The following is a 144,179-nucleotide window of genomic DNA, read 5'->3' on the forward strand; positions in this document are numbered from 1 at the left end:
CTGTCATCTACAAACACAGCCTTTATACTGGGAAATGCCAGGCATCTTTGCAGTTGCTAGTGCCACCACCTCTGCGTTTAATTTAAGCAGAAGGAACCCACGTCAATGAAATGAGCTTTACCACACATCTGCATGAAACACCTTAGTTTATCACAGGCAAAGACAACTTCACGGCTGGCTTTACAGACAGTGACCCTGGAGAGAAACCAGCACGGTCAGTAAGCAAGCCCCTCTTTAAGTTTACTTACTACACAAAAGTAGTAAATTATTTGCTTTTGAGAAATACAGTAAGAAAAAAAAAATCTCTTCGTTCGTTCTTTAATTGCCGGCTTTCCCGTTTCCTCACCTGGGACAGTAGCACTGTCCCGCCCCACCCCAGCCGGCACTGTCCCCTACGTGTGGGTGCAGCCGCCGTGCCCGGGCTGACCGGGGCGGAGGGGCCCGGCGCTGACAGACCGTGATCCCCCCGAGCAAGTGTGCAGCGCTGGCTCGCCCGCTCCCCGCTGCCTCCAGTTACATCTCTGGCAGGAGCCCGCGGCTCTCGGCTTCGCTTTCCAGGGTTATTTTTGGCCGGGACCGCCTCATGCTGATGGCAGCGAGCTGGCGAGCCGCGGGCGCCTCGCCGGGCCGTGAGGCGCCGGCGGGGCCCCCGCCGGGTCGGGCGGGGAAGGGGCGGTGCGCACCCCGTGCCCGCCCCGGCTCCCCTGCGAACGCCGGCCGGGGGCCGCCGGGGGCCGAGCCAGCGCGGCCCCGCCCGGGGAACGCCTCTGGGCTCCCCACCGCCGGCTCGGCTGCCTGCGCCGGGGCCGCCGCTGCCCAGCGGAGCCACAGGCGGGCGGCAGCCGCCATGGAGCGGACCCCCATCCCCGTGCTCACCGTGCAGACCGCGCCCTACGAGGACCAGCGCCCGACGGGCGGAGGGGGCCTGCGGCGGCCCACGGCGCTCTTCGAGAGCCAGCGCAACTACCTGCCCAACTTCGTGCAGAGCCTCCTCTCCTCCGTCGACCTCCGCGACCGTCAGGGCTGCACCATGGTGGTGGGCAGCGACGGCAGGTACTTCAGCAGGACGGCCATCGAGATCGTGGTTCAGATGGCCGCGGCCAACGGGGTAAGCTGTGCCCTCAGCCCTCCCGCCGCCCCTCGGCGGCTCCTGCTCCCCGTCCTTGGCGGCGGCCCCCGCGCTCTGCCCTCGCCGGCGCTCCCCGCCCCGGGGAGCACGGGGCACGCCGACCCTTCAGTGCCATCACCCGGCAGCGCTCCAGACACAGCTGAAGCGCGCCCGGAGGAACCCGTGTGCCGCTGTATTTCAGAGCTGTGCCCGTTCGTGCGTGCCCCGGGCTGTGCCGCTGCGCCTTGGCGAGATGGTGGCGGGGATGGTGGCAGCCCTCCGGGTGTGACCGCGGGGATGGGGGCAACCTCTGGAGACTGCCGGCCGTGCCGTGCTGTGACACATGTTGTTTTAGAAGGAGGAAGGCGTGGGAGCTGAAACACAGGGGCTCGCTCTGCAGGACAAAATGTAGCAGAATTAAAACTAAGTACGTGGGAAGCAAAGGTATCAGAAAAGCGTTTGCTGCTCAGGGTATTTTAAAAATAAAGGAAAACGGTACTGTTGAAGGAAGAGGAATTCAGCATTTTACCCACACTTTAGGAAAATAATAGTTCTTTTCTCTTGGTCACTTGCTAACAAGTTATAAAGTGCAGTGGTGGCAGAAACCTCTAGTCAGATGGGGTACAAATTTTTCTTGTGCAGTTTTGAAAGTAGGAAAGAACTGAGGAAGAAAACTTACATCTTCTGCTAGATACATGTGCATCCATGTGTGAATGTGTATGTACAGAAATCTGGAAACACCAGACTGTGCAGCCTTGAAGTTCCTACTTCAGAGCAGAGCTGAAACTGTTATCTCTTGTTATGATGCCAAGACTGAATCTCTGGATTTGGCAAAAAGGAGTGGTATAATTTTATAGGTATTTTTTAGTTTGTTTTTTTTTTTTTTTGACAGAGGATTTTTTTTTCAAAAACTCCATACTTTAAAGGCAGTCCTTTCAAAAGATCTTTCAATTTTGAAATGAATCTCCATATGTGTTTGAATTTTCCATGCTGATTTGTTGTCACATACAAGACCAACCAGTCTTGTTTGAATGATGAGTATTTTAAATTTACTTATGAAGCATGTTCTCAACATGCTGATAATATCAAGCAGATGCTGTGTGTTGCCTAGGATTTCAGAGGCTGCGTTACATACTGTCAGCGTAGTGCAAAATCACTTTTTATGTAGGGACTTGGTAGACGCCAGGGTTTATGTGGCCCAGGGTGTGGGAGGGCTCTGTGGGGGACACTGGTGAAAGTGGGGACAGTGGGCGAGATTAGCACAGTGGTTCCATTTGCAGTGTCAGGAAAGGGAGTGAGTGTAGGTCAGAGGAAGTGGCCTGGTGCATGGAGAATTGCAAGGAAGGTGGGACAGGACAAGGTGGACTGCTGCTCCCTGGCCCCATTGCCATTGTAGCTCCGTGGAGATAGGCTTACTGATGGAATTGTGCCTGTTGACTCCGTGGGATAAAGTGCAGCAGCCACTAAAGCAGGAGCCCACCAACAAGAACCGCCCTCCAGAGGCTGGGGTCCTTGCATGCTGGTAGGAGCTACAAGAATGGCTTACAGTGCAGGGTGACCACAAGAACTGAGGTGCTGAAGAAATTTAGGGTTTAGAGGAGCATGTGCTTCTCAGCCAAGTTATGCTGACTGATTTTTCCTGTCAGCCTGCCTCCTTCCTACTGCTTCTGTCACATTCTTTCTGGAATATCTTTCTGACCTCAGGAAATTTCCAGTTTGAGTTGATTCTGATACGTTGCTGTAATAATGCTTTCCCCTTTCTGAAGTTACTGCAAGCTTCTTAGAAACAGTTTCTCCCTAGTGCTTTCTGAAGCCAAATCCAAAACTTTTCTTTTTGCAGTTCTCACAAATACCTGAATTCACATATGATTTTCTTGCTAATGACGCAGTCCTCAGAGATTCAGCAGCCCAGCTGGTAGGGAGCTATTGAAAGGGCTTCCCGTTTCCATGTTCTAATACTGTGTTCCCTCTCTAACACTCTTGCCCTGCTCATCCTTGCCTCTCAAGCACAACATAAATGCATTAGTTTCACATTTACTTAGTTAGTACTATTTGTATGTTTTATTTTTTGGTTGTTAAAATACACCTGCTGGGAAAATATCTAAATCTCCTTGGTAGCATTGCTCAGTGCTGTGCTATATAAATAGGGGAAGAAGAAGAGAAAACTCATGAGAGCAAAGATGTGTCCCTTTGGATGAGGTTAATATCATGAGAAGGCATGTTGCTGGTATCACAGGGAAAAGAGTGAATTGATTTAGGCTGGATCAGATAAAACGTGGGGAAGGCTTGAAAGGTGCATTGAAAATTTTCAGCTGAGTACTGGCAGTGCTGATGAAATGAACTTTAATATCCTTCCTGGAAGACACATACCAAGTCATGGCTAGTTGTGCAGGGTGAGTATAAAAATAAAAGTGATTTTCTATTATCATCTGTAAATGGATTGCCCTTTAGAGTTGTTAGGTTCCTCTTGTTCTAAATTGGTGACTCATCCCACATTCTCGCTGTGCTAACAGCCTAGCACGGTTGGCATAGGCTCCAGTACAAGGAATGAGATGAAGTCCCTTGCTCAGTCAGCTGCCAGAGCTTGGCCTGCCTTCTTCTCATCCTCAGTGCTGCTGGCTCATGCTCTCCAGCTCAGGGCTGCAGGTACATGTGCCACAGCCACAGCCTTCTCAGCCTTCCCGTCGTGGCAGCAGCTATGGCTGGCCCAAGCTCTGCCAGCTGCAAGCACCACATGCTCCACCAGCTCCTTCTGTTCAGAGCTGAGGGCGGCTAACCAGGGCTGCCCTTCAGTGGGACACACAGCTGGGATGGTAGCAAACACATTTGGGTAAAAGACTGCATGTCATGGGAAGGTGGGGGAGCATGAGGAAGGACAGACAGAGGTCCTGTACCATTCTGGGTTGCAACAAACAACAAAATGGAGTCGTAGGAGAATGTTTGAGTGTCTATTTCCGTTTTCACCTGTGTCGTGCCAGTAGTAATGTCTGTCAGCCTTAATGTCTGGAAGAACTGAGGTAGAAGGCTCCAGCAGCTGCAACACAGTTCCTCTATGAATTAGATGCAAATATTTCATTAGACCCACCAACTGTGTGGTGTGTCTCATTTTTGATGGGAAGTTTAGGATACTTTTAAATGAGAAGCTGTTACTTGTGAGTCTCAGTGGCAGATCAGAAGGCAGTGATCTTACACTGAATATGGAAAGTCATGACAACATGCTAGAGAGACTGTGGAATGTTGCTAGTAATGCTGTGAAAGTTTGAGATGGCAGAGTTGAGTTTTCTGGTTGTCTTCTGTGTAATACCATATTTGTTTTATTTTCCATGGCCCTAAATGCAAATCTTGCCCTCCCTCCCTAGGTATGTGTGATATTTATTTGCTTCTACACTGACAGTAATTTTCAGTCATCTTTAGGATACTGTAGTAAAATACAGGAAGGCACAGCCCCAGGTTGTTCGGGATATAATCTGCTTGCTTCATATTCTTTCACGTATAATTGAATGAGGCATGCGAGAGATTACTGAGAAAAATAATTTTAAAAAGTATTAAGTGACTCCATGGCAATCAGCTGAATTGTCTGAAAGGGTACAGCTGTGAGCGGTGATATTGCATAAAAGTGTTCTTGTGAAGTACTTATTAGGGTACACTATTCTTTCAGCTGTAACTGCTGAGGATCTTTGTTTCTGCTGTTGTTACTAAAAGTATAGTGGCAAAATAGAATGTGGTGCAGGGACAGAGTATTAGAAGAGATGTTGCATGCCTGTGATCTTGTAGCCATGTAAGTTTTTGAATTCCAGAGATAATATGTCTGTGCTATGAAATTGGCCCAAGATTTTCAGAAGGGTATTACTGGAACTTTAATTGTGAGTCAGTATGTGGGTACAGTTTGGTTGCTGTTTTAAATCAGATTGTGAGAAGTCTGTAAAAACAGATATTAGTTAAATTAATTAAAGAAATAATTAAATGCTAGTTTAGCATTTGATTCTAAATTGAGAGATTCTGAACCAAGAGAGGATGACCTTGTGCATTCCTTCCACCAGAGAGAAAAAAGCCAAGGAAGGTGGATGCACATTTACACCTCTAAGGTCTGCACTGTCCTCAGGGAGTTTTGTAGCAGTACAGATGACCTTAATATAAGGTGAAGGTTTACACTAGTCTCTGCAAATAAAATACCGATGTATCATTTATGTAATTTGAGCTGTAGGATCCTTAATTTAGAATACTAAATATTGCAATATTTCTATAGTACAGAAATTAGCATTATAATATTTCAAAGTAGTATAGAAATAGTAGCCTCATGATAAGTGCTTAAGGCAAATCAAACTACTCATTTATATTAATATTTGGCATCCAGAAAAATGGGAAAACTGGTTTGTGCATCATCTGCTGAATGGGAAGAAATGAAATATGGTGAAGAGATAGTCCTAGGTAATTTGTACATTCTGAATAATTCTAGTACTGTACTAACTTTTAAAAATACACTCTTGTGCTTGAAGACAAAAACTTAAAACCCACTATTTTAGATTTAGAAATATGAAAACATGCTTGTGATAAGCCTGCACGCAAGTGTAAATACATTTATACTTGAATACCTCTAGAGTATTCAGAGTGGTTATTTTCAAGTGTTTTGTAAAATGTTATTGCTGTTATATTCATTTTGTTTACCCATACACAATGCTCATTTAGGAGCTGGCACCCATTACTGACAGCTGTATTTGGAAGATTGAGTCATTGCTCTAGCTTTCTCCATGCTTCGTGGTTTAAAAAAAAGGAGGGACAATATTCAAAACAAACAATTTCAAGGTTTTTAAATCATATTTTTCTTTTCATGATAATTCTTTGTTTCTTAACTTACTAACTCTCCTGTTTTCTAGCAACATTCTGTAGGCTTCAGTATTATCTGCAAAAATTCTAAAGAGAAAAGGAGGTAGAAAAACAATAATTCTTTCATCAGAGCTTGAAGTAGAAATCTCAGATAGAAAAACACATTTTCTGCACATATTTTAAAATTCAAAAGTGATTCTTAGTGAAAGAGAAATGGCTAGACATAGTTTGTGGTTGGTGAAAATTATCAAAAAAGTAACTTATTGTAGAAGTTGATAATTTATTTGTGATCTTAATTTTTAAAAGTCAGTTAGTTCACAAAACCAGTTTAAATAAATAATCTTCTAATTCTTTGCTCTTCTGAATTTATTTGGACCCACACTTCTAAGTTTAAGGTCCTCTTGTGAGTGTCCAGAAGAAGGTCATCTGTATATGAAGGAGCAGCTCTTTATGGGCAGGAGGCAGGTAGTGACACCTCCTGTGCTGTTGCTTTGCCACACAGACTGTGGAGCTATCAAATCTCCTTCAAACAAGAGAATGAAATCTAAAGTTCAATTTTCAGTCTGTGTTCTGATGGGAAGTGGGAGGGATTCAATGTTCTACCTTTCCCTCTGCCTCCCCTAACTACCCTGCCCCTTCCCTAACTGCTGCTCAGTAGTGGTGGTGGTGGTGATGGGCGTTTATTTGATTTTTTTTTTTTAATATTGAAGAACATTCCGGACTTTGACAATAACCTTTTAAGCTCCATATGTAACTGCCTCAGTTCTCATCTCTAACACTTAACCTCCCTTTTGGGCTCCCTAGAAATTGGAACTCTCTTATATTTCTTTGTAAATATATTTCTAGTTGGCTCCTAGATTATTTATGTTGAGCTGAAACTGTAGTATCTGTGTAGGGGATGAAGGCATGGTTTTGAAATTGGAACCTTGCAGTGGGAACTGCACATAATACCAAGCACATTGAGTCAGTGTTTAATAGCACCGCCTGAAAGGTTTTTTTTTTTTTTAATTTATTTTAAGAATGGTGGGAACTTCCCTTGCTCAGCTGTGCCCTGGGAAACACACCCTGGTCATTTGGAATAGCCAAGGAGTCACTGATAGCTGCAGGAGCAGTGCTTTCTATGGGTCAGGACATCCAAACCTGTCTTGCCAACAGAATTGCAACTACAAGAGACTGCAGGTCCTAATGTGGAGTGATACTTGTGATTAAACTGAAAGGCTGCTCTGTGCAAGGCAATTGTCTTTCTGTTCTCTTTCCATTAAAGCCCCAGCCCTGCAAATACATCCATGGAATCAGCCCTAAACTGTACTAGTATCTGAGAGTATTTGCTGATTTGTGGGGTTGTCTGTCAGGTTTTAGTAGTAGGACAATAGCCTAGTGTTGTGCTTGGGAGCTTTACAAATCTCTGTAATTGTTGTGCTTTTGCTTTACCGTCATTTGCAGGCCACTGAGGTTAAATGTGCCAGGCTACAGTATTTTTTGTCAGTGCTCCAGGTTAGCATGCAACCAGCTCATGGATATTTCTCTGCAAAAGAGTGTATTCTGTACCAAGACTTTACCATTTCTATCCTCTACATATATGCCTATTGGGTGTGTGTTTATATACAAATTTTCTAAAATTTAGTGCTGTTCAGCGTACTTTGGCTTGTTTTTTCCATGTAGATTGGCAGATTGGTTGTTGGACAGAATGGGATCTTATCCACACCTGCTGTCTCGTGTATCATCCGAAAGATCAAAGCTGCTGGTGGAATTATTCTAACAGCTAGCCACAGTCCTGGGGGACCTGGAGGAGAATTTGGAGTCAAGTTTGAAGTTGCCAATGGAGGTATGTTTTTTTTTTTTTTCTTTTAAAGACACTAAAATATTGCATCTTGGTATGCTGAAAATGCCCCGTGAGGATAACTAGCTGTCTGTAGCTACGTGTTTTTAATTTGCTCTATTAAAATGGTGAAGAACATAGGCAGATCTTTTTTCTTTAAATAATGTAAGTGTATTTGTGTAAATGAGTCTGAAGAATAAGCATTAAATGTTCACTGAAGCACTTGGGGTAGCTGTAAGATTTCTGTAAACAACAGACTTGCCATGCAGTTTTTGCAGTCATTTATGTAGCTATCCAGATCACTGTAACAGTTCTGATCCTTTTATAAAGGTACCTATGAGGGAGCTCTGTTTTCCTCATATTTTTGTATTGATTGTCTTGGCATTTACTTTAAAGCATATAATTTCAGATGTGCTGTAAGCAGTGCAACTCACTGTCTTGTGTGGGAGAAAGCACTTCTTATGTTTAGTGACTGGTAATTGGTCTTATTCAGGTAGAGTTGTACCATTTTACCACTACAATTCCACCATTGAATAAGGGAATTTTTTGTATATAGTTGAAGTCTTGTTTTCCAAAATTGACACCTAACACATGTAGGTATGTTATAGGTTCTGTATATTTTACTTTATAGATCTATGTACACTCATATAACATTATGTTGCTGACACCTTGTATACCTCACACATGTAGAGGGCTTTCCAGCTGAAAAAGATGAACTGGAAGTGCTTATAAAATGTTTCCTTCCCCATTTTGAAGGTGGGAGGTGCTCTCTCCCTTAGATGGGGGTGCTTTCTCCCTTCTCATGTAATTGAAAAATGAGCATGGTTAAATGAGTGTGATTTTATAAACAGAATAGACTTGAATCCCAGAGGGATTAAAGGGACTGTGTCAGGTCAAGCAGTAAGAAAGCCAGGGTCACAGCACACATATACCAGAGCCAAATCATTAGATGCATTAGCTCTCAATGAACTTTAAAACACCATATGCATCTAAAATCTGCTTGATAAATGGGTAACAGTTGGTGGTGCAGTCCTTCTAGTGTGCTTTGCCTTTCCAAAGAGAATTCAGAAAGGCTATTAAGCTTTATGTATGAAACACTTTTCAAACACAGGTCACAAGGTTTAATTATCTATGTTAATCAGCAGGGCCTTAATAAAAATAGTTGGTTTAAGGTCCAGCTGAGAAAATGTGGGTTAAGTATTAGGCAAGGTGTTTCAGCTAAGACAGTCTTTCGGCACAGCAGCAAGCTCCAAGGGAAGGTTATTGTTGCTCTATATTGTTGCCCAGTCTGTTTTGCAGCTCCAGGTCAAGCAGAAGTGTTTTGTCTCGGTAGCTGTATTAGAGAATGTAGAGTGACTCTGTGGGACCTCCTTAGCTGGAAATATCAGTAGATAATACATCCATCTATCAAGGAAGATCTATAGCTGATGGCATCCTCACCCATTGGATGGGTTTGGATTAAATGAGTAAGAAGTCATTTTGTAAGCTAAATGAAGAACTAAGTGGCTGGTTTTTATTTTATTGGTTTGGACCAGCCTGGTACACTGCATCTGAGATGGAAGACACTAATTTACATGGCAATGCACTGCATATAGCAGCATTGCTAGACAGATGGCAAGTTTGCACTGAAAAAGCCTTCAAGGACATTCTGGATGAGGACAGAGTGCACAACAAAGGGAATAAATGAAATCATTTTTAGAGTAGAAGTGTAGCTTTAATATAAGCTGTGCAGAGTCAGATAACCCATAAAGGGCTTGCTGCAATTCACACTCAGTTGCAACTTGGACTCACCTTTGTACTGCATATGGCATAGTTCATCTAGTAATTTTTGCATCAAGCCTGCAGCTTTAATTTAGTTGACAGTAAATCTTTGAAAATAAAGCCATTTTTCAGGCTTTAGCAATGAAAGTAACTCACAAGTAAGATGTGTTTTCTGTTTCTGAATGATGCAACCAGTCCAGGTCATAATTGCTGATTGTTGAGCAATTAAGGTATTTTGAATTACAACAATGATAAATTTCATTCAGGGTAGTGGAGGGACACTGCAATACAGCACCACTGTCAAACTGATAAGATTTCTTCAAATAGTATTTTTTCCTAATTAAATAATGTGAAACACCAAGCTGTCTGATCTTCACAGGTCTGCATTTGCACAAAGTCATATGAAACAGCAGAACCTGCTGCTGAAGAGCAGGCATTCCTTTAATAGCTATGTTGAGATTCCATGCAGAGTGAAAAAAGGCAGTCTTTGACTAATAAGCCTAAACAAATATGAGTGTGGTTACCTCATCTTTTCTGCCTCTGGATAATAATTGATTTAAATACTCCGTGTAAATCAGAATGTTGTGAGTAATGCAGTCTATTTCCATGTTTTATCTTTTTTGAAAAATGTTTTAATCCTCTGTTGTAGTGAAAGAACAGACCTTGTTTGCCACAGTATTTTGTTTTTATATGTTCCATAGTAACTCAAATACATTCAGAAAAATGTTTACTCAAGGAAATCTTATTTGCAAAGAAATGACCCACCATATTATTTTCTGTTATAGGACCTGCTCCAGACATGGTTTCAGAAAAAATCTATCAAATCAGCAAAACCTTGGAGGAATATGCAATTTGTCCTGATCTCAGAGTTGATTTATCACGCCTAGGAAGACAAGAATTTGATCTGGAGAACAAATTCAAACCTTTCCGAGGTATCAATGTGTGCTTTTACTCATGGTAAATCCATTGAATCTAAATATAAGTATTGCAGCAGAATTATGACGGGTAATTATATAAGCAGAACTTCAGTTCTTCAAGATGCCTTACTAAAAGTCACCAAAATACAAGGCAGTATAGAATCATAGAATGGTTTGTGGTGGAAAGTACCTTCAGGATCATCTTGTTCTAACCCTGCTCCTGCTGAAAGGAGACCTTTCATTAGACCAGGTTCCTCAGATTTGCATCCAGCCTGGCCTTGAACACTTCCAGGAATGGGGAATCCACAGCTTCTCTGGGCAACTTGCTCAAGTACCTCACCACCTCACTGTAAATATTTTTTTCCTAAAATCTAATCTAAATCTCTTCTCCTTCAGTTTAAAGCTCTTTCCCCCTTGTCATTACACTATTTGCCTGTTTTGAAATTCTTTGTATAAGCTCCCTTTTAGGTATTGGAAGGCTCTCTTCTGAGCCTTCTCTATGCTGAATAGTCCCAGATCTCTCAGCCTGTACTCATCAGAGAGGTCCTCCATCCCTCTGATGAACTTTGTGTCATTACCTTGGGCCTGCTTCAACAGGTCCATGTCTTTCTGGTCCTGAGAGCCCCAGAGCTAGATGCAGCACTGCAGGTGGAGTCACCAGAGCAGAGGGGCAGAATCCCCACCCTGACACTGCTGCCCATACTGCTCTGGATGCAGGCCAGGACACAACTGGTTTCTGGTCTGTGGGTCGTGTCCACCTTTTCATTCCCAAGATCCCCCAAAGTCCTTCTCTGCAGGGCTGCTCTCAATGAGTTCTTCTCCCAGTTTGTACCTGTGTCTGGAACTGACCCAGGTGCAGCACTTTGTGCTTGAACTTGTTGAACTTCCTGAGATTCTCACAGATCCACTTCTCAAGCTTATCCAGGTCCCTCTGGATGACATCCCTTTCTTCTGTTGTGTTAGCTGCACTGCTCAGCTGCACTGCTCAGCTTTGTGTTGTCTGCAAACCCGCTGAGGGAGCACTCAATGTCACTGTTGATGTCATTGGTGATGATACTGAAGAGCACTGGCTGGTCTCAAGACAGACCCCTGAGGGAAGCCACTCCTTATTGGCCTCCAGCTGGACAGAGAGCCATTGACCACAACACTCTGTGTCTGTCCAGCAAACTCCTATTCCATTGAATAGTCCATCTATCAGATCCATGTCTCCCCAATTTGGAGATAAGATGCCATGCGGTACAGTGTCGAAAGACCTTTAAGAAGGCTAGGGAGATGACATTGGTGTGTCGTCTATCACCTGAAAGATCAAAGTAGCTGCTGGAATTGTTCGAAAAGCTAGCCACAGTCCCAGGAAACCTGGAGGAGAGATTGCAGTGAGGTTTGAGGTTGCCAGTGAAGGTAGAGTTTGGATTTTTTTTTTTTAAATAAAGCAAAAGGTCTCATCAAGAATCTCCCCATGTCATGAGGCCTGTAGTAGACCCCCAGCCACAAAGAGTCCTATGTTGATCTGCTTCTTGATTTTCACCCACAGGGTCTCAATCTGTTTATGGCTGTTTATCAGAGGCAGCTCTTCACAATATGACCCTTCTTTAACATTGAGCACAACACCCCCATCCTTCCTGTCTGTCTGAAAAGACCAGCCTGTCTCTTCTGAAATGCTTGTAGCCCTCAACTGCAGTGCTCCAGGCATACTCATTCCACCATGTTTCTAGGATAGCAGTTAGGTCATAGTTTTCTATTCTATTTCTATACCATGGTTTCCAACTCCTTTTGTTTGTGTCCAATGCTGGGTGCATTTATAGGTAAGTGTTATGTTTGTTTTGCATTTTTGGAATCTGGGTTACAGACTTTTAAGTGTATCAGGCCTCATCTTTCAGCCAAGTATCTTTGCCGCATTTATGCTTGCTAGTAGTTAAACACCAAAAACAAACGTTTTTGGTCTAGGAATGGTGTGCTTATTGAAGTATAATTGACAAAAGAGTGAGACTCCCAGTTTATTCAATCTTGCTAACACTTTCTGGAAAGTTGTGGTATTTGTACAACCAGTAACTCCAAATGTAAAGGGATTGCTTAAGCACATGTTTAATTTTGGGCATGGTGAATACTTCTATGCTTACAGTTGATTTTAAATTATCTAACACAGCTGTTCTGTTGAAGGAGTCAAAAGCAAGTTAAGGGGTCCTGACATGTATTTCAAATTTAGTGTATATTTAATACATTTCAAATACTGCAAAAAACTCTATGTGGCCTCAAGAACTTTTCTGCAATCCTGGTGCACTGGAATTAAAGCCATTTTGTTTTCTACCCTAGCTTCACATTTTAAGACAACTTATATTTTGAGAAATGAACTTTTTTCATTTAAAAAAATACTTAAATTTTGATTTCACTGGGGTATTTTATTTTATTGCAAAGAACATGTTTGGCTTTTTTAGGCAAACAAAAAGCAAAGAGAATTCAACTCCAGCACCACTCTGGAATCATAGAATTGCTATAGTATTAAATTTTGTTTTTTAAACTGTTTAATCTCTCAAAATAGTATTTTTTAAATGAAAACGAGACACTTCTCCCCCCAAATATGTAAAAAAGTGCATTGTAGGCAGTGTTTCTGTATGTTTTTCTAAGAAAAAAAGTCATTACCCAATCACTTCTTCCAAGAATACATCAACCAGAGACAGTAGAGCTATCAGGGAACCCTACAGAAGCAATGCAACTGGCTTGTAAGTACATGGATAAATATATTTTAGACAGATGTAAATGCAGATTGAAGGTGCTGAATGAATGAAAAAAATCTAAAAAGTAATTTAAGATACTATCTGATGTATTTGAAACTTCTGCTTTTTCTTCAGTTGTGTGAACTAACTCCTGTGAATCAAGGCTACAAAGGTGTTGGAACAACTGAGGTTGGATTTGATAGCAGTTAAATAATTTTTAGGCTTTAATCCTTCATGTGCTTTATCTTCACATGTATGAGCAGCTCCACCAGAGTAGCCACATTTGTTTATGTGTGTAAAGCTTAGGGCCTAGTAAAATGCTGTTAGGAGCAGGGCATAGAAGATATAAAATAATATAATCTTAGTGACTGTTTTTCAGTATATACCATAGAATTGACTCTTTTTCAAGTAGGTTTTACAGATCATTTTTCAGTCCTGAGAACCTTTTTTGTTTCTTCAAGCATATTGTCACAATCTATTCTAAATGTTTTTCTCAGGCTCAAAAAATGTCTGTGTCATTTTCATGTTACTCTAAAGAAGAGTATTAGTGTGAGGTCAGTGTTTCTGAGCAAAATTGGATGAGATTCTAAGTATTGGTTTAACTTATAAATAAGATATTTCAAGATCCTAATTTAACCAGATGAAAAGACATTTGTATAACATACGCTTTTTAATTTAACCAAGAAAAGTAATTCATTCCAAGGTGACTGAGAAGCATGGCTTTTGACAGTTGTTTGGTTGCTGCTTTCATTATGATACTTATTTTCATTAATTCATTTCTGTTTAATGTTTTACATCCAGAAGAACTAGAAAAAATTCAATGTCTGCTTTTTTGAATTTAAATTTCAAGTTATCAGGACCTTAGTAAAAAAACAGGTGTATCTGTACCTTACTTTCCTAAATCAATGAGATCTGCAGTGCAGAAGTATAGTTTGCTGTCCATCTATAATAAAGTGAACACAGATATTCCTGGTGCCAGAATTTAGAAGAATAGGTTGTATGTCTCTTTTGAAGGAATAATGCAGATAGGTACTGCTGTCAGATAAAGAATATACTCTCTGGTGTCAACTTGTCATGAACATCTTTTTCCTCTGAGAATAAACCTATTTTGCTTGCAAAGTTTTTCAGTGGTTTAGTGTACAATCTCTCGAGAGTTTGCTTCGATGTAACATATACTCATGAATGTCTTCAATGAAATAGAAGCTGCCAACTTACATTATCTCTTCAGTCTTCTAGCAGGCAAAACTGTTGATCTTTGCAAGGGTTAAAGCCTGACAGTAGCCACACTGAAGGCAGCAAGAACCTTAGACTTTTCCTTTGTGGACTTCAAAGCAAAGCTGTGTCATACAGGGGTTGTGTACTCTGACTAGTTCACTTGGGTGGAAGAGAGCTGGAAGAAATAACTTCACTTGGGTGAATGATAATAACTTGTTTTTTTGGTGTGATTTTTCTAGTGGAAATTGTGGATTCTGTGGAAATCTACCTCAATCTCCTTCGAAGCATTTTTGACTTCAATGCCATCAGAAACTTGCTGACTGGGCCCAATCAGATTAAAATAAGGATTGATGCCATGAATGGAGGTATGAACTTAAGTGATGTTGGAACAGAATTGTAGGTACACTGAAATAGCTTCCCAAAAAAGTTGTACACTGCAATGGTTTCCCAATAACAATACAGCATATAAATGTCAGACTTTTATGTAATAGAAGTTAAGGGTAATAAGAAAGGATTTGAACTTCATAATACCAACAAAGGCAATCTTTGCAACGGGTTAGATTTCTTATTAGGCAATGAGGTTTATCTTACTCGATTAATAAGTAAAGACATATGTGTTCAATAACAGTTTTCTTTCTGCATTTGGAAGCAAGCAGGATGAGGTAATCCTGCCATGACAGGGTGATGAAGTGTATTGCAGTGTCCAGTCACCAAGGAGGTTACAAGGCAGTCTCTATTAGAGGAAATTATAAATGGTATAAAACTAGTTAAGTCTGAATAAATAAATTTAAGACTTAGCTGAGACCTATGTCTCACTAATGTTAAAAGTGAACAAACTTCAGAGTCCCTTGGACAAGTTGAAAGTGTCGCAGTAGGCACCAAGGGGATCGATGGTGTGCTGATATTAAAAAAATATAAGCTGTGTTACTTGGGAAAACACGGACCAGGATAAGATCTATTTTAGGCTACGTTATGAATATATAAATAGGGATTTCTGCAGATAATGAGCTGAAGGGTAGGAGTGTAAGTAAGACTGTTCACAATTATCTTATGGAAAATAGATTACATCCAGCAAACCAGGTTTCATTCTTTAATGGGATTACAAAACAGACCCATAAAAGGAGCTAGATAGACTTAGGAAACTTTTATAAAGCATTTTATCTAGTACTGCATGATAGTCACTGTTTGAAATACCATAGTGAGTTCCCAGTCAGTGTGAACACACAGTTCACTGTGGCCAAGGATTATAGTCTGCATCCAAACAGTGTGAGCACCCAGTTTTGCCAGGCTATGTCAAAAGGGCAGATGGTGTCATTGTGCAGTGCAGAGGGAGCAGTGAGGAATGCACTGCCTCTTGTTATGTACCATACTGGAGAGAATGTTACTAAAATACCTAGGGGCTGTCATGTTCATGTCTGTTACTGACTGTTAAGAATTTTTACATGTTGTCAAAAGATGCAAAAGTCTGTCTTAGGGTTAGAAAAACTGATGCATCACGAACATTTTGAAGTATTTAGTTTGTTTACTTTATTTCCAAGGTGAGAGAGAATTGGCTTTATGACCTTGCATTTTGGTGGAGAGATGGGTATCTACAATTTAAAGTTAATGTAGATTAAGTGTATACAAGTGGAATATATTTTTATGCCTGTACACACTGGCAGTTTAACATTGGCAGAAAAAAAGAGTAATTTGACAGGAGTCCACTTTAGATAAGATCCTGAATCATGGTGTATTTTAGGGAATTAACATCTACATTTTCATGGAAAGAAGTTTCTCTCACACAGTTTTACCTCAGGTCTCAGCTGCTCCAATTAGCAAGATTTGGGAATAAGGTAGGAGAAAGAGACAGCAGTTACTCATGCATTTTTTACCTATTTACATTTTTTATTTACATTTTACATTTTTTACCTGTTCACACCTGCATCAGGGATGCACAGTACTCGGGTAGCGACTGTTTAATCACCAAAAGACATGAAATGTATGGTATATAACAGCACGGGGTTTTAGTTGGTCATATCTTTAACAAAATAAAGAACTATTTTGGAGTTAGCTTTGAGAAAATTTTAATTTATTCTCTGCATAGTAACAACTTAAATGTAGTAAAACGCTTTAGTGGACAAATCTATGGCAATTTTCACATGAGTTGGAATCTTAAGGTAGGTGTATATCCCATATATATTCACCCATTGTTACTTTCCTTGCTATTATGTGTTATTTAGACACATAGATTTGTTTTATTTTTGTTCTAGTGAGAAAAGCTCCTTGACGTGTATGATAATTTCTTCACTTAATGATGGGTAAAAAAAAACCCCTCTGTGTCTTCCACCATTGTGATTTTCATGTTGAATTGATTACTTTTGTACTGATTAATTATTTACTTTGAGGACAATCACATAGTCCTCTGTGATATAATAGTTTGGGGGTTGTTGCAAGGACAGATGTATAGAATTGCTGAAAGTATGTTTTGTATGCAGTGTCCACAGTGCTGTGAAAAATCTGAATGTCAAGCATATGCTTTTGTGATTGCATGGCAGATTTCTGTTTTTACAGTTATGGGACCCTATGTGAGAAGAATCTTGTGTGATGAATTGGGAGCTCCTGCAAATTCTGCCATCAACTGTATTCCTCTGGAGGATTTTGGTGGACAGCCTCCTGATCCAAATTTAACATATGCAACGGCCTTGCTGGAGGCTATGAAAGGTGGGGAGTATGGATTTGGAGCTGCTTTTGATGCTGATGGGGTAAGTATTTAGATCAGTCTTGAGGTTCCGCCGTAGTTGTTGTTTTGTCCAGGGTCAGATATGGGATGTGTAAGTATAATTTGTCTGCTTTTCAGTAACCCAGTGAAGCTGAAAGTGGTATTACTTTCAGATACAGATGGTAACATTTGCAGCCCATAAATCAGACACATATGTTGTCATCTTTCTCTGCTGGTGACGGCAAATCAAGCTGAATTTGAAGGCAGGATGAGAGTTATTTAAATATCAGGCTGTTTTTGTCTTGTGCTGGTGTAGCACTTTTTTCCCTGTATGGATGATACAGACTTTTCACAGTCTGTGAAAACAGCGCTAGGTCCTTTTTGATTAGCATCACAAATTAAGGGCTTTTTAGCTAAATAAACCACTGAATCATAATCTCTGTTTATTTTAATTTTTTAATGTTATTTTATCATCTTAATAAAAAGTAATGTATTACAAAATAACTTTCTGCCCTGACAAGGTGGGATACAGATTAAAAGGCTCTGAAGAGCAAAAGCAGTTTTCTGTTCTCAGTAAACACAAAACACTCTCCTACTCCCATAATAGTGTGTGTCATTGGCAAAATGATTCTCCTACACAAGCATTCTCTTGGCAGAAACAGGGCTACTGAAGTGACATGTAGGAGGCAGAAGCTAGAAAATGATCTGGAGCTTCGATTTGCAAGGCAGGAGGGAGTGATGTTGTGATAGTGATATTATAAACCTGCCAGGATGATGCCAGTAAAATTTTCTGCCTGAAGAGGGATGTGAGTAACCCAAAATCTGTCCTTCTCTCTACGTCCAGTGGATCTAGGAAAAGAAATTAAGTGTCCTCAATACATGGAATTTAGCATGCTATTTTAAATTTATTTTCTTTTCTAGGACCGCTACATGATCCTTGGCCAAAATGGTTTCTTTGTTAATGCATCAGATTCATTGGCTATAATTGCTGCCAATCTGTCTTGCATTCCCTACTTTTGTCAGATGGGTGTCCGAGGATTTGGCAGAAGCATGCCTACCAGCACAGCTCTGGACAAGTAAGATGAAATATTTATTTGTATTATCTTGGTCATTACATAAGTTATCTCTACTTTTTATTATATAGCAATTCTGCAATTGTGAAGCCTTTTGGTAAGAGCTTCTAATTTTCCCAATCTTCATGTGTTTTATTTTTAAACTGCTTTTGACAAGATTTTGGTTTTACTTGCACTAATTTTTCCCATCTTTACTTGCATTCAAAGAGTTTAATTCGGTCTGGAGAAGAAGTAAATTAGTAAACTTCAGGCATAGATATTTCACTGTATTTTTCCAAAATCTTTTTTTTTAATATATGTAAATAATGGTTTGCATCCTAATCTGGCAGCCCTTTTTATGAAAGTCATGGAAGCGTAAAAAAGGTAAAGTAATAATTCAATACTAAACAAATATTAAAAAAAAACCAAGACACTTCTCAAACTGATGAAATATGAGCATCTTGTGTTAGCAGCTGAATTTTGAACAAGTTTCATTTAGGGTGAAATTTTTGTAAATATCAAGACAAGATGATTGCATATTTTTACATTAATATATTCTGTTTGGAAAAACATTGGCTAAATCAATTGTGTCTCAGTGTTCGTCTGGCTCCGTAGCTTTACTACGATAAGAGTGGTCTGCTGCTCCCCTTAAATGTGCCTAATCAGGAAACAGTAATTTTAAAGTGAAATGTAGGTTGTGTGGAAAGGCTGATTGCTGTATCTACAGTTTGCCTATTCAGGAAGTTCTGAAATGTTACTAAATTCAGGGCTTGCAGCTCCCTCTAATGATTTACAGGGTCTTTGCGAAGATATTTCTTACTTGTGGGTAGATAGTATAGTTTAAGGAAATACTGTTAGGTCAGTATTTGATGTGTTTTGTTTATTCTGTTCAGCAGTCCAAAAATCTCATTATCATTATATTGAAATATGATGTAAAATAAATAGAGTTAATTTTATATATAAACACCATATCTGCATTTCCGTATGAACTGAAGAAACAGTGACATTTAAATGTTTGTCTGTCTTCTTTTCGTAAAGTTTGATAAGTATGTCAGAAAGCATGAACTCAAGTCCCCTTCAATAACACTGTGTGACTGTTTGAATTATATTCTTTGTGATGTTTACTTGACCTTCTGGCACAAAGATCGTCTCATGGTGGTTACTGCCTTATTTAGTTTTGTGGAGCTAAGCTTGATTATTAAATAAAACTGAGCAACTGATAATGATGGAAGTATTTTCCCTTCAATTCTTACAAATATTTATCATTATGAAGTTTTCAGTCTGTATCCTGGACACTTGATTTATTTTTTTTTTTTTTTTGTTTTGTTGTTCTCCTTATTTTCTTGGAAGACTTACAAGTTACATGTTGTCATGTAGTTCAGTGTAGATCATGCAGTTTTCACATAGATCATGTGGTTCCAAACCCCCTGCCATGGGCAGGGATACCTTCCAGTAGCTGTGTAACTCAGATAGTGTGACTGGAGCACTTTGGGTTGTAAGGACTGAGGCAAAACTGCCACTGAGTTCCTCAGCCTTCTTCATGTCCTCAGTAACCAGATCTCCTGTTTATTTCTGGAGGGAGTCCACATTTTTCCTAGTCTTCCTATCTTATCCCACTTATCACCAGGGTACCTATAGAAACTATTTTTGTTGCTTTTGACATCCCTGGCCAGATTTAATTATTTGAGGGCTATATCTTTCTTAGCATTATCCCCAGCTACTTGGACAATTCATCTGCATTCCTCACAGGCTACCTGTCCCTGCTTCTACCCTCTTAAGGCCTTCTTCTTGTGTTTAAGTTTGTTCAGGAACAAGTTGTTCATTCACACAGGTTTCTTGGTGGTTTTGTATTACTTCCTCTCTGTCGGAATGCATCTCTGTCAAGCTTGTAGGAGGCGATCTTTGAATATTACCCAAATTTATTTGTCCCTTCTTTCCTCCTGGACTTTGTCCCATAGCACTCTATGGAGCAGATCCTTGAAGAGACCAGAGCCTGTTCTCCCAAAGTCCAGGGTGGTGATCATGCTGTGTGCTCTCCTCACAGCCTTGAGGATCTTGTGTTCCACCATTTCATGGTCACTGCACTTCACATTCCACACCAGCCCCTCATTGTGAGATCAAAGTTCAGCTTAGGATGTCTTCTTGTTAGCTCCTCTGTCGCTTGGAGGAAATAAAATTATCATCCATGCACTCCAGGAACTTCCTGGGTTGTAAGTGGCCTGCTGTGTTGTCCTTTCAACATATACCAGGATGATTGAAAGCCCCCATGAACACCAAGGCTTGTGAATGTGAGGCTGCTCCTGTCTGTTTGTAGAGGGCTTTTTCCATCTGGTCTTCCTGGTCAGGTGACCTGTGGCTGACCTCACTGTAATGTCTCCTGTCACAGCTCTCCCTTTAATCCTGACTCATAAGCTTTCCATAGCTCCTTACCTGTCCCTGGGTGGGTGTGTGGGGGCTGACTGCATGGATTAGAACACTAATCCAAGAAAGAAGTATGAAGTATCATAAACACCTTCCTTGGAGGTTCACTGAGCTTTGGCCTGCTTCTGAACCTTGGTATTAAGAGTGGCTCTCCTGTGGGGGAGCTGGATTAATTCCTGTCCACTTCACTACTGTCTTCTGAGGTCACTGAGGTCTTTCCTGAAGTCTATGCTGGATAGTGAATGAAAACCACCTCTTTTTATGGTGTGTCCATATTGTGTGGCCACAGTTTAGCCTGCATAATTGAACTGGAGCTTTCCTTTAACTCTGTTAAAGAAAAATAAAAATGTACAATAACTTAAAGATTTAGAAAATCTGTTCCTTTTTCACTTGTGTGCATGATGTGTTGCTTAAGACTTTTTCAAAGAGCATTATTAAACTTAAAAAGAGGGAAGCAACAATCCAAATGACTCTAAATGTTGCTTAGAAATATGGCATTAGCAAATGGAGCAGTGAATTACAAGAGAATTCACTCAAAATATTTTACCAGTGTTGCATGTGTTTGCTTGAAGTGACTGCTGGAATATACTAGTATGTACTGTAGGGAGAGGATAACACTTGACAGGAAACATCTGCTTTAATATGCTCCAACATCAACAGGATTGTGGCAGTACGTCTCCAGACTTCAATTCTTTGGCAGTGTGTACCCTTAGGCTGGTGTTCTTTTTGTTTTGGGGAATGTGAACCTGTGTTCTCTGTTCAGAAAACTATTCTTGTTTCATATCCTTTTATTCTGATTTATCTGATGCCTGCATAACAGGGAAGGAAATGAAATACAGAGATGTTAGCTAACAGCATACAAAATGAGAATCACAAGGGTGAATAAAAACTGTTTCTGTAGGAAGCATGAAGTTGAGTGTGTGTATAAAATAGAAGTCAAGATGGTACTGGAGAAAAGGGTTTCTGAGAGAATACTATTGTGACTAGCATCATCTGACAGGTTGTTTCTACAGCAAGGTTCTTTCAACAGTGTGTAGCTGCTTTCATTACATTTAGCCTGGGCAAAGCTGAGCACCTTACTGTGCTGTACCCTGCCACTTTACATCTGGGAGCCTATCTCCTAGTGCAGTTTTGACACATCAGTGTTCTATCTGCTAATTGGTCATCTAGGGACAACTTTTAAGGGGGGCTACAGTGACAACGAGTGTTCTGGTTTGTTTAAAGAAATGTTATGTTGTCGTGAAGGGCAGGGATGCTGTGAGCTCTGACCAATCTGCCTTGGGTACAGGAAGGAGGCTGTTCCTGGCAGCAAGAAACAGTGTGGTTTAGAGTGTGGTCCATTTTGTCTGAAGCACACCAAGAAGCTTTGCTTATGTCATAGAAATATTTAGGTTGAAAAACAGCAATAAGATCATGAAGTCCAACACTCCCTTCCTTCCTTACCCTTCCTCTTTCTCTTGCACATTTGATTTCTTCTCTTTTGCTAAGCACTTCCTTTTATTTATATCTATTTTTGTTCTCTTTTTTATCCTCCACATTCCCATGTTCTTTCCTTGTTCCTCTTATCCCCCTTCCTTCCTATTCAGTCATGACCTTACTCTTTTTATCTTTCTTGAGCAGGATAATTTGGTCTCACTCCCTCTTATCTGAAATAGGCTCACTGTGAATTTTTAAGACACCTCTGTCAAACTGAGTCCATGTCACATACAAGCAGTTTTTGAATTAGAGCAGAAGAACAGTTTGTGTTCTGGAATGCTGTGGAAGGACAACTGCATAAAACCTTGAATGTAATTTATGGTTATTATTTATAATGAATGTAATTTAACATGTTTGAAACATAACATAAAGTTGGGGAGCACTGCGATGGGAAAGGTGTTTAGGATTTTTAACTTCCAAAGTAACATTGCAATATTAAAAGTGTCCATATCAATACTCTGTATACTTGTATATATAGTAAAAAAATGTTTTTTTTTCTGTATCAGCTTTCAAATATGTTCTACAGCTAATGTTTTATTTACACAGATATGACATGTTTGAGAAGACTTGTGAAGGAAAAAACAACTATCATTACAAGGCACTAATGTTCTTTCTTTTGCTGTGCCTCTTAGTTTTATTTTTGCAATGTGCTTGTAAGTCTAGCTGCTGTCCTTTCTCCTCTGAATTTTTTTTAAGCAGTGGAGGTGATTTATCATTGCAAACATATTCAGAGATATCCCTAGGGAGTTGTCTTCATCTTTGTTTACTTTGATGCTGGATTTGTTATGCTTTACTAGAGAGTGGCATATTTGACTGTTGCAAACCCACAGTATGCTTGACTATGCAGCCTGCTCTGGTGAAAACATGCTAAAGTCATATCAAGCTACATTTTAAATGTATATGGGGTAAATGTTTATTCTCAACACTTTATAGTAGACAACAGCATTTGTATACTCAAACACTTTTTCAGTGAAAGGTAAGAATGAGCATACATCAATCTATTGCATACTGTTGACATGTACAGGAGAGAATTATTCTTGTGTTCTTCAGTGGCTGCTCATGAAGAAAAGGACAGAAAACATGCTGGTGTCCTGTCCTGTGAAATATCAGTAGAATATTGATATTTCAGTCATATCTGAGTATCTGTGTTATCCTTTATGGATTAATAGCAACAGAGGCTAAGCAATCCCATGGCTTGCCTTCTTGGCACACAACTTAGCCTTAGGGTCTGAGAGGGAGTCCCTGGCCAGTTCTGGGCCTGAAGGCAGCTGTTCCCTGTTGAGAATGGCAGGTTGCAGTGCAGCCTTACACAACATGCAGCTTTTATACAGAGGTAGCTGGATTCTGGCCTGTGCATGGAGTGGGCAGCTATAGCTGCTCAGCTTAACATGAGCAAGTTCATTGGTTGTGCAATGTGAAGCTTGCAGGACTGAGTACATAAAGGTATATTGAAGGCTTTCTTCATGTATGAAGAGAAGATGAGTTGAAAACTATGCAGTGTTCTGTCTCCAGCTTAATCTTTGGCTGAGAATGAGGTCAGTTTGTCAACCAGAGTTAGAGAGATAAACATTTGGTGCTTGATGAGAAATAAATATGTTTTATAGCCTTAACTGACTCCTGTTTAGAAGTACATATATTTGTAGTTCTCATGAACAAACATACTTTTGCCTAGGCTTAATGTACTGTATCTGAAAAACTGCCTGAGAAGAAGAAACATTTTGCAAAATGCCTGGAGCAGGCCTTGCAGTGTGGAATAGTTTGATGGTGGGTAACAGAAAATCACAGATTTCTTAGTGTATGTCTTCTATCTCAAAAAGTATGCAGCTGGAAATAAACAGCAAGAATTCCTACAAATCTCCTGGTAAAAAGTCCAAAAGTGTTTTAATTAAAACAATCTGAGGAATTTATCATGAAGTCATTTACAGAAGACTTGGTGACCATTTAAAGGTTAAAGTCCCCTTTTCTTTCAAGGTCTTATGCAGTCTTACTATGTGCTTAGAAAGGATCCCTGGTATATCTGTTCAGCATGTCTGAGCATGTTTTGCCCTGGCTGGAAAGCTTAGCTGGTATCAACCCAAGAACAACCTCTTCCATCAAAGGATTTTTTTGTCAATGGGTGACCTTCATAGAGAATGCTTTCTGCTGATTTAAAAGAAAACTTTTCTGGCACAGAATTTCAAAACTGTGTGTTTAAAATTCTACTTCTAGGATGTATTAAAGTATAATCTTCTTAGGTTGTTCAGAAATTAAGAGGACAGTAAATTGTTCTTCACATTCTGTTCTTTTCGAAGAAGGTCACTGTAAGACTGGCAGAGGCAGGGTACTTAAAATTATTTGAAGAAGTTTGAGTCCTGTTAGACTAAATCATACTTTAAGTAATAATCACTTGAATTGTTATATTAATTTTGAAGGAGAAGAAAGATTATCTCATTGTTTCCTTTTCTGGGGAAAAGAAAGAGGCCTAAAATCTTTCCGACCTCAATGATTCTTTGATTCTGTAGTAACAGTAACCTATGGCATATTATACTTTAGTCTTCTTTCTGTATTTTTTCTATGAAACACTATCATATACTTGTAAACCTGCTTTCTTCCTTTCCCTTCCCAGACAAGTCCTACAAACAAAAAGAGCACTTATTGATTTTCAGTCTCTGAAATCTACAGAACAGTTTGCAATTGAGAGAAAGGAAAACTACTGTAAGCCAGCCAGTCTAAATCTAAATAGCATCATTAGGGAGCTACTTTAATAAATCATGTCTAATCAACATTATTGCTTGGCTGATAAAATGGTGGAATCTGTTGATAGGGTTAACATAGTAGATGTCATCTACTGCCATTTTAGCAAGGCTTTTGAAACTGTCCCACGTTACTCTTGTGTTCAACTCAGGACTTTATGGTTTGAATGGGTGGAGAGCTAGGTAAGTAAAAGTTTAGTTTGATGTCAGACTCACAGGCAATTGGTTAATGAACTGGTAAAAAATGGGGTACTGCAGGGGTCTGTTCTGTGACCTGTCCTGTTTAACATCAGTGGTCTGAAGGGGGAGATGAAAGACACTCAAACCCAGTTTGTAGATGATACCAAACTGTGTGTGTGGTACCTGTTGATGTCCTGGAGAGCAGAGCCAGCAGCCATACAATCACCAAGGTTGGAAGAGATCTACAAGATTGTAGTTCAGTCCAGCTGCTTGCCTGGCACTGCCACTGTCACCCCTAAACCACTAAATCCATCATCAGATCCAGACACCTCTTGAACATATCCAGAGATAGTGACTCCACCACCTCCATGGGCAACCTATTTCAGTGCCTCACCACTATAACAGTGAAAATTTTTATTCTAGTATTTAATCTGAATATCCTGTATCTTAAGGCCATTACATTTGTCATCTCACTGTAGGCACAGTAGAAGAGACCAACTCCCGCCAAGTAACAATCTCCTTGAAAAGAAATTGTAGAGAGTGATTAGGTCTCCCCTGTGCCTCATCTTCTATAGACTAAACAAACCCAGATCCCCCAGACATTCCTTCTATGACATGTTTACTAGTTCCTTTATGAGTCTTGTTGCCCTTCTCCAGACATGTTCCAGAACTTCAAAGTCCTTTTTGAAGTGAGTGGCCCAAAAATTGATATAACACTCAAGGTGCAGCCACACCAGTGGAATACAGGAAGATGATCTCTGCTGTGGTCCTCCTGGCCACACTGTACTTGATACAGCCAGGGGAGCCTGGACAACTGGCTGGAATGGATGGCAAAGACCTAATGAAATTCAGCAACAACAAACCCTGAATCCTGCCCTCAGAAAGGCAGAGCCCAACAGTGATATAGACTGCAGCAGAGGAACTGAGGAGCAGCTCTGTGGAGACAGGCCAGCATCCTGGGGTCGGTTGTCTGAGAAGTTATGTGCTCTGCAGAAGAGGCCAGTGACACCCTGGGCTGTGTGAATGAGAATGTGTTGCAGAGAGTGGGGGAAGTGATTATTCTCTGCTTATCATGGGTGAAACCATTCCCAGATAATTGGGTTTGGGGTTCCTACTATAGGAAAAACATCAGTAGAGTGGAGTGAGTTCAGCATAGAATCACCACCATAGATAGGGGCTGGAGCCCAGGTCCTAAGAGGAGAGGCTAGGAAACTGGGTTTGTTCAGTCCGGAGAAAGATGCCTTCTCTGGTGGGACCTAACAACAGCTGCCCATACTTATGGGAAGAAGCTGGAGCCAGGCACTTCCCAGCTGTGCATGGTAGAAGGACAAGAGGCAAAGAAATTTTAAAGAAGCAAGTTGTGTCCAGGATGTTGGACTAGACACCTTCAATGGTCACTTCCAATCTAAGTTATAGTACTGTGTCCTTATGAAGAGAACTTTGCTGGAAAGCCCTTACACCACCAAGACTGTTGAGCCTGCCTGTACCTTTGTGCTCTTGTAGTTACTATGTAGCAGCAAGGCGTTTTATAGAAAAAAATGTGTGTTGCCTTATTTTTTTTTTTATTTTCTTCAAAACCAAGGAATTGCTCATCTGGAGAATCTGCATTGTTTCTATCCTGATCATTTTCTGAGCTATCCTGCTGACTCTGCATGAGAGGATGGAAGTAGTATTACAGTAGTCAGGAGGTAAAGAAGCAGCTAGGGAGGCAGTCAGTAATTTCTAATATGTACCTAAAGCCATTCTTTCTCTATTATTCTGATAATTCAGAGTACTGTTAACCTAGTTTGAATTGCAGTCAATAAAAAGTTTTGGAACACATGTAGTAGATACATTCACATCTGGTTTGCATCTTTGTCAGTGAACATAGGCACAGTGAACCAGCTGACCTCACTGAAGTAAGACAGGAAAGGCTAATGAATATGAGATGTGTACTCCTGAGTTAATGGCAGTATCTTCCCTGTGCTTGATTCACAGGATTATTACATTTCCTGAAAGAGACCATGGATCATGCTAGTCTTTAGTTATGACCGTATTGAGGTTCAGCTCACAAGTATCTGCAGAAGAACATAAGGAGAATATGTCTTTATTGCACCTTATATCATACCATTTTTCTTATCTGGTATAATAAAATTATATTGATAATTTCTGTAGAATTTGAAAACTTACAAAGCATTTTCTCCTTGCCTTCATAGGCCTCTGTATTGCTGAAAAACCCATGGGTTCTGTGTGCAGCAGTGACTGTGCAGGACTTGAGACTAGAACAGAAAAAGTCCCTGTTATAGGGGTGGGGAGGTGAGAAGTCTTAAACTACTGTTTTTTCCTTGTTCATGCTTTGGAAATTTTTTGTTTTTCTGTCGTTTGCATTAATTACAGACCCAGCAGATACTTCATTGTTGCACTAAACACGAAGTTTTTCCTTAATGAGACAAGGTCCACCACTAAAATTAATTTCTGTCATTTTATGCTTGGGTGTGTCTTATATTCTTAAGTAAATTTCATTTTCCAGGAACCAGCTTGCTTTAATCAGCATTTTGGTTTGTTTCTGTTATTTCTATGCATTAGGAAGATTGGTCTCCTGCCTTATTTAGGAAACCATCAATAAGTCAGGCTGTTAACACAGCATACTACAGTATAGCAATGGCTGCTGTTTTTCTGTATGTGTATTTGAAAAACCCTGCCTTTGCTTGCAGAGCTTAGCTTGTCACAGGCCATGCTGTTGGGAATGTGGCAGAGACAGGCTGTCTAATACTGTGTCACTTGTAATAAAAGAAGTGGACAGTGTCTTTTCTAGAACCAACTTCCTGCTGCTGAGCCATGGCAGAATTTGGAGGCTAAAATGAACTTGGAATTTTTTAAGGAATTGCATTTGTTGTGTAAAAGTTAACAGAATGCAAGAAGTCACCATATCTGATCATTGTGCCTTCTCTTCGTCCTACTGATGAGTTAACTTACTCATAGGCACATGATTGCTGAAATAATAATGAAAAGTGGTTCTTGTATCTCTGCCAGGAAGGGCATGAATAACCCTAGGAATTACTGCAACACATCTGGAGAGCATGGTTGCCTGTTTTCCAGCTGGTTGGACTTTTCTTCATTACTACTGTGAATTCTGCAATCAAACTTCATTCTCTGTGGATATGCAGTACATATGTGTGCAATTTGTCACTGGAAGAGGCTTTTCAGGGAAGTGGTTGAGGCACAAAGTCTGTCAGAGTTCAAAGAGCATCTGCACAGTGATCTCAGTCATATGGTTAATAGTTAGGTCATCGTGCGAGGAGCAGGGAGTTGGACTTGGTGATCCTTATGGGTCCTTTCCAAGTTGAGATATTTTACGATTCTAATTTAATCTTACAAGGACTCTGAATACTATGACAGCTGGTCTTACTATGGGAAAGGCAAAATTCTGTTGGGGTATGTTGCTGCCAAAGCACATCTCTCTCTCTCTCTCTCTCTCTATTATTACACTCACAGAAATGTGTGTTTGCGAGTTGTCTGTAGCAAAGCAGCTTTTGTCTCTTGCTTTAGCCTTACTTCTAGCCTAGCCATAGCTGAATACTGTATATGTCAACAGCTGTTTCTAATCGTTCTCTTCGAGCTTGTGTGAAAAGCACAATGAGGTTTTCATAAGGCATGGAGTCACAGGCACGCTGTCCTAAAGACTATACTTCCTTTGGGAGTTGACTCTTGAAACATTTGCAAAGGAGGGTGCAAAGTTATGCATTTTGGACATGAAACTCAAACTGATGACTGAAGCAACATGATACAGCATTTGGTGTGGAACATCATGATGAGTACACCTGTTAACATCCCACACACTGAGGAAAATAGCCCCCTAATAAAAAAGAGTTACACAGACTGCATCTTGTGCAAGGCTTTCCAGTGCATTTGTAACCAAGAGAAACATTTGGAAACAACATTAGTTGCTGCAATACATTTTGTTGGAAGCTATCAGACTTACAAGTTTGGGTTTGTGGAAATGTACATTTCAAAGGCAATTACGGCGTTTTCACAAACTTGTATATTATACATGGAGGGATGTGTTTCTTACATTAAAGAGAAGATATGTTGCCCATATATGTTGTTTGTGACTATAATGCATAAGCAGTTTTTTATCCTAACTGCTTTGACTGGGAATCCAGTGAGAATTTTGGTGTTTTCATCAGTTTTATCAGTTATATAATTCATTTGAGTTTATGAGAAGAAATATGGGCTTTGCTGTTGATGAAAATTATTGTGGTTTTGCTGTTCAAGTAGCATTTATTACCACTAAAGCAAATCATGAAGTTGCCAGAATATTACAGAGTGAGCTAAAATTTCCTTAAAAGATTGCTCTTTTTTATTTATTTTGTTTGGTACTATGGGTTTGAGGTGTGGTATGTGCAGATTGTTTGACTGGCTTGCACAGTCTTTCTGTGATTCCAGAGAGGAATAATATAGATAGAGCAGATGTTTCTGTACACTTACTGCTGAGTTGTATTAGGAAATTAGCTTAGTCATATTGTAGCTCTATCTGTAAATTGTAGAATTAAATTCTTTAGAATATGCTCCTGACTGGCTGATCACTTATTGCTGGCATAGTCTTGCTTTATCTCTGCAATCATCCAGTGTCATATTTTTCTCAGTTTCTTTCCTCCTAAGTGCAGATTGATTTCTTAGAGAAAATGGAACATGATGGGACCATAAGGATAACTCATTTGTGGGCCGGTCAGCATTGGTTGTCAGCCCTTGGGCAGTGGTCCACACCAGCTCTGAGGCCAGAATCAAGAGCTAATTCTACACCCTTCCTAGTTAACAGAACATTGAGTAGATTGTTCTTCAGAAACACAAGAAATTGTTGTCTAAAATCAAATTAATGTGTAGATATAGATAGATATAGTCGTAGTATAGATTTCTAGGAGTACTTTCTCTTGTTCAAATGAGTCCACTACCTATCAGGTACAACTAAAGCTCTATCTGCTTCTTTTTTTTCAAATCTCTGCACAAATAGGGTTTTTCTCCTCCGTCATTTAGAAATGCTTAAGATGATTGGTTTATTTTTGCTTTTGCTGATTAGAGGATTTTGCTGACATTGTTACCAGTCTGTGAGCTGTATGCTCCTTGTCCAGTTTCAATATGACTTAGCTTCTTTGCAGAAATTGTCTTTGTGGTGGGTATCACTCAGCCAGCATAATTAAAGAGCTAATTAAGGTTCTTGCAACTCACTGAAATGATGCATTAATAGATTATCCTGCTGAGTTTACTATAATGATACTGTTCTGCAACTTGAACTAACCCATCAGACCCTTCCATTTCTCTCCTTACAGCCTCCATGAAAAGTGGGATGTATCAAGGCCCACTTGTCATATTTTTCAGAGAACTTTGTTTTTTTTTTATCAGAACAGTCAATTCTTTGTTTCACTGGGAAGAGTTGTGGAAAGCCTGGCATTAACTTTTCTGGAAATTCTTCAAATGAATCATTCAGAACATTACATTTTATTACTAATGAATGAATGAGAGTCTTGGCAATGCTTTAATATGTCTTAAGAGTATTACAATACCTGAGGCAAAATGAGCAAGGAATCTACTGTGTTTCTCCTGTGCCTGTTGCTCATGCCCCAGAGCTGTATTACATATTTACTTAATTACTCATCTTTAAATCTTCTATACATTACCCCCTGGCTTGGGAGAGTGCTGAAAGATCACCTCAAGTTAGTGGAATCTATGTGGGCAGAGTCTCATTGAAGGAAATTATTTTCTTAATATTCAGTACCTGTTTATTCTGGAAGGTTTTCTTCCCTCGTGTGGATCTAACAAATTTGCCTTCCTCCTGTAAGCTTTGAAGTCCATGTCAGCTACAGTTAACTTAGTAGTGATGACTGATACTTTGTCAAGCTAATTGGTTTGATGGAGTTTAGGTGCAATGTTAGAGTTTTTCCTACAGAAAATAGAATTTTCCTGTTGGTACTTGCTTCTGTTTAAAGACAAAGGGGGAATCTGCAGGGGCTATGCAATTTGTAGTCCAGGCACAGGTAAACCTCCCAGCTAGGTGTACTTGTACTACAGAATAATTTGGCTTTCTTATACAGTGTGCTGACACAATCCTGTTTTTCTGTATAGATTAAAAATGATCATGATAAATCAGAACCAAGAGGATGAACACATCCGTTTTGTACTTTGAAATTGCTTCTTCTCTCCTTTTTAAATAATAACCTTCCAACTTATTTTTATTTGCACATACCTATTCATCTTGGCATAATTTTTTTTCTCTCTTCAAAAGGGGTCTGTAAGGTACTGAATTTGTGAGCAGATTTCTTGGAAACAGGTCTTACTGTTCACATAACTAATCTTGCTTTATAATGGGTGTTTAATACTCAGTAAAGCAAAATAGTTGACATTTTCATCTTGGTACCAGTTCAGCAAATAATTAGGCACATTTAATTTTTGGGCTCATGAGAACCCCTAGAGATCTGAAGGGAAATAAGAAAGCCTTTTGTAAAAGTTTATTAAAAATAAATGGAAGGAGGATATTAAGAAAAAGGAAGATCTGCATGAAAGTACTGGTTTTTCTGTTACTTGTATTTTTTTTTATTTTCATCCATTTTATTTTGTACTCATTTCTTTCTGGCACTGAACCCTTGTATAAAACACTTGTTGTCCTGTAAATGAGAAATTGAAGCTGTGCTGTGGCTGAGTCAGCATCCCCCAGCACAAACCTCCTAGGTTGCATTTCTTTATAAATCTCAGTGTGGGTGGCATGCTGAAGCTGGGCCAGAAGGATGTAAGACATAGAAGGGGAAGAGTGCTGAAGAACACAACTCAGAAGATGGGGTTGCATGTTCACAGACAGTACTGTAGTGTGAAATCGTGTAAAGCTTGTGAACATTCTGAACACTACTGCAGTTAAGGACGATACAGATTCAGCAAAGCCTGAATTACACCTCCTTCACACACTGGGGTGTTTTTTGTGGAACCCTGGATAAGCCTGTCTACATGGTATCTCTTCAGGGCAGTGCAGAGATAATCTGTGGAGTCCCACTGCCTGTGTGTTTGTGCCAGCAAAGCACCAAACCTGGCCTGTGAAGGAGACCAGCCAGAAGGGGCACAGTGCCACACCGATGTACCCAGACTGCTTCCTGCTTAACAGATAGCTCCTTCACCCTGGCCTTACAGGTACCCACACCATGCTCCCTTGCTCAGTGGAGCTTTTCTTTTTCACCTTCAGAGGAGCCTAAAGGAGGTGAGTATCCAGCAGAACTTAAATCACTAGTCCTCCCACAAAAATTTCGGCTATGAACTTTGAAGGCCTGCCCCTGAGAAATGCTGCATGCTTTTTTTCTAGTCTCCTTTCTTGCTTATTCTCATCTTGTCATGTCTGTGTTTTCCTGCACACACAGCAGAAAAGAACACTATTATAAATACCATACTTAAAATAAACTCTTGCTCTTAGCTAACTCAGTCCAGATACAGGCATTCAGGTTGATAGTCTGGGTTGGTTCTAAACACAGTGGATTCATTCTGAATTTTATCATTCAGTGGAAGAGAAGGAGAGGTAATTGTTGGTGGTGTGATAAGTTCAAAAGAATAAACTTATTAATAGTTTAGAAAAAGATTTTTACAATCAACTTACTCCTAGTAAAAAGCAACTAAAGTAATTTCTAGCAGTTAAAAGTGAATTCATTTAAGATCTGATTTCATTGTTTGTAGTGAGAACACAAATACTTCATCTAAAATTAAGGGTTTTACATTATGATTAAATTAACTTTTCTTTAAGAAAAAGGCAGGAATATTGGGTTTTTGCTTGACCTAACAATGTACATACAGATGAGCAAGACTAGTAACTCTAGTCATGGAAACACCACCTGAGACAGTATTTATTCAATTAAATTTTATTATTATTGTACCAAAGGCTATTATCTAGGAGTTGCATCCATTTCTGATTCCTTTTGGAACATCTGCTCCATGCTAAAATCTGTGCTGTTTTTTTTTTTTTAACTGATGGAAGAGCTTTAGGTTGTGATGTTTTTTATTTTCTGGAGACTGCAAGGAATTGTATGTTTTGTAGTCTGATCTAACTGTGCTTTCATGCTGATAGCAGTATCCACACCATAATAGTCTGACTGAGCAGAAGCAGATGCCACAGACTTACTGGCCAGTTTCATATCTGAAGTAAGGGGCTTGTCATTAAATCCATGGTGGGATTTTTTAAAGGCTGAATTTCCTCAAAAGGAGGGATAGTTTTAAATTTCTATGTGTACAGACTTCAATTAAATGGAATTAAACATTTAACTCTTCACAGAATTGTTTTATCCTGTGGAATCTTACTGCTAGGACTCTATTATCGTTTGATTTACAAGCCAAAGTTGTACTTAAGGCCTTCAGACCTAGGCCTGTGTATGAGGACTCCACCAGCGTAACTTCCTAAAAGTGATTAACTTTCCAGAAAGTAGATTCTTTAATGGCCCGTAGTGCTCCCAAATTTGCGATGGTAACAATCTCACTATAACATGTAGGTAACTTGCAGGCACTTGATGGTTTTAACAGTGGCAGTAATTTCATATCTTGATCACTACAACAGTAACCTATTTGCACCACCTGCAAGTGTGGGGTGATAAACCCCAGCTTTGCATGCCATCTGCTTCATGCATTTTTTAAAGGTGCATTTACCATCCCCATTCACCAATGAGTTCTGCATCAGGAGCGGTTCACTCCATCACAGATTAGTGAGGCTAGGCTAGAGTACAGAATCCATAAAAAGTGTCCTTGGATCTCCTGCCTGTAGTGGACAGGATTATCACATTAGTTTTGAAGGCAAAGGCAGACTCAGGCAAGGAGCTGTGCTGGCTATTTTTACTTTGACCACTTAACTCCCTGAGAAATAAGGAAGAGGCAGTGTCTTTCTTCAGTCCTTTCTCAGAGATTTGAAGTAGAGCTGTGCTGTAGCTGTTGACCTGCTTACAAATGCATTTCAGTTCTGCAGTGCTCCCCTGGCTCTGTATCTGACTATGCTGTTAGGCTCATGAGTTTACGGTTTTTTTTTTACCCTCTGGGATAGAATTGGAAAGTTACCGGTGGTAATTGGGACACTAATTAGTTTTCTATTATTTTGTAAAGCGTCTCAAGTACTTTTGAGAGTGCTGCTTTTTTGTATGTTACACAAGGTGCTTGTAACATTTGACTGAGGTGCTGCAGAGCCTGTGTAGGAAAACTTAATGGTGTGAAATATGGGAGCTGTGTGCTCACACCATGATGTACAGGTGGCAACAAGGAATATGATGGACTCTGTGGCCTCACTCTGGGTATTGGGAGCCTGAGTTCCATGATGACTGCTTTAATCATGCTTGTGATGGTGCAAATCTGCTCTTAAGGAAAACAGATGAAGTCAAATGAACTTCAAGGGGCCAAAGGGAGATAGTAAGTTTTAAATTTGTTTGGTTTAGAGGTTTAAAGCCAAGTGTCTAACTTTCCACACAGTATTCTTTTGGTATGGTGGTGATTGTGATGAACATGAGTTCCATGTAGCTCAGTTTCTTGTATGTATCTGTGGTATTACAAAATATGAGTCCTGTAGATGGTATTCATGGATTTATTAGCTAAGCTGAGCAAAGGAGAAGCATTACTGGATCTGGACTAGTGCAGATGAGCTCATTAGAGAAGTCAAGATCAGAGACTGACTGGAATATGGTGACCATGCCAGGGTTGAGTTTGTGATCCCAAGGAACATGGGCTGGAAAGGAACATAGTCTGGATGCTGAATTTTAGAAAAGCAAACTTCCAGTTGTTTAAAGAATTAGTGAATGTGATCCCCTGGGAAACTGTCCTTAAGGACTGAAGAGCAGACCATTGCTGCAAGTCTTTAAGATCACTTTTCTTTGAGCACAAGGGCTTTCCATCCCAGTGTTTAGAAAATCAATGAGAGCAGGACAGAAACTGACATGGACAAGCAAGGATCTGCTTCTCAAACTGAATAATGAGAAGGAAATGCATAGACAATGAAAGCAAGACAGGTGACCTGGGAAGAGTACAGAGATACAGGTTGGATATGTGAGGATGAGTCAGGAAAGCTAAGGCACAGATGGAATGGGACTTGGCAAGGGATGTGAAGAATAATAAGAAAGGATTCTGTAAGTACATAGCTCAGAAAAAAAAGACCAGAAAATAAAGGCCATGGTAAACGAGAAGGAAGAATGGTGAAAACAGAAATGGAAAAGTCTGAGGTACTCAGAGTTCTTCACCTCCATCTTCACTGGCAGTCAGGCTTTCTACATCTCTCAAGTCCCTGAACCTGCAGATGGGGCCTGGAGGAGTAAAGTTCCTATCATTGGCAGTGAAGAGCAGGTATGAAACCACTTGATGAAGCTAAATAGGCACAAGTCTATAAGGCCTGATGAGATGCACTCCAAGGCCCTGAGAGAATTGGATGATTTTCTTGCCAAGCCATTTTCCATCATATTTGAAAAGTTGGCGGTGGTCAAGCAAAGTCCCTGGAGACTAGAAAAAAGGGAAACATCACTCCTATTTTTAAAAAGGGGAGTAAGGAACACTGGGAACTACAGACTGGTGGCCCTCTTCTCTGTGCTGGGGAGGATTGTGGGGCAGATCCTCATGGAAGCAGTGTTAAGGCACATGCAAAATGAGGTGATTCAAGGCAGCCAGCATGGCTTTACTAAGGACAAATTGTGCCTGACCAACCTGGTGGTCCTGTATGATGGAGTGTCTTCAATGGCTGACTAGGGAAGACTGACAGATTAATATACATAGGTTTGTGTTATGCCTCTGACATGGCCCCACATGGCATCATAAAGAGGAGTGGCCAGCAGGGTCGGGGGCAGTCTGCTATTGTGAGATCTCACCTGCAGTGCTACATCCAATTCTGGGGTCCTCAGCATGAGAAAGGTGTGGACCTGTTGCAGCAGGTTCAAAAGAGGACTGTGAAGATAATCAGAAGTCTGAAGCAGCTTTCCTGTGAGGACAGGCTGAGAGACCTGTGGTTGTTCGACCTGGAGAAGAGAAGGTTCTGGGGGGACCTCGGGGGAGCTTTTCTGTCCCTAAAGAGGGCTTATGAAAAGATGGAGAACAGCTTTCCACATGCACACATAGTGGTAGGACAAGGGGGACTGTTTTCCAACTATAATATGAGAGATTTAGTTTAGATATTAGGAATCATTCTTCACTGTGAGGGTAGTGAGGCACTGGAACAAGTTGCATGGAGAAGTTGTGGACATCCCAGCCCTGGGAGTGTCCAAGGCTGGGTTGGATGAGGCTATAAGCCATGTGGGGGGCATCTTTACCCATGGCATCTAGTTCCATTCTTACCATGCAACTAGATCATCTTCATAGGTCACTTGCAATCCAACTCATCCTGTGATTCTGTATCTCTGTGATTCTATGAGTTTGCCTTTCTGATAGGGCAGTTTTTAGTTTTTGCTGTTGAGAAATTTCAAAAACAAAGAAAGCCTAATGTGAGACTGAGAGGCAGGAGAAAATATTGGAACAGCTTATTGGCGTAAGTTATGTTACATGAATGCCAGGAGGCTCTGTTGATAGAAAATTAATTCACATAGTCCTGATCTGAATTTATTGATGATTTCTGCAATTATTAGCAATCCATTACTCAGGGCTATTGTCAGCCAAAAAAAAAAAAAATCTGCCTGAAGTTGCCAGTTTTCAAGACAGAAACTATCCCTGAGCACCAGAGCTTCATTCAGCATGCCTTTTTTCCACCTGTGTAAGTACTTTAATTAAAACATTGCAGGGGTTGGGAGGAAGGAAAACAAAAAAAAAATTCCTAACGTTTTTAGATGCTTCATAGTTAAAGTGTCTCCAGATGCTTTTTCTTTATTGATTTCTTTTACTGTGATTGTTCTCTGTGAGGTGCAGCATACTAGAAAGCAAAAAGTAAGGGAACTTGTCTACTACCTGTTTTTTTCTCTGCCTTAGGGTCCTGACAGCCTCTCTGCCAGATGTGACAGCTTACATCTTATCTTAGTGATGTGTCCTGGTTATCTGTGTTGTGTGCAAGGACTTAGCATTCCACTGCTTTTTGGTTAATAAATTAAAGACTGGGAAGGAGTAACACTGTAATACTTGACCGTATAAGGGAGGTGACTGTTTTAGTTCTGCTCCTTGCATAATACGCAGTTGAAGCCTTTTAAGGGAAGGTGGTGCAGACAGAGTGAAAACATCCAGAAGCAGAACATCTATTTCATGTTATAGTTGGTGCCAGTGTTCCTGCTGTCATTGCTACTACTGTGAATTTCTCACAGTCTATTGCATTTGCATAGATAAAAAGTGAAGATGGGACTAAAAAAAATTACAACCATTTGGTTCATGATTCTTGCATCTTAAGAAATAAGAATTAAGAGAGAACTGCCAAAGGTGACATTAATTAGACTTCAGAAGCTGAAAAATGAAGTAGCAAAGAGCTCTCCAACATTGGGAAGAAGGGACCAAAGAGAGAACAAGTGGAAATACCATGCAGTGAAAATGGGATAGGGACTCAGTGACTAATCAGGCAATGAATATGGTGTCAAGAAAGTTAAAAAATAGTTAGGTGTTTTTTTCAGAAGACATTTGAAAGTTGAAGAGAGTGCTCCAAAAAAAAGGATGAAACCATTAAATTTTGGGTCTGGTTGCAAGTACACTTAAGGCAAAATCTGTAGTATATGGTTAGAAAACAGCCAACACAGTATCTTTAAAAAAGGGATAGTAAAATTGATGAAGGCAAACATAAATCACTTGTATTGAGCACAGAATTGTCCAGAGTGTAAGAAAAAACATCCAAACAACTCAGGCAGTAAAATATTAAATACAAAGATTTGTAGGCTAAGGTTAGACTGTGAGAAGACTTATTTTCAGCTAGAGAAGTTATCTTGATAAATCAGATGCAGGTCCCTCATTGAGATATTTTTAATTCTTTGCATGAAGCAAAACTACAGAAGTGTAAAGAAAAACAGTGTCTCTTAGTTTCAGTCAAATAATAGTCTTGTCTTTGAAATAAAATATTTTTCAGACCTAAAACCAAACAAGGCTTTTATCAGCTAGAGATTAGATAACACAGACTACTTCAGTGGCTAAGTAGAGATTTAGAAGACCTAGTGAGAAACCTTTTCCTTCTCTAGCCGTAGTAACTCTGGAAGAAACCATTACAGAGGTTTATTCTCTCTTGGAGTGCTGCTACAACACACTGTCTTTCAGTGGCCCTTGTCTGTCCCACAAATTCTTTCAATTCCTGATTGTTAGTGCCTGTCAGTGCTTACCCTTCTGCAGAGTAAGACTTGTTCTCTGAATTACAGCACCTTTTCTACCTCAATGCTGGCACCATAGAGAGGAGCGGGATTGAAAATAAGTGTATTCATGGGGCACCAGTCAGTGTTTTGAAGCCTGTACACCCAGGGGCCTATAAGCATCTTTCACATGTCAGCTGATACCTGCAGGTGGTGGATGATGAGAGACAAGGACATGCTATAGCTGCTTCTCTGGTGTTTCTTTCATTTATACCTATTTCTTCCTCCAAGTTCAGACTCCAGAATGAAAGTGATGCTGTCATTTACCCTAGACAGCATTTCACCTGCAATACAAAACTCTAGTCAGTCTTTGCAAGTTCATGAGGCCTCTCACAGAAAGCCCTTCCCCCAATGTTGTGACCTTTATCTTTGTGGTGAAAAGGTATCACAATTTTGGCAGGGTGATTGGCTGTTCTATTATTGGAAGTTATAAGAGTTTCACTGGCACAAGAAAGTCAGCTTGCTGCAGGCTGTTGTATTTGAATGATTTATATTCATCAGGATGTTTTTGTGACATTGTAGAAATTAGGTTGGAGAAAACTTCCCTCTGACTCTTGTTAACATAAGTCAGGGTATTTCTGCTGGTGTCAGACGTGTTTTGCCAGTGCAAAACCATCGTGTCTGGAGATACCATCAAGGATCACTTTGTTTTATTAGCCTATCCATGAAAAATACTCTGTTGTTTCTACTGAAATCTGAAAGAAAGATATCACAATGAACACATTTTTTTTAAAAGGGAAAGGTATCTTTTTACACAGTTCAGCAGGCTAATATTTTTAGAATTCCAAGGAAAATTATCTGGGCTATCAAGAGTCCTATACCCTCTTGTTTTCAGGTTAGGCAATGTGTAGATGGCTGTGAAGTAGAAGGAAGAAGACCTTCAGATACTCAGATGTGAAGCTGTACAGTAAGTAGTCCAGTTGCCTGGTAAAGTTTTCCACATTAGTCTGTTAGGTCTTTCAGGAGTAATATTAGAACTAGCTGTTATATTTTTTTTTTCTGTCAGGAAATTTTTAAAAATTCTAATCTTTATTGGAAGACTATAATTATGTTCACTATTATTTTTCTTATGAGATGGCAAGCTTTTTTTTTTTCCCATTCTGTTTTCTAGAGATGAAATAACTCAAACTGCTTTTCAGGGTTTAATTGTATACATTCTCCTAATTTTTGAATCAAAAGTGGGCAGTCAGTATAGGTAGTACAGGTCTAGCTCTTCAAAATAAATATGACAGCAAAACTGTGAAACAGTAGGAGAGTAAATGTAATCATGGAACTGTACAATAATTTATATTCCTATTTTCATTCATTTTGTTATCTCCACATTTAAAAGCATCTGCTCCTGCTTTTTTTTTAATTCATAAAGTATGGGTTTAAACAGCATGTGTAATTGCAGAAAGTACAGTCCAGTCTTCTTTGATTTAGCTTCTCCTTCTTAATTAGTATTTCAGCATCCTGGCAACATAAATGCCAGTTCTGATGTAGGCAGACTAACTAAGGTTATTCTAAGGTTATAACTAAGGTTCCAAATGTAAATACTGTTTCCTAGTCTAGCAAGGGGTAATTACTGCTAGACACAGACGGAAGAAACTTTACTGTATAATCTCCTTGATGTAGTGAGTGCTTACACTAAAAGAAGACAAGCAAGAGTACTGTTTGAAGTCAGTCCCATTAAATGTCCGGGACAACAAGAACCAGAATGTCCATGGTTTGTTGTCTTCTTTCAACATAGTTCATACTCATGGGACATACAAACACAGCTATATCAACTGTGTGGTTAGATATAAATAGAATGCCTTTACTTCAGATAGACTAGGGAAATGAACCTATTTACAGGGCATCTTTTTCCCAATTTTTATTTTCAGTTGCTCTGGAAGCATGTTCTGTCCATTAAGTCAGGCCTTTAAACAGCCAATACCTACAGCATGAAAGCTCAGAGCCTGAGGTACTGCCCTTACAGGTGCAGTGCTGCATCAGTATCTTGTTGATGATGCATTATACATATCTAAGGATATATAAAATTTACTGTGTTATCTGAGACCTCTGTAAGATATAAAACACTTGCAGTACCACTTCCAAGACTCATTTCTTGAGAGGAGTAGTATCCTCTCTCATCAAGAGATCTCATACAAACAAAACTCTCTATATTTACTTGACTTTACATTTCTAACTCCCCAAATTTGGGGATTCTAGTACATAGAAAGAAGAAACTTAAAGAGCGAACATACATAGTCGTGTTTGAACTGTGGTGTGAAGTTACATTTCTAAAAACATTGTAAAATGTAATTAATGGACATATGACTTTCTACAGATAAAAATCCTTACTGTGACTCATCAGCAGTTCCTGCAGAGTTGCAGGTTCCTGAAACTCTTATCCTTAGCACTTATTTGCCTAGCGTCTATCAAGCCTGTCAGGAAGCCATATGGTCCATTAAATGGTGCTGGAAGTGTTCAGTTCAGCAATACACAGAAACTAATTTCTGAATTTTGGTCCACAGGGATTCTTCTGGTCTCAACTGCAACTTGTTTAAAAAGAAATCTGGCTTCTTGCTGTAGCAGTGATTGAAAGCTCTGATTTAGGTATTTTGTCTATAAAAAAACAGACTGGTAAATATAAAGTGGAGAAAAAAAACGTTTTGGTAAAATGAAGATTATATATTTTTTTTTACTTTTTCTCTGAAGTAATGACTGAAGTAATACCCAGTTGTATTTTTAATTTAGGAAGTTGTAGATGTAGGAGCATTAAAAATCCCTCCCCTTTCCCACATCTAATCTGTTTTCCCTGGCTTTGAAGATCTGGTAATTTCACCATCACGTATTAGTTTCCTTCCTCTGGGGGTGTTTTCCTGTATTTTGTGTGATTATGTGTTTGATCTAATACGGTGTATTATTTCTCAGAGTCTGCACCTTGGAGAATTTTTGCAACTTCCCATGAGAAACCCCTCTCATGTTTTTTGGGGTGATTTTTCACCATGAATGTTTATAGGCTGCGTAAAGGCACATTCTGCATTTATTGAGACTTCCTGTGATGACTCTTTATTTCAAAAAATGTCAGTAAAAATGGCATATGCTTAATTTTCAGTGTACTTCTTACTCTGTTGAAGTATTAAGAGCTAGAAACAACAACAATAAAAGAAGTTGCATGGAACAACCTGTCATATTTCTGCTATAAACTATGCATACTGTAAACTGTGTACAAAGAGAGCTCACATGCCAGCAGAAACAGCATTTGTACTTTCATTGCTAGCCTAGTGCATAGAATTCTTCAAAAACAGCTACAGCCTCTGGAAGCTTTTAGTACTGGTCAGGGTAAGTTCCTCCTAGGCTATTTGTTCCCCACCTAGAGGAATATGGTAGAGTAAATGGGAAATAATTTTCTTCTACAAAAACTGTACCACGATATGGGAACATTTCTGCAAGCAAACATATTCCAGCTGTGTTGTTAGGCTACCTTAAGAGAATTGGTCTTGCTCTTCCAGCATGTTAGGTATTGCCTTCTTGTTTATTGTTTTCTCTTTTTTTTGGAAGTACAGTCCTGTTTTCAGCTTGAAGTTATTGTCACACAGAGAATAAATTCCTTTATGTTCCTGATATTTTGAACAGCCAGACAGAAACCTGTTCAGCTGTGCCCTGTGAAACCTCCTTTATGGAGGGTTAGTAATATATGTAGTGCTGTATAAAAACAAGGAGGCACGTACCTACCCCTACCTCTAAACTAGAGGTATGAAATCCAAGTTTAGGATTAAAAATCTTGATAATACCCTTTCCTTCATGTACATTTTGGGCTCTTTCCAAATAAATATCAGCAATTTTTACTCTATCTCATTTAAAAATCACTCAGATATAATATTTAAGTAAAAAAATGAACACCTAGGCTGAATAGGAGAGAACTTAGAGAATGGATATTCTTACATAAAAGAAAGATTGATTTGGAGACTACATTACAGTGCAGGCTAACAGTGTAAAAATTTCGGAGAGAATACTTAAGGGCTGACCTGTTGTGCCACCACTAAGGGTGGTGAATGGAACTAAGTCCAGTTGGTGGCTGGTCACTAGTAGTGTTCCCCAGAGGACTCAGTACTGGTGCTGGTCCTGTTTAACACCTTTATCAGTCATTTGAATGAGGAAATGGAATTCAGCTCAGTAAGTTCACACATAACGCCATCAGGCAGAAGTGTTGATGTGCTGGAGGGCAGGAAGGCTCTGCAGAGGGATCTGGACAGGCTGGATCATGGCCCAGGGCCAGTGGTGTGAGGTTCAACAAGCCCCAGTGCTGGGTCCTGCCCTTGGCTCACAACAGCCCCAGGCAGTACCACAGGGTGGGACAGAGTGGCTGCAAAGCTGCCCACAGGAAAAGGACCTGGGGGTGCTGGGGACAGCAGCTGAACATGAGCCAGCAGTGCCCAGGTGGCCAAGAAGGACAATGGCATCCTGGGCTGTTCCAGCAATAGTGTGGGCAGCAGGACCAGGGCAGGGATTGTCCTCCTGTACCTGGGGAATGCTGGAGCATGTCCAGGAAAGGGCAGTGATGCTGGGGAAGGGTTTGGAGCACAAGTCCTTGTGAGGAGCAGCTGAGGGAGCTGGGGGTGTTTAGCCTGGAGAAGAGGAGGGTTGGGGAGGGAGCCCTATTGCTTCTTACAGCTGCCTGAAAGGAGGCTGTAACTGGGGCAGGGTCAATCTCTTCTGCCATGTATCAAGTGAAAGGACAAGAGGAAGTGGCCTTAAGTGCAAGGGGAGGTTCAGATTCAATATTAGAAAGATTTTTTCACTGAAAGCGTGCCTAGACGTTGGAATAAATTGCTCATGGAGATGGTGGATTAACTCAAAGTATTCAAGATGTGTCTGGATGTGGTACTTGGGGTGATTATGGTGGTGCTAGGTTGACATTTGGACTAGATGATCATGAAGGTCTCTTACAACCTTGAGGATGCTGTGATTCTGTCATTTAGAGATATTTATGTACCAGGTTTTGAAAAGGTCAGTACCGGCATATTTTGACAGTTTATCCCATCTATTTTATGCACTTAATTTAAGACAGAGAGATATGCTATCAGAAAACAGGTGTTTTGTTGATCAGAAGGGTGACTGCTTTCACCTTGATGCTTTTAGACAGATTGTGTTGTGTTGAATCAACCTTTGATCTGCTTTGCTTTGACTTGACTGGTGCTAAAATTAAGTAAATTCTCTTGCTTCAAGAAATGTTGCTAGATATTGTAGTTGAAGCAATCATAAGGTCCTTGGTAGTTGGTTAGATTGCTTCACTGTATCTTAGTTCTTACTTTCCGTATTATAAGTTAGTTCTGAAAATCCTGGGCACACAATGAAAATCAGCAAATAAAATTAGAAAGAAGATTGGTAATACCCATTCTATGTAAATCCCATCTTGGGATTTAGAGTTCTCTAGAGTTGTTGGGGGGTTTTCTTTCTTTCTTGTTTTTTAGTCCAAGAAAGGATTTTTTTTCATTATAGTTTAAAACAGAAATATTTACCAGTTAGCAAGCTGGGGGAAAGAATGCACATCCAACTTAAAAGGTGGTTAATTTTGGTTCTTGAAAACACTGGCCCATCACCCAGATAGCGAGAGGGTTTCTTGTATTACGTAATAGGGGACAGGGAAAATAATTTTAATTCAGGTTGAGACTGGGAAAAGCTTTTAAAGAACATACTGCTTTTAATGGAAGCATTCCTGTGTTTTCTTGTCTTTGAACACATTGCAAGAAGTATCTTTCAAGCATTTTGATATTTGGCTACCTGTATTTTGTAAAGGAGCTTCCATTAAAATATTAGTCTTACAAAACTGTCCATCTTCAGATAGCTGTTTCTTGGGCAGTAAGAAGAGAAAGATACTGGTAAAGTCCATTGAACTGAAGTCCTGTATTTTCTAAAATAATACACTTAATGTATAAACATACTTGGGTTCTGATGGAAGTTATGTGCTGAGACAAGGATCAGTTTTGAATGGTAGTGTTGATCTGTTCTTGGTTTTGTTTTTTTTTTTTTTCTTTTCCTTCTAGCCCAACTGTCAGGATATGTATTGAGACCTAGAATATTCCTCAACTGACCTCAGATAATATGTTAAAAAAAATCACTGTCTTAATCATGTGATGTTTTATTGTATGTTTTCCAGAGTGGCAAAAGTAATGAAGGTTCCTGTGTATGAAACACCAGCAGGATGGAGGTATTTTTCCAATCTCATGGACTCTGGACGTTGTTCCCTTTGTGGTGAGGAGAGTTTTGGCACTGGTAAGTTATACATAATCAAAAATTACCACAGCATTTTAATTTTTTCTTGGATGCCTCAAGTCAAACACAAAAGAATCAGCAGGTTAGGTCTGTCTTGTGCTGAAACAGAGAACTCTCTGTTGTTCACATCTTGAGGTTCATCTTGTAAGTGTGACGTCCAGCACCTTGAGGCATGAAAAATATAGAAAATGGATATTCAGCAGTGGCAAGAATTCTTACTACCCTCCAGACAGCTTTTGGAGGTGCCTGGCACTCTCTTCTGACTTGAACCTAATGCAAAAAAAGCCTCACTGGTTCCACTGCAAGTCTTTTCATAGACTGCAACAGCATTTGGAGGGATTTTCCCTATATGGAAGCAGCATGTTTTTTCCTAATGTGATTAGGTGTACAGAGTATGAGGACTGGTATACCTGATGGTACATCCAAACAAAACTGTTGCAGGCTCTCCTTTTTGGAACATCACAACTGGTCAAGTGTCAGATAAAATCATCATTAGAAGAAATTCAGTTATATGTCAGTATTTGTGCTTTCCTTAGGTGTTACTCCCTTATCAGTCCCAAGAACTAATCAAGCAACAGAATGAGGAATGAATGACAAATTTGAGCCATCAGAAATATAGTATTGACAGTAAACAGTAGGGCCAATAATTGAACTGTGTAGTCTGTAAATCTACACAAATGTGGTTTTAGTTTATGAGAATAATAGAATAAATTTTGGATTGTTTCTTTTTTTCTTTCCTGGATTCTGGCACAGAAATTTTTCCTTTTTGTTTATTAGTAGGGCTATATTACAAGTATTTTTGAAAAAAACACAGACCAGAATAATTTAATAATTCGCCTGGCTAATAGTTTATTCTGTATTTTGATGTGAGTTTTATGGAGTTAACTGTTTCTAATGTGTAATACCTTGGCTGCAGCTCTTTGTAGAAAATTACTTAGCATGTAGTGAAACTTGATGAAAAATTTCATTTTGCTTTAATTGACTTATGTCAAGTATTAGGTCTGTTGGTTGGGGTCAATTAGAGAGCAGAATGCTGCTTTTTTGAAAATCATGGTACCTTTAAGCAGCCATAGACATGGAACTTCATGTATTATCTTCTTGTTTGCTGTATGGATCTGAATGGACTGTGATTCAAGAATCAAATATATGTTGTATTTCTTTGGGACTTATTTATAAAAAGAGAGTTAATTTAAATTTATAATGAATGTTAATTTCTTTTTGTTGTCAATGAAAACCAATGTCCCATGATTAGCAAACTGTATGCCTTCACTATGTGCTCTGAGTGGCACAGGTTTGTATTACCTTGGCTATATCTTTTGAATAGAAACTTCCTCTACAGCATGTTCTATGAGGTCATTGAGAGATGTAATTTGGGGAGAGAAGGGCAGGAAGATGTTGTACCTTTCAGAATGTACTGCTATTGTTGTAGTGTGTTGTTGAACTGCATCTCCATTAACCCATGAGAGATGTGAACTGGGGAGTTTTCAGCTGTCACTGCTTTTTAATACTTTTTCACTGGGCCAATTCTGTACCTCTTCCCTCTAAATACTGAAGTTGCTCTTGCTCATGCAAAACCAGATACTTATATGAAATTTGGGTGTGTCTAAGGACATCAGTATGACCTCAGCAGCACACAAATTATTTGAAAAAAACCTCCTGGCTTCATCATCATGCTGAAGAAAGTTAAGTGTGGATTTTAACTGGAAAGAACTTGTAAGAGTTTCGATGGTGAGTTCCCATATGTTGAAGTATATCTAGATACCTTAGCCCACAGAATACAGCACCTCCTGCTGCATGCAGGCTTATATGTAGAGGTATATAAAACAAACAGGAGTGACCTCTCTGTGCCGTATGCCATGACAAGCCACTGCCACAGATCTGTCTTTGCCTGGGGAGTTATCCTAGACCATCTTCATCTGATAGTGTTGAGTAGGAATCTTTCGGATGCTTTCTGTCTGAGGGAGAAGAGAGGAATCATTGGTTGTGCTTAGTAGAAGCCATGTCCTCTTTGAGGAAACTTGCAATTTAAATTTTATGGTGCAGTTATTAAAAAAATCAAACATCAGATTTCCCTTTCACATTGCAAAAGCATGTTCAGGTCTTGCTAAAAAGGCTGTCCCAAGTACTGTTGGACTTCAGCCCTGGAGATTAATCATATAGAAATGAAAATAAAGTGTTTTGATCTACTGTAACAATGAGGACATTGTGATCTCTGTAGGTCTGATTTTATTATCCTGAGTATCTGATTGTGGTTGAATTTGGAAGAGAAACACTCATGGAGGTCAAGGAAGTGCCTCTAGGATTTGACTGTTGTAGATAGGCAAAAAAATTGCCCTGACTTCCCTATTCATTTGCCATTGACTTTTTCTTTGCTTGTATCTTTCTGTGAGGCATTAAAACAATTGCCTTCTGTACTGTAGCCTGTCTTCCAAATTTGTCGGACCTAACCTCAGATTAGTCTCTACATTCCTTACCACTCTGTGCTTCTTATATTAACCTGGTTCTTATATGCTATTATCGATTCTTCAGATTCCTGATAAATCCTGACTCTTTTAAATAAGTGCTTGAACAACATATTGCTGGCCAGCATGGAGTGCTGGTCTACAGCAAATTCTTGCCATCCTGGTATGTTCTGATCAGATTAAATTTGTTGTACCTGCAGCACTTCAGTGCAGAAAGCCTCTTGACCTCCAGTTTTATCCAATTCCATCTAAAGGCAAATCTGGATGCTCAAGACTCAATCCCATGGGCATCCAGAGCACAGGGTTTGAATTCCTCAGTCCATGTGTAGTTGCTGTGTAAAAAAAGTATGTGACAGAAGGATTTCCTAAAGATGTTGTGGAGTCTCCCTCACTGGAGATATTCAATAACCATCTGGATGTAAAACTGTGCTATGTGCTCTGGCATAAGCCTTCTTGAGCAGAGAGATTGATCCACATGCCCTGTTGTGGTCCCTTCCAACCCAACCCAACCCATTCTGGGATCCTGTGATACTTTTGGGGCAAATTATGTAATGACTGTGATGTCTGAAGTTTGTTTTTCTCGCTGCCTCAGTTTCCTTATCATCTTTCAGTTCAATGCAGATGTCTGAAAAGTGTCCTCATATGCCAGAAGGTTTATTTGTAAAACATGTTCTGGTTTAAGATAAGCAGTACTTTAGCAATGAGAGCTGGTTTTAGCAAATATTTACCTTATTGCGAATCTTTCAGATATGTCCTTAGCTGTGTGACCCTCACATATTTCTGCCAGTATTGGGCATTTGAATAAATTTTACAGCTTTTGCACAATCATATCTATTTAGGGAACTGAAATTTGGCATTTCTTTAGCTTTCAGCATCGAATATTTATATAAGTGTATGATATAGTGATTAGGGTGGGAAATTCACTGCTCTGTGTAAGAGAAAGGAGTTCTAAAAATCCACCTACTGTCATCAAACTGCATTGGAAATCAATTGCTTATGTACCCAGGTAATCAAGACCAGTTGAAATTTCCAACTAATACAGAGCCCTGGTTTTATAACATAAGGGACTTTGGTCTGGCAAGTAAATAAAAGCAAATTTTCTGCTATAAAAGGAGAAAAGATGTTGGAAACATCCCGTACAGCTGTATTTCCCAAACATGTTTTCTGGCAGCTGATCTTGGAGCTAAACCAACTCTTTAAAAACTTCTTCCATTTTTGTAGTAGTGTGGGGAGCTTGTCAGATGAGGTTAGTATCTTTCTGGTTCTATGACTAATGCCCAGCACACAGTTCAAAGGAGGGCCTCAGCAGCAGCAATTAGTTTCTAAATTTCATCAGCAAGCTATTAATCAGGAGTAGGAGAACTGTGGGGCTGATTTATCTCTCTGCAGTTTAAGCTACTTCACTTTGCTACAACTTTCTTAGATTTGTTTGCTTCATCTCCAAATTCCCAGGTTCTATTAACATCAAACCCCTTCTCCTGAAAGTTTATATGGAAGAAGAACTAGTGGAGAATATAAAAATGTGCTGTTGCTGATATGAATGAAAGCCACAAAGGAGTTACCTGGTGATAAAAATAAAATCTAAACTAACCTTACTAACTTTTGAAAAAATCGTCAGATCAGAATGCCCCATAATCTCCATTTGCCTAAAATATTGCTAAGTTTCAGACGCTGGTCTGACTCAAGTAAGACTCAAATATGTGCAAGCAAAATGATTTGTTGTGAGTTTGTGAACTCCTGTAATTTTCTTGTTTTAAAATCACATTTACAGAATACAATATGATAGACTGGGATTTCTAAATTAGGGAAAAGCAATTCTCTCTTATTCATGCATATGATGCATAATGCTTGCTTTCCCTATCAGAATTGGATAGTTGAGATACAGACTAAGTTAGACAGCTTTCAGATAATAGAAAAATCATAAGATGAACATATTTGCATGATTTTGCTTTGTTTCTCAAGCTACTGCCTTTGAAGATTTTTCTTCAGTTTAAGACTCTCTATGCTGAGTACTTCTCTATGAATGGGAACATGCCCTGAGAGTTTTGCCAAGGCTGTATGCTCTGTGTCTGGAAATAGTAATTTACTGTAGTAAAAAGTAACTTTTCCTACTGTTATATGGAGACACAAGGAATTAACTTAAAAATAAGTTGTTGAAACCCTCACAGTTATTGTAATTTCCCCTACCAAAGGTGAATTAAATATAAAGGGTCAATCAGAAAAAATATTTGTAGACTCCTCTGTTCTATTGTTTCATCCTGCTTCAGCTCATTGAACTGAATCAGGAATTCATTAATTCTGGAATGTTTCAGTTGAAAGTAGCACTGAGAATCATCCTGAGGTTACTCAGAACCCCACACAAGCTGGAGGAGGTGTTAGTATTGCAACTTCAGGAGTACAGAGCTGCAAGGCACCTTTTCCTTCTTCCCTTTGTACAGGACAGGTCTGCCTCTGCAAATTATTTGGATCTATGGAGCAAAGAATGGTGTTAGCTGAACTGAAGCAGCAGAGTAAACTCGCTCCCTAGAGTTTCTACAATGTGAGCTAGGCAGTAGGACTAAGACAAAACAAACAAAGATACCTACAGATGACTTTTGGTAGGTGAAAATCAGAGTAACAAAATTGCATTAGTAGATTTTATTTCCTGAAAGAAGGAAGGGCAGTAAATACAACAACATATGTGTAAACAGTAACCATGCTGATGGATGTTCTCAGTTTCACTTCCATTAAGACTAATAAATTGAAACACTTTCTGGGCACACAGGATTATTGTCCTTGTGGTTGTATCAGGCTAGTATTTTTAATTGGCAATTTTTGATTCTGAAACAGTTGAGTTGCTTCTAGATATCCAGTCTATGTCTCTGGATCACATTCTTCCATTTCTTTCTTTTTCCTGAGAAGCAATGATTTATGTCCTCTGAGGGACATGCAAGGACAGGGAACATGCCAAATCTGCTAAATCTATATGAAGAATAATATATTCGGCCCTCTTCATATAGATTTATGCACTTAAGCCTTACCAGAACAAAGTTCAAAATGCAGCAAAGAGCTCTTCAGAAATGCTTCTGTCCATGTTCAACTAGAACATTTTGGTTCAGTGAAATGTGCTTAAGGTGTTTGCTAAATCAGAATGCATATCTTTAATGTTCAGCTTAGCCTCTTGCTCCATTGTCATGATATAGATGGTTTTGCTGAATGACTGCAGTGCTCTTCACTGTATGATTTGCTGGCCTGCAGGAGAATAAGTGGTCATTCATATTGGAGCAAATTGCTGAGGGGTTAAGCTTACCTGCATGTCTCCATTTCTTGCTGGTGTCTGTTGAGACACTTAAGCCATTTTGGTGGCTGGTGATAATCAGCAACAGAGATGACATTTTAGGCAGAACAGAATTTTTTCTGTGCTAAGGATGAGCGGCTGAAAGGAGAGGCATGCAGAGGCATGCGGGTTAAGAAGGAAAGGAACAGCCGTGGTTGGGGTGAGCCTGCGGTTACCAGGGCCCTGCCTGGCCCACTGGGGCTCCCCCACTGTGCGCAGGAGCAGCACCAGGGCTGTCAGCCCCAGCAGTGCTGCAGCAGGGCCAATGTCCAGCTCCCCACAGGCCTGCCGTGCCTGCCCATGCTCCCACGTCCTGGCCTGGCATTGCCCTATCCCCATTCCCAGGAAGTGCCTGATGCCCGCAGCTGGGATTGTCCCTCTGTGGGGGTGGTGGGACAGGACAGACCCTGGCTGCTCGTGACCTGCTGCTCCCAGTCCCCTGAGGTGATCCTGAGCATCCCTAGCCCCTGTGGTGATGACTTTCCCTGCTGCTACCGGAACAGTATATGCTTCAGGGGGAAGTGAATGTTCTAGTCTACGTTTCTCTTTTGGTGGCAGGGACAGAAGCCTGCACCATTATCTGGGAACAGACTCTTGGCTTTGGTGACAATGACTGTGACTCTGCTGTCTGCTTTCCCTACAAGTCCTGTCCATAGGACATATTGCTGGTGTTCCCGTAGAAGATATCCTTAAGCTGATCTAGCATATTACTGCAATGAGGGAGTAGAAAAGGTGAGAGATTTAAGGTTCCTTTAAGGACAAAACGCCCAAACAACGCTGTGATTCTATGCCTGAGTGTCTTTTGTAGAGGGGCATTTATTTTCCTTTCTTATCTGAAGCTATTTGCAAAGCTTTGGGAGTTCATAAATAACCCTGCCCTTTTTCTTCTGGCTGGTTGGCACTCCAGTACTTTCGCAGTACTGAAGCAGGGAAAAGTCAGCTGTGGCTCCTCGTGCAGGAGTTCCTCAAGCACCAGCCCTAAACTCTGGCTGTTGTAATAGGACACTGCTTTTTGTTGCAGAGACCTCACAGATTACAGATCCAGGCAGATAGTGAGTAGCAAAAAGAGATATTCTTACTATCATGACAGCTACTTTGCAAATGTGAAGGCATGTTGCTGTCTAAGCTCTTAAGTCTATCTACAGTGTTCTTGTTTTCTGTAATATATAACACATAGATATAAACATAATCTTCATGCAAATCTTTATTCTCACCTACAAGTGTTGAGTAATCATTCCTATACAACTTAAATATTGTGCTGAATAGTAATTGCATTCATTTAACCTTGTGGTAGTTAACTTAATGTTAAGATTAATGTTAGATAAAGAGTGTTGAGCTTACATGTAACACAAGAAGGATAAGTAGCAGGTAGACCTGTGGCAATGGGGCTCTTAGAAAATCCATATAAGCAGAGACTGTTACCTCTGACTGTTGTGCCCTCCCAAGAAGAGGGACTGCAAGTTCAAGGTAACAGCAGTGATTGACCCTAGGAATCATAGTGTCTCTCTGAACGTCTTGTTATTTTCCTTTTACGCCTTTAGTATATTGATAGTTTTTCACAGGATTAACAGCTTCAGTGCATCAGTTTATATTATGGGAGCTGTCCTCTGCCAGTAGCAAAACACAGCTGTTCTGAGAGATGACTGACTGTGTGGACCTTGCAGACTGTTATGTAAAGCCCAGCCATACAAAGCAGTCTTGCTGCAACAGGATTTTTGTATTCGAGGAAGAAGAATATTTCAGAAAATGGGTTTTCAGCCTGAGAGTTTTTAGATTTCTCTGTGATGGATTTTGTTAAGTATCTTCTAAAGACAGATAATTCAGTTGGTTGCCTGCATAATCTGTAGGTATTTCATGGAGTAAACAAAACTTCTGAATTACTGTGCTTGCTTTGTACTCATGGTTTCAATAATGTGTGACTAGACAGGAAACCATAAGGCTGCAGCCAAAAATCTTTAACCAAGTTTAGTATTATTATGCTAGACCAATGGCTACGTTTGATATCTCTTCAAGTTTCTTGAGAGTCTTTTAACCTTTATAATTGCCATCAGTATCTACTGAGTGTCAGGGGTCTTGGATCTTACTTAGATCTGAGTCTACATGTTAAATCATGTGGGGTATTCCAAAACTGTTCCTAGTCTTCATTGTTGGAACAATTTCTCTCTTCATAAATACAAACCTATGAAGGGATCTAGACTGGAGCATCCAAACATCTTAACCACTGAGAGGTATGAAGAAATATTAAAAAGGGAACAGTCCTACTCTTTGGTTTGCTTGGTTTGCTTTTTCCCTCCAGAAACATCTTTTCAAGCTCTTTGTTGCTGTCTTGACTGGAGGTCATGAACATTTTGGAACACATATGGAATGGGGAAGTTCTTTCTCTGCAGCTTGACGTCTGCAGATGGACATCTGCAGAGATAAGGAGATGCTGTTGAACTTGACTCTGATAAAGGAGAACATTCTGGCTCATGGCTGGGATTTGCATATCTAGCCCCGTTCTGGGGAACAGCAGCAACGGTGTGAAAACACTGTTTATCAGTGAGCAGGAATAATGACTACAAATGTTTTCATGCTTCTACTGTTTCTATTCGAGTACTTGTACATATTTTTATTTAACTTCGCAAGTATGGACTTTGTCATGCATAAATAGATCACATTTTAAGCATTAGTTCTCGTTTTCTGTCTGGAGCATGTCAGAGGTGCTGAGGGTAGAACTATTGATTACTGTTATATGGCATACACAGTTAAATGAGACATTTGCTCAGCCTCCTTACCTGGTTTTCTGATTTGCAGTGATACCAAATAATGTGCTTAATATCTGTCTCTTTAGGGTCTGACCACCTCAGAGAGAAAGATGGACTGTGGGCTGTGCTAGTTTGGCTTTCAATCCTTGCCGCTCGAAAGCAGAGTGTGGAGGAGATTGTCAGGGATCACTGGGCAAAATTTGGCCGGCACTACTACTGCAGGTGAGAAAAATGAGGAAAAGGCACTTATGTAGCTGGTAGGAGAATTCTGCTAAAATCATTGCTTGTTTAGATGTTCTTAGGTGCACTTAAGTGTGTGTTCACTGTGACTAGTGAATGAAAATCTGCCACAGATTATCACTGTTTTGTAGACAGGTTTTTCCAGAGGATTAAGTGTCAGAAAAGGGAGCTAGCTACATGTGTATGTCGCTACTGGCATATGAGTAACTGAATTTTTAAATACTGAATGACAGAAAGATTTCAGTTATTTACTTGTGGAATATGTAGGTACAGCTTGTTACATGATGTTGAGAAAGAAACATAATCCCAGCAACATTTGCTCCTGCATTTTTTTCTCTAAGTGCCAACATGTGACAGTTTTAGTGAGAACTGAAACCTATGCCTACTTCCAATTCAGGATAACTCCTCCAAAGATACAAACATTTACTTATTTTTATTAAGGTCTCAATATGGTGAGTTCTAGCTGTCATTTTCATCTTTGCTTCTGTCTCTCTCTCTTAATCCAGACTTTATTCAGAGGAGTTTGCAATTTGTAAGTGCTTTTGAACACAGCTATTCCTCAAAACTTGTAGCAAAGTTTTCTCTATTTCACTTGTTTGTTGAGCACTGCACTGATTGTGTCATTAAGTTTTGAAAGCCAGCTGTGTATTGGTGGTATTTTCTAGGCTACTTTAGAAATTGCATTTTCTAGATGCTTTCTGTTGATTGAGAGTCAGGTGGCCAGTGTAGAACTGTGGTTGCACACATGTAATGTTTAGATGGCACTGGACTTGCACATATGTGCTGGTTTCATTTGCAGTCAGTACTTGAGTGGTACACTCCTGATTTTTGAAGTAAGCAGTGAATTGCTTAATTGTGAGTTTATAGAGTCTCTGAAAGCAGAACTGTCTTCTCAGCACTGGAGACTTACTTTCTGGTTCTACATTTTTTTTTTTTTCTTATATATATGCAAGATTTGATTACGAAGCACTGGAACCCAGGACAGCATATTTCATTATGAGAGACCTGGAAGCTTTGATCACTGACAAATCATTCAGCCATCAGCAGTTTGCTGTGGGTAACAATATCTACAGTGTGGAAAGAACAGACAGCTTTGAGTACATAGATCCTGTGGATGGCACTGTGACCAAAAGACAGGTATGGCTGTAGTGAGGGATTAGCAGAGTTTTACAGCTGTCATATTGTCTCCAACAGTGTTGTTTCTAAAGTTCAGCTGGCAGGACTTTCCATTTATTTATGGGATGGTGTTTCCTTTACTGTGGTAGATACTGCATTTCCTACTTAAGATTAGCTCAGTCTGGATAAAATAATCCACCTTGGGTTTATCTTGTGCTAGCTGTACATAACTGGAGACAATAGTGTCACAGTGATTATAGGAGGGAGCTAAGTCCCTGTTGAGAGCAATGCATGTGCATGTATAGGGAGGGTTCCTTTTCCAGAACAGTGGAAGATATCATATGGAAAGAAGATCTTTCCTTTTTCTGTTTTCTGTCTGAAATCTCCACTAGCTACACATCACAAAAAAATATTAAAAAAAATTAAATTTTCTTATTTGTTCTTGGTGACCCACAGGATTTACATAACTGAGATGCAATATCTATTGTAGCCAGTAGCACAAAGAAGACTTTAGAAGGCTACTATGCAGGCATATTTGACTTCCCTAGCCCAAATTACCAGTTCCTTCTGGACTTTGTCTATACTGAGATTCCTTAGTTATCAAGAACTGCAGTTCAAACTGAGCCTTCAGTGTTTGGAAATTCATGATGTACTCAAAAGTAACCATGTACTTTTACCAGGAATAAATTAATATTCAAGTATCTTGAATATGACTATTAAAATTTGTTCTGATTTTATGCTGTTTATATTTTTATGGTCCTGGTTTCTCTGGTTTTTAAATTATTTGACCTAAACAGACATTAGGAAATTCTATTACAAGCAATTAAAACTATTGTCATGCCTTTCTGCTCAGAGTCTTCATAGTTTCCATTCATCATTGCATCCAGAAAATATAAGCAGCCTATCTGCTACTGAGCTACTTTCTTTTTGCATGTTACTACTGAAACAAGACATAAGGATGTTGTCATTTCCAAGTCTAGTGGAAAATTACAGGCATGGCTGACTCTTGACCTTTGTAATTTTAAGAAGCAGCTTGTGAATTTTCATTGTGCTTTTCTTTCCCTTAATTTTTTCGTTCAAAGTGCTTACTCTATATGGTAGTATAATTGCTAATCATATCACCATGTAACACAAAGAGAGAAACATGACTTGGCTTCTTTTCAGATGGACTCTGAAAGGGAGCCTCTAAAACCAGAAAGAGTGTGTTTCAAAGGGAGAAGGTCCTACTTAATCAGAGTATAGTTCAACCAGTTTGTCCTTTGACAAGGACACATTCCTAGCTTCATATTTCTAGCTTCTGCAGCCTCAGTGTGATTCTCCAAGCAGACTAAATTGGGGAGGATATTGATCTGTGCAAATGAAACAACAGTTCACTGCTGCCATTTTCCTTGGGTAGCTTGCTCATCATCTAAATGCAGTATGTCTTTTGGATTATCATAGGCTTTGTGCAGATTTTTCAGGTAAGTATTCAGAAGCATGTTCCAAATTTTGTTCCCCAGAGCGTAGGGAATAGAGATTTATATTCAGTGTGACTGCAATGTCTCATGAATGAGAAGCTGGCTACATGGTAATTATTCAGTGTTGATAAACAACATATTCAGGAAACAAACACAGCAATGAGAAAATAGGCAGCGAACAATACACACAGACTGTTGCTTCTAATTAATTCTATTTCTTGAAATCCATGAATGTTGTTTATCACACTGCAGTAATAAGACAAAATTAAATTAAACATTCTGTTGTTCTTGAAGACTGTTCTAATTTTTAAAGCTGTACTGTGTTTTTGCAGACATCAGCATATAACAGTGCTGGTTCTGGGGGTCCAGCAATCCAGGAAAGGGACCAGTGTCATTTTTGTGTAAAATTTGAATAAAGATGAGAGGTACAAGTTGGCCATTATACTAAGAGACAAAAGGCTCTAGGGAGACCTTATTGTGGCCTTTCAGTACTTCAAGTGAGCTTGTAAGAAAGATGAGGACAATTCTTTTAGCGGAGCCTGTTGCAGTAGTACAAGTGGTAATGGTTTTAAACTAAAAGAGTAAATTTAGACTAGATATAAGGAATACTTTCTTTTACAGTGGGGGTGGTGAGACACTGGAACAGGTTGTCCAGAGAGATGGTGAATGCCCCATCCTTGGAATCATTCAAGGTCAAGTTGGATGGGGCTCTGAGCAATCAGATCTGATTGAAGATGCCCCTGCCCACTGCTGTCAACATGATGACCTGATGACATCAGGACTGGATGACCTTTAGAAGTCCTTTCCAACCCAACCCATTCCATTATTCTGTGATTATCAAACAATGCTTTATATGGTGCTAAATGTGCTTTGGCAAATGCCTGAGGAAACAAAAGTTTTACTTAGGTTTTACTTATGCTTTACAATATTGACACACTGCATTTCCAACATCAAGCTACTGATAAAACTGGAAAAATAAAATCAATTTATTTTAATTCTTTTCTCTCATGTTTTAATGGTTTACTGCCCTTTAAACAGAAGTAGTGAGGATCTCAGTTTGTGCATTAGACCTTTGGCAGCAGAAGGACAAAACAGAAAAAAAGCTCAGTGGCTTATCAGAGGTTGCACTTAGTCTAAGGGTACCATTTACATGAAAGGAACTAGGATGTGTATTAGTGCATAGATGGTAGAATATTGCAATATTACAACTATTTATCTGTTCAGTTTAATCCTCTGGCCTTAATGGCCTTTGTGTACAGAAACCGTGGATCCAAGATTATAGTCTGTGGTCATGTGAAAAAACATGTTCATATATGCAATACAAAAGGGGTGAGGAGAAAAGAAAAAAAATATGTGAAGAAGGCAGCAAAGATCAGATTTTTAGTTAATTAATGAATTAATCAATCGTCTTTATTATACACACAGTTAATATGCATTAATTAATGTTTAAATTAATTGAAATTAATTAATACCTTAAGTTTTCCAAATTGTATTACAGACTTATTGAAATTCTTGCAGTCATATATTGATGCTATTTGAGGTGTAAAAACTGGCCCTGGTTTTGTATTAACTACTGACAACTGTTTTTTGATCCAGGGATTCTGTAGCTGTTTCTTAGGCCGCTTACCTTTAGTGATTTTGTAGCTATTTCTCAGGTCATTGATTTTGTGCTCTTCCATGCAGAATAGGAGCAAATCAAGTAAAATATATAAAAGCATTAGTAACAGAGGATTTGTTAAGGCGAGTGGGAGAGAATGGACAGTATAATTTTCAGTCTTCAGAGGGGAAAAAAGAGTAATGAGTGAGTTATCCAAAGTTGTGGGGAAAGGAGAATGGCATCCAAATGACTCTTCCTTTCACTTTTGTTTTGGAGCAGTGAATGGTGATTTGTAAACATACTGCCAACTTACATATATGCTGTTCCTTCTCCTTTCCTAGGGGTTGCGGATTATTTTTTCAGATGCTTCCAGACTCATCTTCAGAATGAGTGCTTCTAGTCATGTGAGAGCTACTCTGCGGATCTATGCAGAGAGTTATGAAAAGGATCCTAGCCAACACAATAAGGAACCACAGGTAATGCAGTAGCATTGTAGTCAGTAAGTGAAGCACTTCCTTGGTAATAGCAGTGGATACAGGTTTTCATCTTTGATCAGAAGCAACACTGAATGCTTTGACCTCATGTACTGTCTTTGTAGGTGATTTCCTTAGTGTTGTAAATGCACACCTATTGAGGAAGGACCTGCAGTTTTAATATATGTTGGTGTAATATCTGACACACAACAGGAATGTTAAGGGCTGAGATGTCTCATGTTAAATGTTGGGCAGTGACTTCAAGTCTATTATGAAAATTCATTCTAGTTTGAATTTTTTCAGAATTTTTTTAGAGTTGTGATTTGATTATGGAACAATATTTTAAAAATAAGATAACAATTTTTAAAGCAGATTATCTTAGACCAACTTAGTTAAGGCATCCCAAGGATTCCTAACAATCAGAGTACAGTTAGGAAATACAGATACCAGAGTCTAAACAATATAAGGATTCCTTGAAAGGGAAAGACATGCAGCTGTCTAAAAATTATATCATATCATAACCAGACTTTTTCCTAAGAAGAGTGAAGGTTGAGAGCAAGTTGCTGGATTGTCCAACAGATGCCTTATACAATTAATAAAATAAATCACACTTCACGTTCTCAGGTTCTTCTCAGTAAATGTTCTTTAAGTTGTGATATACAAGAGAGGAATAAGGAGATTTTATAGAGAAGAAGTCAAGCATTTGGCTTGTAGTAAATTAAAACCCTGTAGTTTTAAGTTCATGTAGTTCTGTGCTCATGATTGGAATGCAAATGCAAATCTACCAAAACCTATATGCTGTCAAATTAATTTGAACCCTAGGTAAGTGTTTGATGATTCACTAGATTCTGACTGTAAACTTAGTGAGTTTCTTTTTATGCTATTAAACAGTCATGTATCAGTCATGAAAAGTGTCTCAGTTGTCATGGAAATGTTGCAGATCCCATGCCTGCAGATATGATCTATTAAATTTATTTGCTTTTTTTTTTAAAGTAACAGTTTGCATCCTCAGTAACTTCTTGGATAGAATATTTAAAATGCTAAAGCTCCAACAGAGTAAAGGACCATATTTGAACAATTTTAATGATTTTCTGTGTATCTAGCAGGATCATTAAATATATTTTGATTGGGAGGGAGCACTGTTACAACCCTATTTGCACCTGCTGGTATACTTGGTTTATATGGTGAAGTTTTGGTATCTGGGGTGGCTTCTGTGAGAAGTTGCTAGAAGCTGTTAAAAAAAGACAGTTCCAGCTGGCTCCTAGATGGACCCACCACAGGCCAAAGCAATACCCGTCCGTGATAACATCCATAAGCAGGGTAATAAACCCACTGTGCAACAGCATCTGGGAAGGAAAAAAGGGGGTATTTGTGAGAAACAACTCTGCAGGCACCATGGGCAGTGCAGAATGGAGGGGGAGTGATAGGGTGGCCTGGTGGTCACCTGACAACCAACCAAGTTGAAGCACCACAGTTACATCAAATTTTGTTACAGCACAAATTGTTTATCAGTTGTGATTGCAATAACCATTAAATACAGTTCTTCTTGCTATGCCTGTACAGATGAAGGCACAGATGAAAATAATTCACGGTATGAGACAGACTATGAGTTGATTTTAGAGGTTTGAAGTGGACTTACAGTAACCTTGTGATATGTAACCAAAAAATGTCATCTGAACGTGTTTATTGTCTGACCCAGCAAAAAAATACTAGAAAAAAAAATACTAGAAAATAATGGAGGTTATACTGGCAGCATTATCTGGATAAACTTTTGGCTCATTGCAAATAAGCATGAGCATTTTAAAGTGGAATTGTTACTGCATTAACAGGTTTTATTTTCTGTAAGAAAAGTAATACTCTGGCAGAATTTAGTCTTGTGTGCCTCCTGAGGTAACCTATAGTGAATACTCAGTATTTTACATTCATTCTTCTAAATGAGAATGGAAAACAGCAAATGTTCTCAGTGAATTTTCTACTTGTGAAGAGACTAGATTGAGGGAGCAGTGGTTGTCCTCAGAAAATGAGGAATCTGCTGCCCTACTGTTACATTTCTTCTTTGTTCTGCTTGAAGAACATATTGAGAGTTGTGGATAAAGTCTCACCAGCAATACAGACCTTGTCCAGGGAGCAGCAGGAATGGGTGTGCTGCACAATGCAGTAGGAACCAGGCATCCACACCAGCTGCACCACAGGCAGTGCCCCCCTTGTCCAGGGGACAGTCCTACAGCAGGAAAGTGAGGAGGAAAGAGCAGCTCTCTGGTAGCAAGCTCCCTCAACAAGTGATAGATCAGATTCAGGTTCATCTGGGGCACCAGGAGATGGTACCAGAGACAAAGCAACATCTGGACCTACTCAGGAGACGGAGTCAAAGTCAAAACTGGAGACAAGATATAGCGTATATCCAAGCAGTCTTTCAGGGAAAGAAGCTGCCTATCGTATGGGCACCCAGGCAGCAGAGCCAGAGGTAAGGCTGGAGACAAGCTCTCCTACAGCTTAGCTCAGGCAGGGACCAGCACCCCTGGGACAGGCTGTAATGGGCCTTGGGCAGAGTGCAAGAGAAGGTCCTGACCAGGGGAAGGTCCTGACCAGGGGAAGGTCCTGACCAGGCTTATGACTGCCCTTGAGGATTTCAGAGTTTGGTCTTCTATTCAGCACACCAAAAAGGACTGTTACTACCAAGGACAGAAAAAAGGATGGAAGGGATTTTTTCTGTGCTGGTAACAGAGCCTGACAGATCACAGCACTTTTGGCAATTTAATCAGGATATTCACTGCCGAATCCCAGGGGTAGAAGCGTCATTGCCTTAAAATTTGCTACAGGGACTTTCCTGCATTTATACAGCGCAGATAGGCATTTTAATATCCAGAATGTCTCAGGAAATACATGGTACGGTAGACACCCTCCTCATCTCTTGCCATGTGCACAAATTCTGGGATAAGTAGCAGTTTCATGTCAATGCAATAAATTAATTTGTTTTCTCAATGCAGAGTATTGCACAGTTCCCATTACATCTCTTTCCTTGCCCTGGCTGCATGCTTTGCCAGCAACATGAGTGCATTAGAAACAAGGTCATAGATTGTATCCAACAGGCAGATGGCGGACTTCAAGACAATGTAAATTTTAGGAGATGGTCATGTACAAAAATAACTAAACATTTCCCAGGAGAACACTTGATAGTCTACAGTGAACTATGTAAAAGAGAGTGAATAAAAAACTCATATTTTAGGAAACAGCATTTCTAGGAAGGGCTGCTGTAGTTTTCCTCTGTTGTCTATTTGCTGTCAGTAATAGGAACACAGCATATACATAAGTTCTCAGTTAAGGGGAAAACACTGACATAAAGGAGTATGTTACGTATATACCTTATGGTATTCAAGAAAATTGTTACATTTTGAATGATAAATGAATATTTTTCTGTAATTGATCTTTGTAATTGAGGAGATGACTATATGTGGTTTTTGTATTATTACGCTTTTTCTGAAACAGCTGATCAGGAAAAGCTCCGTTTCATACCTTTTATATCATAAACCAAGACAAGAGTATTTGATGGTTGGGTGTTTAAGTAAATACTCATTTGGTTCTGTTTACTGCCCTACCTCTTTCCATCATCTTGTTTTAGATAATGCACTGCTCCATGTTTTTGCCTGGTGACAATTCCAGTCAAAATCTGAACTGAAAGGCAAAAGTACCTTGATATATATTTTGCTTTTTGCCACAAATGATAAATGCCTTTGTCTTGACAGACAACTCAGTCATGTTGGAAGTGCCACTTTGTGGAATCATTATGGTAATTAGCTTGACTTTGCCTTATACCAGCATCCTTTTTCCACCCCCTTTTCCTTACATACAAAATCTTCCACAACTAATTATCCAACTTTACAATAGTGTTCAAGTTCTTTTAGTTTGCTTCTGTAGTCTTTGACAATGTAACTTCTGATCTGCAAATCTTTCACAGATAAGCAAACACCTGAACTGCATTTTCCAATGTGCATGTTGAGATGTGCGTATTATTCTGGAACACTTATTATGGCACTTTTTGAGTTGAAGTGGACCTTCTTGACCTTTTATTCCGATTCATATGTAGGCCAGTATGTGTTGTAAACCATAGGTGCTAATGAATATAAGAGTCACCCAAACCATATTTTAGTACCATCTTTTATACAATTCACTGATAATACTTTCAAACTGGAATAAAGCATAGACACCTTCCTGATTACAACAAAAGAGTTCAGGGGAAAGTGGTAAAATATGCCAATAATTAGATGTTTGAGGTCATGGCTAAATGTGAATAGACATGACTTCTGGCTGTTGAATGACCATTTAAAGCAATTTGTAGACATGGACACCTGGGAGATAAGGGGTTGCTATTTTTTTCCATTCAGTTCTTCTTGTAAACCAATATCAACAGTGAAAATCAGGAGCAGTAAAGAAAAATTACCATCATACTCTCTCCAAAGTATATCAGAAACAACTCGGTGTTTTCAATTCAAACAAATCCAATTCAATTCAATGTGTTATTCATTTGAATGTTGTGTAACTTAGAGTAGTGATGCAGTCTAGATCTAAAACAGTATGGAAAAAAATGCCCAACACTTTTCTAAAACTGAAATGTTCTGCTCTAGAATTAAAGACCACTCCTTTGATGTGACTTGTCACAGGTGATGCCCCTCATCACTGGGCTTTCCTGAGAACAGTGCTTTCCAGATAGCTTTTACATGGAAGGTTTATATTTAAAAATTATTTCTCTAAGTATTCAAATAGGCACCCAGCTAGCATGTCAGAAAGCTCAGTTTGTTATAACAAACAATAGGTTTCTCTCTGAAGTCTTATATGCATTGGACCTTTATGCATTGGCATGCATCTTTTTCTAAGTGAACAGAGTTATGAGTTTTCCTAAATTTAATTCAGTTGTAAAAAGTAGAGATATATTCAGTGGGCATGAAGTACTAAATAAGATTTTGTTGACCTTTAGTCTCATTTATAACCTTACTTTATAAGGTCACCTCAATATTTAGTATTTGTACATCCCCACACGTCTTGTCCTTTGTTTAGCCACATGGATGTATTATTGAACTTGGATAAGATTCAAACAGGAAATTTCATATACAAAGAAAAAGAGGAATTATCTACTGTGGTTGTACTTGTAAATCCAGTGTGTTCTTCAGCATGTTATGCTGCTGTTTCAGGATAAGTGTTCTGGAAAGAGTGTCAGTAGTTAATAGTCCCCATTATTCTGATAGTGACTTAATTTGCTCTGTTTACAGTACATTATAATTTACTATGTGAATTCTGTCAGCAATAAATAGCTGTTGTCATAGAGTCACAGAATTACAGAATGGTTTGAGTTGAAAGGGATCTTAAAGATCATCTAGTTCCAATGCCTCCCCCCCCCGCCACGAGCAGGGACATCTCTCACTAAACCAGATTGCTCAGAGCTCCATCCATACCTAACTTTGAAGATGGAGAATGAGACATCTACAGCTTCACAGGACAACTTGTTCCAGTGCCTCACCAGCCTCACAGTAAAGAATTTCTTCCTAGTATCTAATCTAAACTACTCTCTTTCAGTTTGAATCCATTCCCACTTGCCCTGTCACTGCATAACACTGTAAAAAGTTCCTCTTTTTCTTATAGGCTCCCTTTAGGTGCTGGAAGGATGCAGTTAGGTTGCTCCCAGGCTTCTGTTTGACAGGCTGAAAAATACAGTTCTATCAGCCTTTCCTCACAGGGCAGGTATTCCATCCCTTTGCTCATCTTGGTGTCCCTCCTCTGGACTCCCTCCAGCAGGTCCGTGTCCTTTCTGTGCTGGGACCCCAGAGCTGGATGCAGCACTGCAGGTGGGGTCTCAGCAGAGCAGAGCAGAGGGGCAGAATCCCCTCCCTGCCCTGCTGCCCGCTCTGCTCTGGATGCAGCCCAGGAGACACATTTGGCTTTCTGGGTCATGTCCAGCCTCTCACCCACCAGCATCCCCAAATCCTCAGCAGGGCTGCTCTGATCTGTTCACCTCTGGGCTCACCCCAGCCTGGGCTGATACCTGGAGCTTGAACTTGGTCTTATAAATTCCATGAGATTCCCATGGACCCACTACTCAAGCTTGTCCAGGTCTCTCTGGGTGGCATCCCATCCTTCAGGTGTGTCAAGTGCAGCACTCAGGTTGGTGTCATCTGCAAATCTGCGAAGGGTGCACTTTATCCCTTTGTCCACGTCATTAATGAAGATATTTAATAACACTGGTCCCATTATGGACTCCCAAGGGACAACACTTGTCACTAAAGCCCATTGGGACTCCGAGCCATTGACCACTACCCTCTGGATGCAACTGTCAGACCAGTTTCTCATCCACTGAACAGTCCACTCATTGAATCCATGTCTCTCCAATCTAGAGAGAAGGATATTGTGGGGGACTGTGCCAAAGGCTTTACAGATAAATGACATCTGTAACCCTTCCCTTGTCCACTAATGCCACTACCCCATCACAGAAAGTCATTGGGTTGAACAGGCTGGACCTGCCCTTGGTGCAGTTGTGTTGGCTGTCTTGAATCACCTCCCTGTCATACACATGCACAGCTCTAGGGCCATCTGTTCCATGATCTTCCCAGGCAGAGGTGAGGCTGACAGGTCAGTTTTTCTCAGTATTCCTCCTTTCTAACATTCTTAAAGGTGAGTACAATGTTTTTCCCTTTCTCCAGTTCCCTTGGTATTTGCCCTGACTGCCATGACATTTCAAATATCATGAATGGCTGTGTAACTACATCAACCAATTCCCTCACTTGTGTGCTGTCTGTATTGGGTATTCTTCAACTGGCATCACAGTGAATCACAAATGCTGCAATTACTTCTGCTGAAGACTAGTAAACAATGTGCTAGTTAGCTGCAGAATCATAAGATTAGCAGCAGCCAACCAAAGATTTTGGGGGAGGAGTGCTTTTTTGTATTTTTATTGGAAAGGGCAAATCAATTACAAAGGAAAAAAATTTAAAAAAGGTTAAAAGTATGTCTTAATCATCAAACACTGAATTTCTGAAATGAGTTTTGAACATTGAGCAGCAGAGGGAAAAAACCCCTGATTTTCAGGTGGATCTTGTTTGGTATATGAAAAAAATTTGTTAAATGAGATTGTATATATGAGTGATTATAAAAGATGATTGTTTATGTTGTTAGATGGTCCAAGAGCAGGGAACTGAAATCAATACATGAGAAGTCCTGGGTTCTATATCACTTAATTGTGTCAAAATAAAAGGAATCTATATGGTTCTGTCAAGACATAAAACACAAGCACAAATGCAGTTTGTTAGACAATTATTGTCGCTTTGTTTACTTTGAGGCATTAGGGTTTTTAGCATGGCTCTAGTTAGCTGTCAGAACATACAGTATGGTCCATAAAAATCATGTAAAATTGTTCTAGTGTCTTCTGGCTAGAATTAATTTTCTTTTTAGTAGGTGGTAGAGTGCTGTTTTGGATTTGTTTTGAGAATAATGTTGGCGACACACTAGTGTTGTAGTTGTTGCTAAGTAGAAGTTAACCCATGTCAAGGACTTTTCAGTCTCTAATGCTCTCTCAGTGAGGAGGTCCACAAGAATCTGGGAGGGACCATAGCTGTGACAGGTGACCTGAGCTGGCCAAACGGATTTTCCATAGCACAGAACATCATATTCAGTGTATTAACTGAGGGGGAGTTAGCTGTGAGATGGCTGAGATGTGAGAACCGGAGATGGCTGCTCAGGTCAAGCTGGTCATCAGTCAGTGAGTGGTGGGCTGCTGTATTATGCATCACTTGTGGGAGTTTGGTTGGATTTTATTCATCACTCTTTTTCCTTTTATTATTCATTTTGTTCCTGTATCATAGTTTTTTTCAGCTGTTAAACTGTGCTTATCTCATCCCATGGGTTTTACATTTTTCCAATTCCCTTCCAGTCTGCCAGGGGCAGGGGAGCGAGTGAACAGCTTCAGAATTGCTGGCTGGAGTTGAACCATAATAAAAGTTTTACCTTTACTATTAAAATTAATAAGATTTTCTTAGAGGACGCATTGAATGTGGAGACTTATATCTGTTTGAACACACTCTTAGAAAATATAGTATGTTTGTGCTATTCAGGTAATTTAGCTTCAGATTCTTCTTAAAGTCACACTGTAGAGTGAAGGAATTTTAAATCAACTCTGACTGCAAAGGAAATAAATCATGGGATGCTAATTATAAAATATTCCATGAATCAAGGAAATTTGTTAATCAAACCTGATCTTCCTTCAAAGATCTTTGGATATACTAGAAAAGAACTAATCTTTTGAAAACATAGATGACTTCATGCTCCACTTGGTTTCCATTTTCCTTCTGTTTATTTCACCCCTCATGCCTGCCCTCTATTGCCAGAGGCAGAACAGCTGTCTTCTTGACATTATTGTAATTTTGTTTGAATTAACAGCAGACCAAGCACAAGAACAGAGAGCTCAATTTCGTTTTTTTCCTGTGGAAGGTGTTCTTCTTCTCAGCTGAATCAACTGAACATTACCAGTGCTGTGGATATTACAGAGTCAGTTCAGTTTGTTTCACAATGAACCACATCACTTAGATATTTTAGGAGTGGTGGCTGTAGCATAAACCTTTCCAAAGACTTTTGGGTTTTTTGGAAAGGAAGGCCAAAGCAGGCATGCTGTGCTGAGTGGTGTGTTGAGCCCTTATGGCAGAAGCTCTGCAGGATGTACAGGCACGTGCTGAGCTTGTAGTATGCAAGCAGGTACATTTCAGCCCTTCCTAACTTGTTGATAAACCAGATGCATAATGGGACAAATCTTATCTGAGACCTTCATTAGAAGAGACGAAATTGTGTGGAATTTTCTTACAAGATCACAGAGAGGAAAAATTGCTAATTAACCAAGAAGGAATGATATGTGTCTGACAGCTCTGGTACAGATTATTCCCAAGCAAAAGGCTTTTAGTCTGTATTTGCCTGATGTTAGATATCTGCTTGCTTGATTTATTTTCTTGTAATCATTCCTCCCAGTAATTTTTTTAGAGATACAACTTCTGTCTGTGTTTACTAAAGTAAGATTCTGATTAAGTCAGTTCTGTTCATTTTCAATTCTTAAATTCCATGTAAGTGGTAACATGCCATAGGTCCTGAACAGTTGCCAAGAGATAAATGGACTATTTAACATACAGGGTAGTTTCAATTGTCACTTGGAGTTGAAATGTCAGTAGTAAAGTTCTGCAATTTCTCAAGTAGGCAGAATGAAGAATGCTTTTAAAAAGGATCTGGTTGAGATATGGAAGTCTTTCTAGAGGAATATTAGTGGCAAATGGTTGTTGGCTGAGATTTATCTCTTGGAACTGAAATGTAAACTATTCATGGCAGAGGTAAAGGAATTTTTAAAAGGCATATGTAGTCCTAGTTATTCTGTCCTTTTCTTGCCATTCCAAATAGGATGCACTTTTGCCTTTTTACGTACTTTGGGTGAAGAAGGTGTTAAAATTCAACTGAAGTGTGTAAGGACAGAATAAAAAAAGGACTTTCTCTGTTGAGGAGCACGATTGCAACAAGCAGAATATTTGGTAGTAATTGAAATAATTTGGCAAGCCAACTTCTTTTTGTAAATGGATGTCACATAAACTCATTTGATTCCAGGTTTTGTTCCAGCATTGTGTCAAGTGTTGCTTGTGGATTTTTTTTAAATTCAGAGTGCATTTGTTGCCTAAAGAAGCAGGATTCAGTAAAGCGAGTTGGGAAAGTTTCTTTTTATTTTTTCTTGTACTTTTTAGATTAAATAAGGAAGTGGTTTCTTAGTGGAGTGCTGGAAAACTTCAAGTGCTTTAGTCTCATCCAGACCTTATAAATTGGCACATTTTAATATTTACTTTTGCAGCATTTGCTCACAGATGTGAATTTGTTCTCTACATATTAATCTTCTCTAAGTGTGTTTGACTTTAATAGATTTGTGTTCTGCTTCAGTGATTATTCAGTAGATAGGTATCTACAAATATGGAGCTTTTTTAACAATAACATGTCAGATTGCTCACACTTGTGCATAACTGAGCTTAATCATAAACTCACTTGACACCAGTGGCATTCCTTGTGTTATTCCATGACTCTGCTTGCACAGTTAGTCGCTTCACTCTTTTGATTTAACTGACTAAATAAATAAATAAATAAAAATTGCATAAATAAATTGCAGAAATAAACCAAACACCTCATCCGGTCAGAAACTGTTACGTGGCTGAAACAGATTAAAAAGTATTGATATATGGGTTTATAAAAAGATGTCTGTAAATTTCAGCTCCCAGAATTACCGTTCTGTTTCATGTGATTCTCAAACCTAAGGTATGTGAAGCTGGAATTAGTTTATTTGAAAGGGGAAGATGTGGGAAATCTCTAGGGGTCAAATAGTTAGTTTGGTCACCAAATATATGAGTCTCTGAAAAGTCTCTGAAAAGAAAGTTTTCACACAAACTCAGTTCTGCAGTTTTGTCTTCGTGAATCGTTTAACTAAATGTACATGTGGTACTATCATAGTTGCCATCTGTGCTCACCCATCCAGGCCTATAAATGGCTGTTTATTACAGTCTGTAGCCTGAAACTTGAAAGTTCATGCCATTCTGTTGGAATTTATTTTATTAATACAGATGCATGTGGTATAAGTTAAAACACACTTCTGTGAATTCTGTTAAGGTAATTAGTTGTTACAGTACCTTCTAAGACTGAGCTACACATATTAAGTGTATTTAGGAAGAAGTATCATCTATGTGGCTTCCCCTCATCAGAAAAGAAACAAGTCTACCTCTGTTTTTTCTGGGTTGTTTTGTACTGCAGATTTCAAAGAGCTCCACATTTCCTGTTACACAGAGATGTGATCAGTACAGTGTATATTTATTAGTTTCTCTTTTCTGCATAGCTTGGGTATACTCAATGTAACACTTTGCAAAACATATGCTAAGTGTAATAATTCACTGTGTCAAGTACAACAGTAATAGACACCATAGCTGTGTCAGTTTTTGATATTTTGCTATTATTTTTGTATAATTGTACAGTTAAAAGAAGGATTTATAAATGTAAGATGTTTTTTGATATTTCTGCTTTATGTAATTCAATGTATTTCTTCATCTTTAGGCTGTGCTGAGTCCACTTATAGCAATTGCACTGAAAATATCTCAGATTCATGAGAGGACAGGACGAAAGGGACCCACTGTCATCACTTGAAGCCACGGAAGATTGTTAAACCAGGGCCAAAAGAAGAGCAGCAAGGAGAAGACAGAACGCTGTTAAAACTTGTTAGCCATTTGTGCCTTGTATGATTTTAAAAATTAGATGGGAAGACAAATTCAGTGTAACATTAAGCATAATCATTTGCGTTGTTCTCCAAATGCAATAGTGTATTGACTTGTTTTACCTGCAGTATCACAATTTCTGATAACAGTATAACCAAAGAAAGAAGCCTTAACATTCAAATGTTGTCAGTAATGTAGCCAAAAATGACAATTGCTTGGTTTTGAATGCTATGATAAAAGTTGGAGAAATTTCAGTTAGGGGGAGAGAGGGAGGAGTTGCAAAGCAAAGACATGCTGGGTGAGTATTGTTCAGGATTCTTGTCACCTTCTGGTAGGTTTGGTGGGTTTCCGAAGAGGTGTATAGAGCATGTCTGAGTCACAGGGCTGTGTGCTAAGCTCTGCGTGGGGTGTGTTTCCTCCCCTGGCTCCATGCCTCCTCTCAGGCTTCTCTTGTTGCTCACAGATGCACGCTGAAAGCAGTGCTGTATACACACTTATATTTGCTCCCAAAGGTGGGGTTATTCCACGCTTTTTTACCCCTGCTTTTAAAATGTATCAATGTGACTTGTGCCTTTAGATTTTCCTTATTTTTGGACTCTCTGGTTGTTTTCCTCCAAAAGGAGACCTTTGTGCTATTGAGCTGATTTTGTCCTTCCAGCAATATGTCGGGTATGGAACTGACTGTCTTCCACAATATTCCTCATGTCAGGAGATGATACTGGTGCTTACTGTATTTGAAAGATCATCTCTGCAAGTTCAGTAATTCTCTAAGAAAGAGTTACAGAAGTTGTTTTAAGTGTTCGGAATACTCATGCTCCACTTACCATGAAGTAAATGAATGAGAAGGAATGAAAAAAAACTCTAATCTATTGAATAGAAATATGAGTCTGATTCACCCTCTGGACACAGTTTCTATTAGAGTATTGGTAACAGTGGATCATTCAGTAAAAATCTGGGGAGTGCAAGAGACATTCCTGGCATAGATCTGAGAAGGCTGTTGGGGATATGGACATCAGCATTTTTCTGCTTGTGAAATGATTACAGCAGTTCTAGCTACAATACTGTGTGCTGAAAAAGAGCACAAACACTTTATGCATGTGATTTGCTTGAAAGCTTTGCTTCCTTGGAAACGGTGAGGTCACTTGTATCGTTTGTCAAGGTGGCTTTGTGCAGCTTGCCTCTTTGCAGTGTATTTTCATTCATTGTGATTGTCAAATTTTAGTACAATTTATATAATATTGCAGCAAAGGAAATAGTTTAAATTTCTTTCAACACTTCTATCAAAAAATGGCTATGGCACTTAGTATACAATAAAGAGTAATGCTGTATATTTGTCTTAATACATAATTGTGGACAAGACACCCTGCACTTTGAAGCATCCTAATAAAATTGCCTTTATTACAATTACATTATTACTTAATTGACTCTAAACAAATAAGGTATGAATGTTCTCACTTAGTATCCTAACTTAACATTAAGTATTCCCATATACCAAAAGAGATTTTAAGACTTTAGTTCTTTTTATAAAGATTTTTCTTATGACCATGACATTCTCACACAGTTTGGACATCTACTTTATAATGTAAGAGCACTCATCTTCACAGAAGCCTTTTTTATCTAATATTTTGTATCTATTAGGGATTAAACTTCTCTAGGTGCAGGATAATAGTCTCCTAACTAGTAGACCACCCGTGGTCAAGCACAGACACATTCTGATTATGACAGTTCAAATTACTGGGTTGCATGAAAGAACATTCTGAAAGTAAGTCCATTAAAATTTCTGAAACTCTTGCATATTCTGTAATAATGAAATTATTTTTGGTTGCATAGAGAACTCACTGTTTATACTATGGAGTATTCAATTTGTCAAGCTTTTCTGGAATGGAGAGAATGCAGTTTGAAAAGTAAGATGTACTGAAGCCAGGTGTCTTTCAGGATTCAGTGGAAAGACTCAAGAACAGATGAAGACTGTGAAGAAACACACTTGTGCTTTTATCAGAAAGTTGTCACTAGAGCTGCAGTAGATGGCAGTCTGCTTTCATGAAGGCAGTTATCATAGACCAAGGGCATATTTAAAATCTCTGCATTGACTTTGTCCTGGGCTGGAGAAGCATTAGTTGTGCCTGTGTACTTAAATGGAGAAAAGGGCTGTTTGTGTGTGGTTTTTAATAGTTGTCAAACAGCAGACTTGCAGAAGTAGCCTAACCTCAAATCCACTCACCATCCCTTTTTTTTGTGGTGATGGGTGTTGCTGATAAAATATAACTGATATATCACCAGTCAATTGCTTTTCTCTGCAAGAAGATTTATAATAAAACTTTGTAAAGCTCAAGTACAGCTCTTTATGTCTGATGTGTGTGGAGAGGACTGTAGCCACAGTCTCATGGAGTGTGCTGCATTTCCTGAGGTCTTTTGATTATTAATGTGAGAGATGAATGCGTGGAAAAAAGCAAGCTATATGAACTTACAAAAAGATGCAAAGCTCCTAAAACCAGACCAAACATTTAGCAGAGGAAAAACTATTATTAATACTGTTCATCTTATCACAGTGTCTAGGCACTGTGACAAAGGCCCACACCCTTTTGTGCTATTGTTTAATTAGCAGCTTCTTCAGCTCTGGAAGTTGCAAGATTCCTGTATTATTCAGCTGTGATTGCACTAATGTTTACTTGGATAATTCTGTTTCCTAAACCCTCATATTTTTTTCTATGTTCAGAGACAGTTTGGAAGGCAATATACTACTCACCTGAAGCACAGGACCACAGAATCCTCGAGGTTGGAAGAGGCCATCTAGTTAATCAGGTTTAAAATCACCTAGTCTATGTCCCAGCTCAATAGCAGAGTCAGGTAGAGAAGGCTGCCCAGGACCATGTGTAGTTTGTTTTGATTATCTTCAAGAGCTGAGATGCCAGAACTTCTGTGGGCAAACTGTACAAGTAATTGAGTGCTCCCATAGTGAAAAAAACGACAACAACAACAACAAAACACCAAAAACCCAACAGCAAAACCTTCTGGAGTGTTCAGATTATTTAATGTGATTCAGTTTGTGCTGATTGCCTCTTGCCCTGTCACTGAGAAAAGCCTAGGTCCATACACTTACTTTCTTCCCACCAAGTATTTCTAGAAATCAGTAAGATCCTTCAAGAGCCTTCCCTTCTCCAGACTAAACACTCCCAATTCTCAGTGTCTCATCATATGACAAATTTTCCAGTCCTTTTTTCACTGTGGCCCTTTGCTGGAGGTACTCTGGAATGTCTTTGTCTGTTTTGTGCTTGGGAAGCTCAGATCTGGACCCAGCACTCCAGATGTATCTTAATTCTACCAGTGCTGAGCAGAGGGAAAGGATCACCTTCCTCCAGCTGCAGCTGCTGTTTTTCCTGATGCAACTCAGGATGTCAGTTGTCTTTGCTGCACAGGTGAGTTGCTGGTGAGTTGATAACTTTTTGTTATATCCTTCCTAAACTTCCTTTGTTATATCCTAGGATATTTTGTTAATATCCTTCTCTGTGTAGCTGTTTTCCAGGCCACTGGCCCCAGCATGTATTGGTGTCTGGGTTGTTGATCCACAAGGGCAGGACTTCCAATATTGTAGAATGTCATCAAGCACAATTTACCTTTCATAAAACCTTCCTGGTCCTAATCACCTTCTTGTCCTTGCCTTTGGCAAGGGTTGCCAGGATTGGCTACTCCATCACCTCCCCTGGAATCAAAATGAGGCTGACCAGTTTATAACTCCCCAGATCCTCCCTCTCTGAAGGACAGGAGTGATACTTGCTCTTATCTCAGGGATCACCCACAACCTTTCAAAGGCAATAGAGGATAGCTTGCAATAGCATGACTCATCTTTTTCAGCTCTGTGCATTCCATCCTAATTTATTTCATGAGTATGTGTTTTCTCAGGTACTCCCTGACCTTTTCTTGCTCCATCCAAAGTAAGTCTTCCTCGCTCCGTATTTTTCCTCTAGTCTCAAAGGGCTATGATTCCTGGAGGCTGCTTTTACCAGTAAGGATGGAGGCAAAGAAGGCATTGAGCACCTCACCCTTTTCTATGGCCTCTTTCAACTCATGTAGCTGTAGAAACTTTCCCATTAGCCTTCACATTTCTCATCTGTCCTACTTTCAGCAAGTACAGAGTTATTTTTGTGTTTGCTGGGATGGGGGTATGCAAAGGGCAAGGAGGCTGGAGCCCTATGGATGTGTACAGGTGATTTATTATATATCAGTCATGTCATCGCTGTAGGGCGTGGCTTTGGGTAGAAGAAAAGGCAGAGTGGAAGGACAGCCATTCTGTTCCCTCTTTACCTGTGGAAGCAAAGTGCTGAACAGAGTGCTGTGGTCTGGGTGGAGCAGACTGGCTTGGGGGGTTTGTCCATCATTGTTATCCATTGTCTCAAACACAGGACAAAAACCTCCACATTGGCTGTGTAGTGTCCACCTTTTTTTCCTTTGTCTCTGGAAAAGCTGCATGTCACTGGCTGTGGTAACAACGGGATGGTTGGACTTCCAAAAGCATTTTTGGCACATAATCACCCTCTTTTGTACATTGTTATTATTAGTATTGTTGCTGGTACTGTTTGTTTTCCTTATCGACTAGTTCTCTGGTAAATTTTTGCCTCAACCCATAATCTCTGCATTTTTGCCCGTTTCTCACTGGAGGGGGTGGGGGGAAAGGGAGAGGATGTTTGGAGCTTAATTTCCAGCTGGTCTTAAACCACAACATCACCTCATTCAGCTCCAGGTGAGCTTTGGCTTTCCTCATTTCATCCCTGCATGATTGTACAGTGTTCTGCATTCCTCCTAATTCAGCTGTCCCCACTTCCAATTATCATACATTTCCTGTTTATAACTGAGTTTAGTCAGGAGCTCTCTGGCCATCCATGGAGGCCTTTTGCTGTTTGAACTCTGCATATCAGGTTGAATGATTCCTGAGCCTAAAGGAGGTGATCTTTGAAAATTAAACAGCTGTCTTTGGCTCATCTTTCCTCCAGGGCCAGAACCCATGTGACTCTTTCAAGCAACTCTAAAGATGTTAGCCTGCTCTGCAAACTTGACTTCCACTCTTTGCTTTTCTCCCTCCTCTCAGATTTCTGAATTTGCTGTCTCAGGTTCCCTGCAACAAAAACCTTCACATGCCCATGGATTTCTTCATTGTTGTGAGTGCCAACATTGGCTTCTCAGTCACTAGTATCGGGGAGTTGTTTGTCAGTGCACTGAATCTGCTCTGTTCTGAAGCTTTAGTTGGACTGGTTCATATCCTTCAGCCCAAAGAAAATCACTTTTAATGTAAAATTTCCAGCTGCTACTCTTGGCAAAAATAAATTAATGCTATTAGGTATGATCAAAAGCAAAGTGTTTAAAACCTTTCACTGCCTTAATATTGTTGACATTTTAAAGCTCATTACCCCATGCCATATTGCATTAAGTTCATAATCAATTAGTTCTTTAATTGAAAAGAGAAACTTAAAGCCAGATTGTATCAAAATATTAGGCATAAACCCCAATGTTCTCCCAATCTCAATAACATTTTTGTATCAAATACTTTATTGCATACTGCAGGTTGAAGATGCATTTATCTTCAGTTTCATGTGTCTTGATCCATTATGACCTCACAACATTTGCAAAGGGCTGCTGCTAAAAAGGGGTGCTGCAGGACTTTTGTGGAATTGGGAGAAAGGAAGAACTTCCTGTTTGTTCATAAATATATGTGGAAATGTTCTGAATGCATTTCCTATAGCAAACTACTCCAACAGCAAACTTCAGTGGTACTCCTGCAGTACTCTTAGAACTGTTGACCCAGCCATTTCCCACTGTTTTTGTTTTGCTTTAATATCACCTAGTGGAAAAGTTAGATTTCCACAGGAAAAAGAAATTAAGTTAAACATGCACAGGACAAGCATTTTCCTGTGGGATAGCTCCTGGTTAATCTATCTTGTCTGCTGTGATTGATGCCTGCACTAATACTTGCACAGTACCAGCTGCCTTCAGAATCAGGGACTCTGGAGCAAAGAAGCATGAGATTTTGGGGGATGGATATGGTAATGCTAGGAGGTAAGGCCACAGTGAGGTTACTTAAGCAGATCCTCTCTTCAGCTGCTTTGAAAACAATGTGTTGTGTTCCTCTCATTTTTACTGTTCTCTGTGCTGTGCTGCTTCTCAGTCACTTTGAAACATATTTGTATCTTCTGTCTCTTTCAGGGTCTCTTTTTTCTCCCTCTGGGTACTTTACCACATTTCTCATCCTCAATTTGTCTTCAAAGGATTTTTCTTCCTCTGTAGTTTGTCCAACCCATTTTATTCTTCTTTCCTTTCTACTTACAGCAACTGAGGAACTGTATGTTCTTCCCATAAAGGATGAAATTCTTTGAAACACAAAACTGGTGCTACTTTAGTTCCCTGGCCTTAGCCATGGCTACCACCATGGCTAGTATATACAGCCCTAATGCTAAACTTGTAGTCTTACAGTACATGAACATCTGGAAAGTGTGATAGATTTTCTGTCTCGCTGGTCTGTAGCAAAACCAGGAAGAGGTTGCCCAGAAAGGTGATACATACTCCATTCCTGGAAAAATTCAGGGTCAGGTTGGACAGTATTCTGATCAACATAATCTAATTGAAGATGTACCTGCTCATTGCAGGGGCTTGGACTAAATGGTCTTGTCCAATCCAAACTTTCCAACACAAAAAGAAAAATTATTTTTTTGGTTTTTTTTTAAAGTAGTGCTACTGTTAGGGATCACTGACACAAGTCTTCTTCCAGTTTTCCCTGCTTCACAGATGCAGGATTTTACTGGCTGCATGTCTCTCATGTTGTGACAGGCGTTGCTCTTCCTGAGGTCCTCTGGAAGTCTGTATCCTGTTGGCGACTGATTTCTTGAATGAATATATGAGAATTTAGCCCCCCTCTGAGATTTGGGTTTTGGTCAGCTGTTTGTTGCTGCTCCTCTGAAAATGTGTATGGTGGTGGCTGTTCCTGCTCATTTGTTTCACTGACATATTCTGCACTGCTTTCACTATATGGAGGCGGAGGAATATTGATGAATTCTTGCTGTTTTAGTGTGGAGGCAACTGACAGTGGGGAAACCAGTTTTTCAGGATCTATGCTATCTTCATAAGAGGGAGGATAGAAGTCAGGCCTAAAATAAGCAAACCAAAAAGAAACAGATCATGGTGAAGTGTGATTTATCTCACAGAGCTTGGTTAGATGCTTTGTCTGTTATGTTTCCAAAATGTAGATGAGGCTTTAATTGTAAGCAGACTCCTAAGTGTGTTTAAAGCAATGAAATATATTAATATAAAAAAGCAGGCATAACTGATATAATTTGAGCTGTATTTGTATAAAATATTTTATTAAATAACAGCATTCTATAAAGACAAGCCTTCCCCATGAAAATTCCCAACCATGTCATACAAACACTTGTGCTTTTGAGTATTTTAATAAGTGCCTGAGAAAAGTTTAATTTGGAAGAAGAATGAGATCAGTGTTCAAAGTTATTTATTATTACAATAATCACTGTTTCCCAAAGTTTTAAAATAAATTTGGTATGTCTCCGCTTATCTAACCACAATTTACTGGATGTGCTATTAGAGTGCCTTTAGAGCACCTAATGCCAGTGTTTCTAGTACAGTTTCCACAACAGTCCAGGAAAAGTAATTTGTATCCAATGACCATGTTTGAGAGTTTTGCCAGGCTAGTGCCAATGAGTTTAAGAAACTCCCTCTCTCAAAGCACCAGTCTTTATTAAGAACAAAATCATATGGTCACAGAATGTTCTGGGCAGGGACCATAATGATCATTCAGTTCCTGACTTGGGCAGGAACTAGACCAGGTTGTCCATCCAACCTCGTCTTGAACACTTCCAGGAATGGGGCAACCACAACTTCTCTGGGCAACCTATTCCAGTGCCCCACCATCCTCACAGTAAATATTTTTTTTCCCAATATCTAATATAAGCATATCCTGTCTCCATTTGAAACCATTTACCCTTGTTCTGTCATTGCATGTTCTTTTTTTAAAATCCTTCTCCATCTTTCCTATAAGTTCCCTTCATGTACATAGGGTGCTATAGTCTCACTGGAACCTTCACTTGGCTGGATAACTCCAGCTCTCTCAGTCTGTCATCACAGGAGAGGTGTTCCATTCCCCTCACCATCTTCATGGTCCTCTTCTGGACCCACTGTAGCAGGTCCATGCCCTTTCTGTGCAAAGGACACCAGATCTGGATGAAATTCTCCAGGTGGGGATTCACAGCTAAGTAGCAGAATCCCCTCCCTCAACCTGTTGGTCACACTTCTTTGGATGCAGCCCAGGACACATTTGTCTTTCTGGGCTGCAGGTGCACATTGCTGGGTCACACTGACCTACTCATCTACAACCCCACCCCACTAAGTTCTTCTCCCCAGGACTGCTCTTAATGCATTCTCTGCCCAGCCTCTGTTTCTGCTTCCATTTGCGCCAAACCAGGTGCAGGACCTTGTGTTTGGCCTGGTTGAATTTAATGAGGTTTTTAAATCACAGGGACAATTAGACAAGAAAATTTAAGCATATAATATAAGCCATATAATGAAGGAGCTGAGGCCCTCAGCATGCCTCAACTTTGATATCCTATGTGAGGAATACCACCTACCTCACTTACCAGCATATCAGCAGCGTCTTAAACTGTCTGCTGAGATGGAACTCAGGATGTTCCTGCGTGAAGTTGTAATAGCTGAACCTGCTGCCTCCATTCATGACTTTGGAAGCTTTGGAAAATCTGAAACTTTCTCTGTTCCATGTAGTATACCTTACCTTAGGTATTTATTTTTTTACATGAATGGCTGTTTGCACATTGCTGCCTGCTCTAGCAAATAAAATTTCAGACTACAGTTCTCTCCACAGAAAAAATAATAAAATGGCTACAGGATTTGCATTTTGTAAAAACCTTGTATTGCTGCTTTCTTCTCACGGTATGTTTAAAAAATAGCATCCCTCCCTCCCAATTCATCTGCAATACATACCTGTCTATGGTGCAGACATGTGGTTCTCTGTGGCTGGGATTTCGAATGAAGATGCCAAGGGCCCTGTATTTCAGGACTTCATGGAAAGTGCTCCAGAAAATGCCAGTAACGAGAAGACAGAGCCCCAAAGCTAACAGGCAATAAAACACTAGCTTGTTGTTCCCACAGTTGCACATGGGGGAATTCGTGGACAGGCAAAGCACTCCCAGGCAAACAGTGGAGAAACTGAGTAAGAGCATAAAAAGACGAATGAAAGTAAAAAGATGTTTTGGCATCTTTAGCAGAAGATGTACCTCTTTGTTCCTGTCTGCTATTTGTTCGCTGGCTTTCTCTGCTGTGCTTCTCATCTTCATGTATGGGTACTTTATATGCTACAGGACCAAATGGCCTTTAGACAATTAAGAGAAGCAGGCAATTTTAACCTACTCATTAACTCTTTGAGAGACTTACAAACCCTTTTAGATTAATTTGTAATCTTCTACCTACTTTTAAGGAAGGAAGCAGGAACTTCCTGAACTGCTGTAATCTCTGGAGTGTAAACTTGGGCATTGAATGATTTCCAGTGGTTTATGCACTTCACTGCTTATGGATGAGACCTGTATTTGTTAAATTTGACTTACTTGAGTTCAAAAGAAAAACAACCAACAGCTAACAAAGATGCTGCTCATAAATCCCCATTAAAAGTTGGAAGGGAAAATATGCTTCATGTAAATGCAGATATTGACGGGGAGGGGAATGGGCATAGTAAAAACTGTTGTTTTCTGGGAGGGGGATGTCATCTCACCTTTTCCCTCTGACTTGCCAAGATAAGGTAGCACTAAAGAATATTCGTGTCTGACAGGTATCAATCTGGGTTCTACAAAGGATTTACTTCTCTAAGCACTAGCTGTTGTCATCCAGTGCCTTGGTCCTGAGAGCCTAGGAAGCTGACCTGAAGCACTTTTTTGACCTGTGGAGTCCATAAAGAAGCCCAGCACCTCAGACTAGGGCACAGGGCAGCCTTGAGGAGTGTCTGTGAACTCCCAGAAGAAGCAATACATCTCTTATTGAGCAGGTTTCCTAGATGTGGAGTTACCCCAAAGATAGGCTGGTCTCTGACTAGTACTCACAGCTTTCTCTCCTAACTCTCTCAAGCTGCCTAACTTGCATGGTAATTATTGGATGGGTATTACAACAGCTAGCTCACACATCCCTGTACTGCTTTGTAAGGTCTGAGTTGCAAAAACAGCAAAAAATTCAACTGCAAAAGCAACTGGTGACACAACAAACAGATTACTTCCCTTAAAAGAGCTGCTCCAGTGGAAAAGACAAAGTGGAGCAGATTCCAAATAATGTGAGTTGCCACTTAGCATGTATGCAAGTGCGTGTTTCTCAGGGACAAGGTGGGGTAAGTCAGGGAAAACTGTTATTTTAGGCACTGGCTTCACCAAATTCAGGTCTTTAAAAGAGGTGGCCCATTTGTGACAGAGGAAATCAGTAACCAGGAGGGTAAAACCATGTGTTGGGGGCAGGAATTCATGCAGTGGAAGGTGTGAGTGGAGGCTGAGAACGTGACAGGCAGGTGAAGCACAGTGAAATGGTAGAATCAGTGCTGCTGGATGCCCACTCAACAGCAACAGCTGCTCTTCTAGAAATGTAACTGCAAAAGTGTACTGTGACAGAAACACATTCAAATAAACCATTTCAAAAGGCAAGTAATTTATGTCTGTCTTGCCTAATACGAAGTTCATCTTCCTTCTGCTGCAGGACTGTTTTCCAGGACACCTTTGCTTCATGCTCTGTTGTTTCAAATATTAATGAATGCTCTTCCTTCAATTTGTTTTTCCATAGGTTAATAGATCCATCTAAACTTACACTAGTCTTTTTTTTCTATATAATTTCTATTTTTTGCATATCTGTTCAACATACTTTATTTTACAAAATACTTTTTATTACTTCTGGGTTTTCTGATGTTTCAGGTCCTAACTCACCTAAATAGAAATACCAAGTTATTCATGACTGCTATCTAAAGTCCAGTTAATTAATGTAATTCACATCTTTTGCAATGTTACTCCTTCTGCTACAAGATGGTATTTATGAGGGAATGACGTTGATAAAAATAATTTTTAATTCTTGTTTTCTGTATAGATCTGCATGCACTGACCTGTTCAGTCATTGGAATTTATACCTAGAGCATTATAGCAATCATATCTGTGGTGATACAGGAAATTCTCTCTATGTGAAAAAAAAAATTAAAAATCCAAGAATTCAAATACACTCCCTTTATGTACTAGGAAAAGAGATAAAAAGGGGTAGTCTGAAAATGTCCTTTATGAGGAAGTTAAAAAGATTAAGTAAATGTTATAACTCTCAAAAGAATCAAAAACCAATGACTAGGCTACACCTCACTTGGAGGGAAGAACTGGATTGCAGGATAACCCACAGCAGGGCTGTGGAGAAGTTGCGAGGTGCTCTGACCAGGGAACAGCTAGATCAGCACTGCCCGGGAGCTGAGGGTGGGGGTCACAGACAACGAGGGGCTAGTCCTTGCAATGCTGTGGGAGAAGAGGGCATATATAGGGGCCCCTTTTATGGGGAAGGTATGTATCTGCCCCTTGTTTTGCATTTGGACACTTGCAGGGTTTTTTCGTAGGCTGCAGAAGTTTGGTGATTTCTCCAAGAGGTGAGTTTCATCTGAGGCAACAACAAACCATGGGTATATTATCCTTGAAAACAACATTTGGTTCTAAATTACTTTATCTCACCCAGCTGGTACATAAAGGAAAAGGGAAGAAAAAAAAAAGGTGACAATAGCTCCATAACACTGTTTAATTATCAGGGTTCCATTATTTTTCTAATTTTCCATCATTTCAGAATTTCTGTAATGTTGTTTTTGGCCTTTTCCAATTTCCCTAACATTTTGCAGCTTGATTGTTTTATTGGCAGTGAGTATCTTGGACTGCATCAGACTGGATGAGATTTCCTATTTCTCTTACAAAACAGGAAGAAAGTTGCTTCTAATGAGATCAGGTGGGAAAAGCTAATAGCTAACACGGTGTAAAGGTTACTGAGCAGAATTGGCCTCAGACCAAGGTCAAAAGGTAGCAGTCCAGATGGAGAAAAAAAAATTCTTAGGAAGTCTGATTGAAGATGAACTTAATGGATGTTCCACTGCATGACTTCATGGTTGCAATTGTTTGGCAATTTGCTTTTCATTTTGAAAGGTCACTGCTAAACCTGTATCCTGTTGAAACATGTAAGGCTTCAACAAACCAGTTTCTAGAATTATGCTACTCAAAAAGAAATTTGTGATATCATACGCGTTTTTATGACAGTTGTGAAACACAAACTTGTTTTTTAACTACTAATAAAATGGAAAAATTGATAATCATAAAATAAAAAAAATAGACCTTTTGACACAAATATCTGGGGCTGTGTTAGTGCCAGCTGCATATCGTATCACAGTACATGCATGATAAAAGGTAATGTCACAGTAGAGGTCACATTTGCTACTAAAAAATGATATTTTACCAGAAATTTGAGGATTGTATGTTTTACTCAGGTCTCAAATGAATTTTTAAAAATAAAATTAAAACTCTGAATTTACACCAGTTTTTTTTTATTTTCTGTAACTGTCTAGCATCTTAGCTGATATGATTTATTGTAATAACTCACTCAAAGGGTTTTTTTCTGTTGTTGTCAATAATTCAGAGCAGATTTGACAATGGATTTCTTTAGCAATTCCAGTATTCCTTAAACATATGTAATGCAAAATAATTTTAAGCTCTTCAGGTGTAGTCTCTTCTCTGTATCATACTTGAATTAGTGACAGTTTTGAAAGCATAGAAAAGTTTAAGAATGACTGAGAGGCGATACAATATGGACATCAAAATCGTATTCCACAGACCAGCTTCCAGCCTGAGAATGTGATGATGCCTACACAAAACGAGATGCATGGCCAGGGATGCCCACAGACAGAGCTACTATTTGTGTTTGAAGGTATTGTGACTCATATTTGGAGTTGTGGCTCATATTTGAGAATGAATGATTGAGTTTCCTGATGGAAACCGGGTATAATTCATTCTACAAATACTTGGAAAGAGCAGAAAGGAACTAGTTTGATTGAAATAATACACAGCAGGATTTTTATTGAGAAATTTCCCCAAATGGTTGAGAATAGTTTACTCCAGATACTGATAACAGAAAAAAACAGTAAGTACTTAAATTAAGGAGAATTAAGATACGTAGTTTTAAAATCACTGCAAAAAAATTGAAGTTTAACAGATGATATTCTAACAAATATTTAAACTTTATTTTTGGTGAATCAGATATTCCTTTTTTTTCCCCAGGTATTATTTCCAAATTTTATTGTTTGAATTATTTACTAAAATAATTACATACAGTAATTTTGATAACAATTGTGATAACTAACAATAGTTCAAAGTTTAATAGTTTAAAGTTTTAGCAGTTTAAATAGTTTAAAGTGAGATGTGAACTGGCTAGTCAGAAAATTACACATAAATGCGACAGTTCCCTAATGAACATGGAATTATCTCTGGTTTGTCAGGCTGTTTATTGATATATACATCAAAATTTTATACTTTTGTAAAACTTTGAAATGAACATGATGGATTTTCAGGACATATGAGGCATTCCCTTTTAATTTATATATGTCAAGAGCAGAATTCCAGCTGTGTCAGGAAAAAAAAATACAGTAGACACTGCTTTTTCTTTTCTTTTAGCAAGAAGTTATAGTGGAAGGTTCTGGCAATGAAAATACAGGAAAGCTGTATTTGTCTCGTGTTCCCCTTTAAAAATACCATGTCTTGCATGATATACAGGGGCCTGGGAAAGCTATGAATTGCATATGAGCATCTGTTGAAACAGACACAGTTCTTTCTGTGGAATTAGGAGTTGTAAAAATTATCATGCGTACCGTGAAATAGAATGCTTTTAAAATGAAAAAAAAAAAAAATAAGCCCAAACCAAACAAGAAAAACCAAGCCCACCAAACAGAAGGCTTTGGTGTCTGTTTACCTGAGCCTAATAATCAGAGCTGTGGGTAAACAGAGTGGCAGTCTAGCTGAGCACTGTGGATTACAGGGAATGCAGGGACGTCATCTCCATTCTGTTCCGTTCCAACTGCTTGTGGTGCCTCCAGCACAGCTGTAACTCCTGAGTAGGAAACAATTTTACAGCACTGCATAGCAAATATGGATAACTTTGACCCCAAAAAATGAGGATCCTCTGTACATAAGTTCCCTTTTGTTCATGCATCAGTACTGTAGACGATGTGCCAGCTGAAGTTCATTTTACAGAAAGATTTGTATTCCACCATTACACATATGAGGATTGTGGCAGAATTCCAATCATAAACCAGGAAAAAAATACAAGTTAAATAATAGTGCTATCATAGGTAATTAGCTGGTTATATTGTTTAATGACAGTATAAACTCTCTGGGGAAAATTTTACTTAGGGAGAAAGTGAGCAAGCATTATTTTCCATTCAAAATTTAAGTGTCACTCTTCTCTTTAGCTTTCACTCCTCCTATATACTTATTTTCTCCAGAAGATGGTTGTCCTAAGGATTTTTAAATTGAGGTCTAGCAATAAAATACATTTTTATGTAAGGAGTCAAAGTAAGACATACAGCCTGTATTGATACTTCCAAGCAGGGCCCAGATAAGCATGAGAACATAGGGCACTGCCCCTACAAAACAGTGCTGTCCTTCTCCAGGAAAGGCGAGGGCTGCCCTGAACACTTTTTTTCAAAATTTGTCTTTAGTTTTATGGTATGGGAGGCACTGAAACACAATCCTGTAGGCACTGCTGCCTATTTGCCTTTGGCAGCAGGAGCAAGGTCAGGTATTCTGTCTTGGCTTGACAATTTCAGCAGTTTTATCAAAAGCAGATCAGAAGTGAATTTTGAAGGAGCTGCTGGTAGCTCTTGTTCTAACCAAGCACAAAAAGCTTAGAGCTAGCTGTTTGGCTGTGGTGGAAGGTTTAATATTAAAACAAGAATTCCTATTGGCTTTCAAATGCAGTTAAATATTGTAACACAATTAGTTTGAACCTCCTGAAACTCTTCTTATTTGACGTCATTCCAGTAGGCTGGCTGAACACTGCAATCAAATATTGTACACTAGTAGAATTTAATTGTCATAGGTGTAACTTCTAAGAATTTTAAGTGGAATGGATACAGAAGTCCTGCTCTTGGTTAGAGGAATATCCTGTGAGTTTTAGACAAAACTGACAAATGGTCTCAGGTAGATCTTAAAATATTTTTCAAAATTATTTTCAGAGTGAATCAGGTGTTAGGAATTATAGTAATCTTTATTTGTTTCCCTAACTGCAGTGCATTCTTCAACATATAATTTTACTTGCGGTGGGGTGTACTCATTTCTGATTTGAACCAAACAAATTAATCAATACTCAAGTAAACCTCAATAGTCTACCCTTCAATCAGGCAGGTTTGTAAAGAAGGAGGTTTTCAGCACTTGCAGCATACCTGATTTCCCAAAGAAAATTAAGAAGGTAGATATCACAAGAAAATGCAAAATAATTTAAAAAGAGAGAGTTATACATATTGGCCTAAGCAGCAATTACCACAAATATGAATTGACTGGGAAAGCACATGAACAAGAAATACAGCCTGTGGTATGCGTGAAGCTTTCACTGTGCAAAGCTTTCACAATTCTGTGCAAATGAATAGGGCTGACTTATGGAGAAATGGTCAGCCAAACTCAAAAACAACAAACAACAACAACAAAAAAAAGAGGCCAGGGTAATAAGAAGTGTCTTAGATGATGGGTGTTTGAGATGAAGGTCTGCATTTTGACAAGGGGACCCAGACGCATCAGCAGGACTCTTTAATTTTCAGTTCTTAAACCAGACTGCTGATACTGGCAGGGTATACCTACACAACTCTGCTCATTGATGCCCAGAGCAAGGAGACCTACATTTACGCTGCTGCTTTACAGGAAAATGGGGTGCAGGCTATCTCCCTGCTGGTTCAAGTAGAAATATCTCCAGCCACTACAGGATTTGAAATGCATTACCCACAGGTGCATGCAGAGGCTGGCAGTCCCATTGCAAAAGCTGACTAGTTCTATTATTCTGGGAAGCATTTCTGTTCTCTTTGCAGGCTGCCACAGAACACTGTACTGGTATTGTTTCTCAGGATTTGGAGGTCCCCTACTATACATGATACAGGAACATCTTCAGCACCTCAAAATGCATGTACAAACTCTGTCCTCTTTGTAGATCACCAGACTTCCTCTTATGGAAGAGTAAAGGGCACTTCCCACCTCAGATGAGGCATCTGTTAGGGTGGTCACGAAGGCTCTGCAGGAAACAGGGGTCTCTACTGAGGACCTTCCATGGGTGTGTAGTGACAGAGCAGACCCTGTTTCTGGTGAAAGAGATGGTGCTCATCACAGCCTTCAGCTTCCTCACAGGAAGAAGAGGAGGGACAGACATTGATCTCTTTCTTCTGGTCACCAGGGGCAGGACTTGGCAATCGTATGAATTTGTGTCAGGAGAGCACAAATTAGGTTGAGCATCAGGAAAAGGTTCTTCACCCAGAGGGTGGCTGAGCCCTGGAAGAGGCTCCCCAGGGAATTGTGGTCACAGCACCAGCCTGACAGAGTTCAAGATGCATTTGTACAATGTTTTCAAGCAGATGGTGTGATTCTTGGGGTGTCCTGTTATTGGGGGTTGGTTTTCTCCTTTCCTCTCTGCCTGTGGAATTTTTTCCCATTGACATGCTAAGGAGTGCTGATGGCTAGGTCCTTGATACCTTGAGATTTGGGAGGGAGAGCCTCCCTGGCTTTTGGGGGGAGTTTCTCTCGCAGGGTATGGGAGTTATTGGGGAGCACCAGGAGGTCGGGGGCAGGTAAAGGAGAGCTGTGGGCAGCTGCTCTCTCGCTCTCGCTCAGAGAAGGACGGCCCTGGAAAACCTCGCCTGCCATCCCAACACCGGGAGCTGCCTTTCCTCAGCTGTGGGACCCTGCATCCCCCTGCTCGGACGCTCCCCTGCTTCAGCCTGCCACCTCCAAGCGTCCCGTCAGAACACCGGGACCGACAGTGCCCCGAGGATCCGTGAGCAGAGCCTCTCCTCCCCCCTTCCCACGGGGACACGGCCTCCATCGCCCCCAGCGCTCCCGCAGCCCCCCGGGATCACCGCATCTGTCCCTGCCCCTGGGAGCTGCTGGCACTGACTGCCCGTGGGATGGGAACCGCAGCACGGGGGAAAGGTGTCCACGGCCAGAAGAGCTGCTGCTGGGGTCCTGTCCTGGTCTGTTTGTTGGTAATTTCATAGCTGCTGTTGTTGTTTTGTTTCTCCTTGTTAAATATATTAGTAAAGAACTGCTATTCCTATTTTCATATCTTTGCCTAAGAGCTCCTTAATTTCAAATTTATACTAATTCAGAGGGAGGGATTTTACTTTCTCCATTTCAAGGGAAGACCCTGTTTTTTCCTGAGCACACACCTGTCATTTCAAACCAGGACACCTGTGCAGGGCCAGGATTTGGATTATAATGATACTTCTGGGTCCCTTCCACCACAAGATATTCTATTCTATGAACTGGGGTTGCTGCCAGTTTGGTCTTGATGAGTTCATAAAGCTTACAGTCAAGTGCCCCACTGGTTACCCACTGATGGGTTCTATATTCACAGAAGAAAAAAAGATCACAAAGACCCTCATTATCCTTTGGGGTAAAAAATTTAGGGATGTTTTAAACACTGTGGCTGATGGGGCTCATACTAGAAGCACCAAGTAGAACTACAGATGGTGGTGATGCAGCAGGCACAATCAGTGTTAGGGGAACCATAGGTATAATGTGGACTTCTGTTTTCAACAAATCATTAATGATCTGGTAGATAATATGATGACACTCAAAAAGAACCTAAGAAAGTCACTGCTTTTGATTGATGGATTTTGATGATTTGATTATAGGACAAGAGACAAGGGTTTTAAACTAAAGGAGCATCTATTTTGATTCAATATAAGAAAGAAGTTTTTCACAATGAGAGTGGTGATACACTGAAACAGGTTGCCCAGAGAGGTGGTAGATGCTCCGTCCTTGGAAACTTTCAAGGTCAGTTTGGATGGGGACAATATAGTGGAAGGTGTCCCTGCTCTCTGCAGGGGAGTGGGACTGGAAGACCTTTGAATTTCCATTCCAACCCAAATAATTCTGTGTTTCTGTGACTCTATGATTGAAAACACAAGGAAGGAAAGGCACAGGGAAAAACCATCAAGCTAACAGAGAACTGGAAAAAAAATGTAGCTTTTCCTTTGGATCACGGGTCAACTAAAAACATTGTCTAGATAAGTAGGACAGCAACTCTGCTTTGAATTTAAGACTAAGAGGAACTGATGAATCCAAGCAATATCAAATATATTCTTACAAAGGAGCAGAAGAAGCAGGGATTGTAGGTCATACTGGACTGACTCAAGTTCCTTGGAATCAACAGGACTACACATAGAAAGATATCACTTCATAGAGAACATTTCTGGCTTCACAAGAGGGGAGGCAAGAAATCTGCAGTCCTGCTGATGACAAGGTTCAGTGACACAATTGTAATAGACACAGATATGACCATAGGAGGCCTCAAGAAGGATCTTTTCTGAGGGATGAAGAAGTGTTAGTATTCATATTTATAGGCACTGATTCCATACATTCCATTCCATTGATACAGAATCCTGTAGCAGACACACAGAAGTAAAGGGTGAATCAACAGCCCATGGTACAGGAAGCAACTGAAGGTGCTGGACATGCTGTACTGGGCAAAAAGCTGAGAGGAAACATGGTTATTGTCCATGAACACATCAACAAGGGAACCCCAAGGGCAGAAAGAAAAGAGCTATCAAAGTTATTAACTATGGAAGCATAAGAAAAAAAAAAGGATTCAAAACAGCCAGGAGAAAACTTGGCATGAAAATGAGTGGAACTTAGAAGACGGAATTCTTTACAGAATCAAAGACTGAAAACATATAACAGCTATGAAACTAACTGAATAGAAAAGGACAAATACCAGTGAATACATATCCCCAGTGACATATTTCCCTGCCCTGTATTCCCAAGACACCTTGCATAAACAAATCGATAAAAGGAGGAACCTGTAAGGGCTATGAAGTTCATTGCAGCATATTAACCTGAACCACATTACTGTTTTGTGAATTCATACAACATACTCTAATTAAAACAATAGCGTCGACTTTGAGAGAAATAATGTAAAACTTTCCTTTCCAGTATGTTGCCTCGAAAGGAAGAAGGCATAAAAGGCTTTTTGGGGGTATTTTACCTCCAAAATTTAAGGTGAACTTGTCTTCAACTCATTGTGACAGCAATTTAACTTCTGTTCCTGATTGACTGTTCTCTGGAGAAAGAAAAAACATGAACCTTTAGCCACACACATGCAGGAAGGAACCTCATGCTAGTTTGATGGCTAATGCTTCATTTTCCTGGGTAAATCACTTGGAGTCACCTTCCCAGCTTCCTCTTCCCAGATGACCATCACTGATCAATGTTTCTGTCTACCTGAGCCATGCAAGATCTCGTAAGTATGATGTCCCATGCTCCTGATATTTCTTGTCTTTACCATCACATACCAAACATTGAACCCATAGAATGCTTCTCTGAAGCATGCCAAAAGCTATTAGAAGTACAGCTTCCAAGATGTCTCCTTTATAAATGTAGTGCTGAGCAGAGCCTGTGTTTTCTAATATGGTCAGAATATATTCTTTATCCAAACACAACTCCTGGATTTTTTGGGGTTGTGTTTCTTTCAAAGCCTTCAGTAATCTAACCTTGAAGGAGGAGTAGAATTGTAGTCCTGTGCATTTACTTCTCAGTTCCTACTGAACATGGTGCACATGTAATTTAACTTCTGGAAAGATGCCAGACCCCTTTAGTCAGCATGAACCACTGTCCAAGGGATTATGTGCCTGTCTCCTAGCTGTCAGTGCCTTTAGTTCTTCCCAGTCCCTCTTTTGATCCCTTCCTGTTCAATCCAGCACTTATATTCAAATGGCCACAGTCTGAATCAGAGAAAATAACTTTTTTCTCATTTTTTTCCCTCATACAATTTCACCTGCTCAGTTCCTCCACCCAAGTGAAGGAGCAGCTAGAATTAGGCAGCTGGGTCAGTAGAAAGGGCACAGCTTCAACTTCTGGTAACCATGTACTTATCGATTATACCCCCAGGAGAAACAGATCTTACTTATATTCTGAGCAGAACTTTTTATTTCTCAAGATGAAGTTTTGCTTTTTGCTTCTCATTCTCTGTCTTCTTTCGAACTCTTCATTTTCCCCCACTTTCTTCCTGCCCCTTACTCAATCCTTTTTTCAAAGCCAACTTCTTTCTTTAAAGATGCTGCATCCTTCTTTAAAACATGCAGCATTTCAAGTTGAGCAGCACCTAAGTGTCCACTTTTAAATCCTGATTATAAAACAGATATCAATATAGTTTAATGACTCTTGGTAAGGATGACTCAAATAGCTGTAGCTGGACCACAGGGAAATAAGAGAAAAAGTTATGTAGAGAGTTGCTGTTCAGCCCAGTGAGAATAGGAGGAGGTGGAGAAGCTAAAGTGGCCTTCCATCTCCTGGAGGGAGATGACTGAAAAGAAAGAAAATTTATTATATGACAACTCACTTTGGAAACCTCGCAGACTCTAACTCTCCTTTAGAGTGTGCTATTTTCTTAAAGAAGACAGATATATTTTAGAGACTAAAAGTACTCAGTACTTGTTGGGTTTCAACATTTTTCACTATTTTATTCTAACTGACTCCATCCTACTTGCTTGCAATCCACTCTCCTGAACTCTACAAGTCCTGTTCATGGTTACTGAAAAAGGGAATACTTCTTCCCTTTCGCCCCGACCCATGATGATGCAACTACCAAAATTGGTGAAGTCTCTACTTACCCTTCAGTATCTTGTTCATTTGCAATTTGCTTTGCTTTCAGCTTTGTTTAAACTCGATGTTTGATTTACTCCTGGGTCATTTTCACTGGAAATGCTGAGGCCAGCAAAGACGATCTACACGAAGCGTGACAGAGACCGAGCTCTCACAAGAAAGTACATCTGTGTACTTTATAAGGTCTGGCTGTTGGAAACTTTGTTCTTTTCTTTGAATTCTCAGGTATAAACCACCTCTATATGTGTAGAGTTCTGATAAGCAGCATTTTATCTCTGCTGTTATTCTTCAGACTCATGATGCTCAGCAAATGTGAACAAACATCAGTGTTTTTAAGAAGTAAAAGACAGTTCTTTGAAATTTCTTGTTACCCTTAAGCATAGAATGTCTGCACATAAACTAGAAGTCTTCCATATAGATTTTAGACAGCAGGAAAAGGGAGGGAAAAGAATATGAGTGTATTAAAATTTAGACTTTTTAATAAGATTTCAGTCCATACACAATTTAAATTCTGCCATTGGTCAGTGCTTCTGTTCCCTGCAGAAGACTAGATCTGCATCTGTCTTTACTGTCTTAAGCATGCCTACAGAAGACAAATTATTAAATTTTGCACTGTTACTTTCTTGTAATGTAACTTCAATGGTCTCTCTCCCAGCTGTGCAGTAACAAAGACAGCTTTGGACCATGTAATTTATGATCTCACTGTGGGAGATATTTCCTTTGATATAACTCAAAACATCTTGAACTTGTCTTGAGTAGTGACGAATTTAATGTTAAGGCTCTGTTGTGCTCTGTTTGCAAACTTACCTGATAAAAAGGACTCATCTTGCAGTGGTAAAGGAGAACCACCATACCCACTGCCGTCTAATTACTCCTCTGTGTGCAAATATGGCTTTGTAACACCAGCCCCACTCCCTGGCCCCCAGACTTCTCACTTGAATTAAGATTTTGTTCTTAACAAGATGCACATTAAAATTGATGCTCCAGGTCAAGGCAAAAGGAAACTGTGCCTTCAGCCTATGCACTGAATTAACTTGATCATGGGAGTATTTTATCTTCTGCACTGAGCAAAACAAGTGCATAATTAAGTAGTTCCATCATTTTTATGGAAGTAAATGTCTATTTTAAGGTCCCATATGACTTTCCTAGTTATCACCTTTTGAATAAAAATCTGAAAAGATGGTAATATTCTTCACAAAATTAAAACTTAAAGATAGGTATCAATCTTTCCCCACTAGCCTGAAATCCTCCTTTCTCAACACATAGTTCCATACACTGCTGGGCACCTTTCTATCTCATGCTATTTGTCACCTGATAATTTGGCCTCATGAGAATATTATGAGGCACTTCAAAAATGTGAATTGAAAATAAAAACCCTTTGAGCAGAAGAGATGTCACACTAAATACAGTATATAAGTGAGAGTAACATGATCACAAATTCTCTCCAGTTTAAGAGATAAGGATGTTGTGAGGAGCTGGGTTGAAGGCCTTATAGAAGTCCAGATAAACAACATCTGTAGCCCTAACCTTGCACACTGATGCTATCACCCCATCATAGAAGGCCAGTGGATTGGTCAGGCAGGACCTGCCATGCTGGCTGTTCGAGCAGTGGCCCTGACAGGTTCCTCCATTCTGGTGCACTGCATCATTCCTCTGCAATGCTGTCTGTGCTGAACCTGCCTGGGGCACAGCTGACATCCAAACAAGTTGACTCAGACTCAAGCAGTGGTGTCTGAGCTGTATTTTGATATTTATGAGCAGCTTAAAAAGGGAGATGTTCCCTTACACCTGATTGACTATAGGGATATGTATCATATAAATCACCAGATAACCGCATGGTGATGCATAGCTTCAGATGAAAATGTTCAGTTTTATTTTTTGCATATTCAGAAAGAGTGCAAAGAACCATAGAAACCCTTGAAAAGCTCAGCCAGGTGGTGAGATACCAGGGCTGTGCATGACTTGGGCATTCAGACATTTTTTCCATGACTCAGCTCAACAGCTCCCCACAGGTGGGCACTGTTTGGAGGTGCAAGCTTAAACATTGTGAAGGACCAGAGCTGCAGGGCTCAGAAAACACGCTCAGAGAGAAGTTATACAGAACTTGTTTCTCTTTCATAGCACATGATTGGAGGAGTCTTCAAGACTGACAGGGTTGGAGCTAGCTCTGGTGGAACTTTTATCCTCTAAATGAAAAACAATCACCAAACCACAAATTAGCTCAATGGAACAACACAATAAAATAATTATTAATTTTCCCTTGAATTCTGTGCAGATGTTCTAGAGACCATGATGAAGAAATCATAAATCATCCAGCTGGAGAGGTCTTCAGTTATCAGAACTGTTTGTAAATCATTAGGCATGAAACTACTTCACTGATAGTAAACAGCACATATTAATGTGTCTGTGCAGAATGTAGTGTTAGTTTGCTTGCTCTTCTCATTACATCTGAAAGGTTTTTGAACAGTTGGAAGTTGAGCTTTCAAAAGATGCACTAGTTAGCATGATATAGTTCCACATCTGCTTACACTTGACATAAGATCTGATGAGTGGTCATTTGTGTTTGGAAAATTTTACCACACTTCAGATTTAAACATTATTTTTACACAGTGGCATAATATTTATAATTGCATATATAAATACACAAATATATTATATTGATTTTTTTAGAAAGCAAGAATTTACATTACTTTTCAATTTCAGGAAATTTTCTTAATATACTATTTTCTTCATTCAGGGAACAATTTTCCATCTTTTCCCATAGGAACTTGTTATCATTTCTTTAAGCAACCTACATGATTGAAGCATTGTGCCTTAACCCCTTCTCCTGCAAGCTAGAAATTTTACACTTCAGAAATTATCATGTGTAATTATTCTCAATTAACATGCTAACAGCATCACAATTGCAACAATCATTATTTCATGAGTTTCACTGGTAACATCCATCTCAGTCCTTTCCTGATTCTCGAATTCTCTATATTCTTTGTAAAAGATAAATTTTAAAAACTTAAATTAAGGAAAGCAAGATCTCGCAGAAGTGAGAGTTTCCATAGGATGGGTGATGATGCTTACATGCCTTTTATTAGTTCTTCTAGAACTGCAGTGCTAAAACATCTGAAGGCCCACAGACTGGCAGGTGCTGCAATCCTAGCTCCTGGCTGTCTGAAAGAGCTGCACCCAGTCATCCCTGCCAGACACGTCTGTCAGAGGCAAAGCAGCTCAGCCTCATCCTGCAGCTGAATGTGCTGATCTGAGGAGTTCTCTCCTGCCCTGGCTTAGCTGGGACTGTGCCAGCCTCAGCAACTGATAGCAGCACTGCTCCCATCTGAAGCCAAGGTCACTCTCAGCTGCACCATGAAATGACTGGAGAAGCCACGTTGCTGTCTTCCAGCTTGATCTGTAACTCTGTTTTGACAAAGGAAGGTGATTTTACACCACAGTGTGCTCCTGTCAGAAATACTTGCTCAAACAGCTAGGATGATACAGAGCAGCGATCTGCTGGGGAAGGACTATACATCTTTTTCTCCCTCACAGCAAAGAGGTGTTTTACATCTGCAACTCCTATGTAGGAGATGTGTATCTCCAAATGGTGCCAGGTGGTTCCTGCAAGGGGATGTCATATCCTGCATCTGCCTGAATGGAGATCACAAAGATGCAAATAACGCAGCATTTTGCACAGGAAGACCCCGTGGGGAGTGCAGCTGTTTAGGTGATCACACGTCCCTGAGGACAGCTACCAGGCCACAACAGTTCTCTGTAAGACCCATCTTGCCTTTATGATTGCAAGAGCCAGATGTCTGCCACGAGCCTGGGCCAGGTGTGGGAACTGCAAGACAGCCACATCTAAGATGCTTCTCCTCTCCTTCACTCCTCCAGCAGCACCCAGAGTAGAAACAACAGTATGGGAAGCTTTAATTTAAGGGCTGCAGAAGGCACCAAGAGTCTGGATGGAATTGGCATGGAAAAGTACAAATGAGGCAGAGTTATCCAGGGCTGACAGAGAACATAAGCCTAGACGTGCAGAGTCCAGGGAAATGAAGGGAAAACACAACAGAAATTTAGCACATGGATGGGGAAATGGGAGGTGTCTGGTCTGTGGAATTAAATGTAAAGAGATGGGATTTTATGCTACAAAGGAAAGGATTAGATCAGTGCAAAAAGGAACTGCTCTCCTGAATTGTTCAGCCTGCCTCATTTAAGGAATGTTTTTTCTGAACTTGCCAGGAAATGTCTCTTGAAGTCTTTTAAAACTGCATGTTTTCCAGGTGATGATGAGCCTACAGACATGGAGTTAAGCTATGTTAAACTTCTATGTTTCAAGCCAACTCAGTGGTCTTTTTGCCTTATAAATATCAGAAGTGCTGGTCTTTCACTGACACCTGTGGATATAAGGCAGAATTGCACACAGGCTTTTATACACTGAAAGTCAGGAGATTCGGCTGCCAAACTTTCTGGAAAAGAGTATTTCCCTCAATCTTTTGTCTGAGGAGTCAGTAAAAATGTGAATGATACTGCTGTAGTGGTATACTAACTATATCATAACTTGTAAGATCCAGATTTGTCAGTCTTCCTCTCTTTCTTGGGGGAGAATTATCCATCCAAAGCCATTTAGGGATTTTGTCTTCTGCAAAAGCTAACCATGTGTTTGCTGCACACCTAACCATGTGTTTTACAAGGTGAGGTGTGGGGCAAAGCAGGATGCCTTGTAGTTGAAACAGACAGGCATGAAGCATCGCTGCCCACCCAGAAGCTGATTTTGGCCTGCCGATGGCGCTGCCTGATGAGCAGAACAGTGGGATGGGAAGAGGGACAGCACCTGTTTCACACTCTGCCTTACTGCTCCAGTTAAAAGTGTTGGTGAAATAGCAATAACACTGCTAACACCCTACCCTAGACCTCCTTAGGTTAACACAGGCTCACATTTACCATGGGCTAAAGCACAATTTAAATCATGTACCTTTATGTGCTTTAAGGGTAAACTTTCAAATGTTTGTTTTGCTGGTATTTGCAGGTGTGGAAATCCTTAGGCTGACAAACAGGATTTCTAAGAAAGTTACTGGCTTGTTGAAGGCAAGCTGCTGCTTGCATTAAATTTTTTACATGAAGCTAAGATGAACTGGCCTAAAACTAGGATGATTTCAATGCCTAAGATGCATATATATTTTTGATAAACCCAATGCCATGAGCTGGAAGAATGTAGTAGGAATTAATTTACAGGCAATATAATAGAACCATAATAAAAAAAAGAGAAGGGCAAGGCAAGACAAGGCAAGGAAAGGACCATCTCTCATCATCCTGTCAGTCCCACCAAGGAGGTCAGATCCTTGCTGGAGTCAAATGAAAAACTGAGTGGGGACATTCATCACAAACACAATGTACCACCACTTGCAGTTTACTGTGATATACAGCACACACTCATTAGGAAAAATTTCCTATTTCCTCACTTTTGTCCTCTCTGATTGTCTTGACTGTCTTGATAAAACAAAAGCTCTTGCAAGATCGTTTTTGTCCCTGACTCAAAGCCATGCACTAACATTAGCTCCAGCTGAAGCCAAACCTAGGAAGAGTGTGGCAATCTTTTGACAATCATTTGTGGTCATGCGGATTAACTGCAAGGGTACCTTTCCCAGTCACAGAAGTACCCTCTTCCTCAGCATTCTTGCACAGTTTTATATGCTTTGTAGAGCTTTGATTTGCAAATCCTTTATTGAAAATGGGTTTTGAAAGAACTGTGGTATGCAGTGGGGCTACATGCTGGAAACCAGAACTTTTCTAAATAATTTTCTCTGTGAAGTTTGTGGTATTTTGGAAATAAGCAGCGTCAGATCTACAGCTTTACTTGGGCTAAGATAAAGCCACGGGATTTTTGCATTGCTGTAGGATCTTCTTGAGACAAATAAAGTTTAAAAAAAAAGGTTTGGTTAATGGTGGGACCTTGCTACCATACTGACAGAGTAACATGCACTCTCATGACCTTCAAGAAATAAGGGTCTGTGAGCCACCCTCTGGCAAAGAAAACATGGGAGAGAGAAAACTTCTTGGTGATAGGACACTCTCTCTGTTTGCAATAGACCTTGTCACATACTGTGGTGATTTTTTGGTATGTTTTAAACCTTTTGCAAGACTGTGAAATAGATACAGACCTCTCTCTAGGGAACTCTTCCTATTTGGCAGTGTTGGCATCCTTCTCTGTATGCTGTTCCAGTGTTATATCAGTAACTCCCACTGAATGGCAGTAGCAGACTTTGCATATAATTCTGGCACAACTAAAATGTCAGGCATTAAATTAAGTGTGCACAATAACACCATTTAAATGTTGCACTGCTTTGAGCTAATCTGGACACCTCCCCTGTACTTTATAACTTTATAAATACATGTTGTATTTACAGTTCTGTGCTTAGATTGAAGTAACCTATTACCATAATAATAGTGCTCACCCTGTATATTCAATATGACAGAAACAACAGATGTATTCTGTGAGTCTGGTGAGGGCACAGATAGATCAGAAAGTAACATCTTTCTCCTTAAACAAGGGCTATTACTTTTGGCTTTACACATCTGTGCTATGGTGACCAGAATTAATCTTCTTCATATCTGTTGTTTACATATGGTGTCTTTGTACAAGGATGGTGTGGTCCTAGTACATATTTCATACATTTTTTGCCAAAGAGTTTTCTTCCAGAGTGAGAAGAATAATCTATATTTAGGGAGGCAGCAAGTGCAGTAGTTATGGTCCTTGATTAAGGTTTTGAAGGGATGTCAATAGACATAGGAGTCTGTGGTTTATAGCTTAACAAAAAGGCATTCCTCAGTCCTTTTTGTGATCTATATGCACACAGATGATGAAGGCATCTGATGTAAGTGTAATAATGTATGCATGTGGAACTGATGAAAGCAATAGTTTACTTGTACTTTTTTGGTAATTTGTTCTCAATGCAGAAAAATATCTGTCTTTCCAGCCTTTATTTATGGGAATCAAAATGAGGGGCCAGAGTTTACCACCTCTGGTTATAAAAGAACCATAAAATGGCTTGGGTTAAAAGTGACTTTGAAGATAATCTGTTTCCAATACCCTACCATAGGGAGGGACACCTTCCACTAAACCATGTGGCAGAAAGCCTCATCTATGGTATAGTTATGCTAAAGAATTTCTGCGCAGTACCCCATTGTTATCACTAGTGCCCTCTTGGACTGTTCAAATTTCTCATTTGGCTTAAATGATACAGTGAGTTGGGGTAGCTTATCACTGAGATACCTCTGCTCAGATTGCTACCAAAACACCAAAAATCAAACACAACTTCATTGCACCAAATAGTTATTCCTCTTTAAGTGTCCACTGTTCCCTGTAAAAATTGCTATCTAAAGGATGCCAGTGGCATCCTGGGCTGTTCCAGCAATAGTGTGGCCAGCAGGACCAGGGCAGGGATTGTCCTCCTGTACTCGGTGCTGGTGAGGCTGCGCCTCAATCCTGCGTCCAGATCTGGGTCCCTCAGTACAAGTAAAACATCCAGGTGCTGGAGCATGGCCAGAGAAGGGCAATGGAACTGTGGAAGTGTCTGGAACACCAGTCCTATGAGGAGGGCTGAGGGACCTTGGGGTGTTCAGCCTGGGAAAATGAGTCTCACTCTCTACAGCTGCTTGAAAGGAGGCTTTATGATGTGGGTGTTGGTGTCTTCTGCCAGGTAGCAAGTGACAGGTCTAGAAGAAGTGGCCTTAATCTGTGCCAGGGAAGGCTTAGATTGCATATTAGGAAAAAGTTCTACTTAGAATTTTTTGTGTCAAACATGGTAATAGTATGTCTGGGAAGTGGTTGGGCCACTGTGCCTGGAGTTATTTAAGCGATGTGTAGATGTGTAGAGAAATGATTCAGTGGTGGACCTGGCAGTGCTGGCTTAATGGCTAGACTTGCTGATCTTAAAGGTCTTTTCCAGCATAAATGATTCTATGATTCTAGAGAGATACATATTTGTAACAGAACATCCATGTAACAGATGCTCCATTCAGCATCTCCAAACAGGGACCCTTACTTGGACTTCAAGTAATAAAACAATATGGGATTATTTCTGCATCAGACAAACTCTGAAGAAGACAAAGAGAACCTTAAGCTTAGCTTGTATGGAATCACCCTGAAATTGTAGCTCATCACTGCTGGAAGATTCCCAAATAAGCAGTGCTGTCATTTTAGAAATAGCTGGCTTGCATGCAAGAGGTGGATGTTGCTGAAGTGATGTCTACCAGCAGCATGTAGGCCCATAGAAACTAATATTTCATTTTGAAATATATCTGATAATTGGCCCTTTTAAGCCAATTTTGAATGTCTGCTTGTTAGTATGCCTATGTAAATGGCTACCTCAATTTTTTTAATGGTAACTGTAAAGTGAGTAATTGCTAGAAGCATATAATGCATAGAAGTGTCACTCATACATATTAAGAAAATATGGAGTTGCAGATATTTCTGCTGCTACTAAATTAACTAACCACATGTTTTTGGAACTATTTAAATCCTTTTGCAAAAGGTAATATTTTGGGTATCCTTTTTTTCTTTTTTTTGGGGGGGGGGGGCTCTTATCTAAAGCATAGTTAAGGAAAGCAATTTTAATGCTGGTTGACAAAGAAAAAGCACCATAATACGCCCCAGTTACTTCAGTCCATAAAGAGCTGACATAGTTAATTACTATGCGTGTTTCATACTGCTGGACCGTAATTACTGTTTTCTGACCTAAGCATCTTTTTGTGTCGCTCACTGAAACATCTGCTCTATAGGTTTTAGTTATCCAGGGGAAACAATAAGGGGATGTTTTTTTCCTCTGAATATCACTGTTGAGAAGACCCTAGTTCCATTACAGGACTGAGTGGCATGCTTCAGACCAAATGCCATCTGCACTTCTTGTCATGGCAACTTTGTAAAGGGAGTGGAGGCTGTGGAGAATGAAGACCAGCAGAAATAACCAGAGACAGTGGCTTGTGGGCCTGAGAAGAGCTCCTTAATTTTTGCAGAGTAAAAAACAGCCTATAGCTGTGATACTATAGCTATAGTATCTCTGATGATGTGGACTACAACAGGGTCATGAAGGAGAAGGTTATTAATGGGAGGCTTGAAAGGGGAAAAGGCAGGGGTAGTTGAACAGGAAATGGGTATTATATGGCAGCTATAATAGTTTCAGTAATGTGTATGTGAGTGTCTGAAGCTGATAAAAGGGCAAAGAAAAAGAAGCAAAGCCAGAGAGCATGAAGACAGGGGAGGGCTCTACCCTCAGCCCCAGGCTGATCTCTGACCACAATGAAATCAAGAAGCAAGCTTAGGTCCTGGGTTGTTACAGCTTGAAGATGGTGTTTTTCTTCCTTGAAATCTAGTCTAATGCAGTCAGCAAGACACCATTATTTTTTAAAATAAAAGTTCCTCCTACACTAAAAAGAACCCAAAAGCAAACAATTCTGCTTGTTGTGTTACCCCAGACCACCATCTGTGTTGACCAAAAAGCTGACAGCAGAGATACTGAGCCCTGTCATCTCCAGCAGTTGCTGATATGCCTTTGCCACAGAGCTTGGGCACGTGCCAATGGGGCATCACATCAAAGCACAAGTGATGCTCATTTCAGTGCATGTGAGAGGAAACTACAGAAGATGCCTTGGAAATCAAGCTGGAACTAGGGAAATTGGAGGGAAGTGTTGGGAGCCACAGCAGACTTTGGATTGGAGAACACCAGGGTTCTCTGGCCAAATCCCTGCTCAACACCAACCATGGGTTTCTCCAGATCTTTCCACAGATGGATATGGGTATTTCACAGCCTCATCAAGCAACATGCCCCTGTGTTGACCAAAGTGCTGTAATAAGGGCCAGTTAGAGGAAAAGCAGAAATTTCAGCTGTTACAGATCTTAGAATACAGACCAATCTCAAGTGCAAACTGAAGTAAAATTCTGACTGGACCTTTAACTTCATGGGTTTTTCAGACCAGAATTTAGAATTTGGCCTAATTCTTGTTCTGATTTTTCTCAAGATCTTTGCATGGCTTAAGAAAACATATTAACACAGGGGCATGTTTGTTTGTTACATAAGTAAAAGTGGGTGTTTACACCAAAAAACATGAGTAGATGGTGATGTTGGAAAACAAACATTTTTGAAGATTATAGGATCATAGAATCCCAGGAACAGGTGAGGTCAGAATAGACCACAGTGGTCATCTGGTCCAACCTCCCTGCTTGAGAAGGGCCTCCCAGGGTGCATGGCACAGGATTGTGTCCAGACAATTTTGGAGTATCCTCAGTGATGGAGATGCCACAGCCTCTCTGGGCAATCAGTTCCAGTGTTTGGTCACTGGCCCAATAGAGTTCTTTCTCATGTTCAGGTGGAACTTCCTGTCCATCAGTTTCTTCCTGTTGCCTCTTGTCCTATTGCTCAGCACCACTCAGAAGAGCCTGGCTTCATCCTCTTGCTTTCCATCCTTTAGATATTTGTAGACATTTATGATGTCCCCTCTCAAGCATCTTTCTTGAGGCTTTCTTGAGGAACAAGCCAAGTTCCCTGAGGATTTTCTCCTAAGACAGATGTTCCCATTCTTTAATCATCTTTGTAGTCCTTCACTGGACCTGCTCCAGGAGTTCCATGTCTCTCTTGTCCTGAGGAGCCCGGAACTAAACTCAGCACTCCAGATGTGGCCTTACTAGGGCTGAAGAGGGGGATAGGATCACCTCCCTCAACCTGCTGGCAGTGCTCTTCCTAATGGCCCCCAGGACACCACTGCCTTCCTGGCCACCAGGACACTCTGTTGTTAGCTACTACGTTGTCTGTGCTGCACTGCTGTGTGGTGGGCACCATTAGCAGTCATCTGTGCTTTTAAAAAAATTCAAAGAAAGGGCTACAGAAGATGTGAGATGAAATAATTACCATTTTGAAAAGCCTGCTGTTACCTAATTTTGCCAGTCATGTGCAAAATAATGCATAGATGTATGTTATTATCATTCCAGGAAACAATTACCTTTGTAAAGTATAATATGCCTAATTATTTAGGGGTGTGAGGGTAGGAAGTTCCTGATGTAAGTGCAACAGGGGCACACGGCTGCTCCTCATGCCTCCCAGGAGTGTGTAGGCACAGGAAGCCAGCCTTGCCCCATGAAACCAGGGGGCAGGACAGGGCTCCCTGCACCCAGTGATTCTCAGAGCACTCACCCACTTGCATTGTCAGCAAATGGTACAGACAATGCAAATAGAAGGGCATGGATCAGAGGTTTCCCAAAAGCAACTTAGTCAGCTTTTTAATCTCCTTTTAGAAAGGACGGCCACTGGTAATTCTACTGGGTAATTTTAAAATGTTTTTATTATTTTAGGAAATTACAGTGGAAATATCTAAAAAAGCAGGAGCGATCTAATCACCCTGGCATTTCTAACACAGGAAGCAATGTGAACAGCTGATGTAGAGATGTCTCATCTGTCCTAAGTCAAACAGGGAAGAGGCCTGTGCTCATAAGACAATGTTAAAATTAACAGGATTCCTTTTGAGAGGAGTGCTGAGCCATTGATGCCTCTGAATGCAAGTTTGAGGATTTGTTGTAGTGTTTTTTGTTATGCGCCTAATAACACAGCTACCTATCTATGAATCCCTTATTCAAGACCTGGCAGCTTGCTTGGTATACTGGAAAGGAAGTCCTTTCTCCAAAAGGCTTATAAATCAAGTGCTCAATTTTTTTTCCTCAATGTCTTCCTAATGTGAGGCAAACAAAAGGAGGACTAAATCAGTACTGGTATAGAGAACACACAAGCTGTTCTGAAAATCTTATAACATGGAAGACTCCTGTTTTTCCATCTGCAACCACAGCTCCTTGGCCTGGCAGTCTCACAGGGTGGTCCTGTCCCTAGAGAAACTCTGTTTCCTGGGTTTGGCTGATCTAGAAGCAGCAAAAATAACTGTGGTTTGTGCTCTGCTTGTTTTGCTGCTGCTAATGCTGGACCAGAACAGGAATTGTGGTTATTGAGGAAAATAGTTGATGTTTAAAATCAATCCTCCTAATAGTCGGCTGTAATTAGGAATTGGCTTCAAAATGATGATTTAGGTGGATGAAAATGTATTCCTCTCACCTCAGTGAACACTCTGGAAGAGGCCAGGAGTGCCATAACACATCTAAATTTGGCTCTTCTGGGAGGTGAACCAAGTTCACCAGGGAGTAAAAAGTCTAAAAAGGGGATCCCCTCTAGTGGTGGGGATCTAACTGCTGTTTCCAGGTACCTAATAAGAGTTACCAGGGACTTGGAGACAGAGACTTTTCCAAGGTACAAGGATAAAAGGACACAATTTTCACCAAGGGAAATTCTGATCATGCACTAGGAAGGTTTCCTCAATTTGACAGTCTTTACACTGAAACAGGCTGTTGAGGGAGGCTTTGGGGTCTCTGTCCTTGGAGATACATGAAGCACTTTTGGGTGGGGCCATGAAAAATCTCATGAAATTTTGGTAACAACTCTGTTTCAAGCAGGGATTTAGATTAGAAACCTCCACATTTTTCTTCCAATCTATGAAAAAAATGAATATATTGATAAGGTAAGTTGATAAGTTATGACTAATTATTCTATGAGATATTTAGACTCCCAGAGATTATCTTACTATTCAAGGTTAAAAAAAATCAGGCAGTTAATACAGAACATGGAAAAGCGTGTTTGATCAGACTCCTCTCAGGCAAAGGCTTACAAGAGAAGCCTGTTTTGTCTCTAGCCCACTCTCCCCTTATGAATTACTCTTACATCACGCTCTTGTAAATAATAGCATGGTATAGATAATTATCTATCCTAAACAAATTTAAGTGGGCTCTGTATTAACAGCTGGTGGTGAATATACTATTAGATTATATCAGTTTTTAGATAAAGTACACAGCATTGACAAGCTGAGCAAGAAAGCAAGAAATTGTGCACCTATTATTGTCTTCTGTGAGCAAACTCCTTGCCAATGTGCTCCTGTGCCATCTCCAAAAACACCTATGATGTTTGAGTGAAATAATTCTTTTGCAATGGGACTTTCAGGAGCACTACAGTGTCTCATTGCAATGGTAAACTTTTAGGATCCTTTTCCACTTGGATTTCATTATTTGTGCCCAGCAAAACTGCCATCACAGGGTACATTTCTGTCTGTAATGATAGAATCACAGAAAGGTTAGGGTTGGAATGGATCTTAAAAAATTATGTAGTCCATCCCCTGCCATGACCAGGGACATATCTCAGGGCAACCTGTGTCATTATTTTACCACCCTAACCAAAAAAAAATTCTTATATCTTATCTAAATTGAACCTCTTTCTCTTTGAAATCATGATACCTTGTCCTGTCATAACAGACCCTGCTAAAAAGTTTGAGTTCATCTTTCTTACAGCTCCCCTCTAAGTACTGAAATGCCATAAAGTCTCCCCATATGTATATATTGGAGTCTCTAAAAGTTGAGAATTGCTATTCTTTCTCCCTTTGGTCCATGGTAAATCTGCAGGAGTACAACCTGAGCCTGGAACTCTCTCTATGTTATTCTCACCTGAGCAGGGTGAACAGGACTTGTCCTCAGGCTGTGGGACATCTGTCCAGCCAATGCAGGACAAGGTGGGCAAGAAAAGAAGGAGGGAAAGGTGTTTTCCTGCCCTGTCCCATTCAGGAACACTGCATGTGGGCACTGGGTGATGAATGCTGTCTCCCTGCAGAGAAGTGGTGAGGCCTGGGAAAGCCAGTGCATCTGGCTGACAGATGGCTGTCTCTTGCTAGGCAGAGCCAGCAATGCAAACAGGGGGTCAGGCTAAGTGCATTGACTTAAACCTTAACTTCAACATTTAATTAACATTTCCAATGGATCCTTGATCCTTATGAGCCTCTTCCTTTTCTGTTGAGAATCAGCCAGTATTGTTGTTGGGCAGATGCCAGATTTCTTGGCTTTAAGTTTGTAAGTCTGAACCATACTAGCTGTTTCCCAAGCTTTATGTCTTGATCTCTGATAACGTATTCACTTCTCAGATGGAAATAGCAAGTCTTTACAGAACTCCTCAGATTTTTTTCCATCCAAGTGTGCGGCTGTGCATATACCCTACAGCCAATCTGCTTGAAACTTGCATCCAAGAATTGCACCCAGCATCGAAATCACTGTTTGCAATGAATTTTTTTTTAAGAAATGAAAATATAAAATATACATATCATAGAATATTAAATAATTCATCTATGGCTGGTTTCTGGGAAGGGAGCTTTTCAACTCCAGCAAGCATAACAAACATGAAAAAGGATATAGAGTTGTAGGATAAAGGGATCCAAAACCAGCACAGATCAGTTAGACTTTAGAAAGGCTTGGGGTGAATGCCATTATAAATCTCCCTTATGAACACAACACCTAGGTCTTTTTAGAGAAGCCTGCAGGGTAGAAGGTGTTTGAAGGGGCTGCCCCAATGGTTCAATTGTACATCTAACCTGAGCCAATGTAATGCAGTCTTCCACACCAGGGAGATAAAATACTTGCTTAGAGAGCCTTTCGTAAAGAACACTCTAAAAGGAAAATTCATGTGTATTCTGTATTTCTATGTTGGCATATACTGTATGCTGACTATGACATAGTACATTTGAATAGTTTCATTGCCTCCTCTGACTTTTTTGGGGAGATAATATTTGTTAGAAGTATGATTTGGAAAATGTCTAAAGGAACAAATGAGGAAATGAAGATTTATTTGTGAAGCCTTAATTGATTATACAAATTTAATTTGTTATTAATCTTCTCATTCTTACTCTGTTCTTTAACACAGGCACTGAAATCCTGCCAATGGTGCAACTTGCACACATGGCAGCACCTGGCCTTGTCTGCTCCTGTTTGCTCAAGACACTCTTATTCTAATTTCAGGTGTATAGTCACCAGAGGGAGGTAGACACATGGGCCTGCTCTTCTCATGCTCATCCCAGGAAAAAATTCACAAGTAGTGACCAGAAAAAACCTTTCCAGTTTAATGCATTTCTATGTAGACCTTTTCAGGTGATGTCTGTTGAGGGGTTATTTGAAAAACATAATTAAAAATCCATACAAACAAACAAAAACTACTCTTTCCTAGCTACGAACATGTCTTACTGAGGCAGCCATATCTCAGCCAGCAGCACCATCTCAGTAAAGTGTTTTACCTGCATCAATAGAGGGCACGAGTCCCATAAAAATCACCCTCACTCTTTATTTAAATGAGCCCAGGCAAAGCTTAGCTGCTAATGCTCTGAGCCTTTGGGTCTTAAAGAGAAAAGCATCTGCTGCTGTTCCCCCACTCGGGTGCCCAGGTGGCTTTGGTGGGCATTCTGTATTTCACAAGGGCATTGTGCAAGTATTAGCATAAGTGGCCATTACCCAGGCTAATTTCCCACAAGCTGTTGCGGTAATAGGTCTCCAGTTTTCTAAGCTGGTTGTTGGAACCTGACACCAAAAATCCTTTTAAATGTAGCCTATTGAATCTACATAGCCAAGTCTTCTTCTTTTCTGGTGGTTGCTGTGTCTGTGCTCCTTGTGGAAGCATCGACAAAGCATTGCTTTTATAAATTTCAGCCTTAGTCAGCATGTCACTGGATTTCAGACAGATCCTTCTACTTCAGTAGTTATTTGATAATAGTCAGGGTTCATGGTTTGCTCTTATAAACCTTGTGGTTATCTCTCCCTGCTGCACATCTTACCATCTGCTTTAGCATTGCTGCCTGGGGCACTGAAATTACTTTTTGCTCTCTCTTTCTAAAAATTGTGTAATCTCTCTCCTTCATTTCTCTAGTCCAGGAGGAGAAACTATATGATATCAGAAGCAAAATACAATTTTTTTAGCCTTTGCTTGCAGCAGAGCATCTTCAGCCTTGGTGGCACAGGAAGAATGTCCCCAGACCAGTATGCACCATGGTCCTGGGGGATTCAGCTTTGGGCTTGTGGTTTTTTTATTTAATTCCATCTCCCATGGATGTAAAATTGCAGTTTCACTGTGAGCACACCAAGAAGCAGCTGAGTGTCATTTGGCTGTTACTGGGCTTGAGGCAGGCAGGGACCCAGTACAGAGGTGGAAGGAAGGGGAGGGCTTCTTTTCCTTTTTCTTATCCTATTACTCAGGGTTGATGAGAGATGCATGCTCAGCCCAGTCCTGCTGCCTGTGTTTTGGAGAAGCAAGAGAGAAACTCTGGGTGATGTTTGCCTGGAATGATGGAATCGTGAGAGATGTTACAGCAAATGCAACATTGCAGCTCCTGACAAGGAGCTTGATAAGGAAACCACGGCAGCAGAGTCCTTGTCAAGAATGCAGCTGTTCTGCTTGTGGGCAGTGGCAAAGCGCAGCAGTCTGGCAAGCTCTGAAGAGCTGTTATCCAAAGAGACTCAGCTGGGTAGCAGGGACAGGAGCCCAGCTGTGGCTTTCAGCAATTGCTGTTGACTTGGGTGTCTGGCTATGGCCACTGGTAGTACAAAATGGAGGCTGGAGGAAGTTACCTGTCACCCCAGTGTGGCAGGGAGAAAGTCTGAGATAAGACTCATTCTGAAACATCATGTTAAAAAATAATGGAACAGTCTCATAAATGCTTCCCCTATGTTCTTTATTTTATTTTTCTCTTTCTGGATAGAGTAGGGTGTTTCTCTCATCTTTGAGTTAATTACCCAAAACTCTAAGGAAAATAATAATAGCTAAAATGAAGGTTATAAAAGCAGGGGTTGTGTGCACAGTGCTGCAGATTGCTCTTTCTATGGGTAAAAATAACTGTGTCTCACAGTTCTGACTTGGGTACTGCTGAAATAGAAATATCCTAAAAGATACTGTTTAGATATTGAAGCCCTTAATGTTTGCAGCCTTGCAATGACTTCCCCATTCACTGTTTACACTAGAGCTCTCCTTGAACGGGCAGCTGTGATGGAGAATGTCACACTAGAATCCATTTAATGTCCTCTTGAGAGCCTTCAGAAGGCAGATTCTTAGCTGATATAGGTCAGCATGACTTGCAGGAGCTGACATTTTGAGATTCTCTCTCCACTGAGACTAATTAGATGGTGCATAGGAGTAAGTTCACATGTTCTGCTGCATGGGGTGAAGTCTGTGCTGTTGTTCATGAAAGAAATCTGTGGAAGAAGCTTATGGCTGGGATTAGCAGGCTGGTCTAACTAGGCACCCTCCCAGTTTATGTGGAAACCCTTTTGGCTTCCTCAGGGTCCTCAAAAATTAATCAGCACGATCAAAAATATTTCCTCTCTGCTCTCTTCATGGTTCACTCTAGGCTGAGTTTTCTTAACCAACTTGTAAGAGGGAAGGTAAACCACACACCTGCATGAGTCCTCTCTGTTGTTGGTCCCTAAGGGGAAGGTTAAAGCTCTGTCATTACCTGGAAGCTGTCTGAAATCAGGAAAGAATTCAAGTCACCAGCTGGGGAATTTCACAAGGTAGCTGTCAGGTTGACCAAAGCCAGGCTGAAATAAAGCCTGCCTTTTAAAAAGCTTTTAGAGAGTAAAATCTTGGGCTGGCAGGAAGAAGGCATTATAAAAATCAAGCACTAATAGAGTTTTCTATTTTAAGCTTGTTGCACATATAGGAGGAAAGAATGATACAGTAGCATTTGAGATATTGATGTGTTTGTAGCTGTTTTTACTTTTACTGCTGTAACAGCTGGTGATGGATGATGCCATTCTAATGAAGAATATTCTTCCCTAGAAAAGTAGTGATTTTCTTCAGTGTTTATTGTTCTTACAGTTTTGAGTTATTTGCACTTTACTCTGTGTTGCATTTTATATTATTTTCCAGTTTGATTGGCATTTTGCTGAGTCACAGCTTGGTTTTCAATTTCCAAGGGATCCAGGAGCTGTTGTGTGGGAATATTCACTGTAGTGATGGGCAGTATTGTAGCTCAAAATACAAGGGACACTACAAAAAACAAAAGCAAAAAGAAACAAAAAACCAAACCAAAACAAAAACCCAAACAAACACCTTGTGCTTGGCCGTAGTGGCTGAATTTAGCTGCAGTGATTTTCTTGTTCCTGGTTTGTAGGGAAAAAAAACAGAGAAGAAAAGTCCTCAGCATCACAGTTAAAGGAAAAATTGTGGCAAGACTCAAGGAGTAAAATTCACAGAGGGCTCAATTTTACTGATTCTTCATGTGGGAGAAAAACATAGGTGCCAGCTGAGCACTGGCAAAAGGCTCAAAGCCCACAAACCAGACCCACAACTGTACTTCCTATTGAGATCTCTTTCAGGTAAACACAGGGCAATATTTTTTACCAATTCAAATTATTGGAAATCATTCATTGCCCAGTACAGTGTCTGTACAACCAATGCAGAATTTTCCATTGCAAAGCAAAGTGTTATTCCACAGGGTTTAGGAGGAAAGTAGGAACATGCCATCTGATACAGAGAAGATCTGTACAGACAATGAAATATTCCAAGACAAGAATCTGTAAACATCCCAGCAATTCCAGGCCTAGCAGCAGGGTGTACTAGGAGAGGAGAAATGGGAATCATCCACATCTGAAGGAGTATGCTGTTGGTGGAGCCTCTGTGGTTGCAGTGTTCTGTGGGGAGGAAAGGCCAGGTACCCCAGCCACAGAAAAGTGATAAAGCCTGATGCTTCTGGGGGAAAGAAGGTGATCACAGCCTGGCCCCTTTACAGTGGAGAGGGAATTTCACTTTCCTATGGTGGACTGATTGAATTCAGACTACTTCTATCCTGGGTGTTGAGTACAGAAGGTGATAGAAGAACAGGGAAGAGGACAATCTGTCATGTTGAGTGCATGTATTTTACATGTGACTGGTTCTTATGTGAATTCTTAATTCTTCCTTGCTGCCTGTTCTAAAATACATCTTTACCAAATTATAATTTCTACTCTTCAAAAATGAAAGTTAAATTATTATAATTTTCATATTGCTATTTAAAATGGTACTTTGATGGATACATATGGTGCAAAGGTCTTAAAAGACGCATACACAAACACTACTGTGTTTCACATCCCACAATATTATGGATATAAACAAGTGCTACCAAACCTCATGGCAAACTTGAGACCTTGAAAGGCCAGCATCTTTTTCAACAAAATAAAAAATATAATAGAATAAAGGAAGACTAACCTGTTTTAATTGCTAACTCTGTTCATAAAATGCAGTCAGGCATGAGATTGGATATATGATGGAGTGAAATCACCTTCCCACTGTCCACCTGAAGACAAGATGTTCCCAGACAAATACCTTCTTAACTCTAGAACAAATCAATGTGCTGAAGCAATGTTTGGGCCCCAACTTCTTCTTCAAGGAACACATTGTCTGTGTATGTTAATGCATGTAAAGTCAGATTTTTCTAATTGACTTGGTATTCAGAAGTAAAATATAATAGCTGACAGAAATGCTTAGCCTTTCAGCAGCAGGTTGAATCCATAAATGTCTTGTGAGAAGATGCTTTGGTATTCAGGCATATTTACATTTGAGAAAATGAATTTTTTATCATTCTGAAACACTTTTGGCATATGAATAAAAGTAATTCAGAATATGTTATAGTCTTCAAGATTAAATTATTACTATCTATGGAGTATTTTACTGTGCAGTTTATCATCTAAATGGAACAATTATCTCGAAGTACATTTCACCCTACTTTTCTATTAATCTCTAAATAGGTAGTGTTTCTCATGCTGTGTTCCAAAATCATCTGCAAAACATAATCTGTTGTCAAGATTCAAGCTGTTTGGCTGTAGCACACTCTTTACATATTAAAAAAGTTCATAATGCAACACTCTTGTCTCAAAACAATCCCAAATCAGCAATCAAAAGTCCTACCAAATCCTGAGATTATTTATTAATTCTGTAATTAAAACCAGATAGGCAAGGTTATAGGTTATTTTCAGAGCTTCAGACAAACTGTGCCCATATAAATAACTATGTACACCTGAGGCAAGACTCCAGTTTTATCTGCTGCTAAAAGTGGGAGTACTATATTGAGGCAATATGTGATTTTTTTATGATCAATATGTGTAATACAGCTATATGAAAATCTTGAATAGAACTTAATTTATCACCAAGGGTATGGATACCAATTGCATTATAATCCAGACTTTCTGTTTAAGTCACTTTGCCAGCATCTTCTGCATTTTAACATTTCTTACCAAAAACCCATTCACAAGTTTTGCTATAAGGTAGGCTGGAATGTCTTTCATCATCTGCTCCATTTTCATGGTTCCTTATGGATGAGAAGTTTCCATAAAGCTTTATGGCAGCTATTGTTATCTTCATAGATCTGTGCAGAATCACTTTTCTACACCTTCTAGGTGTAGAATATATTCTTTGAATAGCTGGTTTGAACTGCTGTGTCAGATTAGTGACTGTCACACTCAAGGTGTACGCTCAGATTAACTTGATCACTTGAAAATACATAAATATAATTTATGTTTAACATTAGGTCATTCTCACACTCTCTGTTCTCCACATTAACCATACCAGACTGGCTTGATGCAAGCAGTAAGTAATTCAGGATAAATGTACGTGATATAACAAGCCTGAGATGCCAAAAGGTGGAATTATAGAGGTTGGTTCTCTGAGATTTCTTTTAGGCAGGCAGGAGCTATTTGGAAAATACTTTTTGATATTGGGGTGCTGTGGTTTTAGGTTTTGGTTTGGATAGTTTGTTTTTGGTGTTTGTTTGTTTGGTTGGTTTTGGTTTTGGTTGTTTGGTGTTTTGTTTTTAGATAGAAGCTACTTCCATACAAAAGAGAAAAAGGTCAAAAGGACAAAAGTATGTACTCAGCTACTAAACCTCACCAGAGACTTCCACACAAACTAGAGCTCTAACCTCTCTGCTCCAAATTTGCCTTTACAACCCAGCAGTATGACAGTGTAACAGGACAGTGATGCAGTGCAGTAAGCCCCTCTGGCTCCAGCCTTCCCTTACTCTCTGGCTGCTGCACCTCAACAAATATTTGCACCGACTTCTGGGAAAGTCTCTCTGGCAGCTTGTGAGCCTGCTGGAGGCAGCTGGCTGCAGCACTGGTCACATTCCTGCCCACTCCTGCCTGGCAGCCTTCTCTCTGAGTCATTTCAATTTAGGTCCTTACTCATAGGACCTTGGCACCCGCAGTGACCCACCCTGTAAGTCTTGTCCTCTGCATACCTTTCCATTATGAGCATTACAGATGCAAAAGCAGAGATACAATGCCTCAGTAGTCAAAACCTCAAATAGCAGTTTTCATTTCAGATGTGTTACTTAACTCCGCTCTAAGACTCAGTTTCTTTTCAGTGAAGACTTCCCTGCCTAAGAAATAAATCAAAGAAATAGGAGACAGTGATCCAAGACATGGGGTGACTCATTTGCCAATTGAAGCCCAGCTCTAAATACTTCATGCCAAGAAAAATATGAAGTGAGAGAAGTTTTATATTTTGGTTGCAGCACTAATGTCTTCAAATGGACTTTTTTGGTGGTTTACTTCTTAAAATTCAAAGCCAGCTACATTTAGCATGTAGTAAAATAAGTAAGCAAAAATATTTCATTATAATTATGCTTGTACAAAAATAACATTCTGCAGAAGTCAAAAAAAGTATTCTAAATATTTTACATCTGTAAGCAGACTAATTAATTCTTTTTATGGTAGAAATATTGACTGAATCTCTAAGAAATGTTTATGAAAGAAGACTTTATACAGAGGCTTTGTAGACAGAACCATATATTCAGTTCGAGCACTTCTGTGTGATCAGATGCATTAATAATGGCAACCTTTTTTTAACTAATCTGATAATTAGCCATTTTGCCAGTAGGGTTGCTAGTGCTAAATTCTTAAATATTGAAGAAAGTGTGATTTTGTCAATGCACATTTTCACGCATGGCCAAGGCAAGCAATTTATAACAGCTACACTACCAGTAGAAGGAGTTACCACTTGATTACCTAGAGAAGATCCTGAAGAAACTTCAGTTGAAATGGATGCTTCAGTGTTGACTAATATCTTGGAAGCAGTGTCCTTGTTAGGAATCTCCATGCTGGGATGGACAAGCTTTCAGGACCAATAAGGGGAATTTTTTGGCTGGGTATATATTTACTAATATGAACATGTTAAATACGTCAATATATCCAAAAATTAGTCTCTTTAAGCAGAATCTAAGGTGGTTTTGCATTCCTTTTTATGATCCTTGTTTGGAGTGGGAGCTTGAGAATTGTGATAGTGGATGAGTTTCTGATCCAAATCAGTATTCAGCAATGAATGAAGCAGCTTTGAGGCAGACATGAAAAGGTTCAGATATGGGGAATCATAAATTAACCTTTCCAGAAAAGAAGGGTTTTTTTATAATCCTATTTGATGGGAAGCTGGTGTGTGCCATGAATAATAAAAGCTTATAACATTGTCAAAACTCACAGCTTTTTAAATTAAATGTTTTACCCTAATGATAGTTTTTATCTTTCACAATGTAGTTCAGTTATTGTTATAACTGGATCCTATGAAGCTCTTTCCCTTAATGGTGGAGGAACATGTAGCTCCTGGATAATGCCTTTTTCCAGTAATTTTCAAAGCAGTTCTAAAGAAGGTCACTATAATTAAAATATTCTATTTTTTTAAACTTAAGCTGCATAATGAGTTTTATGAGATAAACTGCTTAAGAAATGGTTTCGCAATTTAAAGTATGCCATTCTTTATATACGCATAGGAGGGAAGAAGCAGAAAATCTACCCTGCTTTTTTTCCAGCCTTAATTTGATTCTTTGTTATCACCCATCACTTGTTTTCAGTTATTTTTCTTAATATTTCCACTGGGATTTTATATAAAGCATAGAAAATGAAATTGCTGACACAAGTATTGGAGTCCAAGTGTTATCAGCAGGTTTGGGTCTCTCTTGTGAATGATCCCACTTTTTATTTGGCCCTCTGATAATCTGAGCTCAGGTGAATATTAGCAGTGTTTCACTGTTTCTCAGTCTTGTAACACCAAGACTCCCTACAGCTCCAGTCTGTGGGTCTGGTAAGTATCCCCTGAGCTGAGCACCCGCACTTTGGGCTTTCCTATTTCTTGGAAATAGGAGCAGAAGTGTGTGTTATCCCTCCTTTCTGTGACTGTCTGGTAAGCTTTGTGGTGCCTGCACAGGAAATCAGCTGGACAACATTACACTGGAAACACCATCCTTCTGCTGTCCAGCTCCACTGATTCATCCAGTGAAGGTCCCCAAGGTGGAGGGGCAGTGATAGCCAGGCTGTGGGGTTTGAGATGAGCTGCTGTGGCTTCTGATTACTGGTTCTGAGCAGCACTTGGCTCTGAAAATGGAGGTTATATTCCACACTGCAGATGTGCAAGGACTATGTCAGTAATTTGCAACAGTGTTGGGAAACTGGTTTTGAAATTATTAAATGGGTGAATTTGCTTCAACAATCTGAGTCTAACCCTTGCCATGACCAAAGCAGTGATTTGGGCTCATTAGCTGGATAAGACACAGCAAAACAATTTTGAGCAGCAGTTGTTACAAGCTGTGAGTTATTTCTGAATAACATGCATTTTAGATGAGTCTTGGATTTCTTGTCAATAGCATTAAAGAAAGGTGGTATTTGTGAGCCCATAGCTGTATGATTTATGTGTTTTCAGACTGAAAGTGTTCTCTGCCATGTTATTCTTCCTCCTCTTCCTCTTGGTACGACAAAACTGGTCCAAAAACAATTATACATTCCCATCAAATGCAGCTTTGTATTTCTCAATTCTTCTGTCTTATTGAGCTGTGTATTTAGTTTTTAGGTATCTTCCTTGCCCTCAGGGAACACTGAAGTACCAGAAAATATAAACTCTTACCTTACATTTCTGGAATAAGTTTCTAATCTTCAGGTGCTGCTGCACTTGCACAGATCCATGGCAGTACACCAGCGGTGAGCAGCAGAGAGAGGTGTCTTGTTTTGCTTACACTGGCGAGGCAGCAGCTCCTGCACCCTGGCATAGACTGGCCCATCCCTGAATATTTAGGGCAAGGCCAGCATCTGGATGCTACTGGAGACAGGAGCCATGAGCAGCAAAGGTTACTGGACCACGTCTCACTCCTGTTGAAGTCACCATGCCTGATTATGCAATGATAGGTGTGCGTTCTCCACCCCCATCCCTTTGTCAGACGAGTGCAAGTTTGTGCATTAAAATAGCAGCACTGAGAGTAGGAGACTGTTTTCCCACTAACAAAACTGCTGAATTAGGCAAACTGAACAAAAGGAGGAGTGCTGCAGAGAGAAGTCTTCTGCAAAATCCACGTTCTACCCCAACAGCTATCTGATGTTTAGTTTGTATAATGTTTCATACTCCAGACAACGTTGTTCCAGCACCATAATTCTGATTCAATATCTGGCATCTAATACTTTATTAATTTTAAATTTTCTTTAATCACTTCAATGTAAATACCCAACTATAACTAGAGACAAATAGAAAATTCTTTCTGTTGCCTCACACATTTCATTAACCTTCCCTCTGCCACTTCTTCATTCAAATAATTTCCTTCTGAGACTTCATTGTCATGTCAGGAAACTATTTTTTTCCCTTTTATGGAGACAGGGACATATTAAAAGCATGATGCTCCTGAAGTGTGAGTGCTCAAGCATGTCCAGCCAAGAGATGCCAGGCACCATGGCCCCATGTTAGGACAGTCTGGGAGATCATTAAAATGTAATAGCCAAGACAAGCAGTTATGTATGACTGTAACTTTGTATGTGAGTAGCAGAAATTATTTTTATAGCTGGGCTTAAGCATAGAAGCTCTCCAATGGGCCAAATTTCAGGAAGCCAGCCTTTTCCCCTGCTTCTCCTTTCCTTTTTCTTCATCCTTGAGAAAGGAGACAACCTTGCTTAAGGACAGGGATAAAAGGATGAAAATCAGAACAGATACTACAATGTCCTCTGAGATGAAGGCCTAATCATATAGCTTCTGTCTGTCTATGTGTTCTCATTGCCAATCTGCTGTTGAAGGCAGCACATGCAGAGGAAAATAAGTAGATGATTGATTTGCATGAAAAAGCTTAATACACATCATTGCACTTGACAGCAGAAAAATACTTTAATTTAGGATCTGTGAAAGCATCAATGTAAACAATAACCGAACGCAACAAACTTGTCAATGAAAACCTCTGTCTCTGCAGTGGGAAGCTTGCCTGTGTCACTGCACTGGGAAGCTTGTCCAAAATGCAGTGAAGTGGATGAGGGGCTGATGGTCCAGGATATGGCACTTGAGGAAATCAGTGGAAGGAGGTGGCTATCTGGCCTTCGAGTTGGCCCTCTTGGTATACATCTTGGTATAGCCCCAGCCAGCAGGAGTGGGGAGAGGATCAGAAGGATAAAAGCTGGAAAACTCACAGGTTGAGATAAAAGACAGTTTATTAGGGAAAACAAAATCTGCACATGCAAGTAGAAAAGACCAAGGAATTAGTTCTGTTCTTCCCATGAACTGGCAGGTATTCAGCCATCTCCAGGAAAGCAGGGCCCCATCACACGTAATAGTTACTTGGGAAGACAAAATTCTGTCACTCCAAATGTCTCCTTGTTTCTTCTTCTTCTCCTCACTTTATACATTGAGATGATGTCACAAGGTCTTGAATATCCCTTTGGTCAGTTTGGGACACTTGTCCTGGTTCTGTCTCCTCCCAGCCTCCCAAGCAGCCCAAGCTTCTTTGCCAGAGTGGCAGTACAAAAAGAAGAAAAGCCTGCTGAGCAGGCTGAACATTGCTCAGCAGTAATAAAAACATTTCTACATTATCGACCTGTTTACAACACAAGACCAAAACACAGTCTCATACTAGCCTCTGTGAAGAAAATTAACTCTACCCAAGACAAAACAAGTGTGCCCAGGATTAACACATTATTTGTGCGACATTTTGGAGCTGCAAGCCATAAAGCAAGCTTTTGGGCTGGGAAAAAGGCAATGCATACAGACAGTGCATGAAATGCATCCATGGATCTACAGCAAGGTACTAACATTGTTCCCTAGCTGCTGATTGAACATCCTTGTGTCAAGAGGCCCTTGTGTCATTCACTTGCTCCTTCCTGCAGCAGCCCCAGCATCATGCCATGACAGTGGACCTGGTGAGACCTGTCCCTATCCCAGGTCTGCTGCTGCTGCTGCTGCTACTGGTTCCAGCAAGGGACTGCACTGAATACCCCACAGCAGAGTCCTTAAATTGCAGAGAAGTTGTGGGAATAGAGCAGGGCCAGATAGTGTCTTTACTTTTACAGCCAAATCAATGCTGAAAGATGTGGAGATTGGATTAGAAACATTATTATTGCAGACAATAAAAAATAATATTCCTCAACCCCAGGAGCATCTGCCCAGAGTATGGAGTAAATCGAACTTTTGGCTTTGCAGGTGTGCATGGGTGAGCAACAGATCTCTTCTGGTTTTGCTCTCATCTCATTGTGAATGCTCTGATCCTCCATTAGGACAGGCCAAAGATGGGATAAAACAGTGCTGGAGCACCACCCATGGCACCACCATGGTCCACCCGAAAAACAGTGTTCATTCCCAAGCAAGGGAAATGTCAAAGTTTCATGAAGGATGGAGAAAGCAATGCTTTTGCTGAAATGTCTCTGAGGCAATGAGTAACCCTTCTTGCTCCCACTGGTAGCCTCCAGAAAGGCAGATCTCACTGTCTGCTCACCATCCCTTCTCAGCGATCTCCAACTTCTATTTCTGGCCTCTTGGTTTGGCCCAAGTGCCAGTACTCTTTTATTTGACTTCTTACTGCCACCTGTAGAGTAGCAATGCCCAGCATTAGAAACGTGCAGAAACTTTTGCTGTAGCTGGATATATTGATGTGTGCGCATTGATTTTTTATGAAGGTAGGTGCTTGTATAAGCCAACAGCAATGATGTATTAGCTTCCAGTTAAGAGGTTAAGCATGCTTTTATACATCTGTACCTAATTCCTCTTGGCTGCTGAGAGTGAAAGATATGCAAATTTTACTTTCACAGCTGTCACTGAACATGAGACATGGGTGCTTCTGTGCCACAAGGTAAGGCACCAGTAGCCTGCTTCCTGGGAACATTGAATTGTAAAGCAAGGCCATGAAATCTGAACTGACAAGTACCAGGGTTCCCCTGGATACTTCTGACTGTTCTTCCAATGCTATTTCCTTTTTCAGAAAAGCCATCTGTGCAACACAACATGGATCATTGTAAAATATAGGTGTAGAGGAAAAGATGACGATATAAAATAACCGTAGAGAAAGGGTGTTTATTCCCTAAAGGTTTCTTCCTTCACCTAATATGACACAAATGCAAAATATTATCTTGATTAAGTGTTATGTCTGTAGCAGAGAAGATTTTTTGTTTAAACCAGTCTTGAAAGAAATTGCTGCTTACTGTAGTGTCTTAGAGTGATTAGTTCACATTTACTGTTCCTCTATTCTGCAATCCTGCTCTTGTCTGTCTGTGAGCAATTTAGTGTCTCTAAAAACTCCAGTACAAAGTGTAAAGACCACAATGACTCTTGTGAGTTAACTTCTGAACATTTTGGAGCAGCTGGAATGTTTTATCTTTTTGGGGTTTCAAATACTATGTGATGCCTGGGAATAGGGTAAGGAAAGACAGTATGGGAAGTTGTACATGTAATTTTACATGGAAGTATTATTAACTTCATGGGAAGTAAATTGTATTATAGCTGAGGGATATGACTATTCAATTTCTTCACTGGGCAAAGCTTTCTGTCTCCCAGTAATTCACTGTGTCGAAACAGATCCTCCTTGCAAGTACTAGGCATGAAAATGAAGGTGAGTGGTCATGCAGGAGGTCGATGACAGGATTACAGGATTCAAGAAGACAGAGACAATCACATCGACTCTTAGGTGTTTTAGATGGTTTGAGCTGCTTGCTTTTGTTTTGTCTCAGTACAAGCTGTCTTTTAACATTATTTTCTCCCAGAGCTATGCGATCAAGTAAATGGGATGCACTCATTTTTTGTGACCGTCTTGTCCAGAAATTATCTCACATTTCAGCTGTCCACACTCCCTCCAAGCACAGGTCCCTGGTGAAGCCTGGCAAGGCAAACTCTCGGTGCATGGTGTGTTTGCTCTGGGACTTGTTGGGGGTGGGGGATGTGTGTGAGTCTGCAGCTGAAAGCAGAGAGCACGGGTTCACCGCTAACTAGCAGGGAGCTGTGGCTGCTCCACAGTCCCCTGGCACGTATTCCAGTCCAGTTTTAATTGGGTGCAGCTTGAATTTGCATTCTGCCTTTTTTGACATTCATCATGTGGGTAATAGATGCACACACAGGCCGTCCTCACTCAACAAAGAAGGTGCAGAGCTAATTTAAAAGCGCTTGTGAAAATTCCAGCTTCAGAGGGCCTATTAAAACAAAAGACACCAAACTGCTGGGTGAGCTGCTGGATTTCTCTGCAGTGAAACTGATTATTGCTGAGATTCGCCCCACCTTACCACAAGCTGATTTTTGTCTTCTTCAACACACATATGCCTCTAAGGGAAATACATGTGCCATAGCATTGCCATAGCATTGCACAAGCACTTTCCAAATGCTATGTTTACACAGAAATAAATGTTTTGTATTTCAGACTTTAATCTATTCTTTCATACACTCATTTTTTCAGTGTTTTGGTATATTTTCCTCACAGCAACATATTTGGTTCTTTTTCTTCACCTCAGCTTATGGATTATGTGTGCCTCTATTTTTATCTGCATAAGTCAATACAATGGGCCAAGGTCAATTTAGGTGTAACTATATTGGATTAAATGTGCAGCACTGACACACTTCTATATTGCGTTTCAATATTAATTATTAATGTGTGTAGCTAGTGTACTGATTTAAAAGGCACTGTATAAGTTAAATGCTCACCCGTAAGATTAAAACCATCCCTGGCCACACTGAGAGGCACTGCAGAACTATTCTGCTGCTCTCACCAGATTCCTTGGCAATTGCAACACTGTTTGTCAGACACTGACACAAAAAAAACCTGCAAAACCATAGTCAGCAGACAGCAGACAGTGTGAAGAAATGCAGCTTTCCTTGAGCTCTGCAACTTGCTGTGTGTGTAATTATCACAAGCAGTGGGGAAGAAATCATGATTATGAGACATACACAGACAGAAATATATCTTTTCATACATAAAATTACATTCTTCATTGTACATTTTTACTTTGGTTGTACTCCTCAGTGACCCTATCTGATTTTATAATCTTCAGAAAAACAATTGCATAGAATCAAAGAAGGCTTGGATTGGCAGGGACCTTAAAAGATCACCTTGTTCCAATCCCCAACCATGGACAGGGACATCTTCCACTAGATCAGGTTGCTCAAACCTCCATTCAACTTGGCCTTGAACGTTTCAGGGAATGGAGCATCCACAACTTCTCTGGGCAACCTGTTCCAATGTCTCACAATAAATATTTTTTTTTTTCTGTGATATCCAATCTAAACCCCCTCTTCTTCTGTCACTACCTGTCCTTGTAAAAAAATCCCCCTCCAACTCTCTTGTAGCCCTCTTTAGGTACTGGAAGGCTGTTAAAAGGTCTCCTCAGAACCTGATCTCCTTAAGAAGCAGCCCCAAGTCTCTCAATCTGTTCTCCTAGGAGAGCTGCTCCATCCCTCTGATCACCTTCATGGCCTTTCTCTGGACTCATTACAACAGGTCCATAAGCTTTTATGCTGAGAACCCCAGAGCTGGGTGCAGCACTGCAGGTGGGGTCTCACCAGAGCAAAGCAGAGCAGAGGGGCAGAATCCCCTCCCTGTCCTGCTGCCCACATTGCTCTGGATGCAGCTGAGGATGAATTTGGCTTTCTAGTATAGACAATCTTTTACAGTTTTGAGAAACCTGCATGTTCAGGAGAGAGTTTTTTCCCCACATGTGTTTCATGAAGGGATGCATGGTAAACGCTTGAGCCCAATCCCATGCTTTACTCCAGCTTCACTGTGTTCTCAGCCAGCTTTGCTCCTCAGGGATCACATGGCTCCCAGGCCAGCCTTTCTGAGGGATGCTTTGCAAGGTGTGGTATTCACTCTCTGTATTTGAGTGACAGACTCTGAGAGCAGGCAATTACATATTCTGAAAGGGATAAAGGCATTAATCCCTCCCTGAAATGTTGTGGCAGTGTTGGCAGCTCTTGGTGTAGCCACCCTGGGGGAGCAATGCCTCAGTCCCTTGTGTCAGTTCCAGGTCCTGAGTTATATCTTTTAGCAATCTGTGGCAGTCCTACCAATTTGTTGTCAGCATTAATTATGTCTGAGATGACCATCATCTTTTTGATGCTGGCACATATATTATTAATATGGATATTGTCACTGGCATTAAAAAACAAAAAAATTGGGGGATCCTTGTTTGTGTTTATCAGTGAAATGTCTGGGAATGTCTCAAGTGCTACAGGTTAACTTAGTCCCTGTGTTTCTCAGGAACTGCTGAGAAAATAAGCTATAAGTAAAATAAAACTGCAGGTAATTTTTTCTATTTCTAGGCCTAGAAAACTGTAAGGTAAAGAGCTGGTGTAAAACTGTCCTTTAACATAATTTTTAAAACATTGTTTAGCAATTCACTGATATGGATCACAGATCACAGAATATTCTGACTTGGAAGGGACCCACAACTCTTAAGGCAATGGCTCATATTGAACCTGCAATCTTGGTGCTGTTAGCACCATGCTTTAAACAGCTGAGCTAATCTCTGTTCTGCAACAAAATATAATCGTGGCTGCATTTGTTAGCAAAAGCATATTTTTCTTCTAAGTGGCACAAGGTATGAGTCTCCTTTATATAACTCAGCTGTAGGGGAGTGATGTTTTGCCTGAGTGCTTCAGCCTGTACAGTAGCATGTACAGAGTCCAACTCCTGTTCTCATGAATAGCAGCAGCTGGGGCTTGGGCCATTAAATCTACATCTGATGGCTTATGATGTGTGATGTTGGTAAAAGCCCCTTTTGCAGATCGATAAAAAGCCATGTGGTAGGCTGGTGTAGGACTCTGTGCAGTTTCTGTGTAGTAACTTCTCCCCAGGGTTTAACATGCAGAACATAGCTGTGCTGTTGAGAGAAAATAAAGATATGAAATGCCCTCTGGTTTTATGTTGTGTGAGACAGTAGAAAAAGAAGTACATTCACACTTGGTCTTAATGCTGTGCTTTTCCTTTTCCTTTGCTGCATTGCCATATTTTTTTCCATGTTCAGTTTTCAAAGAGAAAGAGTATATTTACATATTCTTCTGTGATAGATAAAAAATACAAAGAGAAAGAGTGTATTTACATTTTCTTTTGTGATGAATAAAAAAACCCAAGAGCCAATACTTCCCTTCACAGAGACTCTAATTTATACCAGATGGATTGATCTACAAGAACACAGGAGATTTGCTATGCATAAAATATGGGACTGTCACAGCTTGTACTCTATCAGAAAGGAACTGGTCTACAGATCATATGGTTTATAGTAGAAAATGTTTTTAAAGTTCAGCACAGATGGCTGACCAGTTATACCAGCTCTGTAGTTCTCTGAAAGACTGCCAGAGATACCACAGCATGCTTTACTGACCAAATTGCTTGGGATTCTTTAATACCATTTCCCTCTTTCTTATATGTCTGTGTATTATAGCATAGTTATACATAAGATATTTTTCACCTGTTCCTGCAGAAGAATATAAGGAGCAAAGCTTCTGAAACTGATGAAGAGAAATAAGATTTCCTTTCCATACATACACATGGAAAATTTGGTCTCCAACCTGTGCTGAACCTATACATGCATTTACCTTGTTGCACCCAAGTGCTCTTTAATGCATGTTTAGGTAAGAGGTAACCACACAGACAGACATACTCTACTCTGTGTGGATCTGAATACAGGGCAATGTGCCCTTTAGCTGTCAGAATATCCTCAACACATTGCCTGATTCATCAGAGAAGGGTATAAATTCCATATTTTTTCATGTAGGTTTTTCTGAACAGAATGCACAAAAAATAAACCCTAGTTATACTGTTAGGTACTCTTGCCCTTTATAGCATTAATTTTATTTCAGCAAATTTTAGAATGGCAATTACAACTTTGTGTGCCATTAGTAGCATCATCCAAGAGACTCAGAGTTCTTTAAAATCAATTGCATTTCTAAACAAGGCATCAAGGACAATACTTGCATTTCACTAAACAGGCACAAAATATTTTGGAGAGGTCAGGCTCCTGTCTGAAGTTCTGGTTCAATGCAGTGACCAGAGGATGAACCGAGCTGGAATATTCTGACCCTTAGGCAATTTTTAGCCATTAAACCTCTTAGTCAGAAGCTGAGATTTAACCAAATGCTATCAGCTGGAAAACAGGCTTTTGAAAAGAAAGGAAGAGGATGTCTGAAGTAAAGGCGTGTCCTGCACCTTTAGACACCTACAGGTTCAAACAGGTGCTTCATGACTGATATCCTACATCACTGCAAGGAAGACACTAATGACAACATTTTAAAAGTGTACCTGCATTTCCATTTTCCAAAGAGCTGGCTTTCAATGAAACAGAGATCTAAGGATGTAACTCTGGATTTAAATCTGCTGTATGAAGTTGAAACTTGGTATGGGATATTCCCTTGTAACCTAGGGTCTTCTATGTCTCAGTTTCTGTGGTTGTAGAAGAGGATTAAATGATGACACAGCATTTCAAGTGTCACCAGATACCATGGTGACAGTGCATGCGTCTTAGGCAGGGAAGAGAACATGTGTGTGGTTATCCCCAGTGCAGGGAGGACACAGACCTGTTGGAGCAAGTCCACAGAAGGGTCAACAAGTTGATTAAGGGAAGGAGCACCTGTTAGGAAAGACTGAGAGAATTTGATTTGTCCAGCCTGGAATAGAGAAGGCTTCAGTATGACCAAACTGTGGCCTTCTAGTACCTAATAGAGAAGGCTTCAGTATGACCAAACTCTGGCCTTCTAGTACCTGAAGAGAGCCTGTAGGGAAGCTGGGGAGGGTCTATTTACAAGGGCAGGTAGTGACAGAACGAGGCAGAATGGTTTCAAACTGAAAGAAGAGGAAGGTTAGGTTGGATATCATGGAAAAAAGTCTTTGTTATGACAATGGTGAGACACTGGTTGCCCAGAGAACTTGTGGATGCTCCATCCTTTGAAGTGTTCAAGGTTGGATGGAACTCTGAGCAACCTGGTCTAGTGGAAGATGTCCCTGTCCATGGCAGTGGGATTGAAAATTAATGATCTCTACGGTCTCTTTCATTCTATCATTCAGAGGGCAGGGGGAAGGTAACTGACAGTGTTCCTCACATTATATTGGTTGTGATTAACCTTCTTGGTGAGAATTTCTATGCTGTTGGCTTAACAGATAGAAGATCATAAAGCATTTTAATACATACTAACTCATCAGGCTGAGATTTCAACAAAGTACTGGTCTTATCCAAATAAATAATACTCTCAAATGGCATTCACTTCACCTCAAGGCCTGCAATCTGCCTACCTTGGTCTGTTCTATTGGTATAGAAGCCCATCAATACAAGAGAAAGCAACTGTTTCCTATGCTGGACCTCAGCCCTTCCTGAATTACCAAAAAAATCAATTTAACTATTGTCCTTTGCTGCTGCTGCACTGCACAGCATGTCTTCTGAAGGGCATAGAAATTTTTGAATTATCTACATTTAATGCAGAATGATTTCCATGATATTGTATTTCTAAGGCATGTCTTTGAACAAGGGAATCCAGTCTAGTATTTCTCTTGTATTGAGAGTGGGAGAGTTGTGTAGATCCACAAAGATCTAAAAGGTCTCTGCCCTGTTCCCAGGTGGCACATGGATTTTCTGGATGACATAAAGATGTTATATCTGCTCAGAAATCTTCTATGTGCTTAAGTCTTGCATTGAGTGGGGAAATATGTGCTTAGACATGCTTGGGCATTAGCCTAATCCATTTTCTCTTTTCCAAGCAAATATTAACAGAAAATCCCCTCCTATGAAAATATTCACTTATTCTTACAGAAAAGCAAACAAAGACAATTGGGTCTGTGCTTATGATCCATACTGGTGAGACACACAAGGATCTGTGCAGACACCTTGACCGAGGTAATATTCACACAGAATGGTACTATGAATAGGGATGGGGACCTCAGCTCCCCACAGGCTTTGCCCAGAGCCTGATGAACAGAACAGCAGGGAAGCAGTTGGAGCTCTGCCCTGGGGAGGATGATGAGCAAGGTGACATTTTATGTATTAGGATTAAAGGGCAGACTAACAAAAGTGACATGGCAGTGAGTGTTTGTTGCAGGCCCTCTGATGAGGAGGAAGTGGATGAGCTCTTTTGCAGACATCTGGAAGTAGCCTCACAGTCACGAGTCCTGGTTCTTGTGGGGAACTTCAACCACTTTGATGTCAGTTGAAGAAACAACACAGCAAGGCTGTGATAAAAACCACTGAGGTTCCTTTCAGGTCACCCCTGATGTTAACTTTCTCGTAGAGGCTGTGAAGGATCCAACAAGGAAAGGTGTACTGTTGGACCTTATCCTAATTAACAAGAAAGGCTGGAGTAGCCTTGGCTGCAGGGATTGTGGAGTTCAATACCCTGCAAGGATGAAGAACATCAGATTGCAACCCTAGACTTCAGGAGAACTAATTTCCATGGGAGTGGCCCTGCAGGAAAATGAGTCCAACAAGCTGGTCAGTATTTAAAGGTTTCTTCCTCCAGGTTCAAGGAAGGTATATCCAGCTCCATGGGCTAGCAAGTGAGAAAAAGGGACAGGAGACCTGCATGGATGAACAAGGAACAGGGAAAACCCAGAGGTGGGTTGGAAATGGGACAGGACCCCTAGGATGAATACATGGATATAGTCAGCTTATGCAGAATTGCAGTGAGGAAGGCCAAGGTGTAGCTGGAATTAAATCTGACTGAGGTCAAGAAGAAGAGCTTCTTCAAATATATCAGTAATGAAAGAAATGGTAGGGAAATTGTGGGTCTGCTACTGAATGGAACAGGGACATTCACAATCATGGTTGTAGAGAAGGCTGAGATACTGAATGCTTCTTTGGTCCATTCTTTACTGCCAAGCCCATCCCTTAGGGAAACCCTGACCCAGGGGACCAGGGAGAAGACTTGGAGAAAGGAAAACCCTCCTTTGGCTAAGAAGAATTGAGTTAGAGACCACTAAGTCAAATTTGACATCCACAGGCTTGGACTTGTGGCTCTGATGGGGTGCATCCACAAGGGCTGAGGGAACTGAGGCTTCATTGCTATTTCACTCACTATTATCTTTGAGATGTCATAAAGATAAGAAAAGGTGCCCCAAGACTCAAACAAAGCAAATGGTACTCCAGTCTTCAAAACAGGGAAGAGGTAGGACCCAGGGAACTACTGGCCAGGCAGCCTCACCTTAATCCCTAGAAAGGTGAAGGAATGGTTCATCCTGGAGACCATCTCTGAACATGAAGACAAGAAGGTGGCCAGGAGCAGTCAGCATGGATTCATCAAAAGGAAATCATGCTTAACCAACTTGATTGCCTTCTATGAATGGATGAGGGGAGAGTAGTGGATGGATGTCATGAACTTTGGAAGGTCTTTTCATGATGTTTCCCATAATATCCCCATGGACAAACTCAGGGATGTGGGCTGAATAGTGGACAGAAAGATGGATAGAGAACTGGCTGAACAACAGATCCCAGAGGGTCAAAATCAGTGGCAGTGTTGGAAGCCTGCTCCTAATGGTTTCTCTCAAGGTTCATTACTGGGACAAGTATTGTTTTACTTGTTCATCCTTGACTTGTAAAAGGTGTCATGTGCCTTGTCAACAGATTCATCAGCTTTGTGTGAGAACACAAAGCTGGGAATAATGGCCAACACCCCAGAGTGCTGTGCATCCCTTCAGAAGGACCTGGGTAGGTTGGAGAAATGGACAAAGAAGAAACCCGTGATATTCAGCAAAGGCAAGGGCAGGGTCCTGCACCTGGAGAGGAACAACCCCAGGCACCAGCACAACCTGGGGCTGACTGCTGGGGAGCAGCTCTGCAGAGAAGGACCTGGGGGTCCTGGTGCACAACAAGCTGTCCAAGAGCCAGCAGCGTGTCCTGGTGGCTAAGAAGGACAATGGGATCCTGAAAGGCATTAGGAAAAGCACTGGCTGCAGGTGAAGGAAGGTGATCCTGTCCCTCTCTTCAACTCCGGTGAGGCCTCACCTGGAGTGCGGTGTCCAGTTCTGAGTTCCTCAGTATAATGAGACTGGAACATCTTTGTTACAGAGAAAGTCTTGGGGAGCTGGGATGGATCTGCCTGGAAAAGACTGTGAGGATTTATTGTCAATGTATGTGAGTGTCTGAAGGGAGGATGTCAGAGGAGGGAACCAGTCCCTCTTTCATATTGCTGAGCAGTAGGATGAGAGGCAAAGGGCAGAAACTGATTCACAGGAAGTTCCACCTCAACATGAGGAAGAACTTTATTATGTACGTGACTGAGCCCTGGAACAGATTGCCAAGACAGGCTGCAGATTCTCTTTCCCTGGAGAGGCTCCAAAGCCACCTGAACACAGTCCAGAGTCCTGAGGACCCTGCTTGAGTAGGGAGGTTGGACTACATGACCTCCAGTGGTCTTTTCCAACCTTAACCATTCTGTGTTTCTGTAATTCTGTGAATGGAAGTCCTAGTCCTTAACCCCTGCCTACCCCATTGGATAGATATCCTGACCCTGTGCTATGTCTCAGCATGCAGCCTTTGGATTTCTGTTGTTATTTGACATGTGTTCTGGTGCTTCACATAGCAGTGCTGCCTACAACTCCCAGAGGAGCTCTACATCAGTTCCTGGAAATCATTTAGGAGCATGACTGTGGGGATCTGCTGAACTGGACTGTTTTCCTCAGTACAGCAGTTTTGAGGATTTGCATCTGGTGATGAAGACGTTCACAGCAGAGCCTGTATCTGTATTTCAGAGGTTCCCACTGTGAGCCTGGCAGTTTCCTACCTCAAGAAAAAAATGTAGTCTTTGGATTTCACTGATTTGCAAAACTCAGTGTGCTTTAGTACATTGTCTGAATCTGCAGAATGATTAAATGGCAGCAATTGGTTTGAGGGGCCACAAAGGTGAGTTTTGGTCCTGCATACAGTCTTTGGATGAAATGTTCCAATGACAGGAGGCCTAGACATTTGCCTTGAAGAGTCAAGCTTTTAGGAAAGATGTAATGTATACTTTAATGTCCCACTGTAAATAATTCACAAAATGTCAGCTGATGTCAAGAAATGGAAACTTTTGAATGCAACTGAGATGATCAGTCATGTTTTTGCTTCTAAAGCAAGGCTGGAATTATGCAGGAACAATGGAAAGTACTTTAAATATGCAGACCTTATAAACTGTTCATCACAGACATAAAATTGAAGAACACTCTCTTCTTTCTTCCCCTACCTTCAAGCAAATCCTTTGGCAGAACTTCTTGTCTTGGTATCACAAACAGTTGGCAAAATCCTGGTGCTGTAAAAACTGGATAATTCAGGGGAAAAATATCAAAGGACATAAACCACATAAAAGTGGCTCTTTAAGCCTTCTGCCTGTTTTTAGAACAACACTGTCAGGCATTGATTCACACATATGCCTTTCACCCAAATGAAGGAATCTTCTTTTATTTATTTTTTTTAACCTGGGAGAAGAAATCAGTTCCCAGCTTCCAGCCCTCTGGTTTCTCTCTTGGGTACCATATGGCTGGGTGCTCTAGCAGACTTGGACCTGCAGTAGCAAAAGCCAAGGTTCAGTGGTCAAAAACCATGGGGAATGATTCTGCAGCCAGCATAAATGCAGAATTCATCTGTTTTGTAATATGGCCACTTAGACTTTTGGCATATTTTACCAATAATATCTGCACCAATTATAAATTCTTAAGCTTTGTATTCTCTACATTTCTTTGCCCCTGAAAACTGTCAGTCCTCCAAATGGCTGGTACTGTAGGGGCTGGGCAGCAAATTTCATTCTGTCTCTTAATATCCCTTACATATAAAAGTAAAAATATGTTTTAAAAATATATGTTATTTTCTCCCTTTCAGTATCAGAAGACAGTGGCAATTCTGTGAAGCAAGGACAATAAAGTAAGGCAATTTAAAAATACTGTAGCAATAACCAATATTTTCAGTCAAGCTCCTGCAATACCAAAGGAGAAATGGTTTTGTCAAATCTGTGCTATGTGTCTCCCACCTGATTTGATAATCCACTCCTGCATCTATGCATTTTATTTCTGTAAAAAATAAAATTCTGCAAGTAAATTCTGCAGGAAGCTTTCATACAACTGGAGTAATATGCTCATTGACCAAAAGGGCAAAATTGAACACATTTCTGGGCTCAGCTTTATCTCAGCTTCTGCAGCATGCTCCATGCCAGCTGCTGTGTGACCAGACCAAGGCTGTGCCAGAGTCTGCCCCCAATCCTCCAGAACCTGCCTTCACCTATCTATGGTGGCACTGTCCTTGTCCTCCTCCTCTGGAAGGACAGGCATGCGTGGGCTTCCCAGCCAGTAGAGAAACTGTGAGAACCTTTACCCCATCCTGTGTTGTAAATGACTAATTGTAAATGAGCTTCTTTGGAGGAAAAAAGGACAACTGACTTACTGACCGACTGGAACAGTTGCTTCCTGGGCCATGCATGGAGTCGTGATTGCCCTGAGAAAATGGACCAATCCTGCTTGTCTGAAGACAAGCATGTTTGAGGTGAAGACATTATTTAGGCTGTTCAGTCAGCACTCAGGAAACAAGCACAGACTGGAGAGTTTGTGTTTCGCTACAGGCACAGACTGGAGGGTCTGTGTTTCCCTCATCCTGACAGGCTGGAGCTGGTGCAGACTCACAGTGTGGAGCATTGGCTCTACAGCCTTCTCCAGGAGCCCTGGGGCAAAAAGAGAGCAATCGAACCAGAAACAAAACTCTTCTGCTGGCTGCTAATGTCACTTGAAAGGAGTTTTTCTCAGAAGGAGGTGATTCATAAAACTCCCTGTAGCATACTATTGCAGAGAGAGGATGAGGATGGTGGCACTGGAAGCTTTGTGAGAAGTCAAGGGGCCAAAGAGGCTATCGAGATCTCGCTGCCTACCCCAGGCAGGGAGCAGGAATCTTGCCATCACCAGACACCTTCACAGCTTTTTAAGAAAGGCTTGTTTACTGTGAGAGTGAATAGGCTGCATCTGCAGCAGCAGCTGCAGGGCTAATGGAGTTACTGTAAGAGATGTTGCTCAATGATACACAGCATTTTTTATTGCTCTGATCAAGGGGTAGCAAGAGAAACTGCAGAAGCTCTTCGAAGGGGAGAGAAAAAAAAAAGAATCTGCATCAAAACACAGAACGACTGGCCTGACAATAAATTTAGCAGAGCTTCTGAGAAACTCAGTGCTACTGGATTACATTCTTATTATAGTCTTGCAGGAACTGCTAGAGCCAAACCTGAAAATATTTAAAATGTTAAAGTTGTGTGTGGATTTAATAATAATGAAGGAGTAGTGAAACAGGTTTTCACTGTGCCCTTTGTTTCTACTTATCAGAAAGGCACCAAATCCCTAAGAGCTACAGCCTGTGAAAGATCTGTTGCATTTCTACATCTGTGTGATGCATAATTGCCATCGGGAAGACAAATTACCTGCTATGTAGGTACTGTCAAGATAATGGAACAAAAATCAGCCATGTAATTCTTCTGTATTTTTTGAAAATGACCTTTTGATATCACTTGAAAATATGTGTCATTATGTTTAAAATGGAAAATATTAAAGGATATTATTTTTGGATGTTTGGTATAGTAGAAGAAAGAGCACAATACATTTCATGGACTTGCATTAACAGCACAATAATCTTTCATTTGCAAAAAAATGTTAGAGCAAAGCAACACCTAGATCACATTTCAATTCTGTGTGGTTTAGAAGATCAAATAGCTTTTGTGATTCAACATTTGCTTCTAAAACTCTTTACACTGATTTGCTCTTCATGCTCCACCTCTGTCTTCTTATAAACTAGTGAGTGTTCTGCATTCTCAAGATATGGTAGGACCAAGATTAAAACCATTGCACATCACCTACCATTTCCCAGTTTCTACAGTAGTAATTGTAAACAAATACTGGTTGTAGACCAGAGGAAAGGTGCATCACAGTGACTGTGGTAGTGAACTGGCTGGCACTGAAGAGCACTGGGATACTTCTCAGTGCCAAATGCTGTCTCACCCTGGAAGGTGCAGAAAAGACCTTGGAGACCACCCTACCACCATTCCAGTAGGCTTAGTGCTGTGCATTTACCAATTTATATTTAATCTTTACAAAAGCTCAAGCTTTTAAGATTCCCACTTGTCTCAAAGTCTGGAAAGAGAAAAACAAGGAAAGTTTTTGCTATGCAAAAATTGGAACAGTGGCAATACACTATAGTGCCACAAAATCCCTCTCCTACTTTGCTCTCTCCCTACTGTGCTTTCCTGATCCTTCTCTCTACCACCTGACCAAACTGGTTACTTCCCCCCACGCCTTTGGCAGGACTTTTTTTCACCCTAAGTCCATAACCACCTTTTTCCTATGCTATTCTGGTGCAGCTTGGCGTATTTGGCCTCTTCTAGTGTATCTCTTGCTTTTTGCTTGCTGGGTTTCTGCTGGGGTCTGGGCTGTTTTATCTTACCACCTTGCTATACAGCTGCCCTTGTGGGCAGCCTTCACTGTGTGTTACAGCTGGAATATGCTGTGGGATGCTTAGTTCTTCCTTAAAAGCACTGAAAGCTTATCTGAAGGAATAGAGTCTTTGGATACATTAACTGATGGCAGCAAACATGTGCCTAGGTGTGGGCCTTCTGGAGGATAAATATTCTAATGAATAAATGAGATGAATCAGTGCTCATGAAGCATGTATTCCTGTCTGTGGCTTTCTCTGACTGTTTTAGGTTTTTGATTTTCATTCTGTTAATTTATTATAGCCTAAATCTGTGCATTAGGTTCATTGGCAAGAACAGCAATGATAATAAACATTGGCCTTCCAGCTAAGTTTTCCTCACAGATTTTTACAGGTTTTTGCCTGATTCCCCACTCAATTACTTTCTCCTTCTCTCTAACTGTTGCCCATCTGTCCTGCAACCCTATGGAGAAAGCAAATAAGGGGTTGATGAATGGCACAGGGTGCATTCATGGTCAGCACTGACCAATAGCAATATGGGCTAGGGGCAGTATCTGTGTCTGTTTGCTGACTCGTAGGATCATGCCATGGGAATCAGGCTGGTAGAGAGCTGGCCTTCAAAGGCTGATGGTGGCAAGGCAGAGCATTATGGGTTCATAAAATCAGTTTAGAAGCCAAAAAGTAAACTGTTGGTTGGAATAATCTAAAAAAATTGGCAGACCTATGCTGATGAAGATAATCATAAATGCAAGTCAGAAACGAGTCTAGGCTCTCCTTCACTATTTTATAGTGAGGCGTAAGATTGGCAATCCACAAGCATATGTGTGGAGATCACAGATGGTTTCTATATGAGGTACCCTTAAAAGAGCCTTAGGACTGAAACCACTCTATCTGCTCTCAGTGTGTTGATGTTTTGCCTCTAGTCCTGGGGCTTGGTCCAAGAACTAATGTGTTATTACCACTAAGCAACAACAGAAGAGATATAGAAGGAGGCCTCTGCATTTGCTTTCTGTATTATTCCAAGGACAGATGATGATAATTTATCACTTTCTCTATCTTCTTGATACACTAATAGTAGGGACATCAATATTCTGTTACTTTTTCCAACAATGTCACTGTTTTGAATCCATTTCAGTATATATTGTAGCTGGCTGACCTTTGAATCCTTTTTCTGTCAGTTAAATGCAGAATCTTGGAGTCACAGTCAGTTTTCACATATGGCTGTGTTTTTTGTGCAAAGGACAAAGTAAGGAACAAATAGGAGATAATAATATTTCTCTACCTGAAGTATTTTTGAAATATGTAGAATAAAAGACCTCTAATATAAGATTTCTAATGCAGATTCTTGTAAAATGAATCCCCTTTCAGAAGCAAAGAAATTTGAAATGACTGTGATACACTGATGAATGAAAACCTAACAGGAAGATCGAGTTCATGAGGAACATGCTCCATATAGTACAGATCATCCACCATGGCAAAGCATGACCAGAGACTGTCAGAAATTTCCACTTGGAATTTTTATTTCTGCTTAATAGGGCTGTAGTAAAATGTTTTTCCTTTGAATGATGGTTTTTTTAATTTTTAAGGAATATACCATTTTAGGACAATAAAAGAAAATGGAAATAGCACTTGATAATTTGTCATCCTTCATCATTTTTGCATCTGTTTAATGTATTGCTATTATAATTTATTCATAAATGAAAAATAACTTTCAGAATTGCAACAAAAGTGAAAAAAAGATGCAGACTCTGCATGTAGCTTGTAAGGGGACTGGATTGATTGTCAGTGATTGTTTTAATTTCGTTGGTTCTCATAATGTAGACTCATTATTTATGTGCATATCTAATTGAGAAAAGTGAATAATTTAATTTAGAGGACTACTCACACATTTAAAGTTAGTCTTGTGACAGGGTATCATTTAGAACCAAAGAAGTAAATCCAAATGTGTGATGAAGTATTTTTTCTCATTAATAAAATATTTTCAGTGGGGGACGAAAAAACTTCTTTACTTCTATCATTTGAATGCCACATAAAAAATTGAAACAGAATTGCTGTTTTTATTTACAAAAACCATCTCCAGAATTTGTTCTCATCTCATCTTAATAATCTTAATTTAATGTAGGGAGGCTAGAATGTACCAGGGAGATAAAGCCTCAGTATTTCTGTATTTCCAGAAATAAAGAAAAATATCTATTTAATCAAAAGAAAAAGTAAATTTTTTGATCAGTGGTAGACAGAAGGTTTACATAAGTATCCAAATTGACCATCCAAAATTCCTGAGACAAAATTTAATGGAACATGTCAAAGTTCCATTTTATTAAGCAAATTAATTATTTTCCTTTGCCTGGTTTCTAATGGTGGTGGAAGGACAGAAGCTAGACCTGGATCCTTAGCATGCTCTCTATTCATTCTCTGTATTGCACACATAATAAATCAAATAATGTTTTTGTTAGCTATGTTTTGGTTTTTTTAAATCACAAAAATTAGCACTTTAGTAATCCATTTCAGTAGTCCCACATGCAAGTTAAAATCTATATTTACAGCCATGGGACTTTGAAATGGTTGTTTTTCTGCTACCTGCTCAGTTTGCGTAGACGCATTATCTGCACATGTCACACACAGGCACAAGGTAAATAATATTTTGAATATTCACTACTTTGACAATCTGATGACACTGTATTGATGAATTACTCCAAACTGAGGGAGCACATGACTATGACCTTGCAGTATTTTCCTTATTAAAATAGCTCCTATTGCTCACAGAACTGTATTTTGAAATATTTTTTCAGTATTTGCAGACGCTGACAGATGTCTTCAGGTTGATCTTGAAGTAAGCTCCTAGCAACTGAGGAAATGTGTGGATTTAGATATAGCCAGATGTGTTCAAAACTGATGGAGTGACTACCTCTTGATAACACTGTAAGTATGGCAGAAACACAGGTTACTGATATGTGAACATATTTATTACAAAATCTCTCTTCAGCAAAATATCTTATTTTCTTCGATATTTTATGCACAAGATCCTGCAACTTATATTAGTACATTAACTGAAATTAAATACTGTACATTAATTGAAATTGAGTGTTATCAGACACTAATTCTTCTGCCCTATTTTCAATGTTGCCTGTAGTTCTTCCTTGCTCAGTTGTTTTTGCTTTGTCTGCTTTCACAAATTCAAGCAGTTGTTTTTAGCTTTATGCCCTTCAGCTCATGTTTGCAGAAAATTATATGGTACATTAACTTATCTTGACTCCCTGACATATTTAAATTACTTCTCTTTTGATTTTTCAAAGAATGTTTTAATAGTTCCAGCTGCAGGAAATAGAAACTGTAGTGCAGTCCTGCCTGGATCACCTCCTCCAGAGTATTTCAGACACACACATCTTTGAGAAATAATTGTTCTTTATCTGTGTTTGGTTTGTGTGACAAGGATTTGGTAGTAGGAGGGGGCTAAGAGGGGTGGCTTCTGTGGAAGGATGCTAGAAGTATTTCCCATGTCCAACAGAGTCAGTGCCAGCTAACTCTCAGATGGATCTGCTGCTGGCCAAAGATGAGTGCATCAGCAGTGATGTTAGAACCTCCATGATAATCTACTTGAGGAGGGTAAAACCTTGCATGACAGACAGAGAGAGGAGGGAGAGGAGAAAAATAGCTCTGCAGTCACTGAGGTTAGTGAAGAAGGAGAGGCAGGAGATGCTTCAGGCACCAGAGCTGGGATTCCCCTGCAGCCCCTGGTGCAGACCGCAGTGAGACAGCTGTGCCCCTGAAGTCCATGGAGGTCCCTGGGGGAGCAGAGATCCACCATGGACGACCCTGCACCAGAGCCAGTGGATGGTGGACTGTGACCCTTTGGGAACTGTAGGGTGGTCACCAAGCCCTAGGAAAGGGCTAAGGTGTCCTATCTACGGTGTAAATTATGTACCCTCTATCTTTGAAGATGGAGATTTGCACAGTTTGCATCAAGAACTATCCAACTGAAATTCATTTCTGTTTCTCATAGTGCTGCATTTTTTCACAGCACTATCTGAAGTGACTATTCTATGCTGACACCAGTGGTGAGTTCTTTTGCCACCACATTCATTTTCAGATGAATATGATAATAAATGATTAAAAAAACCCCACAGTTCAATGTAAGACTTATATCCTCTTTTTTGGGATGGATCCTGACTTCATGTAGTCTCTTACAGTTGGCATTCAGTGAAAAGGGGAAAATATGATTAATTGTTTTTGAATAGATTAGTATATTCTCTCTTTTAAACCAGAAAAATGCATTGCCTGATTTTCCTTGTTAAAAAATGAGACAGTAACATGGATCTGATAGATAATAACTGCGTTATTACTAGGGTCCCACATTGTCCCCTAGTTGTTTTGATGGCAGGAGCAGTCTGCCAGTATCAGCCGCTGCTCCTTGGTCTTTGCCCTCTGCAACCCCCTGCTCCTCCCAAGCCTGGCATTCCTGCTGAGCTTCTGGGCACCTTCAGTAATGGCTTGGCAGCTCTGATAGGATGCAGAAACTAGGAAGAACTGGCAGTGGAAAGATTTCTGATCTTCAAAAAGTAGATGATGTTCTTTGCAATGCGCTTTCCAGGCTGGGATGCACTGATGAACCAGGAACACAGCTGGGGATGGGAACATACAGGAAGTGCCCACATCTTTTCCCTTGTGTCCATTTTACTATGAAATGCCATCACCTTTGGTAGCAACAGTTAAGACCAGCAGAGCTTTGGGTTTGCTTTTGGGGTCTGTTATGTTGATATTTGAGCTGCCATTAATCACATGGGTGATCAGCCAGGTTTTTTTGCTACGCTTATAATGACTGAATGACATTAGATCTTCAGAAATAACTGGAAATATGTTGTTGTCCTTGTAGTAGCTAATGTTTATGCCTCAGTGGAGAGTAGTTTTTCATTTGATGATGTATCACTCTGATGATTTTTAATCTGGTTGTTACAGCCTTTCTGATACAGTGTCAATAATCAACACTACATATTTCTTGCCACTTGGTCTTTAAGTGTATTATGTGTAGGTAACTTTATCTACAGCATCCCTGTGATGTTTTCTCTTGGATTACTGAGTTACTTATATCCTACATACAAGTGAAGATAAGGTTATCTGTGAAAATAATTGCAAATGAGGAAGGACATAATATTTGTAGCATAGGTCTCAGAAGGAATTGAGCTAAGGGAGGTAAAATATTCCACTTATCTCTTAAGACCATAGGAGTGGTGTAGTTGTTGCACTGCTGGGTTGAATACCCAGCCTTGAAAAGAATATTGCAATTGATGCATGTTACAAAAAAATAAATTCATTGTGTGTTTATCACAGTTTTACATTAAATCTCTAGACTGAAGTACACATTTAGTGTAAACAATCTCACCCAATGTCATCTACATGCCAGGCTCTCTTGCTTAGCAACTAATTGTCACAGTGGAAATCAATCCTTCATTAGTTTTGTGCCTTTTGGGATTTGTGCCAGTCTTCTGTGTGAAATAAATCTAGGCAGGGTAAACAAAAGACTACAGAGATTCAGCAGCTCAGTTACACTGATGAGTATTTGAACAACTTAATGGTTAATACTGAACAAATAAATGAGGAGATAGCAAGGAAAGTTGTTAGAAGGCAAAGGCATTAAGATATCCATGATACCTGTGCAAAAGAACCCATCCTACTGGAATTATAAAGGCTTCTGAAAGCTGCTTTCAACAGTTTACCACAGGAAACATGTCTAGGTGGTTGAACTTCTGCCCACAGCTCTTGTTTCTGTCTTGATGAAGATGCTATACAGGTAAATGAGTCAGCACTACTACAAATTCTATAAACAAAGGATTTGTGAGTTGGGGTGCCTCAAGCTGTCTATGTCCACAGATTGCAGAGATCTGATCTTGCATAGGACAGCAATGACTCATTCTTGAGGGAGACACCCAAAATGATGCCTGCTTCTAGAAGACCAAGGTGAGCATTCTGTTTTCACTCAGAGAGATCAGATGTGGACTTGATGTCCCACAAAACAATATTGAATCAATGTCAGTGCCATGAAGCACTAGGTAAGTGGGCTCCTGACACTCTGCCAGACAACATTGCCCTTCTAAAGCACAAGGCCAAAAAAAATTAGTGCAGGGTAAGGTGAGTGAGGGGAATCAGATTTCAAAAGATCACAAATGCCAAAGCCAAAAAGAGGAGCAGACATTTTCCTGCTGAACCACAATGTATGTCTTATCCTGGAAGCTCTATGCACCCATGTGATTAATAGCTGAGTGTTACAGCTAGTATGCTGATTACTTGAATTCCTTCTGTATTGCCACGTAAGAGTGCAGAGTGACAGACCTTTGGCACTGACATATGACCTGTCTGGACAGCTGCTGAGTCAGACAGTCCTGAGTCACATCTGATTGTGCCCAGCCAGTGGGCCTGTGGTGAGCACAGCAAAGATGCCACATTTTCTGAGGAAGCAAATGGTGTATCATTGCCATGACACAGCACTGCACTTTTTTTGCCCCAGGTTGTACACACATAAATATCTTGATAGAAAAATTTTGAAGATTAATATCTGCAGCAGCTCTGGGCTCTTTCTGCTCAGGCACCAGAAACCTTCTCTGTTAGAGAAAATGTGCTATGATGCAGCATCTGAAGTTGGTGGGAATTTCCTCTAAAACAGCACATTGTTGGCTGCTGGTGCACAACTAGTTCTCCTGAGGGTCAGAGCACAAGGATTTCAGTGTGTGTAGTAGGATCATGTGGTGCTGGAGCTTACAGCACATCCCCCCTCCTTCTAGTCTACTTTACACCTTCCATCCATCCTAGCTTAAGAATAGCTTTCCAGTTGAAATTGTCTGAAAAATGAGGCACTTAAATAATACCAGTGCTCAATTCTAATCGAGAAGGCAGAGTGCTTGCATGTCCTCAGGTGAGAGATTCACTCTCCTTTTCTCAGTGCTCCACTTGCAAATCAATGCCTAATATGTTACTGTGCCCTAAAAGGATTAAGAGGGTACATGTGAGGTACATGGAATCATAAATTTTGATTTTTTTTTATTGCCTTAAAACAAAAAAAACCCCGAACTTCCAGCAGCCCATATGAGACCCAGATGTGCTAGGCCTTATTGCACAGAGACATGAGGATGCATAAGGGGTGAAAGGATTTCCTAGTGGGATCAGGTTGGCAGATCTGTCCTGAAGTCTGTGTCCTGCCACTTTGATAGAAGTTTATGGGGCACAAATATAAGCCTCAGCCCTCCCTCTCTTCTCCTTCTGTGACTCTGGTACAACATATGTTGGTGAAGATATTTCTGAGCCATCCTGTCCATATCCTGTTGTAGAACTGTAGTCTACCTAAAACATTTCCCATCATGCTGATGCCATCTATCCCGGATCCCTGTGGCAGCAAATTACAGAAAATACTAATTGTTGGGTGTACTGGTGTCCTAGTTTGAAAGAGAGGTATTTGCTAAGAAAGGCAGAAACCTCCATTTGAAATGAAAAAGTGTGATCCCTCCACCCTAAAAGCTATTATAATTTTGGAATTAAGGGAGCTCTCAGGCAAAGATATGGGGATAGGAATAACAGTTCTTTACTAGTATATCAAACAAGACAAACAAGAACAACAACAGCTATGAAATTACCCACAAACAGAACAGTAACTCAGTCCCAGTGTTTTTTGGCTGCAGACACCTTTTCCCTGAGCTGCAGTTCCCGGTGCTGGGGGCGGGCAGGTCCCGCAGAGCTGCAGGAGGGCTGGGGGTGATGGCAGCGCTGTCCCAGGGGGACAGAGAGAGATGGAGAGAGAGCCCTCTGCTCACGGTGTGGGTCCTGGTGCTCAGCAGAGTGCTGGATGGTGGCAGGTTACAGTGAGAAGGCAGCAGGGCAGGGTCTGACAGCAGTGAGGATGGCTCCTGGCGCTGGGATGGCAGGAATGGGACACAGGCACCGATCGTCCTTCTCGTCCGAACTCCGCAGGGGAAATGGGCCGAGCCAGAGCCTTCTGTCTGCTCTTTTGGATGTTTGGATATCGAGGGGTTTCCTTCTTCTCTCCCCTCCCCCTTGCCACCAGGGCCCAGTCAACAGGTATCTTAGCATGACCATGGGGAAAATTCCACAGAGGGAAAAGGGAAAGAACCAACCCCCAACAACTGGAAAGGAAGTACTGTATTCCATGTGGTCTAGGTTTACCTCCTACAGATTTTACTGCATGTTCCTTAATTGTCTGACTGCCTGACATTCAACAGGAAAAAGCGGCACCTGTCCACCAGAAAAGCAGGTCCCACAAAACAAGTACCTCTCAGCCAAAGGCACCTCTGCCAACCTGAGTGTGTCTTGTTGACAATAAATCCCCTCTGTCCCTTCTGTAGGTGGGCTCAGGCACCTTCTAGGAGATCCAGCAGCTGTTTGATCTTCTTGGTGCCTTTCAGATAGTATTTTTGTCACAACATACAAAACTCTCCTCAGGATACCTGGATGAGTAGAAAGCACAGGGTAAGGTTCCTCATGGGCAAAGTGGTTTGGTTGACTCATATCTCACATAGAAGAACTGAGAACATTGATGAATGAACACTCCATGATCAATATCCAGCTAGGAAATTCTAGTCAACAGTTTCAGTTTCAGGCTGTCATTTTGACTGGTCTCTTTATTTCACCTAAATTGGAGCTAATGCCTTTAAATTGTTATCTCTATTTTCTCTTTTGTTTCTATTTTCTTTTTTCTTCTTTTTTTCTCTTTTATTTTTTTCCTCTTTTTTCTATTTCCTCTTTCCTTTTTCTTTATTTTTATTTTTTTCTTTTTTCTTTTTTCTTTTTTCTTCTTTTTTCTTTTTTCTTTTTTCTTTTTTCTTTTTTCTTTTTTCTTTTTTTCTTGTTTTCTTTTTTCTTTTTGTCCTTTTTCAGAAGCTTAGTCTTACTGAAGCATATAATGGAAGGGCTTGGCAAGACTTTCTATCTGCTCATTTAATGTCTTAGCCAGTACAAGAAACACAGTTTGCTTAAAGCACCAGACCATACCTTGGGCATAGGTCAATATGTCTAAGGTGTCTCCAATGCTTTCCTGAGGATTTTTTTCTCTCTGCCTGATACACCTTGTTCATTCCTGAAAACATGACTCTCCTTCTAATCAAATATTTTTTTTGCAGTCACTGGTCTCCCCCATCATGAAATTCTGCTTGTCAGATGATATGGTTCTTCCTCTCTGCCTCTGGAGATTTAGAGTAGGAAAACTGCTTTGTGCATCACTACCACAGGAAACTGGAAGCCCACCAAACCCAGCATGCTGTGGGAGGAGCAGATCTGCAATTTGAAAAGGACAGCATCTGTGCTCCCAGTGCTCAGCTAGGAGGTAGGCCAAGAATCACCAGGTTACCCCTCTTCTTCCCTCTTCTAATCTGAGCAAATGAAAGGAAACACAAAAGCAAATTTGTCAAGCAACACTGCAGGAATTCTGCAAGCCTTGCAGATACTTGTTCTTCTCACCTCAGTTAAGTCATTTGAGAAAAACCACCTGAACTCAGAAGTGAGACTTGCATAAAGTGTTGGCATCAGTCCAACTGTCATGGAATTTTGCTGACTCCACAGTCCTGGTGACACCAGAGGTTTAATTACTGCAATCCAGGAGGGGTTTCCTTGTGTTTTTGCATTGCTTTACATTTGGCACAGTTTAAGCATGTACTTGCTCTTATTTGAAACAGCTGCTTACATTCTGTTTTGCAAAGAACTCATAGCTGCAGCCATGGCTTTCTGACCTCTCTTTGCTGCTACAAGGATTTCTTGTGGTGCTACAGGGCTTGTGGTAACACCACCAAATGAGAACAGCATTACCTTAGTGTGCAACCTATATTTATAGGACTGCTTCAGATTGCCCAGTGCCCTTGCCATTCAATCACCTTTCTAGTGGCACTGGAAAACTGCATTTAAAGTACAGTAAGTTAGTGCAATTTTTTAAACTACTGAACTCATTAGAAGTCTAAAGAGAAAGCCTTGCTATCCTTGTTTCAGAATCAAGGGTACTCATTTGCAAATGTGATCTTCCCTGTTATGGAAGGAGGTCAAATTTTATGTGGTGATTCGTAGAAAAAGAGCTTATTTTCAAGGTTGGGTTTTTACTAGTACAGTGTCACTGTCCTGGTGACTTGAAGTCACCATAATGTCAGTTCCAGCTGGACTCACACCTGAACAAAATGTTCGTTTGAAGATGAAGGGCATGAGTGTGCTTTTGGAGGGTTGCTTTGCTCATGGGCATTGATTCTGTGATGTGCCTCCATTTTGCAGTAAAAGCATTGGCTTGCTTGTCACAAGAAACTGTAGCTAAAGCAAGAGATGTCTGTACACTGTAGGGAAAAACTCCTTGAAACATACTGTTTCAATGAGCTCTGCTCCCTCTAAAGTGAGATGAGGAGGGAAATAAAAAACACTGAAGAGTTTGCTGTGCATCTCCAAAGTGTGAGAAGGTTTTCAGGTCTGAGCAGATCTTGATTTTTTTCCCCCTTTGTTTCTATGTGGAAGCCATTTATAAGAATTCAACAGGTAGTCCTGTTACCAATGTTTAATCTCTGACTGTTCTTAGGGATGAGACTTCTTATATTCCTCAATGTTTTTAGCTGGAAATCTTCCTGCTACACTAAGTACCATAGAGTAAGAGCTGCTATTCAAAAGCAGTTTCCCTTACTGTGGGTTGAATAGTTCATGTGCAAATTCCTCAGTCATGAAAGGTTTGCTACCTTGCATCCCTGAGGGCAGCAGCCCAAACTGTATTAATCAGCCTGATCCTTGACTCATTCACACAGATCAGTGGATTCTGCAAATTCTGCTTCTCCTAAAAGTGTAACTGCATCAGCAATGGCTAGATAGCATATTAGTAGAAAGCAATATGCAGAAATCTGATCCCATGAAGGCTACCGTTATTTTCGGTTGGATTAAGAAATTAATATTATGCATAATTTCAGAGCAAACTCTAGCTGTTTTAAAAGATACTGAATCATGTGAAATGCCTGACATGAAACAGATGAGTAAGGCAATCACAGTGGATGAGAAATGAATGAAATGCTGCTGCAGTTGCAGCAGGGCTTTTGCAAAGAGCTACAGTATCTTTTACAGTATCTTTTAAACTGTTTTCTCAGTTTAAAAAAAGGAGAGCAATAGCCCTGAAAGTCTACAACAATTAAATTTGCATGAAAATTTTCAGCTACTTGGTAACTGTACCGTGCTGCAAATAGACTTTTCATTATGTTTAGGTTAGAAACACTTTCACACAACCCTGAAGGTCACTGGGTGTCCCAAAGAAGATGTTAATGCACCCTTGTGTCTCACCATTAGGCAAAGGCAAAGGCTAGGGAAGAATGTCAGCTCTCAGGATTGTTCCTGGGGATTGCCAGGACTGAATCCACTAGGATGAAATATATGAGAGCTATTGGTGGCAACCACGTCTGCACTGACACACAGTGGTGCCAGGGCTGGGCAGCACATGGAGAGAGCAGATGTGCTTTTGTCTCTGCCACTTCTGAACAAGTTTTAAACTTCCCACTCCAGCTCGGAACCAGTTGTAACTCCTCCATCTAGAGTGATGTGGGAATGAACCAAGTTGGGATGCCTGATTCCTGTCTATATGGAGGGCATTGGTGCCAGCTGGAGACAGAGACCTCTCAGCTTTAAATGCTACTGGTTGCCCACTCCTTCCCTTCAGATGTTAAACAATAAAATGTAACTCAAGCTTGAAGCCACAGATGACTGGTAAGATAAGGGAAATGAAAACACCCTTAATCAGCAGAATCTGAGCCTGAGGACTACAAATCTAAATAGTGTAAAATGGTATCCCATTGGAACCATATCCCAAAATGGACCCATATCCCAAGCGTTCTGGAAGTTAAGGACAGTAATTCAGTTTGACTGCTTTACATGTGATTACCATAAACACAGCAGGCTGAGGTACTGTATTAATGGACACATGCAGAACTGAGAAATGTTACAAGGCCAAGCATCAGTGACATCCATTTGAAAATTCAAGCTCAAACATTCCTTATTTCCAGTTCCAGATTTTCTGATTAGTTAATAACATGTTCTAAAGTTTACTATTCAACTACAGAAAGGAAGCCAGGTCATGTGCCAACCATGATCAATCACATGTGAGGAGCTAATGGCCTGACATCGACTGATCTTGTACCCCATACCAGAAGTGAACTTTTGGGACTTCAGAGAAGCAGGATTTGTTGGGGGAGGACAGCTGGATATTACCACAGGACTACAACATGTTCACGACCTCCACTGGTACCTTGGGGAAAGACCACAGAAAGGAGACATCTGGGCTGTTTTCTCCTTCAGAAATGGTGTTTATCATCAATTTGTCAAGTGAAGAAAAAATATTTCTTTTTTGTTTCGAAGCACAGTCTCATTTGTTTAATTGCAGTAAAAAAGGTAAAAGACAACCGGAAATGAATATACAAAGAATAGGAAAAAGTTTCAGTTGACCTAGATAAAGTTTTTTCTGGAGTTACAGTTTGGGGAAGGTCAAGAGATTTGAATTTTTGTCTTGGAGAAAGCTATAGCATTGTTAAAAGTTTAAAACTGGAGAAATTACTCCTTGTCTCATTGTTCTAGCATCCCATCCACCCAAGAGCAAAGATGGCTCTGGAGCCAAGTAGTGTGTCATTTTCCAAATCTCCTCCTCCACTGAACAGGAGAGAGAAGCAGCTCAGCCCGCCCTGCCAGCACTCCCCTTGTTGGTGACGTGTTGGTGACCTGTTTGGTAATAATACCAGCATGCAGACAGGAAAGAAGGGTTGTGCTGCCCTTACATTTTCCCACAAAAAAACTCAGAGTAGAATCTAATTAATATATGAAAGACTCCTACTAAACCATATTTGATTGGATGGAGGCTCATGACTAGCTTTTACAGGACAGAAGAGAAATGAAATGAAATGCAATTTCTTTCTTGTTTATCACCGATGGTAAGATTTGTGCTATGTGGGAATGATGGGAAACAGAGCTGTTCCTTTGTGTGGTAGATCAACTTCATGTGGGAAGTGGATTTTTTCTGCACCCAGTTCAACACTGGCTAAACAACAGAGTGTTTGTTTAACAAGACTAAACCCATGTCTGTTTTCCTGCCCAAAAATATCTCTCACAACTTATCTTGTGACTGAGGTCAGCTTCAGATAACTGAATCCTTGTCTGTGCCTCGCTATGGTGTGAATGAGCAGGCAGGGAGGAAGGTTTACTTTTATTTCCTAAGTTCCCACTGATGTCCCTGTGACTTATGCAAAGCAAATGTGTCATGTGCCCCTAAGACCCATGGTGAAATTTTTCACTATTCTTATTTATCTAAGACCCCACTTCATTTCAAACATCATTCCCACCAAATTCAATAAAAAGTAAACACAAGAAGCCTTTAGCTCCTGCTTTTTAACAGTGTTGCATTACTGCTGGGGTATTACAAGCATGGTAAAAAATAAGTCACCAGGAAAATACATCTGCTGCTTTAGCCGGTAATTTTCAAGAAATTTCACCTTTGAATTTTTACATGGGCTTTTTTATAGTTATACTGAGTAGCAAATAACTTCTGATTACATGCTGCAGATATGTAAAAGCACAATTTTCTTTTAATCACAACTCTTCAAGCAGAGAACATGTGTGGATAGAGCTCCCTAATAAAATTCCTCCACTGAGCTACATAAGTAGATACTAATTGTACAGTTCCAGAGCCACTATAACCTGAATGGTGATTATCTTTTTTTCATTTTGCAGTAACAACAGCAGTATAGAA

At 40.2% G+C, this 144,179-nt stretch overlaps 2 protein-coding genes across 2 annotated transcripts; one reads left to right on the forward strand and one right to left on the reverse strand.

The window, feature by feature from the left end:
- Positions 1 to 847: 847 nt before the first annotated feature.
- PGM5 (phosphoglucomutase 5) lies at positions 848 to 69,014 on the forward strand. The gene is made up of 11 exons (XM_062513097.1): positions 848 to 1,108; positions 7,595 to 7,757; positions 10,298 to 10,444; positions 14,595 to 14,720; positions 16,906 to 17,096; positions 17,975 to 18,129; positions 44,304 to 44,419; positions 53,028 to 53,163; positions 54,135 to 54,318; positions 57,693 to 57,827; positions 68,925 to 69,014. The coding sequence occupies exons 1-11, from the start codon at positions 848 to 850 to the stop codon at positions 69,012 to 69,014; spliced, it is 1,704 nt and encodes a 567-aa protein (XP_062369081.1).
- Positions 69,015 to 75,866: 6,852 nt separating this feature from the next.
- Positions 75,867 to 78,423, reverse strand: TMEM252 (transmembrane protein 252). The gene is given in 2 exon segments (XM_062513952.1): positions 75,867 to 76,215; positions 78,077 to 78,423. Coding segments are annotated over 2 exon segments (696 nt in total).
- Positions 78,424 to 144,179: the final 65,756 nt, after the last annotated feature.

Source organism: Cinclus cinclus, chromosome Z, assembly GCF_963662255.1.
Source record: "Cinclus cinclus chromosome Z, bCinCin1.1, whole genome shotgun sequence".
NCBI lineage: Eukaryota > Metazoa > Chordata > Aves > Passeriformes > Cinclidae > Cinclus > Cinclus cinclus.

What these genes read in the sequence shown, in the direction of transcription:
- PGM5 (XM_062513097.1), top strand. Translation starts at nt 848, where the DNA reads ATGGAGCGGACCCCCATCCCCGTGCTCACCGTGCAGACCGCGCCCTAC. An exon ending in GGCCGGCACTACTACTGCAG is followed by an intron (nt 53,164 to 54,134) that starts GTGAGAAAAATG and finishes TATATATGCAAG; the next exon opens with ATTTGATTACGAAGCACTGG. An exon ending in AACACAATAAGGAACCACAG is followed by an intron (nt 57,828 to 68,924) that starts GTAATGCAGTAG and finishes CTTCATCTTTAG; the next exon opens with GCTGTGCTGAGTCCACTTAT.